Below are 121,896 nucleotides of genomic sequence, written 5' to 3'. Positions count from 1 at the left end.
CAGGTCTGACTGGGAACAGAACAGTTAATGGAAGAGTGTTGTAAGGGTTAATAAGCAATCCAAAGGTAAGTCAGTAAATTACTAATAAATTAATGGAAAACTGACCCTAATATGCTCAGCCCACCTTTATAAAAATTCAGATTAAGAAAGCGAACAAGAATGAACAATGAAATGTTATTTTTAAAAGACTTTGTTTGTAATTACCATATAAAACTTTAACAGACGTGCCTGTGAGAAGTGCTGGATTTAGGAATACCACTATGGAAGTCAATGGATCTATGCTGATTCATACCAGCTGAGGATTTGGCCAATTTACAGTTATTCAATATAAAATATCTTAAGACTAAATAACTCACTATGGGAGAGAGATTTATTTATTAAAAAACTTTGTACACCAAAGTATAAACTATTACATTTTAAACAAGAAATAAGAGAAGGTCTTACATATTACAAGGAAGATGTATTAATTCTTGAATTACTATGAACACTGTACATGAAAAACAAAAATCCAAGTTATAGAAAACAGGAATAGGACCAATTGCTCGAAAATATGGCATAAAACGTAATAATCAAGTAAATGTTCTGAAGTCTAAGTATACAATTTTGTATTTCTGGAAGAGTAGCATTTAAATTCTGTCTAGAAATGCAGTATCCCTCTACACAAAAACTAGTAGTACCATTCTCATAAACAAGCAGTCATACACATACAGAAATATTTCTTGGTTGATGATTTTCCTCTGAGAGTTTCAGATCCTTAAGAAACATCTAATGCTAAATATTTTTTGCAATGTTCATTTATGCCACACCAAATTAAAAAAACAACTTGATAGCACATAAGTGTCTAAAAAATAAATTTTTATTGACCTTTATCCTTTCTTACAAGGCAATTAAAAAGGAGAAATACATTGTAACCTATTAGAAAGCTTTTATTTTGTATTTCATTAATGCTATATTATCCTTTTTGAGATTCAATGTAACTGTGCTAGAACTTAAAATCTATTATAAACAACACAGGAGATCACCTTTTAATTGTATGACTACTTGGCTAGGAAAAGTGAAGTTTTACAAAATAGTGTAAGCATATATTTCTTGTACAAAAGTGTAATATGTAGATGTCTAATCCAAGTACAGTAATTAAGGCAAGACTTTAGTCTTTATACAGCAAGTGACAACACCCACATTATAATATGGAACACATGTATTAATTTTGAATAACAGGTATAATGTGTTGATTATAGATATTGATTTACTAAATAAATCTTAAAAAAAAAAGAAGCAAAATCTATAAATAAAGTAGTAAGTGCTTTCTTTAAGATAATATTCTTTGGCTGCTTTAGGTGCCTGTGAAGGGTTAATAACTAAAATGAGTACGGTCCCACTATTATTGTTAATCTTAGCACTGAACTTGTACGATAGTTCAAACTGTTGACCGTCAGCATCTCCAGATCTACAATATGTTCTCTTGGTCCCGATAGTGATTTCACCAGTACGAGCATTGCACTTATTGCACTTGTTTGCTGAAAAAAAAATATAGCAAAGATAAAACTGTTTCATTCAGGCAAATCTGAAATCATTCTTTAGTTACGTCCACACGCTGCCTATATACATTGCTTCCCTGTAAAATAATTAATCTCAGACATCATCATAATGCATAACTCAAGCATTATTTTAACATTTTTAAATAACTATAACAATATTAAACCTAGTTTTGATGATTATACATAGCAGATGTAAGGTAGTATGTGAGACAAAAATTGGATCCCAGGAGCTTACAAATACTTTTCCAAAAGGGACCAGAGAAAGGTGAGACCTCTTTCAAACATTTTAAAAAGTAGTTGTTTCTGACATCTTATTACTCCATTTGCATCAGCCCAGTCTACAGAGACCCATCACAAAACAGTCAAATGACGTGAATTCTAATGTCTGTGTTTTGTTTCCTGAAACTTTTATAACACTCCTGAAAAATAAAGATCTTCAAACCCCATCAAAATGAAACCTTTGCTGCAGCCTTAACTCCGGTGTTGCTACCACTCCATCATAATATGTTATGTATATTTTAATGAAAGCTGAGATTCTGAGCGCAGCATATGAGTGAAGAAGTTGGGGCCATAGGCATGGATTTATAGTGCTTACACCTGGGGGAAGGGATAGCTCAGTGGTTTGAGCATTGGCCTATTAAACCCAGGAATATGAGTTCAATCCTTGCAGGAGCCATTTAGGGAGCAGGGGGAACCTGTTAGGGACAATACTTGGTTCTCCTAACAAAGGTAGGAGATCAGATTCAATGATCATCCAGTCCTATGAGATAGACATAGCTCCATATATTATTAATCCAGCTCTGGTCTGAGGTCAGAGCATTAGATCCCAGACTATGGCAGTTTTTACTTTTTACAGTAGAGAAAAGAAATGTCATGCAAATAAAATATATTAAAAGCTAAGAGCCAACAGTGACCACTATAGTACAGATACACTGGGGAACAGAGTGAGGCATAAGAAATCCTTTCATAACTCTCCCCTTCAAATGCAGGACAGCCATAATCTGGGTGCTGACCTTGGGAATGCAAGATGTAGAGGGGTGCCATCTGGACCCCTGGCAGGGATAGCAACCCCTCAAGGGGCATGTCCCTGCCCTCTCTGCATACTACGATATCTATGGTGGGTATATTTAAGCAGCTGAAGTAAAGGGGTGAAGCCCTCCCCTCATTCCCCCTTTCAGGGACTTAATGCCTACAGACACCATGTTGGGCACAGAGCAACACCTCGTCCTCCCCAATCTCAGCATGGCTCTGCCTTATAAGAGTCATAATTGAACATCAGCTTTGACCTGTTACACTGAGGGCTTCTTTTAGCCCCAAGGATAGACTGTCACTAAATCACATCTCAGTTTCCCCAAACCAGCAGTCTAGTAGTTCATTTTCCAATACCAAAGAATTCTTCTCCTAGCCGTTTGGTTGTTATATGGTCATTTGGGCGTCTATAGCTCTGAGGACCACAGCAGTCTTTATAGCGCTCCATTTTTCTTCAAGGACTTGCATCTGTATTTATTTTCCAGATGATTATAGTGAATACTTATGAAATCCTCTTATGAAAGGGAACATAATTTGAAGACAATGGGTTCACATGGGTCTTAATTTGTCTTGCTGAACCTTATTATCAGTGATAATGCACTGAATGAAAAGAACCTCAGAGATTGAGTTTGCAGGGCTAATAGAAGAGAACATCTTTTTACTTGTAAACTTAGCACATTTGATAGGGAAATTATAGAGAGACAATAAATATAGGATGCCAAAATACCATTTTTTACAGAGCAGAATTGTTTTTATGGCTATGAAAAACAGCCAAAGCACTGTAGCACTGGCTTTACCAACACATCTCCCAATTCTCTTTTCATGCTTGCACTGGTCTGGCCCCCTACAATACTTACTCGCAGGTAGAATTCTCCATTTTCGTTTCCAGACTTAATCCGGAAAGTGTTTATAGTATTGGGGTAAATAGTTGTTGCCTGAATTTGGAAGATATCAGAGGGCACAGTTCTGTCTGACCGGATGCTCATGTATTTGTACACAATAGAGTATGGCAGCTCTCGACAAATGGCATTGGAAACTGGGCAAACACAGCGACTGAAAAACAAACAAAAATGGATCAAACTTGGTTCATGTGCAAACTAGCAGGATGCTCTTTCAGTTGTAATTAGTAATGCTGCCTATTAAGGATAATCCTACAAACTATGTGTGGTTTTTCTTACTTCTCAGATGTCAGGACATAAGGTTCTTGACAAGGATTTCTTGGGTAACAACGAAATCCACCATGATAATTCCAGCACATTTCATCCTCTCTGCATTCATTAGTAGTCTCACATTCATTTATATCTAGATAGGAAGGAAGGAACCATATCAATTCCCAGTCTAAGTAAATGTAGATGGAATGCAAAGTTGGTATGAAAAAACCTATAAGGGAGTGTTTTAGTTTAAAAACAAACAAAATGCCTCCTGCTTCTGCACTGAGGAAACCCAACACCCCCTGCTCCCCACCTCTCTTCTAAGGCCTTCTGGAGTAGGATTCTTCTATGCAGAAACTGAATGTATTTATCAAGTTGACTCTTGGTTTAAATTGACTGAACACATCCAATAGACCAGAGGTTCTCAAACTGTGGTCCACGTACCACCAGTGGTCCGTGAGCTCCATTCAGGTGGTACGTGGATAGTTCCCTCTAAGGTGCGCAGCTGGGCAGCCACACATGAGAGAATGAAGGGCCACCCACCTAATTAGTGGAGCTGAGCAGGCATGGCTCCACTAATTAGGTGCCTGGACCCTGGAGAAGACGCACATGTAAGGTGAGGTGGTGGCCTTGGGGGAATAAGAGGTAGGTGTGAGCGGGCAGTGGGGTGAGAAGAGGGGGTGGGGATAATTTGGGATGTGCAGGGCTGTGGCGGCCAGAGAAAGTGGTGACTTTCCCCATCTCCAGGACTGAGGCTGCCAGGGAGAGACGGCCCTCCTTCCCAGCCCCAGCTCGGAGGCTGCTGCGGCGGGGGAGAGAGGGCACATCCATTGCATTAGAAAGGTAATACTACTGATATTAAAATGTGAGTTGTGTGCTTTTATTTGTAGAACAAAAAAGTTTATTATTATTAAGGGTTTTTTTATATAGTACTTTTATCCAAAGTGCTTTACAACAGTTAGCTAATGGTATAAACAACATTTGGAAAGATCATTAAGTGGTCCACCAAGACCCTCAGCAATTTTCAAGTGGTCTGCAGAAAATTTGTTTTGAGAACCACTGCAATAGACTAAAGAAATATATTAAATTATACTATATAGTACAAATATTCTGATGTATTAAGAGTCCTAGTTCATAACAACACAGCTTGGTGAGATATTTGTTGTTAGAAGGAAGATTTCTGGTGGGCAGGTAAAGGGTGGGCATCAATAGAGAAAGAGGATCAGGCTTGGTTTGTGGGGCCTCATTTATGAATTGCCTGGCTTTCAAAGGCTTATTTAATTTTTTATATATATAGAACATCATAACAGTCAATGAGGCTTTATTTAACTGATATATTTTTCATCTTTAACTTTCAATTTTTTTATCTGAGAATACCCTTTGGTTTTATAGAAAGTGTTTAAAACACAGATACGTGCAAATCTGACCCAGGGTTTCCCCCCGACCACCTTCCTTTCATAGGTTTCTTGAACCTGAAGCTGGTAGAACACTCACACTCTGTATGGGTGGCAGTAAGGAAGGTAGTAGATTGATTCTGGGGAAGAGGCGGTTCCTGTGCTCCAGCACTGACAGGTCACTTGCAGGGGGTGAATTGGGGTTTTGACATTCCCTGTACCCATCCAGGGCCACAATTGGCTCAATGAGCCTCACCTACCTTCTTGACTTTCCAGTCTCCTGCCTCTATCCATATGCCTTCTAGTGGTTCTGCCAGTTTGCTGTGCCTGCTGTTTCTTCTCTCCCAGCCTTTCTGCCCCACTGTACCCATACCTACAATGCCCAGAACTTATTCTCTAAATGACATTGGAGCCCAGCTGCCCTGTGCTGGGCTCCTGTGATGTGTTGCATTCAGTGTATGCCATGCCTACCCCATTGATCTGTACACTGCGGCTTGTTCTAAACATTAAGTCATCTTTGTCTTGCATGACTGGTAGGGAAGTAAATATGCCACAAGGCTTCAAATTATCAGAGACAGGAATGGAGATTCTGCCTTTCTGATGGGGTTGGGTGTGTTTGAGAAAATCTTCCCTCATCTGCCTCTTATACTTTCACCTCTTGCAGAAGGTGAAGACCCTGTCCCAGAAAGCAAAGCACAGCAGTATCTGCTCTATCTCACCAGAGAGGAGTTTGGAGAAGCAGGGAGAATCTTCTAAGAGTGGTGCTGGAGGAGCTGCTATATCAAAGAGCAATGGTTTGAGGGCAATGAGTGGGTTTGTGAAGATTCACCCTTCTCTGACCTTCCTGATGGGAGCTATGATTTAGGAGAGAGTAGCTGTGGGTGGAGCTGAGAGTGTCTGGAGCAGAAAAAGTGCAGGAAAGGGGAACGCTGGGTTATGGGGAGATGTGGATGTTAAGGAAATAATGACTAGTGCACTTTCTGCTCATGTAGTCAGTATTAATGTTCATGACTTTTTTTTAAAAAAGTTGCAAAAATGAGATCACACAAGTCTGAAGGGTTAGCTGAATCTACAATTTCTCCCAAAACATACCAAAGGTTTCAAAACACCAAATAATAACAACAAATAACCTTCTAAAATTAATCACCCATCCATCTTTAAAATACTCAAAAGTACTCATTATCCCTGAGAAGAACTGAATGAAATAAGTTTGAAGTTTCTAGACCAAATCTCTTAAAGGAGATGTTTCTAAAAAAAATTACTCTTTCAAAACCAAAATAAAAAATTCTGCAAAATATTTTGTCAAATTAAGCTCTAATTAAAAACAAACTAACAAAACCAACCTAGTCTAAGAAGACAGTATGCATGAGGAATTTCTGCTGGAGGGTAGCTTGCAGATAAGAACTGTCATATTCAGATTTAGAACAGAAGCTTAGTTACAACTTCAGTTATGGAGTTACTGCGGAGCCTCCAAAATAGTGACAGAGAATCCATTTGTGTTATTTCCTTGTTCTTTATTGAGAATAAGTTGCAAAATTATTAAATTCTAAAAATCAAGACTGCTTCAACAATTTTCTGGCTTATATAGCATACAGCTCTTATAATTAGTATACTGTGCTGTTTGTTTGATTTCACAATACAGAGTACTTTCCTAGGTGAGAGAGATCACTTCATGTATTTAACATAAGCCCCATCGGGCCTGTAGCAGCAGAAGGGAAAGAAAAATGATTTGAATGTTGATATATGTACATTTGTTTTGTTTTATAAATATACTATACATTCAATATGCTTTTGAAAAATTCTCGCACCTTTTTTCTGTTACTGGAAAGAACAGTTGTCTTTCACTTGTGGTGTGATGTGACTCAGGAGTCTATGTAAAATGGAACAGCTGATGTAACTCCATATTTAGATACCTGAACAACTGGCTTGATTTTCAGAGGTACTCATCTCTCTGTGTATCAGGCTGCTTGTTTAAGTGTCTAACTATGGATGTAGGGATCTAAATTTACTACACACCCAAGTTTGAAAATTGTGTTCTGAAATCATAAAAATCCCAAGAGAGAGACCAGAATTTTATGTGGCAATTGTCACATAATTGTCAAGCAATGTTGTACCCTCTCTTACTCTAGTATATGAGTAATCCTGTTACAAAAGATACACACACACACACACACAAAACTTGTAGTCATAGTCTTGTTTTAAATGTTAATATTGCAGTAGTTTAAAATGTTAAAGATCAGTACACTTACCTTGACATGTTCTAGCTCCTACCACCTGGTATCCTTCAGGGCAGATGCATGAAAATTTCCCTGGTTCATTGACACACTGATACTGGCATATGTAACTTGAAGTTCTGCATTCATCAATATCTGCAGAACAGCAAAATAGTTTGAACTTATTGTCTTAAAAACCTATCTTCTCACAGTAAAAAATGGTTACTCACCTTTGTAACTGTTGTTCTTCGAGATGTGTTGCTCATGTCCATTCCAATTAGGTATGCATGTACCGCGTGCACGGCTGTCTGAAAGTTTTTCCCCTAGCAGCATCTGTCGGATTGGCTATGGAGCCCCAGGAGTGGCGCCTGCATGGGGCTCAATATGTGACCCTGACAACTCGGCACCCCCTCAGTTCCTTCTTGCCAGCTACTCTGACAGTGAGGAAGAGGGGCGGGTTTGGAATGGATATGAGCAACATATCCTGAAGAACAACAATTACAAAGGTGAGTAACCGTTTTTTCTTCTTTGAGTGCTTGCTCATATCAATTCCAATTAGGTGACTCCCAAGCCTTACCTAGGGGCTGGGGTTGGAGTGAAGGAATGTTGACTGTAGCACTGCTCTACCGAAAGCTGCATCGTCTCTGGTGTGCCGGACGATGGCGTAGTGTGAGGCGAAGGTATGCACCGAGAACCAAATCGCTGCCCTGAAGATTTCTTGGATCAGTACCTGGGCCAGGAATGCCGCTGATGAGGCCTGGGCCCTAGTGGGCTGTGTGGTAAGAGCTGGGATTAGCATGCTCAATGTAGAAAGCTAGGGCCCTGTGGACATCGAGGGAATGCAGCCACTGTTGCCGGGGACCAGCATGAGGTTTCGGGTAAAAAATGGACAAGAAACTATCCTGGCTTGTGTGAAAGGCTGACACCACCTTGGGAGAAAGGCTAGGTGTTGTCAGAGTTGTACCTTATCCTTGTGGAAGACCATGTAAGGCGGTTCTGAGGTGAGGGCCTTCAGCTCGGAGACACGTCTCGCTGACATAATGGCAACCAGGAAAGCTGTCTTCCAGGAAAGATACAGGAGGGAGCAAGTGGCCAGTGGTTCGAATGGGGGCCCCATGAGTCGTGAAAGGACCAGGTTAAGGTCCCATGCAGGGATAGGCTGCTGGATCTGAGGATTGAGATGGTCCAAGCCTTTGAGAAAGCGACCAACCAGAGGGTTGGTGAAGACAGTGGCCAGATGCACCTGGGTGAAAAGCTGAGATGGCAGCGACGTGAACCTGCATGGAGAATGCCACCAGGCCTTGCTGTTTCAGGTGCAAGAGGTACTCCAAAATGAGGGGCACCGGTACCTGGAGGTTGTGTGTGCAGAGCTGGTCACACCAACATGAAAACCGTTTCTAAATTGCCATATATGTGGCTTGAGTAGAGGGCTTCCTGCTGCCCAGCCTTACGGGGTCTGAACACAGAAGCTCCATGGGGTTCAGCCATGCAGCTTCCAAGCCGCGAGGTGGAGGGACCGCAGGTTGGGATGACAGAGGCGACCATGGTCCTGAGTGAGCAGGTCGGGAAGGATGCTGAAGCTACAGAATCACCCTCACCCCGTCCCTGCGGATCTTGAGCAGGACCTTGTGCACCAGGGGGAATGGAGGGAAGGTGTAGAGCAGGCGACCTGTCCAGGGAATGAGAAACACGACCGTGAGGGAGCCCAGGCTGCGACCTTGGATGGAGCAGAATGCTGGGCACTTCCTGTTGCTGCAAGTGGCAAACAGGTCGACCTGGGGAAACCCCCACCTTTGGAAGATGAGGTGGACGACATCCGGCCAGAGAGACCACTCGTGCGAGTGGAAGGACCTGCTGAGACGGTCTGCAAGCATGTTCTGGATGCCAGGAAGAAAGGACGCAAAACTCCTTGCCCCTTAGTACCCACAGCACCTCTTCTATCGCCCCCATGGCGAGGAGTGCCTGAACCTCCTGAATAAGGACTGCTTGTGAGAGGGGTCCCTGAAGAGGGATAGGGAAGGGGAGTGGGAGGGTGGAAATAGGATAAATGATTAAAAAACGGTGAGGAAGGATCCAGGGGTAAGTCTGGTACACTGTCATTGGGCGTCCCTTCAAAAGGCCTGCTAGGAACCCGACGATGGTTTGATCAGGCCCTGGCCTTGCCCAGATGGGGGGTTGGAGGGCTTCCTCCTGCCATTCCTCCCCAACCGCCTGTAAAAGTCCTGCCTTGGACAAGGAGGATAGGAGTGCTGCTGAGGCTGTTGGGGCTTGAAATGCTTCTGCTGGGTTGCTGGGGTGTGCATACCCAGGGACTTCAGGGTCGCTTGAGCCCTTAAGGCTATGCAGCCTAGAGTTAGTCTGCTCCACGAACAGGCCCTCCCCATCAAAGGCTAGGTCCTGCAGTGTCTGCTGAACCTCAGGTGGCAGGCCAGAGGCTTGTAGCCAGGAAGTGCGCCTCATGGCAATCCCCGAGGACAAGGTATGCGTGGCCAAGTCTACAGTGTCCAATGAGGCCTGTAAAGAGGTCCATGCCACCATCTTGCCCTCATCGACAAGGGCCCCAGTCCCTGGACTCAGGAGGCACAAGCTCCTTGAAATTCAGCCTGGAGTTCCAGGAGTTAAAGTTGTAGCAGCTCAGGAGTGCCTGCTGATTGGCAATTTGGAGCTGGAGCCCACTCGTGGAGTACACCTTGTGGCCAAACATGTCCAGCTGCTTGGCGTCCTTCAACTTGGGCACTGAGCCTCTCTTTCTCATTCATGGCCACAACCACCAGTGAGCAGGGCTGTGGGTGCTTGAACAAATAATCATACCCCTTCAATGGGACAAAGTATTTACATTTGACTCCTTTGGATGTAGGGGCAATGGAGGCCAGATGGTTTTGGCATTGGTCTGGAAGGTCTTGATGAGGGGCAGGGCCACCCTTGACAGACCTTCTTGGGCCAAAATGTCCACCACCGGGTCCTCCAATTCCACCACCTCCTCGGCCTGCAGGTTCATGTTGCGTGCCACCCTGCGCAGGAGGTTCTGATAAGCACGGATATCTATGGGGGGCGGGGCCAGAGATAGAGGTGCCCACCACAGCCGCATCAGGAAGGACGATGAAGAGGCTACAGGGGGAGAGGGTCATCCTGACCCCCCCGTGCCATGGGGGCCTGATGTCCTGCATCGCTGACCAAAGGCCCAAGCTCAGGAACTGGAGTCAGAGGGGGTCTCGAGGTGGGAGGGGTCATGACATCTCCTCCACACCCTCAGGAGTGGGCCGACCGTCAGAGGTACCTATGTTTCAGAAGTGGCCAACCAGGAAGCACCACACTGTGCACCCTGGGCCTGGTGGTATGCCCATGGGGTCCAGAACAGCCACTGGGTAGGCCCCTGCCTGTGCGCTGCCATGGTCCTGCCCCCACATCAGAGCAGCCACAGTCCAACTGGCAGCAGTCCCGGTCTGAAAACTGCAATCTCATCTCCAAACCCGAGGAACGAGAACTGGACCATGAGGGCCAGGGCACTGCTGAGCAAATCTGCGCTGGTGAGCGATGTCAAGGAGAAAGAGAGTGATGCTGAGAGACTGGGGACCGGTGTCAGGACATGCAGCGGTACCAGGATCTGGAGAGGTACCGTGGCCTGGAGCTGCATCGAGATGATGAACGGCACCAGAATTGGTGCTGGGTCTGGGATCTGCTCTGCGACCAGCGGGCGGAGCGGCATCATGATTGGGAGCATCGACACGAACCAGAGCGATGCTGCGAGTCCGACCAGTGTCGTGATGGAGAGCAGTGCTGGGACTCCAAGAGGTGCTGGGAACAGGAGCGGTGCCGGGAATGGGAGTGGTGCAGAGGCTCGACCGATGGAGCCGATGGTGCTGAAGGTCAGATCAGTGCTGGCTTGCCTTGAGACGATGCCGTCCGCTATGGCACTGGAGGCTTAGCAGGGAGCAGAGGGCACCTTGCTGCCATCATGGCGATGAGGTCCCCCACTTCCACAATGCTGCAGGCTGGGGAGTCCAATGGCACCAGACTCAACGGTTCCCCCCGTGGGGCTGAAGTTGATGGTGCCATTTCCACAACCTTCGCTGCTGGGCTCTCCCCTTGGGGATGTGCCACAGTGGCTGGCTCCAGGGAAGTGGGTCTCTGGGAAGGAGAGCCACCCTTCTCTAGCTTTCAGTGCCGCTTCGGTGCCGGGGAGTGGGAGCGCTGTTGCGTTGATGTTGCCGGCTTCAGTGCTGGGGAGCGGCGGTGCCGCAGGTCTCAGCCAGAGTCCAACCATGGTGCTGCCTCCACTACTGCTACCGGGGCGCTGCGCACCAAAGAACTCGCTGCTGGGTCCTGCCACGCTGAAGGAGGCTGGGGACTAAGTGCCACCTCCATAAGGAGCTGCTTCAGGTGAAAGTCCCGCTCTTTTTTAGTCCGAGGACGAAATCCCTTGCAGATCCTGCACTTCTTGGCTTGGTGAGCCCCCCCACTTAGGCAAGAGTCATGGGGGTCGCCTATTGGCATAGGCTTGGAGCAGGACTCGCAGGGCTTGAATCCCGGGGACTTGGGCATGAAGCCCCAAAGAAAAATAGTCGGGGTGGAGGGTAACTCCCCAACCCGATTGCCACTAACTAAAACAAAAACAAAGAACTACCAACAAAAAACAAACAACAACTATCTACCAAAGCTAGGGAAACATGGAGAACTTGCAGAACAAGATGCCACAGTTCCAACATCATCAATGGGTGGTAAGAAGGAACTGAGGGGGTGCTAGGTTGGCAAGGGTATATATTGAGCGCAATGCAGGCACCACTCCACGGGGCTCCACAGCTGACCCAACGGATACTGCTAGGGGAGAAACTTTCCGACAGCTGTGCATGGGGTGCGCGCACACCTAATTGGAATCGATATGAGCAAGCAGTTGAAGTATTAATATATTAATTTACAATTACTACACATTAGCTTTAAGAGAAGTAAAATATATCCAGTCTGAAAGAAGGAAGTTCTCCATAATCTGAAATGAATGCTATGCTTAAGCAACTTAAAGTTGTCACCAAAAAGCTAATTCTACTGGGTATATTTAACTATCTCTAAAGATCAGATTTTTAAGAAATATACTCTAGGAAACTGAGATTAAATGAAAAGCCTTCAGAACAGGTTTGGGAAAATAATTTTAGAAAGTCATTTTTTAGTGTTCCAAAATGTGATTTTTCCCCCCTTGAGCAAAGCATTTACCACTTTAGTTATTTAGTTCAGGGGAAATGTTTTGCCCTCACATATGTATGGAACTCCCATTGTAATCAATGTAAACTGCTCTTGGGAAGAGGATAAGGACCATTTTCTCCCTTCAAATAGTATTGGCTGCATGCCATTCTCTTTTGGCTTTTGTAGCTTTGCCTAATTGATTAGCTGTCAGCAAAAGCAATTTAGGATGGAATTTAATTTTATTTAGCAACTTATGTGATCTTTCTGAAAAAATAGATGAATCAACAGAATTAGGGGGTGTCTTGACATTACTGTAATGTGTCTTATCATATTGGAGACCTGAGCTCAGTCCTTTACTCTTGGGCTGCGAGCTCTTTGGAGACATCATGTTGAAGGCTTGCTCCTGCTCCCTACGATCACCATGTCTCCAAAGTTGCCTAGAGGATACCAGTGGGGTTCGGACAGAGAAAATTAAGTGCTAATTGTATAATTGTCAGGACATGTATGCTGTTTGGACATCCACTTGCATAAAAGCATCTCAAAGGCACAACTGTTTCTTCTTTGGAATGACAAGTTTAAGAGGATTTGTTCAGAGCAATTTTACACCACACAGAATTATCCTTGTTTAGGTTTGCCTTCATTTCTAGTTTGTTGTGATCTTCTGTATTAGATCAAATACCATTTAAGTTAGTTTCAGGAGTAAGTTTTCAGAAGTGTGTCCCCCGCCCCAGGTGTTGCCTGAAAAATGTGTATATGCAATTTTGTGCTTGCAACTGAATTGTGAGTGCACATCTGACAACAAAAATGATGAGGGAGCTGGAGCACATGACTTATGAGGAGAGGCTAAGGGAACTGGGATTGTTTAGTCTGCAGAAGAGAAGAATGAGGGGAGATTTGATAGCTGCTTTCAATTACCTGAAAGGGGGTTCCAAAGAGGATGGATCTAGACTGTTCTCAGTGGTAGAAGATGACAGAACAAGGAGTAATGGTCTCAAGTTGCAGTGGGGCAGGTTTAGGTTGGATATTAGGAAAAACTTTTTCACTAGGAACGTGGTGAAGCACTGGAATGGGTTACCTAGGGAGGTGGTGGAATTTCCTTCCTTAGAGGTTTTTAAGGTCAGGCTTGACAAAGCCTTGGCTGGGATGATTTAGTTGGGAATTGATCCTGCTTTGAACTGGGGGTTGGACTAGATGACCTCCTGAGGTCCCTTCCAACCCTGATATTCTATGATTCTATGATCTGAGTAGCAGCATCTCTACCTACCTGAATATAGGTACAACTACTCGCACATGTGTCTGCAATTCTATTCTGGCAGGTGCAAAAATATTATATCAAATTTTATGGCTGCAAACTGTACCCACTAATAGGGATGCCAGACCTCAGTCTGACTAGAACCACGCATACCTTTTAATTCACAGAATAACTTCTCAGAAAAATTGCAGAATCAGAAAATGGCACTTATCATGTATCAATATCTTTCTATTATGACATTATGTATAAAGCGTAGTTTACCTTCACAGTTGATTCTGTCACTGCTTAACTCAAATCCTGGATTACACTGACAGATAAAAGAACCAAGTATATTGTAGCATTGTTGTGCGCATGGGTTGTTGGCATCACATTCGTTTATGTCTGAAAGGAAAGGTTACATATCTTCATGCACATCTTGTTCTTTGTATCTGATAATTAAGCTGATCAAATTGATTGGGTCCACCACTTTGCAAAAGTTAGTAGATTGTATCAATAAAGATTTTGCAGTTGCTAGAACAGTGTCGGATCTATGCTCTTCATTCCTTGTAGAAAAATTGGAATATTTTTCCAGGAATGAGAGTTATTCTAACATGTAATGAACTCTTCCAAAAATGTTTAGTACAGCTATTAAACTCCACATTCCAGCATCTTTTTTTCCAGGTATGAAATGCCAAGTCTATAAATAATTGATATAAGGAACACATACTGATAAGACTTCTCAGCATGCAGTGATTTTATCTGAGCTATTTATTACTCTTAAAATCTGTTCCTTTAAATTCCATTACAATTATAACATATGCCATTGAGACCAGTAGAGAGTTTTGCAAAGCTCTAAGACATAGAACATATTGGGGGAAGTCATTTTTTGATATTAGATTATTTCTAAGATGTTCCTATCTTAAGAACATGTGTGAGGATACTGCAATCTGAAAAAGGAGGCATTTTCAATGGAAAGTTATGTACAGGAACCTGCAATACATCCCTCTGGAGTCTTTAACACTTATTTTCCATACACCGTTGACTACTTTATTTATGTGTATCATCTTGTATGTAGATTTTTAGTGTACATAGAGGAGGAATACAAGAGAAAATACTCTTCATTCACATCCTAATGTGTTTTATCAGATGCAACCATTATTGAACTTTTACAGTTTTAATATATTTTTTATTTCATGGGCTTTTAAAATGCATATAAACAATGTCAGAAATATTCAGGTGCAGATACAACTAATACAACTGACAAAATTCACTTCTCTACAATCAAAATGTCTATTAAAATCAACCATTCACAAAAAATTCAACTAGGGAGTAAAACATTTAGCCCATATATGTTTAAGATGTGGATGGGGAGGAATGACTATGAAGCATTTTTCTGTTAAATACTTTTTGATCAAAGTGCAGTGACATTTGTGAGAACAATGCTATCAGAAACACTAAACAAAAAGACAGAAAAAACAAATTTACTGTATATGCTTCTCTAAAGTTCAACCATTCTCAAGAGATACAAAAGTTTGAAAACTCGGTGATCGGGGGAGGTCTCGGATGACTGGAAAAAGGCTAATGTAGTGCCCATCTTTAAAAAAGGAAAGAAGGAGGATCCGGGGAACTACAGGCCAGTCAGCCTCACCTCAGTCCCTGGAAATATCATGGAGCAGGTCCTCAAAGAATCAACTCTGAAGAACTTAGAGGGGAGAAAAGTGATCAGGAACAGTCAGCATGGATTCACCAAGAGCAAGTCATGCCTGACTAACCTAGTTGACTTCTATGAGGAGATAACTGGCTCTGTGGATGAGGGGAAACCAGTGCATGTGTTATTCCTTGACTATAGCAAAGCTTTTGATATGGTCTCCCACAGTATTCTTGCCAGCAAGTTAAAGACGTAGGGGCTGGATGAATGGACTATAAGGTGGATAGAAAGCTGGCTAGATCATCAGGCTCAATGGGTAGTGATCAACGGCTCCATGTCTAGTTGGCAGCCGGTTTCAAGTGGAGTGCCCCAAGGGTCGGTCCTGGGGCCAGTTTTGTTCAATATCTTCATTAATGATCTGGAGGATGAAGTGGACTGCACTCTCAGCAAGTTTGCAGATGACACTAAACTGGGAGGAGTGGTAGATATGCTGGAGGGTAGGGATAGGTTACAGAGGGACCTAGACAAATTAGAGGATTGGGCCAAAAGAAATCTGATGAGGTTCAACAAGGACAAGTGCAGAGTCCTGCACTTAGGACGGAAGAATCCCATTCACTGTTACAGACTAGGGACTGAATGGCTAGGAAGCAGTTCTGCAGAAAAGGACCTAGGGGTTACAGTGGACAAGAAGCTGGATATGAGTCAACAGTGTGCCCTTGTTGCCAAGAAGGCTAATGGCATTTTGGGCTGTATAAGCAGGGGTATTGCCAGCAGATCGAGGGACGTGATCATTCCCCTCTATTCGACATTGGTGAGGCCTCATCTGGAGTACTATGTCCAGTTTTGGGCCCCACACTACAAGAAGGATGTGGAAAAATTGGAAAGAGTCCAGCGGAGGGCAACAAAAATGATTAGGGGGCTGGAGCACATGCCTTAAGAGGAGAGGCTGAGGGCACTGGGATTGTTTATTCTGCAGAAGAGAAGAATGAGGGGGGATTTGATAGCTGCTTTCAATTACCTGAAAGGGGGTTCCAAAGAGGATGGATCTAGACTGTTCTTAGTGGTACCAGATGACAGAACAAGGAGTAATGGTCTCAAGTTGCAGTGGGGCAGGTTTAGGTTGGATATTAGGAAAAACTTTTTCACTAGGAGCGTGGTGAAGCACTGGAATGGGTTACCTAGGGAGGTGGTGGAATCTCCTTCCTTAGAGGTTTTTAAGGTCAGGCTTGACAAAGCCCTGGCTGGGATGATTTAGTTGGGAATTGGTCCTGCTTTGGGCAGGGGGTTGGACTAGATGACCTCCTGAGGTCCCTTCCAACCCTGATATTCTATGATTCTACACGAATGTATCCACTGTGGACTTCTGAGCTGTCGAATCGTGGAAATCAACGAATGGCTACGCAGATGGTGTCAGAGAGAAGGGTTTGGATTCTTTGACCATGGGATGGTCTTCCAAGAAGAAGGATTGCTAGGCAGAGACGGGCTCCACCTCACGAAGAGAGGGAAGAGCATCTTTGCAAGCAGGCTGGCTAACCTAGTGAGGAGGGCTTTAAACTAGGTTCACCGGGGGAAGGAGACCAAAGCCCTGAGGTAAGTGGGGAAGTGGGATTCCGGGAGGAAGCACAAGCAGGAAACTGCAAGAGGGGAGGACTCCTGTCTCAGACTGAGAAAGCGGGACAATCAGCGAGTTATTTTAAGTGTCTATACACAAATGCAAGAAGCCTGGGGAACAAGCAGGGAGAACTAGAAGTCCTGGCACAGTCAAGGAATTATTATGTAATTGGAATAACTGAGACTTGGTGGGATAACTCACATGATTGGAGTACTGTCATGGATGGATATAAACTGTTCAGGAAGGACAGGCAGGGCAGAAAAGGTGGGGGAGTTGCGTTGTATGTAAGAGAGCAGTATGACTGCTCAGAGCTCCGGTATGAAACTGCAGAAAAACCTGAGAGTCTCTGGATTAAATTTAGAAGTATGAACAACAAGGGTGATGTCGTGGTGGGAGTCTGCTACAGACCACCGGACCAGGGGGATGAGGTGGACGAGGCTTTCTTCCAGCAACTAACAGAAGTTGCTAGATCACAGGCCCTGGTTCTCATGGGTGACTTTAATCTGTATCTGCTGGGAGGGCAATACAGCAGTGCACAGACAATCCAGGAAGTTTCTGGAAAGTGTAGGGGACAATTTCCTGGTGCAAGTGCTGGAGGAACCAACTAGGGGAAAAGCTCTTCTTGACCTGTTGCTCACAAACAGGGAAGAAATAGTAGAGGAAGCAATAGTGGATGGGAACCTGGGAGGCAGTGACCATGAGATGGTCGAGTTCAGGATCCTGACACAAGGAAGAAAGGAGAGCAGTAGAACAGAGACCCTAGACTTAAGAAAAGCAGACTTCGACTCCCTCAGGGAACTGATGGGCAAGGTCCCCTGGGAGAATAACATGATGGGGAAAGGAGTCGAGGGAAGCTGGCTGTATTTTAAAGAAACCTTATTGAGGTTGCAGGAACAAACCATCCCGATGTGTAGGAAGAAAAGTAAATATGGCAGGTGACTAGCTTGGCTCAACAGTGAAATCCTTGCTCGTCTTAAACACAAAAAAACAGCTTACAAGAAGTGGAAGTTTGGGCAAATAACCAGGGAGGAGTATAAAAGTATTGCTCAGGCATGCAGGTGTGAAATTAGGAAGGCCAAATCACGCTTGGAGTTGCAGCTAGCCGGAGATGTTAGGAGTAACAAGAAGGGTTTCTTCAGATATGTTAGCAACAAGAAGAAAGTCAAGGAAAGTGTGGGCCCCTTGCTGAATGAGGGAGGGAACCTAGTGACAGAGGATGTGGAGAAAGCTAGTGTACTCAATGCTTTTTTTGCCTCTGTCTTCACAGACAAGGTCAGCTCCCAGACAGCTGCACTCTGCAGCACGTTATGGGGAGGAGGTGACCAGCTCTCTGTGGGGAAAGAAGTAGTTCGGGACTATTTAGAAAAGCTGGACGAGCACAAGTCCATGGGGCCGGATGCGCTGCATCCGAGGGTGCTAAAGGAGTTGGTGGATGTGATTGCAGAGCCATTGGCCATTATCTTTGAAAAATCATGGTGATCGGGGAAGGTCCCGGATGACCGGAAAAAGGCTAACGTAGTGCCCATCTTTAAAAAAGGGAAGAAGGAAGATCCAGGGAACTACAGGACAGTCAGTCTCACCTCAGTCCCTGGAAAAATCATGGAACAGGTCCTCAAGGAATCAATTCTGAACCACTTAAAGGAGGGGAAAGTGATCAGGAACAGTCAGCATGGATTCACCAAGGGCAAGTCATGCCTGACTAACCTAATTGCCTTCTATGATGAGATAACCGGCTCTGTGGATGAGGGGAAAGCAGTGGATGTGCTATTTCTGGACTTTAGCAAAGCTTTTGATACAGTCTCCCACAGTATTGTTGCCAGCAAGTTAAAGAAGTATGGGCTGGATGAATGGACGGTAAGGTGGATAGAAAACTGGCTAGATGGTCTGGCTCAACGGGTAGTGATCAATGGTTCCATGTCTAGTTGGCAGCCGGTATCAAGTGGGGTGCCCCAAGGGTCAGTGCTGGGGCCGGTTTTATTCAATATCTTCATTAACGATCTGGAGGATGGTGTGGACTACACCCTTAGCAAGTTTGCAGATGACACTAAACTGGGAGGAGTGGTTGATACGCTGGAGGGTAGGGATAGGATACAGAGGGACCTAGACAAATTAGAGGATTGGGCCAAAAGAAATATGATGAGGTTCAACAAGGACAAGTGCAGAGTCCTGCACTTAGGACGGAAGAATCCCATGCACTGCTACAGACTAGGGACCGAATGGCTGGGCAGCAGTTCTGCAGAAAAGGACCTAGGGGTTACGGTGGATGAAAAGCTGAATATGAGTCAACAGTGTGCCCTTGTTGCCAAGAAGGCTAATGGCATTTTGGGTTGTATAAGTAGGGGCATTTCCAGCAGATCAAGGGAAGTGATCATTCCCCTCTATTCAGCACTGGTGAGGCCTCATCTGGAGTACTGTGTCCAGTTTTGGGCCCCACACTACAAGAAGGATGTGGATAAATTGAGAGAGTCCAGCGGAGGGCAACAAAAATGATTAGGGGGCTGGAACACATGACTTATGAGGAGAGGCTGAGGGAACTGGGATTGTTTAGCCTGCAGAAGAGAAGAATGAGGGGGGGATTTGATAGCTGCTTTCAACTACCTGAAAGGGGGTTCCAAAGAGGATGGATCTAGACTGTTCTCAGTGGTAGAAGATGACAGAACAAGGAGTAATGGTCTCAAGTTGCAGAGGGGGAGGTTTAGGTTGGATATTAGGAAAAACTTTTTCACTAGTAGGGTGGTGAAGAACTGGAATGGGTTACCTAGGGAGGTGGTGGAATCTCCTTCCTTAGAGGTTTTTAAGGTCAGGTTTGACAAAGCCCTGGCTGGGATGATTTAGTTGGGTTTGGTCCTGCTTTGAGCAGGGGGTTGGACTAGATGACCTCCTGAGGTCCCTTCCAACCTTGAGATTTTATGATTCTATGATTCTATGGGAATATAATAGTTAACAGATATACTCATCACAAACAACAGTTCACCACATTATATAACAAAAATGGCAATCAGCCATTTGTAAAATTTCCTTTTGAGATGAGACATGTTGTGCTTCGAGGTTGGTAACAGGAGAAGAATGTGCTGTAAAGGACCTTTCATGTTTCTTGGTGCTATAGTAATACAAATATCTGAAGAAATATTTCTTGTAAGCTATGGGCTCCCCTCTGCTCACACAACCTGGAGAAGAATGATTCAGTACCTGTGAAGGGATATGGGATGGGAAAGTGTGTGGAGGGTGGCTTCTTTTTCACAACCACCCCAGGAAGCTGCCTCTCCCCTGTTGCAGACACTGTAGATGTGTTCTACTCAGCGATGGTGGAGTGGAGCGAGGGGATAGTAAGCAGCCAGGGGGAATAGCAGCTCTCTGTGATGTATATCACCTCAAGACAATCTGGAATTATAACTAAACCATTGTAGAAGTAGCAGTAACTTACCATCTGTGGCATTTCAACACCATGGAGAAGGCCTGTGTATGTATATGGAATATCACATGGCAATGCTTTGGAGCAGTCGTGGCAGCTGTGATACCCCTGGAGAAGCCCAGTGATTGGTGGGCTTCTTTCCTGCCCGTCACAGCATCCAAAGATTTCAATGGCCAATTCCCTTCCCAAATCCACCATACCCTGGGTAAAATCTCAGCTCCACTCATGTCAATGGCAAAAACTCGATTGATTTCAGTGGGGCCAGGACTTCTGCAATATCCTCTCTTGGGGGCTGAAGATCTGTTTTCCCGTTATTGTCATTTCAAGCTCAAAGGGGGATAATTTAGTCTTATGTATCATATAACCATTTAGCGTAGTCATATTCAGTGAAAACAGATTCCCTTCCCCACCCCACTTCTTAATTCGAACCCACACAATAGCAGTAGATGAAATGGAAACTTTAGTTCCCTTCTTCATAAATTAATTCATGGATTGCATGTATCTTCACTGGTGCGACTGAGTAGTTTTTGCCACATATGGAAATAAATCTATTCTTGGCCCCTGGAAAATCAACTTTCTTATCTGCTTCACTTTAGAAATAACATCCCTCTATCAAAAAGTTACTAAAAGAAATAGTCATGTTGAATGTATCTTGCACCTCATTAGGCAAATCTGCTTGCAGCCCAATGTCCCCCTTTCTTCTTATTAACTCTAGGTCTTCCAATAGAAAATCCTGTAGATTCCATCAAAGTCAGTAACGATCTTATGGCTCAGTTACTAGGATTTCTTTAGCATTTTATTTACAATGGCACTAGTCCTCAGCGTGCCCCAAATCACTCATTTTAATTTTTAATACTGTTTCCCAAGGATTTACATTTGAAATGCCGAGACATGTTTTCTTTCATCAATATATTTATCACGTGCTGCTGCGAATTAACCTGAGTTGTAAGAACTTGGCATTGCTTTCTCCAGTTTCCAGTTCTCGGGCCTGATTCTGATCTCATTTAAGCTGCTGTAGATCAGAAGTAACTCCACTAAAGTCAATAGAGCACTAGTGTAAAACCAGCATAACTGAGAGGAGAGTCAGGCCCAAGATTTAATAATGAGTTCAGTACCCTGATGACCAGATTGCCAAATTCATGGCCCACAGAAACCAGTCTGCCAACAAAATAATCCATTTTCAAAGCGAGTCTCCATTTTTGTGTCCAAGGATTCTGTGTTCCTCAAGATAATTACTTTGATCAGTTCCAAGAGTCTGTAAGCCTAGGAAAGCACGACATACTTTAAAATATTCTGCCTGGTGACTTGAACTGATGAAAGCTAGCAATGGGTCAGTAGTTGTCTTTTGTAACCAGTTGTCAGTAACTGGTTCATATGGATATACAGAGAAGTGCTTACCTACGCAAGTGTGGTTGTTGGCTGCTAACTGGAACCCAGAGTTGCACTGGCAGTAATAGGAACCTGGAGTATTCACACATCTATGGTGGCAGTATGGAGGGAGATTGCATTCATCTATGTCTGTTACCATAACAAGAGCAAAACAGTAAAAATGTTAGCTCAAATGTAAAAACAAAAGTTCACTGTAGCTATCTTGTGCCCAAATAAACAGTGTAAAGTGAGCTGGATCTGATTAAATGAAAAGAGAGAAGCTAATTTGCAGCTCGATTCTGCTCTTAAGTTCCCTCCTTGACTTCAATGGGAGCAGCATTGTGCTCTTTTTCTTATCTTCATGTCTTAAGTTTTGTTAAAATCAGCTTTACACTGAGTATGTTTGCTCAGCCAATGATGTCAATACACCTAAACATTATCCTTTATTTGGTGTTTAAATCACACCCATACTGTAGTATTGATCTCTATATTTGTTATGTAACTTACAACATGCTTCCTGACTATATCTTGACCAGACATAAAGTAGACCAGCAGAGTGACTCTTGTGCTCATTTTCTGTACAAAAGTACACATAGCAACAACTTAATGCTAAACCTCTGTAGTTCCATTAGCAATTCAGAATCCAAGCACTCTCTCTGTCCTGAGTCCATGGGAGTGACAGGGGTGTCAAGTGAGCAGGGATCAGGACTGGAAAAGAAGCAGAGAGCTGGGATTTCAGGGGAATGTGGGCTCCATCCCCCCACAGGACTTGGCCAGCTACTCAAAGGACTCCCCTCACCCCTCTCCATCCCTTCCTAGGCAAGACAGCAGAGCAGTTCCCTATAGCCACTGGCTGCCAGCCCTTGGCTGTGCTCTCTGACTCAGTGGAGGAAATAAGATTGCATGATTGAAGCCAATGCTATCTCAGGCAGTATTAACTTTCCCTGCCGACTGGCCATAATTCTGGGGTGGAGCATGCTGCCTTTCCCAGTTTCAGCATTCCTAAAGTGCAGCCGAGCAGGTATTCCACCTACAAACTGTATAAAGTGTTCAACAGCCCTACCTTGACCTCTTGGCACATTGCAAGCTATGCATGGGTCAAGCCACAGGCCTCTGCCTCAGCTCATGTGCATCTGCAGAACAGTTTCTACTACATAGCTAAGTTGGCCATGCATGCATGGGAGAATCTTCTTTAGCTATGACCTTTACAAGCTTAACAAAAGAAATCCATGCAAAGTCTTATGTATGTAGAGAACATGATCTCTAAAAGGTTCAGCACTCAGTCAAATAAATCCCAGTTTTCACTGGAACACAGTGAAAGGCAGTTCTCATTTTCATGCCAAATTTAGAATTTCCTGCCCCCAGCTGTTTCTGTTGCAGATATGTTTTTAAAGATGTATTTTTTTACAATGGGGAAAGTGTTCATTTTTTCACTTTAATATTAAAAAATGACTTAACCCCTTTTTTTGAAAATGTACTAGTCTCATGCCCAAAAGCTGAGAATTTTAGACAGTTATGAGTGATGGAAAACAGGGCTTTGATTGGACAGAGTTTGGCAATCTTAACTATGGGGGTGGGGGGAGTGGAGGAGGCTCACTACAGCTCTTTTATTTCAGAGAAACAGTAGTGCCATTGAATCTTTTCAGTTCCATAAGACTACTCTTATGCTTAAAGTTACTCCTGTGTGTACATATTTACAAGCTCAGACCCTAAGTCAGTGTGAGTTTAGTGTGAAGGACTAGGCTATACCATTTATGTGCATGATTCTATGAAAGACTATGTGAAACCTTAGCTAGGCAAGATTTGATCATAGAACCAAATCATCTGTTTGAAAGAATGTTGCCAAAAAAAGGTTTCCTTGTATCTGAAGTCTCCATGTTTCAGAAAATAACATCTTTGTGACATCTGAACAAACTGTTTTTAAAAAACAAACCCTCTAATCAAATAATAAAAAAACCCAACCAGACATGTTTTTAGAGTAAATTAAAAATAAAATAAAGTTAGAAAAGGGTCTCTTTCTGTCTTCAAGCCAGAAAAAGTCTGGAACATTTTTTTTCAAACTTTGAAGGATCATTTCCTCCCAGGATAAGAGACTTTATCAAGGTTTTTCTGGCTCACTTATTTTAAAGTCTCAAAGGAGTAGTTTTATTATGAAGTGCTGACAGTACTTAACTGTAGCATTGTGTTTGTGCTGTTTTATACTCTGACCTAAGTCACATAGGAGGAAGTAGGAGAATGGAAACTTTTCCTTCTAGACAGCATATGTATGTTTAAATTAAAATATACATACAATACTTTGACTTTTAGTAATTTATCATGACGGTTCTTTACTTTCAATGTTATATTAGACCTTTAGGTACAAGCTGAACCCTAATTCTGTTGAAATGAAAAGGAGTTACTGTACAAAGGGAATATACCTTCTAGTGAAAGCATAACTTTTTTTATAAGAATCAACAACTTGTCAAAATGATTCCCCTACCTATATGCCAAACTACTCATCCTAGTCCTGCACAGAAAACTGGCAAATATTGGAGGGAGTTATATATACAGAAGTCTGCTCTAAAGCCTAATTAAGTCATTGAGAATCTTTCCATTGACTTTCATTGGCTTTGCATCAGGCCCCTAAAGAGAAGAAGGTTTATCTTTCTTACCAAATTTAAAAAAATTAGCAATCCATCTAAATGGCCGCTGATACTGCCTCTGCTTCCCTCCCAATGTTCTCTTTTGAGAGGAACTGACTCTCATCACAGTGAGCCTTCTAGTCACATATTAGAGATCTTGCAATTTGTGACAACTCCTTCAATTTTGGTTTTGTCTCTATTTTGAGGATGTGAAAAGGCCTTTCTCTCACCCGGGGTGCTGGAACAACCTGTATAGTGGGGATGCTGAGAGCCATTGAACCAAACTGTAAATCATGTATATAATGGTAACCACTTCAAGCCAGGGGGTGTGGCAGCATCCCCAGCACCCTAGTTCCAGCACCTATGCCCTCTCCTTGTCTGATCCAGTGTATATTACAGAGGTACTATTAGACATCAGCTAATGGTATGCCTTTTATTCTACTATTTCACACTTGTTTTCTTACATGTGACAAATGTATGGCCCAATCTTGTGGCCCTTATGAAGGCAAAACTTCCAGTGAAGTCAAGATTTGAATTCTGTTCCTTCATGAATTAGGGCTTATTATTATGCTAGTAGTTTAGAGTTTACAGCCCCTGCTCTTGACTCTCAGGGATTCAGAACTGTGGCTGATATGTCACAAAGATCAGACATCTAGACCCAACATTTCCACTGAGTATAAGCTCTTCAAGGCAGGGACTGTGTTGTCTTGTGTGTCTGCACAGTGCCTAGGCCTGTATCGCTGGATCTAACTCTTACTAAAGTCAATGGAAAGACTCCCATTGATTTTAATGGGAGTTGCACTTGGCTCACAATTGTGCCAAGGACCATCGGGCACTACCCCCATACAAGTAATAAATATAGTAACAGCTAAATTCAATTAAAAGTATTGAGTATGCTTAAAATAGTTTGCAGCTCCATCCTTTGGAGACTATTTACTTTTCATCCATCATCTTTCTAAACAGACCCTCCGACAGCAATTCTGGGTCCCAGGGCAGAACAGTCAATGGGCTCCCAGCCTGTGCAGATGTGGTCCACCTGACATTTAGGTGGTGCTGCCGCCTACGCTGGCTGGTGCCCAGCAAGCACTGCTGGTGCCAAGCGAGCTGCTGGCTGTGCTGCTGGGCATGCTCTTTCAACACAGCCATGGCTTCCCTGTGCCTACCTGGCTGCCTGGGCAGGGAGAGGGCTGCCACTGTTGCTGCTCCCTCCCTTGCCCAGGCTCAGCTGCTGGGGACAGCAGCCGACTCTGAGCATGCCAGGGAGGGTTTTGGCTCACTCGGCCACTGTCACTAGAGAAGCTGAGCCCCAGGGCAGCTGCTGCGCTGCATTGGGGAGCATGGCCGGAAGAGGAGAGACTCTGGCCCCGCCTCTTCCCTTCCGGCTCTGGCCCCGCCCCTTCCTCTCCCCAACCAAGGCTGGCTGCTGGGTTAAGTGCCCTGAGCAGGCATCCGGGGAAGGCGGGTGGGCGACGCTTCCCGCCCCCCCCCCCCAGCATTGCCTCTGAGCCCTGAGCTACAGTATTGGCGGCCGAGGACCCCCAGCCCCTTTAAGTTGTCCTGGCCCCTGGGAAATTGCCCCCTTTCTCTCTCCCTGCTCTCGGCAGGCCTGTTTCTAAATTATATGGAGTTACTTTATAGTTCCACATAAAGTTTGAAAATGAACTTTGATAGCCAATGTACATCGCTTATGTTAGTTCAGAACTTACCAACACACTGTTCCCCACGTTTCTGGTAACCTGAGGGACACTGGCAGCTGAAAGACCCTCTTAAATTGACGCATACTTGATCTGCCCTGCAGTTATGGGTTCCTGTTGCACATTCATCTATATCTTCATAAAACAGCAAACACAACGTTAGTCAGAAACTTTGGTTCAAATTTAAAAATGTTTACCCATCTCCAACCATACTTTAAATGAAGATAGCAAGTTTCAAATTCATTCAAAAGATTTTTATGCCAGGGTTTATTCTGTTTACAGAACACACAACACTGTTCTGACATTCCCCTCTGGTGTTATCTGGACCAGTGATCTGCTAGGTCACTCCAATCCTTGACTCTGGGAGCCAGCCTTACCCTGCTCTGCTGTGAGAACCCCCACTCCTGGGCTGTTCACATACAGCCTCTGACATGTAAGCTGCTCCCTGCATTGTGCAACCAAATGACAGTAGCCAATATCTCTGGTCCCAGACACAATCCTAGGAACCTCTGTCTTGCAGTTCCCAGTTATGCCCGCTGGATGCTGCAAGCTTATATGAGTTTGTCAATTTAACAAAGAAATTGATATGTACCAGACTTGTTATCCTAAGGGAAGTCTCTGACATGCTTCAAACCAAATGCACTGCTTCAGGTACAATAAACAAACAGATTTATTAACTACAAAGATAAATGTTAAGTGATTATAAGTCAAAGCATAACAAGTCAGATTTGGTCAAATGAAATGAAAGCAAAACACATTCTAAGCTGATCTTAATACTTTCAATGCCCTTACAAACTTAGATGCTTCTCACCACAGGCTGGCTGGTTGCTCTTCAGCCAGGCTCTCCCCTTTAATCAGTGCTTCAGTAGCTTGGTGTGGTGTCTGTAGATGTAGGTGGAAGAGAGAGGAAGAGCATGGCAAAGTCTCTCCCTTTTATAATATTCTTTCTTCCCTCTTGGCTTTGCCCCTCCCCGCAGTCAGGTAAGCACTACCTCATCGCAGTCCCAAACTGGCCAAAGGAATGGGGGGTGACTCGCTTAAAAGTCCAACAGATCCTTTTGTTGCTGCCTAGGCCAGTGTCCTTTGTTCCTGTGAGGCTGGGCTGGGTTTGTCCTATACCTGCCCTGATGAGGTGTGAACTGCCTCTCCGCTCTTGGAGAGTTTTTGCCTGGGCTTATTTTAAGACATGAGGATACATTTTCAGCCTCATAACTACATACATGAAATTATAACCTATAACATTACAATAATAACAATGCTCAGTGCATCAGGAGCCTTCTGAAGATACCCAACATGACAAACTTTGCATTGGATACCACACAATCATTTTACAAGAATGAACATGGCGGTGCTGGGTGTTCCCCTGAGGTACAGAGCGTCATAACTGTCTGATTCCTTTGGGTCACAAACCAAAAATTTCTAACAATACTTAAATCTGACTGATTGTATCTTAACATATTTCCAATACTGTTTTTTTCTCCATAGGAATTTATTCTAGATGGGGCTGGTAGCGCCACCTATTATTAATGTTGCCAGACACTCCCCATTATAAGACCTGTTTTCAACTGCTTACAACTTTCCAAATATTAACTATTTGGGCTGAAATTGTCACTGCTGGGTATCTTTTGTAGGTTGAAAATTCAGCTACAATGCTTCAACTGTTTCCAAGAATGAGACTAGCAAAAAATATGTTGTTCTGTGGATGTTAAAAAAAATTCTGGTAATCTCTTTTTGTCCTGAGAAGGGGACAAGTTTCATTTAGAAGCCCAAGCACAGGGCTGGAGTTTAAAGGGCTCTAGGATGGGGCTGAAGACCTGGAGGTGGACTAACCATTTGTTAAACTTTGTTATCCCCAGAAGGCAATGGAAGTGAAGGAGTGACCTGGCTAGAGAGCTGGGGACATCACAGAACCCTAAAGGTGAAGAGTCTTCAAGCAGAAAGCCCTGGGGGCATTGCTCCATACTAAGGCAGGGACAGACTTAAAGCTAGCTCAGAAGGGGCTAAGAACTGAGCCCAGAGACAGTGCTGCAGGTACCAACAAGGGCATAGTGATAGGCCCTGTTGTACTTTTGTTACTCTGGAAGGGACTTGCTTGTTTGTTCACATATTGACAGTGTGTGAACTGGCTGGAGGGCCAGGCCACTGAAGACCCACCTGATGAGGTTAACAGCCGACACGGGGTGTCGGGACTAGAAAGAGGGAGAGTGTAGGGTTCACACTCAACTGAGAGAAGGTGCTCATGAGAGGTGAGTGTTCCCCATCTCAAGTCTATTAGCAAAATGTCTCAGCCTTCTGTAGTGCTGGTCCCTGTACAGGATTAAACAAACTACTACTATCAGTTATTTGTTAGCTCAAGTGGCAGAGGTCTGTGCAGCACATCTAAAAATTCCAACCCTGCTGATGAACCATGTGGATATCACTATAAGGCCACATGATTAATTTCTTTTTTTAAAGTTAGGAAATTACACACACAAAATGACATTAAGAGAACATTATTAAGTTTGCAAAGTTAAAGCACTTAAAGTAGGAAATGACAGAATTAAGGTTGCTCGTACACCTGAATCTGCCCTCTTTCTGCATACACATTATGATAGTCTTCAGTTATATGATCATATACTCATCAATGGTTTAGATAATGGCATCACGAGTACACTTATAAAGTTTGTGGATGATATCAAGTTGGGAAGGTGGCAAGTGTTTTGGAGGTTAGGATTAAAATTCAAAATGATCTGGACAAGCTGGAGAAATGGTCTGAAATAGGATGAAATTCAAAAAGGACAAATGCAAAGTACTCCACTTAGGAAGGAACAATCAGTTGCACACATACAAAATGGGAAATGACTGCCTAGGAAAGAGTACTGCAGAAAGGGATCATAATGGCTCACAAGCTAAATGACTCAACAGTGTAACACTGTTGCAAAAAAAAGCAAACATCATTCTGGGATGTATTAGCAAGAGTGTTGCGAGCCAGACAGGAGAAGTAATTCGTCCACTCTACTCTGCCCTGATAATTAGGGCCCTACCAAATTCAAGGTCTATTTTGGTCAATTTCACAGTCATATGATTTTAAAAATAATAAATATCATGATATCAGCTATTTAAATCTGAAATTTTACGGTGTTGCAATTGTAGGGGTCCTAACCCAAAAAGGAGTTGTGGGACGGTGACAAAGTTATTGTAAGGCGGGTTGTGGTACAGCTACTCTTACTTCTGCATTGCTGCTGGCAGTGGCGCTGCCTTCAGAGCCAGGTAGCTGGAGAGCAGTAGCTTCTGGCTGCAAGTTCAGCTCTGAAGGCAGAGCCACCACCAGCAGCAGCGCAGAAGTCAGGATGGCATGGTATGGTATTGCCACCCGACTTCTGCGCTACTGCCTATAGAGCTGGTCCCTCAGTCAGCAGCTGCCAGCTCTGTCTGGCTGCCCAGCTCTGAAGGAAGCAGTGCAGAAGTAAAGGGTGGCATGGCATGGTATTGCTATCCTTACTTCTGTGCTGCTGCTGTCGGGGCGCTGCCTTCAGAACTGGGTGCCCAGCCAACAGCCACCACTCTCCGTCCGCCCAGCTCTGAAGGCAGCACAGAACTAAGGGTGGCAATACTGCAACCCCCCTAAAATAATATTGTGACCCCCCCTGCAACTCTCTTTTGGGTCAGGAACCCCAATTTGAGAAGCACCAGTCTCCCCCATGAAATCTGTATAGAATAGGGTAAAAGCACACAAGAGATCAGATTTCACAGAGGAAGACCAGATTTCACGGTCTGTAACACATTTTTCATGGCTGTGAATTTGGTATAGTGATTAGGCCTCAGCTGGAGTATTGTGTCCAGTTCTGGGTGCCACATTTTAGGAAAAATTGGAGAAAGGCAAGAGAAGAGCAACAAAAATGATTAAAGGTCTAGAAAACATGACTAATGAGGGAAGATTGAAAAAATTGGGTTTGTTCAGTCTGGAGAAGAGAAGGCTGAGGGGGGACATGATAGCAGCTTTCAAGTACATAAAAGGTTGTTACAAACAGGAGGGGGAAATTATTCTCATTAACCTCTGAGGATAGGACAAGAAGCAATGGGCTTTAATTGAAGTAAGGGTGGTTTAGGTTGGACTTTAGGAAAAACTTCCTAACTGTCAGGGCACTGGAATAAATTGTCAAGGGAGGTAGTGGAATCTCCATCATTGAAGATTTTAAAGAGCAGGTTAGACAAACATTTGTCAGGGATGGTCTAGATAATACCTAGTCCTGCCATGAGTGCAGGGGACTGGACTAGATGACCTCTCAAGCTCCCTTCCAGTTCTATGATTCTATTATTCTATTTTTTCACAGAACCCTGGCCACATTTAGTACACAGAATGGTTCTGCTCTGGGGATGATCAGGTTAGTGTCCAAAGAAGGCTGTTGTCTATAGAATCCCTGCCTCATTTGTTGCAGAAGTTGGAAAGTGTGTACTATTTGTACCACTGGGGCAGGTGGGACTTGGCCTGCCATAACTAAAGGCTTGCCCTTCAGATAAGGAGGAGGGACCACAAAGCCCAGCTTACAACTGAGTCCTTGAGACAACAAATGAAAAAAAACAGGAGCAGGAGTGAGGTGAGATTTTAAAAATGAGGGATCTAGAGGAGAACCCCAAGCAGGGAACCCTGGACAGCTCCCATTGCTTCTCTAAAGGAGTCAGTGGATGCTGCCCAGAGGAACTCTGCCTGGAGATGTGAGCAGACAAGGTACAGGAAATAGGCCCCATAGTCACTGAGTGCCCTGTGCCCAACTTCCTCCTCTTGAAGTGATGGATGGCCATCTTGGCTAGTTCTAGGAGGAGACTGAGGAGGAGGTTCTTTGACTTGGTGGGGCCAGGGATGGGGTGTGCATAGATTAGGGTGACCAGATGTCTCAATTTTATAAGGACAGTCCCGATTTTTTGGTCTTTTCTTATATAGGCTCCTATTACCTCCCAGCCCTGTCCTGAATTTTCACACTTGCTGTCTGGTTACCCTAGCATACATCAGGAGGAACAGGGATGGAAAATGTGTAGAGAATGAGGCAGGGAATTGCAGGAAGAGAAAGGAGGGCCTCATGATTAAGGCAGCTGAATGCTGCCCTAGAGCAGTGGTTCTTGAACTGTGGGTCAGGACCCCAAAGTGGGTCACAACCCCATTTTAATGGGGTTGCCAGGGCTGGCATTAGACTTGCTGGGACCTGGGGCTGAAGCCAAAGCCCCCACGGTGGGCCTCAGGTTTTGGCTTCAGCCCTGGGTGATAGGGGTTTGGGGGGAGGGAGAGCTCAGTGGTTTGAGCATTGGCCTGTTAAACTCAGGGTTGTGAGTTCAATCCTTAAGGGGGCCATTTAGGTATTGGGGCAAAAATCTGTTTGGGGATTGGTCCTGCTTTGAGCAGAGGGTTGGACTAGATGACCTCCTGAGGTCCCTTCCAACTCTTGACATTTTATGATTCTACAACCCCCACCAAAGGCTGAAGCCTTTGGCTTTGGCACCCCCACCCACTGTGGTGGAGCTCAGGCTTCAGCTTTGGCCTGCCCCCACCTGGAGTGGCAGGGCCTGGACAGCCTCAGGTCTCAGTCCTCTCTCCTGGGTTTGTGTAGTAATTTTTGTTGTCAAAAAGGGGTCCCAGTGCAATGAAGTTTGAGAACCTCTACCTTAGAGACATGGATTCTACCTTTGCTTCTGGCAGAGAGAACCTACATGATGCTACTCAAATCACTTAAACCAAACTTTTCACAAGTGGGTGGCCACTAATTATCTTCCCCATTTTCCAATTGCCTGACTTGAGATTTGCAGAAGTTCTGAGCACTCACAGCTACAACTGAAGCCAATGGAAGGTGTGGTTTGAACATATACATGCTATAAAATGTTAAGTACTCTGAAAAATCAGAGCATTTCAAATTGGGCACCCAGAATTAGTGGATGGTTTTGACCTTATTTTGTGTGCCTCAGTTCCCAATCTGTAAAGCAGTAGTACTCTCTCACACACAAGGGGGTTGAATGAAGTTTGCATGGGCAACTGAATTCTGGCATTTCCTAACTTTTAAATGCTTGACTTTGTAATCTTAACAATGTTCTTTTAATGTAGTTTTTTGTGTATGTAATTATATGTACCATTCCATGCAGTTTATGTCAGACTGAATGCAGATATATAAAAGTATACAAAAGAGTAACTATTGTGTTTTTCTGATATTCTGATTTATTTTCTTCATAATATCTTGGTGTACTTAGTTATAATTACACTCTGTGTGTTGATAAGGATTGTATAAAACTAAATTACAATTTGCTTTATCATTTGATCATCCAACTTGTTTCTTAGAGTTTCTTATTGTAACCTGGCACAGAACAGTGAAAAGACTTTGTAATGTTGGCATTCTACACAAACTGGAAGCTGTAGGCCGAATAAACAAATTCCTTTAAACTCATGATCTCTAGTTTACGTATCTCAGCTAAACTTTCTATTTGTACAGGCACCGGGGATCTAAGAACATCACCTGTGGCAGATTCCGGGTGGTGCTTTGGAAAAAAGTGATGGATTCTTTCACATATCAAATGAAAATAATTTTGACCACAAAATTCAATAAAAAATAAACTATCAACAGTTTGAATTAATTCTCAGTGTTTGCCCTTTTCTCAAAAGTCCAAATATTTGCTATATACTTCCTCTCAATCTGACAGCTCAAATAAAGGTCTAACTCTTGTGCTGTCCTTTTCATTTCTGCATGTTATCAGTTCTGAAGTCAGTATACTAATACAGAAGTAGCTGATTCCACTGTCCTGGACTGACAGCTGAGAAGCTTGTGCTCAGATGCAGAGCAGGTTTTTCAGGCACCAGACCAGGCTGCCTAGCACAGAGCAGACAGACCATTAATGGCTTGATCCAAAGTGCAGTGAAGTCAATATGACTCTTTGCATTGACTTCAATGTGCTTTGTATGGGACTCCTAGTCTTTGCATAAAAACGGAGGAAAGCTGTTTATACTGCTTAGATACTTGCATCTTTTTTATAATATTCCTGGAACGAGGCACATTTAACCTCTGATGACAACTAAATGGGTAGAAGTGTCACTGCTCCAGAGCAAGCAATGCTCTGGACAAACAGCCTTGCCAGAGGGACACAGGCTTTTCAGTAACAGGTACTCCAAAAGCATACTGCAATAAGACAGTGTAAATAAATGTTAATTTTATTTCTTTTTTATGAACTCATCAGCTTGTCATGAGAAACTTGGTACAACTCACTTTTGATAAAGGCTTTTACACCTACTCCATCACATCTTGTGATATTGTTGCTTTCTCAGAGTTCAGTTTTTAAATGACTGGGCCACCTTAACACTATATCACTAATGGAGAGTTAGGTTTGTCATGAATGCTTGCTTTATCAGATTGTGAAGTAGACTTGTCTTGTAAGTAGTGGATACCTTTGCTGGAAAACTTAGCTTCAGCTCTAACAAGATCTATGCTGGGGTGTATAGGCCCACATGGACAAGTAAGGGGCCAGAGAGGTCCTGGCAGCAGGGCTAGCCCCACTCTTCTGGCCTTGTCATGTATGCATGATAGGGAGGAAGCCTTTAAAAGGGAGGGAAAAAGCAGGCGGGGGCAGGGGCAGAAGGGGGAGGAGAGGAGAGAAGGATTGCCCCAAACAGCAGTCTGCAGGAGTGACTCCTGAAGCTGTACAGGGAACTCTTCCTCAGGGTCAGGGTGAAGGTTTCCTGCCTAGGATATAGCGGACTCTTAAGGTAAGACAGACAGGCTGAACCTGTCTCAAAGACCCAGTCAGAGCGATTTCCCCAAACCTATTACACTGCGGCTGGATCATTGGTAGCACTATAGACTAGCCAGTTCCCTTGCCCTGTGCCTAACCCCAAACCTGTAGGACCAGAGTGTCTGTTTTGTCTGGCCCCTCCCTCACAGACCAAGCTGGTATGGTTGAACATGCCAGGAGCAGAAAGCCCCCACCGATACAGACTCTGGGGATCTTTAGACAAGGCACAGACACCAGAAACAGGAGTACATTGGAGTGTGTCATGTCTGCAATCTTCTTCAGCATTCCCATTGACTGGGTAATGCAGCGTACAACAGAAGACATGCCAAGAGGCATTAGACCTGGACTTTGCAGATGATCTCCCTCTCCTATCACAATACCCAACATCATATACAAGAATAAACAGCCTGACTCAACACATTCAGCCAGCAAATTGGACTGAAAATCAACCACAATAAGACAGATATCATGACCTTTAATATTGCCTCACCATCACCAGTACAGATAGAGGATCATGTTCTCACCAATGTAGAAACATTCACATACTTGGGCAGCACCATCAGCAAGGACAGTGGAACAAGCCAGGACATCCAGAACAGAATCAGTAAAACCAGGAACACCTTCAGGAGCTTAAAATACAGTCTGGATATCATCAAAATACAACACCAAAACCAAACTCAAGATTTATCAGAATGCTGGGGAATGACAAAGTATGACATGTCCAAACTGTCTTCATTCCATACAACTTGCCTCAGAAAAATCCTCCATATCTTTTGGCCAAGAATAATTTCAAACCAAGACCTATTCACACAGTGCAGCCAAGAAGATACGAGCACCATCACTGCCAGAAGGCATTGGAGATGGCATGTGCTTCAGATTAAAACTGATTCCATCACCAGAATAGCAATAAGATTGACACTTGAAGGCAAATGAAAATGAGGCTGCCCAAAAACAACACGTTGAAGAGCTGTGGAAGCTGAGCTGAAAAACACAACTGGGGAACCATTGAAAGACTTGCCAGAAACAGACAGGCGTGGAGGAACTTCATCGCTGCCCTAAACACCAGAGGTGTAATGGGAACTAACTAACCAACTAACTATAAAGGGCAGCGCTCCCCTTGCAAATAGATAAATGGGCCTATATTGTGACCACCCCCTGTAGATAACTGGATGTGGTCAGGTTCCCCTACTTCTGAGGGAGGAATCACAAAGGATGCTGTTACAATATCAGTTTTTTAGTCCATTGCTATTGCAAACACCATTGTGTGGACTTCTCCATTGGTTTTTTACCCTCTATGATTAAACTTGATATGTGCATTTCCTAAGCTCTTAACTGAAGACAACTTGCCAGAACTATCAATAATTCATTTAAGTGATAATAGCTCTCAAATATAGGGCCTTTTGTCAATCTGATGATGCGGGTTGTTCCTCTGTATATAGTATAGGGATCCTTCTACTGCCATCTGTCCTTTGGTTGGTGATGGCAAGAGATCATACACCTCAATTCTATATATATCTAATATAAGCTATGCGTTTTCTGTTCCCAGACTATTTCACTCACATTGTTTTGTACCATCTATCTCCTCTGACCACTATTTTTGTTTAAATTGAAAGCTTATATTAGGATAAATGGTATAGAATATCCAGCTCAGAATCAAACACAGAAACAAGAGTGTCTGATCCGAGAGTGTCATTAAATCTGACAAATAAGTCATGTTTCCAGTAATTTTTGTTTCACTTCTGCTTCTTCACATTAAATGAACCACATATCTCATTTAGTACCAGCTCACTCATTGCATATGTCTGCACTGAAGCTGGGGGAGCAACTTCCAGCTTGGGTAGATGTATATATGCTAGCTTTAATTGAGTTAACATGCTAAAATATAGCAGTTTACACATGCTATTCCATGGACCACACCTCTTTGTTCTACTTGATCTTTCAGGACAAACCCTCCCCAGCAGAATATGAATAGCAATGAGGCTATTGGGAATCCATGCCTTTTGGCCTCTACCTAATGCAGATACCTATGACTGCGCTTATTTGTCACCACTGAGGTAATGCTGTTTGCAGAAGACAGGCTTTTCTAGGGGGTTGGCCCATGGCTGTGGAATGAACACCCACAGGAACTAATAATCATCACAAACTTTCCGCTCTAAATGCAAGGCATGATTCTTTGACCTTGCCTTCTCTAACATAAACATATATCAATGCGAGTGTATGTTTGTATGTATAAATAAATTGTATTTTCCAAAACAAAACACTCCACTGTATACACACTTCTCTCCTTGTGAAGGCGATGAGAGAACAAACACATGATGGATGTTAGTCACATTATTTAGTGCATTACCGGAAGGTACTCATATACTATGATGATGAGCGTGGTATAAGAACCTCTTTAGAAAAGAAAAGAATGTACTTTTATGACCTCATTCTTGGACATCTCTCTATTCCCTCTTCATCCTCTTCCACCCCGCCCCAAAACTCAATGTAATCATCATACTAATGTTTGTTTCTTGAGTGTTTCAGAAATAGCTGCTATCTTATATACATTTCTCCTGGGAAATGCCTAAATCTATTCCCACCAGGGCAACAAGAAGGCCCATGTCCCCGCCCCCCGGGTCCCCTGCCCAGGGCAGGTGGAGGGTCCGTGGCTTCTCACAGCTTTCCGCGTGGCTCTTATCCTGACCTGGTTCCGGCTTCTGGCCAGGGGGTGGGGCCTCAGGGGCCAAAGAGCAGCAGCCGGGCCATGGTAAGAGCCGCCTGAGCAGCTATGGGGTGCTGTGGACCCTCCACCTTCACTGGGCGGGGAGTCTGGGGATGAGGACATGGGGAGCTGTTCTCGGGGCCCCCCACCCTAGACAGGTGGAGGGTCCATGGCTCCCCACAGCTGCCCAGGTTCCCAGACCCAGGGCTGCTCTTACCTGGCCTGGGCTCCAGCTTCCAGCTTCCAGCCTGGTCAGGGGGTAAGACCTTGGGGGGAAGAGGAGGGGCAAGGAGCTGGTCCCGTGGCAAAAAGTGGACTGACCAGGCCCATTCACTTTAAAAACTGGGAGGTCCACGGTCCCTTGGCCCCCTGTGTTCTGGTGCCTCGATCACTATCACTTTCTTAGTGACTGGTGACTGTATTTTTCTATTCCCTTTCCATATGTTACATAAGATCACAAGAACAGCCGTACTGGGTCAGACCAAAGGCCCATCTAGCCCAGTATCCTGTCTACTGACAGTGGCCAATGCCAGGTGCCCCAGAGAGAGTGAACCTAACAGGTAATGATCAAGTGATCTCTCTCCTGCCATCCATCTCCACCCTCTGACAAACAAAGGCTAGGTACACCATTCCTTACCCATCCTGGCTAATAGCCATTTATGGACTTAACCTCCATGAATTTATCCAGTTCTCTTTTAAACGCTGCCATAATCCTATCCTTCACAACCTTCTCAGGCAAAGAGTTCCGCAAGTTGACTGTGCACTGTGTGAAGAAGAACTTCCTTTTATTTGTTTTAAACCTGCTGCCCATTAATTTCATTTGGTGGCCCCTAGTTCTTGTATTATGGGAACAAGTAAATAACTTTTCCTTATTTACTATCTCCACGTCACTCATGATTTTATATACCCTTAGTCTCCTCTTTTCCAAACTGAAAAGTCCTAGCCTCTTTAATCTCTCCTCATATGGGACCCGTTCCAAACCCTTAATCATTTTAGTTGCCCTTTTCTGAACCTTTTCTAATGCCAGCATATCTTTTTTGAGATGAGGAGACCACATCTGTACACAGTATTCAAGATGTGAGTGTGCCATGGCTTTATATAAGGGCAATAAGATACTCTCTGTCTTATTCTCTATCCCGTTTTTAATGATTCCTAAAAATCATTAAAAAGTTTGCTTTTTTGACCGCCGCTGCACACTGCGTGGACGTCTTCAACAAACTATCCATGATGACTCCAAGATCTTTTTCCTGATTCATTGTAGCTAAATTAGCCCCCATCATACTGTATGTAAAGTTGAGGTTATTTTTTTCCAATGTGCATTACTTTACATTTATCCACATTAAATTTCATTTGCCATTTTGTTGCCCAATCACTTAGTTTTGTGAGATCTTTTTGAAGTCTTCACAGTCTGCTTTGGTCTTAACTATCTTGAACAGTTTAGTATCATCTGGAAACTTTGCCACCTCACTGTTTACCCCTTTCCCCAGATCATTTATGAATAAGTTGAATAGGATTGGTCGTAGGATTGACTGTTGGGGGACACCACTAGTTACCCCTCTCCATTCTGAGAATTTACCATTTATTCCTACCCTTTGTTCCCTGTCTTTTAACCAGTTCTCAATCCATGAAAGGACCTTCCCTCTTATCCCATGACAACTTAATTTACATAAGAGCTTTGGTGAGGGACCTTGTCAAAGGCTTTCTGAAAATCTAAGTACACTATGTCCACTGGATCCCCCTTGTCCACATGTTTGTTGACCCCTTCAAAGAACTATTAGTAAGAAATAGTTCAAAGAATAGGTTAGTAAGACACGATTTCCCTTTACAGAAACCATATTGACTTTTGCCCAACAATTTATGTTCTTCTATGTGTCTGACAATTTTATTCTTAACTATTATTTCAACTAATTTGCCCGGTACTGATGTTAAACTTACCAGTCTGTAATTGCCGGGATCACCTCTAGAGCCCTTTTTAAATATTGGTGTTACATTAGCTATCTTCCAGTCATTGGGTACAGAAGCCGATTTAAAGGACAGGTTACAAACCGTAGTTAATAGTTCAGCAACTTCACATTTGAGTTCTTTCAGAACTCTTGGGTGAATGCCATCTGTCCCGGTGACTTGTTACTGTTAAGTTTATCAATTAATTCCAAAATCTCCTCTAGAGACACCTCAGTCTGTGACAATTCCTCAGATTTGTCACCTACAAAAGCTAGCTCAGGTTTGGGAATCTCCCTAACATCCTCAGCCGTGAAGACTGAAGCAAATAATCCATTTAGTTTCTCCGCAATGACTTTATTGTCTTTAAGCGCTCCTTTTGTATCTCGATCGTCCAGGGGCCCCACTGGTTGTTTAGCAGGCTTCCTGCTTTTGATGTATTTAAAAAACATTTTGTTATTACCTTTTGAGTTTTTGGCTAGCCATTCTTCAAACTCCTCTTTGGCTTTTCTTATTACATTTTTACACTTAATTTGGCAGTGTTTATGCTCCTTTCTATGCTCCTCACTAGGATTTGACTTCCACTTTTTAAAAGATGCCTTTTTATCTCTCACTGCTTCTTTTACATGGTTGTTAAGCCACGGTGGCTCTTTTTCAGTTCTTTTACAGTGTTTTTTAATTTGGGGTATACATTTAAGTTGGCCCTCTATTATGGTGTCTTTGAAAAGTGTCCATGCAGCTTGCAGGGATTTCACTTTAGTCACTGTACTTTTTTCATTTCTTTTTAACTAACCCCCTCATTTTTGTATAGTTTCCCTTTCTGAAATTAAATGCCACAGTGTTGGGCTGTTGAGGTGTTCTTCCCACCACAGGGATATTAAATGTTATTATATTATGGTCACTATTTCCAAGCGGTCAATGTTACACATATATATAGATATATAGATACACACACACACACACACCAATAGCCATTTCAGATTATATCAGTAACCCATAGTTAACACTGTCTTGTATTTTGCCAGTATCCTTTCTTTATTCCTTTATATTTTCTAATCTCACCTATCATTCTAGCTGATGACGGTGTGTATAAATCAACAGCTGCATGACTGTGCCAAATTGTTAAATGTCTTGTATCATGTTTGATAGTTGAAACATGCAGCCTACACATTGTATTTAGTATTTTATAACTTAAGGAATCTATCACAGTCTCATCATTGCAAATCACTCACATAAACAAACAGAAGTTTGGGCAGCGATATTAACATTGTGGCAACTAGCCACTCACTCACCAGAAATGATAGTAGAAAAGTGAGAACATATAAGACAATATCATAGCCAAAACGCATCCAGCAAAGGCTTGGCTGAATAGCTGAGCTCTGCATCATTCTCTGAAGGATAATAAATGCTAACAGATTGCCAGAGGAAGTAAGCTTCATAGTAAGGGACCCTCCACTGAGATTACCCTGTCTCCAGTCCTCAAGCATAAACATCTAGGAGCTGTTAATTAAAGCACAGTGGTTAACGTCAGCCATCATGAAAGCGCATGGTAGTGTCTAATATATGCCTTTATTTAAATTTTCATCTTTTTTTGTGATAGGGATTTCTCATGTATTTTCCCCTCCTATCCAAGGATGTGTTCCAAGGAGACTCTCAGTTCCTTAAGGTGGTTAATCAAGCTATCTAGTCTATCCCAAATAGAGCCAGTAAGCTTTTTATCATGTCACAGCTCAACATTCTGGGCCTCCATTTTTTATCTTGTTTTAAACCCAGTTCCCCCTCCTCAACAAGTACACTAACCCTACACAATTTCTTTTGAATAGCTGTATTTTCTCTACCAATAGATATACACTAATTTTTTTTTAAAATTCATTTTGAGTTAAGCCACTTTCTTTATTTGCAATGCCTTAAACAACAGTCATATTACTTGAAAAGGCTTGCATTGAGAGCTAAGTTTTGTTGCTAGATTTATTTATACTTGCTGTATAGTTATAAGTGTTTGGTAGTTTTTATTTTACTATAACTTGCATTGGAATTGAGTAGTTTGGTTACCATGTACTGTTTGTAGTTATTACACCACAAAAAACTACCTTAAAAGAATGTTAAGGTTGCAAAGTCAAACACTCAGAAGTTAGGAAATGCAATGTGTTCAACTTTAATTCAGCCCACTTGTGCATGTGCATTATAATAGTCTTGAATTACATGATCACATAACATTTTTAACACAGACTTGCACTCAATCAAACCCCACCATTCCCAGAGTGGGATCAGGTGGCATGGCTTTCTCTATTCAAGTAGAATGTACCCAGATGCTATAAAAGATTAATGGTATATAAAGTCCTTAGTTAGATGTTATGGGTCAAAGTGATGGTGGGGGAAAAATAACTGAAGTTAACTACATTAAAATTTAGGGTAATGGGCTCTGAGTAAAAATGCATTTCAACATCTCTTTCAGAAATGTTTATGATGGTATACTATGGTATTGCCACCAGACCCCAATCACTCATCATAATATAAATACTGTCTTTTGCAATAATCTCCAAGACATTTAAAAATCTATTGTAGAAGGCTTTCATATACATAAATATCTATAGATTCAGAAAGTGCTAATTGATTTGCATTGCTACTGTTTGAAGTTTGCAGGATGCTGCAAAAATAATGTGAGAACCATTAAGGGCAGCAGAGCTTGCCCCTTGCATTCTTGCGAAATATAAATCAACTTGCATTTCATAGTTTTAATTCCACAAGCTTTGCTAATAGCTATACCCACTGATTCCCTCACTTTCCAAAAATGTACCCACGCTCCCTCTTGAAGTGATTTACACAATTATGTCCTTCCATTGCTGACTTTGGCAGCCTGCTCCATATTTCAACTGCTAGTTGTGTACAGACATTTTGCCTGACCTGCTTTTAGCTATAATCTTAGCTATAGTTTCCCCAAAATCTAATCCACAGATCCTTGCTGTAGAGATAGTTAGTTAGTTTTTCAAAATCCCTACTATATCTATCCTGTAAATCTCTTATCTATAATCCACAAAATCCTCTCTTAGTCTCTCTCTTTCTGAATTACAAGCCTGGCTCTATTCTTTCCATGCTGTGACTCATTCCTCCCAAGCCCCTGACTCATGCTGCTTGCTCATTTATGCAACTTTTTAATCCCTGCAGTTTTCTTCCTATAACTTGGAATTAGAACTGCACACAATATTTCAGTGTGTCTTTCACCAGTACTTTACACTTCTGTAAATTCAGTTCATAGCTACTCTGCACCTTTATCTAACCAATCAAAGCTCCTTTTTCTCTTTTAATCACTACCAAGTATGAGGCCATGGCTAGAGAACAATATCCACTATCAATCCAGCTATATCCTATATTTAGGACAGTCCATTACTAATAAGGTTTACAGATGACACAGATGAGGGGTGGTGGTAAATAATGAAGGAGACATGTCCCTGATCCAGAGCAATCTGGATCTCTTGCATAGCTGGGGGTAAGCAAACAAAATGCATTTTAATATGGCCAAATGTAAAGTTATACATCTAGGAACACAGAATGTAGGCCTTATTTGCAGGATAGGGGACTATATCCTGGGGAGCAGTGACTCTGAAAAAAAGTCATGGTGGGTAATTAGCTGAATGTGAGCTCCCAGTGTGATGATGTGGCCAAAAGTCCTAATGCAATCCTTGGATGTATGAACAGGGGAATATTGAGTAGGAGTAGGGAGGTTATATCACCTCTGTTTTTGGAATTAGTATGACTGCTAGTGGAATACTGTGTCCAGTTCTGGTGTCCACAATTCAAGAAGGATGATGGTAAATTGGAGAGGATTCTGAGAAGGGCCAAGAGATGATTAAAGCATTGGAAAACATGCCTTTAGTCAGGCTTGGCAGAATTAGATATTTTTTAAAATAATTTTGATAGATAATATCAATGTTTATTTTTAGGCAGGTTTTTTTATTTTATTGATTTACAATTTTGCACAACTGTGAACTTTTTTTTTTTGTGGGTGGAGGGAAGGGCAGTCAGTATCACATGTCAAAATATACAAAATAAATATCCATCAATCAAACTCTAAGAAGTTCTGAATTTTTCTTCCTTTGCCTATCTGTAACCTTCAATTATTAACAATGAAAATATTTTTGTTGGTTTATATGTGCATGTTGAAATTGACATTTAATGGCATTTACCAAATAAAAAACCCAAATCTCGCCAAGCCTACTTATAGTGATAAATTCAAGGAGCTCAATCGATTCAGTTTAACAAAGAAGGTTAAGGGGTGACTTGAGCACAGTTTATAAGAACCTATATGGGAAACAGAAATATAATCACAGAGGGCTCGTCAATCTAGAAGACAAAGATAAAATAATATGCAGTGTTTGGAAGTTGATGCTAGACAAATTCAGATTCAAAATATGGTGCAACTTACCAAAGGTTGTGGTGGATTCTCAATCACTGGTATTTTTTAAATCGAGACTGGATATTTTTCTAAAAGAGATGCTCTAGTTCAAATGGGAATTAATTCAGGGAAGGTCTATGGCCTGCATTATGCAGGAGGTCAGATTACATTATCACAGTGATCCCTTCTAGCCTTTCTGAATGTTTACTGGCTTTGGAAGACAACCTTTTATATAGTATCACTTTGAAATATTGGCAAATTATATTTGCATTGTCTACCAGTTTAGGAAAGAGTATTCAAAGAACGTAAGGAAATAGAATAGCCATAACCTTTCCATTAACTTATGCTCACTGTATTTTACCAAATTAAGTATTCTAGCCCTTACTTAAATGTCTCATATTGTTCTTACAACTGAAGCCGAGCTCACTGCTATTAGCTTCCAGGATCCTCCCTTGATCCTTTCTTACACACAAGAACAACATTAGTAACCTTCCAAACTCTCTGGTTCCCTCCCCAGCCTTAGCAAGCTATCAAAAAATTCTGTCAAAAGCTTTTCTATTTCCCTTGCTACTTCCTTCAACATTTGAGATGTTATTCATCTGGGCATGGTGCCCAGATAACTTTTAACTCATTGGTGATGGGAGCCTGAATTCTACAAGGCAAGCACCAATGGAAAAACTGTTATATAACATCAGATAAATAGATACCTAAAGGGTTAATAGTTTTAGTTGACTATCAGTTCTGGAATGATGGAGCCTATTAATATTTCAGTGCTGCTTTAGTGTATTCAGCATAAGCTAACAAATTCTCATGCTTTTTTTTGCCTTTTATGTTATGTGTATGTCAGACTGACAGTCCTAGCAACTGAAGTTTTCAGATATTTAAGAGCAGACAGTTTGCACAAACATCTGTTTGCAAGGGCAAGATACCTGCATTTTTGTGAGCAAAAACCTGTATTTGTGCACATACCTCAAGTAATTGTGAGCAAATGGAAACACAGGTTTTCACCTGATTTTCATGCAGAGATGCAATTTTTTTGCATGCATAAATATATGCACTCTCAAATTTTTCTGGCCACAGCTAAGGAGGACCCTCACCATTTTTTTTTCAGTGCTACAGGCATTCCTAGCAGGGTAAAAGTAACCCCTTCAGGATGACAAGCACAGTAGAGGTGAACCATAACCACCAGATGAGATTCCTATATACAGTCTCCAATAAAGTGAGCATATAGTACAGAAAACTACCCACTACAATGAATTTATGAAGAGGAAGACATAACAAAAGTGTCCATTTGTTAAACAAAGGAGTGAGCTGTAACAGTTAAGGTTGGTTTAGAGTACTTTGTCACAATTATGTATTGTCTTTGGTATGTCCAAATTGAATTGATTTAACACAGAGATTAACTAAATAAAGGAGTGAGCCATAGTTTTCAGCACTGAAACATCTACCACATGTTTGTTTGGGAGTGGTAGGCAGCTGAAAGGAAAGCAGTGAATGAAGCTGTCAACCAATGTATGACTTCCTTTCTGCTCCCCTCTGCCTGCACCGGGGTACCATCTTTCTTCGTTAGAAGAGTAGATAAGGTAAAGTGCTTTTGATTCAGATACTATTTTATATGACCTGGTACAAGACTAATGCAAGCCCTATAGAACTGAACATGTGCTACATGCTTCACTCCTTCCCTAAGCCCTGATTAAGGAAATACTTAAGCATGTGCTTAAATCCATGGACAGAAGTTCAGGGATGTCCTAAATAGGAACGTTTTCTTGAATTGGTGCCTCAGTGCATATTCTGCCTCTACAACTCCATTGAAGTTTATATTTTCAAACCTACCCAACATCTTTTAAAAAATGTAAGTTTGAAACAATATTCCTTTTCTTACTTACTTGGGGATTTGTCTAGACTGAGATTTGAACTTGTATTGTTTAGAAGGTTTTAGCTAATATGCTCTAAAACTCTCTAGTAAAGCAGTCTTTCCCAAACTTAGGTCACCGCTTGTGTAGGGAAAGTCACTGGAGGGCCGGGCCTGTTTGTTTACCTGCTGCATCCGCAGGTCCGGCCGATTGCGGCTCCCACTTGCCGCGGTTCGCTGCTCCAGGCTTCCAGCAGCTCCCATTGGCCTGGAGCAGCGAACCGCGGCCAGAGGGAGCCGGAAGCCAGTGGGAGCCACGATCGGCCGGACCTGCGGACACGGCAGGTAAACAAACAGGCCTGGCTGGCCGGGGCTTTCCCTATACAAGTGGCATCCCAAGTTTGGGAAACATGGCAGTAGACAAATGCAAAGCTGATCATGTTGAATTCAAAGCTACTTGTTCCTGGGCTTCAATTCTACAAGTTTAGCGCTGGCTGCGCTGGCTGGATGCTTGTAGTAGTTAGAACTTGTTAGCTAAACACCTTCTAACAACACACCTTTAAATTGAAGTTGAGACAAATCCTGGAATTAATCAGTCCTGGGATCTACTATACCCTCCACGTATCTAAATTGGAAAAATAGGTGTTTGCTAATGTGTTAAATAAAACACAGTCCCAAACACAGTCAGACTGTGATTATTTAACCCTAGGTTGATCCACTACCAGCTAACGTATTGTGGACCCCAGTTACAACAAAGTAGTGCCAAACACAGGTTAAAACATAATTTGGTTTTACAGTGCAGACCAGACCAAACAGTGATTTAACTGTATTCTTAAAATGTAAGTGTGCTGAAGCACAGATTGTGCTAAAACCTTGGAAATACAGTAAGAGTGGAATGATATTGTAACCATGCAACCATGCAACCAACATGTTATAGCTGTGTCCCATGGTAGCTCTTCAAAGTATAACTGGGATGGGATCTAACTGTCTTACTGTGAATTGTAGACAGCTGTCCATAGTAGTAATACCATAGTTAGAAGCTTCTTTTGCTATGTAATAGCATTTTACTTTTTAGCATGGTGTTTTATACCTCAGCAGATCTCTAGCAACAGACGTCCATAATTCAGCAAAGTATTTAAGCATGTGCTTAACATCAAGCATGTGATTGAGTACTTTAGAGCCGGTCAAAATTCTTAACCACGTACAAAGAATCCTACCTGCAAAATATTGCTGAAATAATAGAACATTTAAGCAGTTGACCATATGTATGTATGCAACCAATATATTAATCCAATATAGGGGCATAAAAGTTGTTCCATAAAGGCTTTTCATATGAGTGTTTTCAATTTGAGGTTCTTTTCATTAAGGTAATGGAAAAACTGAAGGCCTTGTTCTTAAAATAAGCACATGGTCGTTACATTAAAAAGGAAAAAGCCTCTCAGAGGGAAGAGTAGAGTTTCCCCTAGTGCAAGAATGTAAAATTAACTATTATCTTCATCATTATTCAACAAGACAAACATTCCACATTGTAAAATTGTCTACATTTACTTTAAGGGCTGTATTTTTGGCTTTCCTGGTTCTAGTGGGATTGTAAATTGAGATATATTTACTTTTACGTTATAATCTAATAGTTGAATGCAATATATCAGTAAGCTGCAGAAAGTCTCACTGACTGGTATGTTAATACTAGCTGTCAAAATAGTAATCTGACTGATTTACACTGTAATAGCTTATTTTTACATTTAGTGGAGTATTTCCTGCTGTTACCGCCTTATGATCTTATAGTAGAGAACTAACAGCTTAGGCAGGCACGAACTAAAAAGGACAAGTAAGGATTACCCACCCATGATGACCAATACAATTGGACTATATTCAAAAACAACAAGGGTGGATAAAAAAATTCCATTATTGCAGATGAAAGAGTTTTCCCCTACATCTGGCATGTCATTTTCAAACCTGATATGAAACATTTCCATAAATTCAGCTTACCATTGTTTTCACCAGTGTTTCAAAGTATTTTTTAACATGAAGTAATAGCATACAAACCTAATTTCACATCTGAAAATTAAGCTTCTAGTTCTCATTCTCTAAGTAAATCACACAGTTATGAAAAAGATGACCACTTCCTTGAGGCATGATGTTTTGTTTAGTTAAGTTAATGGAAAAGCTAGCCAGTGTTTGATGTAAAGTTGTCACCCTTGCATGAAAGAACCAACTAGTTATTTATTATGAATATCTTCTAATAGTTTCCAGAATTATCTGAACTATGTATTTTTTCTTAATGACATAATTTTAAATTCCAAGTTCCCTATTCATTTCGTTTTTGTTTATTTCTCTCCTTGGAAACCTCATAAGCATCTTCTTTTACTAGGCTTGACTGGACAAAATACTACTGTTACAACCTGCAATATTGGGAAGTAAAAGTGTGAATTTTTTTGTGTTTTTTAACTAGGATGTTGGAGAATCACATTATATTTTTGCTAGGCTTTTCAAAACACTACCACTGCACAATCTCCCCACAAAGGAAAGCCTGCATAGTATACTTTAAAAATGAAAATCTGTGTATTATTTGGGGGAAAAAAGCATACAGAATCCCATAGGAAACAGTTACTCCAGAAGTTGCCTTTTGGCAACTAGCTCAGAATGGTATTTTAAACTAAAATAAACTGTAGTTTATCAGTGTACAGAACAATTTGGTTTGTATGAAAAACTGCACATGCTGTGACCCAATGGCGCTCAACCTTTCTAGACTACTGTACCCTTTTCAGGAAGCTCATTTGTCTTGCCTACCCCCAAGTTTCACCTTATTTAAAAACTACTTGCTTACACAATCAGGCATAAAAATACAAAAGCGCCACAACATACTATTACTGAAAAATTGCTTACTTTCTCATTTTTACCATATAATTATAAATCAGATCAATTGGAATATAAATATTGTACTTACATTTCAGTGTATAGGAATATATAAAGAAGTATAAACAAGTTATTTCATTATCTGTATGAAATGTTAGTTTGTACTGACTTCGCTAATGCTTTTTATGTAGCCTGTTGTAAAACTGGGCAAATATCTAGATGAGTTGATGTACCCCCTGGAAAACCTCTATGTATCCCCAGGGGTATATGTACCCCTGGTTGAGAACTGCTGCTGTAAATAATGACATTTAAAAAAACACACTGGGAAGCATCACTTTTCAGTGATAAATCTTCTCCAGCTGTATAATCATAGAATCATAGAATCTCAGGGTTGGAAGGGACCTCAGGAGGTCATCTAGTCCAACCCCCTGCTCAAAGCAGGACCAAACCCAACTAAATCATCCCAGCCAGGGCTTTGTCAAGCCTGACCTTAAAAACCTCTAAGGAAGGAGATTCCACTACCTCCCTAGGTAACCCATTCCAGTGCCTCACCACCCTACTAGTGAAAAAGTTTTTCCTAATGTACAACCTAAACCTCCCCCTCTGCAACTTGAAACCATTACTCCTTGTTCTGTCATCTTCTACCACTGAGAACAGTCTAGATCCATCCTCTTTGCAACCCCCTTTCAGGTAGTTGAAAGCAGCTATCAAATCCCCCCTCATTCTTCTCTTCTGCAGACTAAACAATCCCAGTTCCCTCAGCCTCTCCTCATAAGTCATGTGCTCCAGCCCCCTAATCATTTTTGTTGCCCTCCGCTGGACTCTCTCCAATTTATCCACATCCTTCTTGTAGTGTGGGGCCCAAAACTGGACACAGTACTCCAAATGAGGCCTCACCACTGCTGAGTAGAGGGGAATGATCACATCCCTCGATCTGCTGGAAATGCCCCATCTTATACAACCCAAAATGCCATTAGCCTTCTTGGCAACAAGGGCACGCTGTTGACTCATATTCAGCTTTTCGTCCACCGTAACCCCTAGGTCCTTTTCTGCAGAACTGCTGCGCAGCCATTCGGTCCCTAGTCTGTAGCAGTGCATGGGATTCTTCCGTCCTAAGTGCAGGACTCTGCACTTGTCCTTGTTGAACCTCATCATATTTCTTTTGGCCCAATCCTCTAATTTGTCTAGGTCCCTCTGTATCCTATCCCTACCATCCAGCGTATCAACCACTCCTCCCAGTTTAGTGTCATCTGCAAACTTGCTAAGGGTGCAGTCCACACCATCCTCCAGATCGTTAATGAAGATATTGAATAAAACCGGCCCCAGCACCGACCCTTGGGGCACCCCACTTGATACCGGCTGCCAACTAGACATGGAACCATTGATCACTACCCGTTGAGCCCGACCATCTAGCCAGTTTTCTATCCACCTTACCGTCCATTCATCCAGCCCATACTTCTTTAACTTGCTGGCAACAATACTGTGGGAGACTGTATCAAAAGCTTTGCTAAAGTCCAGAAATAGCACATCCACTGCTTTCCCCTCATCCACAGAGCCGGTTATCTCATCATAGAAGACAATTAGGTTAGTCAGGCATGACTTGCCCTTGGTGAATCCATGCTGACTGTTCCTGATCACTTTCCCCTCCTTTAAGTGGTTCAGGATTGATTCCTTGAGGACCTGTTCCATGATTTTTCCAGGGACTGAGGTGAGACTGACTGTCCTGTAGTTCCCTGGATCTTCCTTCTTCCCTTTTTTAAAGATGGGCACTACATTAGCTTTTTTCCAGTCGTCCGGGACTACAGTATAATTCCAGTTATCCAAAATCCCTAGTTATCTGAATCCATAGTGTGTCTCCCATGTAGTCCTGTGTTAGGCCTGGTCTACACTACGCGTTTAAACCGGTTTTAGGAGCGTTAAACCGATTTAACGCCACACCCGTCCACACTAAGAGGCCCTTTATATCGATATAAAGGGCTCTTTAAACTGGTTTCTGTACTCCTCCCTAACGAGAGGAGTAGCGCTAATATCGGTATTACCATATTGGATTAGGGTTAGTGTGGCCGCAAATCGACGGTATTGGCCTCCGGGCCATATCCCACAGTGCACCACTGACCGCTCTGGACAGCAATCTGAACTCGGATGCAGTGGCCAGGTAGACAGGAAAAGCCCCGCGAACTTTTGAATATCATTTCCTGTTTGCCCAGCGTGGAGCTCCGATCAGCACGGGTGGCGATGCAGTCCGAAATCAAAATCCAAAAAGAGCTCCAGCATGGACCGTACGGATGTGATCGCTGTATGGGCAGGCAAATCTGTTTTATCAGAGCTCCGTTACAGAAGACGAAATTCCAAAGCATTTAAAAAAAATCTCCAGACAGAGGCCACAGCAAGGACTCAGCACACTGCTGCGTGACAAACATAACGGAAAGCCAAAGAATCAAATGGACGCTCATGGAGGGAGGGAGGGGGGACTGAGGACTCAAGCTATCCCACAGTTCCTGCAGTCTTCGAAAAGCATTTGCATTCTTGGCTGAGCTCCAAATGGCTATAGTGTCAAACACATTGTCCGCGGTGGTTCAGGGCATAGCTCGTCAATTTACCCCCCTCACCTACCCCTAGAAGTAAAAGGGAAAAAAATCCTCTCTTGACTCTTTTAAATGCCACCCTATGTTTACTGAATGCTGCTGATAGACGCGATGCTGCAGCAGTCAACTGCAGCATCCTCACCCCCCCTCCTTGGTGGCTGATGGTACAATATGGCTGATATCCATCATCAGCAGCAGCAGCCTTGTGGCAGATGGTGCAGTGCAGTAGGACTGGTATCCGTCCTCATCATCAGCCTGTGAGTGCTCCTGGCTGGCCTCCGGTGAGGTCGGCCGGGGGCGCCTGGGTAAAAAACTCCTGATCATTCCCAGTAGATGGTACAGAATGGCTGGTAACCGTCTTCATCATAGCAACAGGGGGCTGAGCTCCATCAGCCCCTGCCCTTCATGTGTAAAGAAAAGATTCTGTACTGCCTGGACTATCATAGCAGCTGGAGGCTGGGCTCCTCTCCCCCACACTGCTTAATGTCCTCTCTGGACTATCATAGCAGCTGGAGGCTGCCTTCCCCTCATTTTAACTCACTAACAAGTCACTGTTTCTTATTCCTGCATTCTTTATTACTTCATCACACAAATGGGGGGACACTGCAACGGTAGCCCAGGAAGGCTGGGGGAGGAGGGAATCAACAGGTGGGGTTGTTGCAGGGGCATCCCCTGTGAATGGCATACAGCTCATCATTTCTGTGGGATCTGACACAGAGTGGCTGTGCTCTCTGGTTCTCTGATACACTGGTTCTCTAGTACACTTGCCCCATATTCTAGGCAGGACTGATTCTATTTTTAGGTACCATAAAGGAGGGATTGACTCGGGGAGTCATTCCCAATTTTTTTTTGCGCCCCCGGCCTATCTCAGCCAGGGGCACCTATGACAGCAGCAGATGGTACAGCACAGAAGGTCTGGAAATCGTCATCTCATTGCCAATTTACAATGGCATGGTAGATGGTACAGAACGGCTGATAACCATCTCTGCTATCTTGCAAAAGCAAATGAATGCTGCTGTGTAGCGCTGCTGAATCGCCTCTGTCAGCGGCATCTAGTACACATACGGTGACAGTGACAAAAGGCAAAACAGGCTCCGTGGTTGCCATGCTAATGGCGTCTGCCAGGGCAATCCAGGGAAAAAGGGCGTGAAATGATTGTCTGCTGTTGCTTTCCCAGAGGAAGGAGTGACTGACGACATTTACCCAGAACCACCCGCGACAATGATTTTTGCCCCATCAGGCACTGGGATCTCAACCCAGAATTCCAAGGGGTGGGGAGACTGTGGAAACTATGGGATAGCTACGGAATAGCTACCCACAGTGCAACACTCCAGAAATTGATGCTAGCCTCGGACCGTGGACGCACACCACCGAATTAATGTGTTTAGTGTGGCTGTGTGCACTCGATTTTATACAATCTGTTTTACTAAACCGGTTTATGTAAAATCGGAATAATCCCGTAGTGTAGACATACCCTTAGTTAACCACCCACTAATAACTTCTCAATTAGCTGCTTGAGTCCTGTTAGAGCTAATCAATGGGTTTGTATTTATATAGTGGTTCTGAGTGGTTATCTGCAGTTACTGAGACCTAATTCCATTTCAGCTGCAACAGCTCAAAATAGCACTTCTGAAACTTTCAGATAACCAGGCATTCAGATAAATGGCTGTCCCCTAGCCAGCATTTCTCAAATGCAGCCACCGTGGCTGCATGTGGCCACCAGGGGCTTTTCCTCCTGGGCTGTGATTGGGGGTGGGGGGTGGGGGGCGGGACGGGGAGAGAAGAAGCAGTGGCCCCTCCCCCTCCCTCTTGCTCCTGAATGCACAGCCTTGGTGTTGGCTGCTGGGGCTGTAAGCAGGGGTTGGACCTGGCCCCCCTCTGAAGATATCAAGGGCACAATGCTGGAGGAGCAGGAAGCTTGTGAGTTCCCCACTTTCCCAGGGGTGGTGGGGCTCAGGCTTTGGGCTTCAGCCCTGGGGTGGTGGGGTGGCAGGCTCTGGCCATGGGGCTTCAACCTCCAGCCCTGGGCTCCAGCTTTGCGGTGGCAGGCACCAGGCTCCGTCCACAGGACTTCTGTCTCCATCCCTGGACCCCATCCACCAGGCTTCAGGTTCCGGCCCCCCACTGCCTCCCCCAGTCACCCACCCCCCCACCCCCATCTCCCCTGGTCCCCGCTGCCTCCACCTGACCCCCCATCCATGGCTTAATTTGTCCCCAAGCTTTCTGGGACTGAGTAAGTCTGCTGTGAAAAGTGATACTTGTATGTTTGTTAATATCACTTTTCACAGCAGACTTACTAGCTAGCAATAAATAAATTACAATGATTTGGATGTGTATATTTGCATATTTATTTGTTTTTCCTAAAGCTAATTAAGTATTTTAGGAAAAAGTGCAAGAGCAACCACCAGCAAGAGTTGGTGGCCACACTCTGAGGCCACCGAATAATTTGTCCCGAGAACCCCTGGGCCATTTGGATATCTGTACTGAGTGTACTGTACCTTCACCACCAGATAATAATGTAGGCCCTCTTTCTTGTCCCCACTAATCAAAGATATGTTATGGGAATCTGTCCCTTGAGGTAGTTGTAACAAAATTTTAGAATATACCACAGGAATTGTTGATTTCAATTTCTTTAGCTCTAGATATTGCATTATAATTAAAATAGATAATGAAGTTTTCTATAATAATAATAATGGCTCATTATCATCATAACAAAAGTCCTACCTCTGACCAATTTAGATCCTTCAGCAAATCCTTTACCTTAAAGTCCTGAGTGGGTGAGAAATCCATTCAGTAGCAGACCAAGAGGAAAGTCGAAGGGAGGCTTCTTTTGTTTCAACCTTCTGGCTATCAACTGTCCCAGTCACCCACCTAGGAGTGATCTACTTGTCTTGTAGCTAAAACAGGTCAATGGATGGCCAGCTGTTAGGCAGGAGAGAGGGACTACAACGATGACAAGAAAATGCCAAATAAACTGTTCACTACAACAGTCCAAATTATCTGAAACAACCCCTGGAATGCTTTAAGGAGTGAAACTAGATAGCTTTGGGGAAACTTGAGGCCTACTTTTAAGGTCTTTTAAAATAAAATTCAGCATCTACGCTGCTGAAGGAACTACATATATAATCTCTGTTTACTGTTTGGTATTTTGGCCTTCATGCCTTCCCCAGCTGCACGGCATCCCAATCACATGGGTGAAAAATGTGAAAAGAGCATGCTAGAAAGACAAATTCTACATCTATCGTGACTGTAGGTTATCAATTTTGCAAATTTCTTTTTAATTTTAATGTAAATAAATTAAACATTACCAATTTAGCAGCATCTGACATGACAAGCATTACAATTTCCCAGAGTTCTATTCATTATTACACTTCAAAAGAAAGTTTCTCATTTGAAGCATTAACATCTTGTTTGTGTGGCAACAGTAATTGATAATTTTCCATTTATTATACTATAACTTCACTATTACCAGGGCCCACAGAGGTGGCATAGAGCAAAATCTGAAACTGAGATACCCCCTTCCAAAAAATTACCACTGAGGGGAGCCCTGGTGAAGGGGGGGGTGGGAGTTTGGAGAGTGAACCCACATCACACTCACCCACAGTGGTGGCTCAACTCTTGTCCTGCAGGGCTGGGCCTGGTTCCCTGCAGGACAACCTAGTATACAAGGTCACAGTGCCACTCCAGTTTAGTCATGACAGATGGGCTGCCAGGCCAAATTTCAGTGGGTGGCATTGCAACCTAGCATGCAGGGCTGCTACACCACTTGTTTTGGCGGCCCTCTCAAATAGGGGCCTCAGGGAAAACCATCCTCTCCCTCTCCACCCCAAGGCAGTGCTTTCTGTTATTGCTCTCTGTCAAACACAAGACAATGTGCTCAGTGCTCTACAGAACAAAGAACAGACACTGGCCCCTCCTCCTGCAAGGCCAACAGTTTCAAACCCAGATGCTTAAAAATAGGCACCTACATAAAAGTAATTTGATTTTATTCAGAGATAATGAGCTCTCACTGACTTCCACTCATTCCATATTGACTTCAAAGAGACCTGCAGGTGCTTGGAATTTCTCAAAATTAAATAACTCTTCTTAGATGCCAGACTTCAGGCACTCAAGTTTTGAAACATTTCACCTTTATTATTATTTGTTTTATCGTAGTGCCTGGGATTTCTAGTCATGTACCAGGACTAGGCGCCCATGATCCCCAAACTGTGGGGTGCAACATTCAGAGGAGGAGCGTGCATGGCAGGGCCAGGGCCAGCCCCCACAGAGGGACGGAAGGGAGTGCCACCCAGCCCGGCTTCATCCCCAGCTGCAGCTCCACTCCGCTCTCAGCCCAGCTCAGGACCCAGCGACAGCCCTGTTCCCAGCCACAGCCCCATCCTGCCCCGCCCCCTGCTCTGCCTTCATTCCCTGGCCGCCCCCAGGCCAGTTCCATCTCTAGCCCCAGCTCCTTCCCCATCCCCAGGTCTGTCCACAACTCTGTCTGCAGTGCAAGCTCCTTTGCTGAGCCTAGAGTTGCCAGGCATCTGGTTTTTGTCCAGAATACCCAGTCGAAAAAGAACCCTGATGGTTCTGGTCAGCACAGCTGACTGGGCCACTAAAAGTCTTGTTGTGGCAGGCTGGTTCCGTGCCCAGTTCCTCATGGCTTCCAAAAAGGCATGTCCCTCTGGCTCCTAGGCGGAGGAGCAGCCAGGAGGGCTCCACACACTGCCCCCATCCTCAGGCGCTGCCCCAAGTGCCAGCTCTGCAGCTCCCACTGGCCAGGAACCATGGACAATGGGAGCTGTGGGGGTGGCGCTGCAGGCAGGGGCAGCCCTCAGAGCCCCCTGGCCTCACCGCTGCTTAGGAGCTGGAGGGACATGCCAGACACTTCCAGGGAGCAGCCTGAGGTCACCGCCATCCAGAGCCCGCACTCCCCCCACGCCCCAACCTTCTTCTCCAGCTCAGAACCCCCTCCTGCACCCAAACTCCCTCCCAGAGCCCACACCCTGCATCCGCAGCCTTCAGCCCCCTCCTGCACTCCAAACCCCTCATCCCTGGCCCCATCCCAGAGCCTGCATCCCCAGATGGAGTTCTCACCCTCCTCTGCACCCCAACCCTCTGCCCTAGCCCTGATCCCCCTCCTGCACCCTGAACCCCTAATTTCTGGCCCCACCCTAGAGCCCACACCCCCAGCCAGAGCCTATACCCGCTCCCACACTCCAAACCCTCAGCCCCAACCCTCAGCCCAGAGCCCCCTCCTGCACCCCCAAACACCTCATCCCTGCCCCCGCCCCCAGGCAGAGGCCTCACCCCCTCCCGCACGCCAACCCGCTACCCCAGTCTAGTGAAAATGAGCGAGTAAATGGGGGAGAGAGAGTGATGGAGGGAGGGTGGATGGAGTGAATGGGAGGTGGGGCCTTGGAGAAGGGGTGGGGCAGGGGCAGGACCTCAGGGAAGGAGTGGGGCAAGGGTGTTTGGATTTTCTGCAATTAGAAAGTTGGCAACCCTAGCTGAGCCAACTGTGCAGTAATGGAGCAGGGCTGGGGACAGATTCCATTCCCACAGTATTCTTGCCAACATCTTCATTAATGATCTGGATGATGGGATGAAGTGCACCCTCAGCAAGTTCACAGATGACGCTAAGCTGGGGGTAGAGGTAGATACGCTGGAGGGTAGGGATAGGGTCCAGAGTGACCTAGACAAATTGGAGAATTGGGCCAAAAGAAATCTGATGAAGTTCAACAAGGACAAACATCTTTGCTCAGGAAGGGTGCTGACGGATGATCCTAATTTTAAGCCTATGATTAGGCTCTCTGGCTGAATAGGGATACTTTCTTCAATCAGAATTTAAAGTAGACAAAGAAAACAATGCATTTAGCATTGGGTAGTAAGAAGCTGTGGGAATAACAGGGCAGTGCAGAGAAATTTTTAAATAAAAACACTTTGTTGGGTGGAATATGATTGAGAGGCTTCAAGGAAAAGTGTGTTTTACGGAGGAAGAGGAGTAATATAAGAGCCAATATAGGCATGAGTGCATTTGTAGTTAGAGGAAAATGAGGACAAGGACATTGAATCTCATGAAGAAGGAGTGAGAGCCATTCTTCGAGAGGAGCAGGGTTTGGACAAGAGTGACTATTTTGGATACCTGAAGGAATGAGGAAAGAGGAAGCCTGAAGAAAAGGGTTCAATTGGTTAACGTAAGATAAAATAATTAGATAAAAAGGTTTTACTGGTAGGAACGGAGAGAAAAGGACAGGATTTGGGAACATTTCCCAAACTGGATGAAAGAGTGGTACTGAAAAGCACATAGATGTTATTCTCAGGGAGAACAACAGAAATGGATATTATATTACAACATTCTGTTAAGAAAATATTACATGCATATAAAACATCAAGCATTTAAAATTATTGTGAATGTATTATTTTATGTATTACAGTTGCACCTAGAGGACCCAGTCTAGATTGGGACCCCACTGTGCTACTGTACAAATGTATAGGAAAAAACAGTCCCTGCCCTGAAGAAATTACAATATAAATAGACAAGACAGACAAAGAGTATTATTAGCCTCATTTTACAGATGGTGAACTGTGGCAGAGAGATCAACTGACTTGCTGTAGGTCACACAGCATGTCTATGGCAAAGCTGGGAATAGAACTCAGATCTCCTACAAGTCCATCCTTCCTAGCCCCTACATCTAACTAAACTATAGATAACTATCAATTATTCTGTTCAACAATCAACATCCCAAAAGGACAAAAACAATGGTTTTAAAATAGTTTGCAGTGTTCCTACACAGCCATCCCTTTATTAGTTTACATATCTTTTTGTAATGAATGCAAGAAGTGGTCCCATGTAGTACTAAAAGTCACAAATCAACTCTTCATTTATATGCCAGAAGCTCATTAACTGCACATTCAGTAGCAATGGTCAGAAAACAGGCTATTTTCCTACAGAGAACTTCAAATTTTTGGTAAAAAAATAAAACACAAAAATAATTTGGTTGAAAATTGAAATATTTTGATTAGGAAATGCTGGTGCCTCATGTTTCCATTCTCCTGTGTGGACTGGGCTTGGACTACATTTCCCATTATGCACCACATGGTGGAGGGGAGGTATTTGCATCATGGATGTTCCTGGCCATGGTGCATAATAAGAGATGTAGTTTGGCTTGGGTCTAATCATACTTTTATTGGCAGAACCCCTTACTCATATGTTGATTATTAAAAGTAGTTATAAAAAATAATACTTAGTTAACACAACAGAGAGCAAATGTGTTGAGAGAAAATAATTTAAAATCTGAGCCTATTCTGAAATACAGTGGCCTAATTTTTCTAGCAGTGATGTCTCAGGCAAGACATAACTTAACAGTCAGTGAATTTCTTTCCTTTTACTAAATTGGGATGTTATAGGTATGTACCACTATAAGGACAACTCACGTGAATAAAGTTACTTGTGCTTAAGATTTGGCAGGAAGATCCCCATAGGGCAGAATCACTTAAATTTTTTTTTAAAAGATAACTTATGCGAGAAGACATTTAAAATTATCAGAAACATACACCAGAGTATCTGAGTGTATTTTCCTCCCCCAAATTAATTCCCTTCGATGAATGAGCTCTTTTGGAATCTGTACCTATAATTCCCTGGGAACATTTAAGTTCATGTTGAGTTCAGTAGCAACTATCAGAAGTAGAAGTTTTATCTAAAAGATGATTTTTTTAGCACTAATCATCCTATCTGTTGGCAGTACCAACATTCTAAATCTCTACAACTCCCTGTGTAAATAAGCAGATTCCTGATGCTGTTCCAGCTTCAAAAAATGCCTTTCAGCTAGCCATGAATTTTTTCTACATGCTTGTGTAATACTTTAATGTGCTTCTGTGTGTACAGAGGTATGCTGTTTTGTAAGAAATATTTCTAAAACATATTTACTTCTAAACTATAACTGGATTATTTGGAAAACACTGTCCCATTTATGAACTTATCTAACAGTTAAGATGAGATGAATACAGTCTAATTCTTCTGCTCTCTGCCGTTATAAATGACTAATTTATAAAACCAAATTATAGAATTATACTTTTTATAAGCAACAATGTCAGTAGATTTAGTCCAGAACCCAGACTTTGTGGGGATGGGGGAGAAAGACAATGGTCAGGTTGCAGAGTTCAAGTAATATGTTAGGAAATGCATAAGTTAAAGTTTCTATAGCAATGTTGTTTCAGTCATCCCACAGGCATGCAACATTATATGGTATCATTTAACAAGAACAAGAGGAATATTATATACTCCTATATTGACAAAATAGTGTTGGCACAGGAACCATATATTTGCATTACCTGATTTTTTTAAATGTGAATTGTGCAACTTGAATATTCATTAACAACGATTTTTTCATGGATTATAACTAAGCTCTAAGAGTACCTAATAGATAAAAAGTTTATCAAAAGTTTGCTTTATTAAAGATTTCCATAGATTCTAAGGTCAGCAGGGACTATTATAACAATCTAGTCTGGCTTCCCACATAAGACACACCATAATGATGGCCTGGCTGAAGATTTGGATGTTCACATTTTGTCTGAAAGGTTTATAGGTACTTGTCAAAATGTGAACATCATACTCCTATTCACTGTGCACATGAGGCTGTCAGGAGTGTTAGTTAGAAGGTGTGGGCTGAAGTGTTGATAACATACAGCTTTATATCTCCATCTTGTTTGTCTTGGATAGTGCAGGTGAAGGTGTCTCCCAGTGTCTGTACAAGACTGGGACATGAATGAGAACAAGCTAGATAAGATGAAAATGAGTACGGTGGGTTGGGGTGGAAGGCTTGGCTGAAATTAGATTAGAACACCTTTGACATGGTGATCACTCTAGATTTGTTACTAACGTTCATAACTAGAGCCAGTTGGGAAATATTTTCTATTCCTTTGAAAAATTTAGATGAAAATCCAAAAACTGATTGATTTTTTTTCCTGTTTCTGACAACTAAAAACCAAAACTTTTTGGCTAGAAACTGAAATTTTCTGGATTTTAGCCACACTTTTTACTGTTTGGTAACTGAAAAAATTCGGGACTTTGGTTTTTTGATGAAAACCAGAAAAAATTCTCTGAAAATTTTCCCACAGAAATTTCTATTTTAATGAAAAAGCCATTTTCCATCTAAAAATATTTTGAATTAAAAAAAATTCAACTGGCTCTTTTCACAGGCTTGGGATCTGGTTTAACTCCCTGCTACTTTTAGAGGATCAAATTGCAGTAGTGATCATGGCAGTTTTTCTTCTGTCATTGTCTGGCCAGGAGGCTGCATCCTTTTCTCTCAAATATCGAACACACTGCTTCCAGGATCCAGACCTTTGCCACCTTGATATTAGATTACTACAATATGTCGTACAATGGCTACCTGTTATACCACTTGGATACTGAAGATAGGGCAGAATGCAGTAGCTTTGTTAAATGTCATGCTGTGAGCATATGACACCAATGCTTCATGATCTTAACTGGCTGTCTGTTGGCTTCTGGTGGAGTTTAAGATGTTGACTTTGACCTGTAAAAGCCATAAATGGCCTAGGACTATCCTCCTATGACACTGCCTCTCCACCAGTGTCACTAGGGCTAGAGCTCTCTTGGTATATAATAAGCAGAATAAAATAGAACGGGAAAATACCAGTAAAAATTGCAGTTTATTAAAATATAAAAATGCAACATTACTGGACGGAAGGGATGAGACGCAGTAGGTGGTGCTTCAGGTCAGGACAAATAATCTCTCACTGACTAGTCAGTAGCAATGGCAATTCTCTCTTTGCTATTAAGCCTATTTCTGTGTTCTACATTTGCTTTTAAGCTTGAAGGATTTTGTTTCATAAGATCCTTGTTTTACTTCTCTGTATTTACACATCATTTAAACAAGCATGTAAATATATTTAGAATCTAAGTAAAGGCTAAATGTTCTCCTTCCTCTGGCTTTTCTTCAGGAAGAGAAAAAGTGCTCAGAAAACTCGGAGGGAGTGAGAAGGGAGGGAGGGAGGGAGAAAACTCAAGGGGGAAGAGGGCTTTTACACTGAGGCCACGTCTACTCTATGGGTTCTACCGCAGCTCAAGTGCAACGCAGCAGCTATGCCACTGTAGCACCACAGCTTCAGATAGTAACGGAAGGGGTTTTTCTGTCAATGTATGTAATCCACCTCCCTGAGCAGTAGTAATTAGCTTTGTGGAAGAATTATTGGGTCGATGTACCTGCGTCCACACCAGGGATTCAGTTGGCTTAACTACGGCACTCTGAGATATGATTTTTTCATACCCCTGAGCAGCACAGCTAAATTGATGTCAATTTTAAGTGTAGACCAGACCTTAGTGGTGAGACCACAAAACACAGTATTGAAGCCCTGCTCTTCAGAAAACCCCATAACCTTTGAATATCAGGAAAGAGAGCTGGGCACACCATGTGCACTGTGGGAACTCTGCTGGCTCCCCAGGGTAGCCTGCCATGGAAAGCACCTGCAGTACAGCTCCATCTCTGTGCCAACCACATGTTCAAGGATCAACACTTGCAGAGTTTTAACATGGAGTTATTTTGGCAGGCTCCCTAAAAAGTACTAGGAAGAAGGTGCAATGTGCTGATGCTTCCCTGGTATTGTGACTTTTCAGCTCATATTTGGGGGACTTCTTTGCCTCCCTTCCACAGTTGAGAACATTAGGGAGCATGGTAAATAGCATGTTTGCAAAATATTTAAAGATACTAAATTGGAGCAAAGCAATAATGGATTGGTTAAGCAATACTAGAGTTTTGTAATTTTGTAATTTTATATTTCTCTCAAAATTCCTCCAAACATGGTAGGATTTAGGATCTGAAGCTTCTGTAAGCGAAAACCCCAAAGAAGTGTCTTTGAGTAAATCACAGTCATATCATCTAAGCAGAGCATAATCTCTCTTGAATGAGAATAAAGATATTCACTAATGAGAGATTTTGCAAAGGAGACTTGGTTGATCTGAGCTTGATTCAGCTTTAGCTGAAGTCAATGAGGGTTCTTCTGTTGACTTCAATTGGACTGAATTTTAACAGGATAAACTGGCTTCTTTTAAAAATGCTGAATGTTTTACTCTGAATTTTGCCAAATTACTTGTGACACACATAGGTGACATTGCACTAAATCTAAATCTAGTTAACATTTCATTTAAGTCCACCATAGGTAAATTGTCTAAAGAGCTTTAAAACTGTACTTTCAACTATGACAAATCAAAATTTTCTCCTTGTTTGTTTCCTTCACCTCTGACCTCCCACCTTCCTTCTCCTCTTATTTTTCTCTGTATATTATTCTCCCTGGTTCTGCCCTTCAAAATAATGCAGGGCAGGGAATTTGTCTTTCTCTGTTTGTAAAGTGCCTATGGCATCCTATTAATTATATTTATTAATCATATCTAACTGAATTTTTCTCATAGCCCAAAAGTGGCCATATGCCCAGAGGCATTACTGTCATTAGCTGTATTTTCTATTTCTAAGGTATATTTCAGTTTACATCAGAGGCCGAGGGAGAGACTTCTGCTTGATATCACTTCTGCCAAGTGAAATCCACGGAGAGGTTGTAGCCAAAGAAATTCTGTAAAAAAGTCCAGGATCTGTAATCTTGTTCACATGGGTACATGGTAAAATAAATTAGCTGCCAACAAAAATAAACTAAAATAGATACAGCATTGTGCTAGTCTCAAAATGATCCTAAGCGAGAACTGAAAGAGAACATACTTTGGCAAAATGCAGTTCTGTGAGAAGGTGAGCCCTGCAAGGTGGCCATGAAAGGATGGGAAGTTTCTCTGACAGTGTATTCCACTCTGCACAAGTTAATGAAATCCCAGAAAGAGTAGTTTATAAGCGACTTAGAGAAAATTGTTGTTTTTGAAAATATTTGTGGTTGTGACAGAAAATGTAGGTGCTCGAAAAAGCATACTAAAATTAAATATGTAGTATGGCAGGGAATAGTTAGGAATTAACTCTTTAAGTACTACAGGGGATTACTAGTATTGGTAGCTCCTGAGACCCCCACAGGAATTATTAGTAAACTCCCTTGTACAAACAGGGAAGACGGCAGATCCTGGCTGATCTACTGGGCAATTTGTTTTAATTGTGTGGCAAGGGATGCTTTTCCCACTCCTGATTCCAGGGGATGGTGGTGGCCAGGGATGATCTGCCCACATCAACAAGGAGTATAGTTTGTGGTGATGCCCTTTTCCCCCATTGAACTTTTTTCTGGGGGTTGGGCATGATGTTTGGTCTGGTACACCCTCATCTTTCAGAAACAACATTTCTAGGCCATAACACAACCCCCTAAAAATTCTTCTCTGGCTAACTGCATATACTTAGCCAGGGACAAACCTGCCTACAGCTTAGCACTTTTGAGGGATCAACTAAGCATGCTTAGTACATCCCCCAGCATAATCGCTTCTTCGTCCAATTGCCATAGAAGTCACAGCCACTAATTCTTGGACACAGTCAGAAATGGATGTTTAATACCTAACCTGGTCACCACCTGACAGCCACTGAGATGAACTAGCCCCTCTGAAAAGGGGAGGCACAAGGAGGCTGTGTTCTGCTGGATACAGGCCAGTGATGGCTGGTTTAATTTTTTTTCTCATGTAAAAATGTGTTCAGTATGGAGGAGGGATTTTTTACCCAATTTGAGGTTTACAAAATGATTGGAAAAGACTGTCAGAGTCATTGAAGTTTTTTTCATAAAGTGCTATCTTCTTCAAATGCTTTCCAAATGGATTAGACCCAAGGTGAGTGACTGGCCATTCAGCTGCAGCTGTGCAATCTAGCTGAGGAGCCTAGATCATGCTGATTCCAATGCTTGATGGCAAAAAATGACAAATGAATTTGTCCAGCAATAACTAAGAGGAGAGATTGCCTATGTCCAACTAACATATCCAAAAAAGAACAAGAAATAATTAAAATGAAGAGCAGGGAAAGATGTCTAAACAGGTGCTTTATAAATGACTAACAGAGGAAAGGAAATCCAAGTATCTTCGTACAACTGCTAGAAGTATATCAACTTTATTTACAAATAACAGAATAATAGCAGAATTGCATAGAAAGACAAGTTAAAAATCATATATTTTAAACTAATAATGCCTATTATTATTACTAACTCATGAATAATCAGATTTGCTGATCACCTAAATTCCCTCTAAGCTGTGCAACCGCGCAGCAGCCTATTAAGCACCACGAAGGTGCTCAGGGCTGCGGTGAGGAGAGATGCCTCTCCCCCAGCCCCGGACTTAGGGTGACTGGGTGTTCCACTCGAAAAGGGACCCTGGCGGCTCCAATCAGCACTGCCAACCGAAGCGTTAAAAGTCCGGTAGGTGGTGCTGTGGTGCTAAGGCAGGATAGTCCCTACCTGTCCTGGCACTGCTCTGTGCCCCGGAAGTGTCCAGCAGGTCCGGCTTCTAGGTGGGGGGGGGGGGGGTGCCCAGGACTCTACGCACTGCCACTGCCGCGAGCACTGGCTCCGGTCCGCACTCTCATTGGCTGGGAACTGCAGCCAATGGGAGCTGCAGGGGTGGTGCCTGTGGGTGAGAGCAGTGTGCAGAGCCACCTGCCGCACCTTTGCCTAGGAGCTGAATCTGCTGCTGGCTGCTTCCGGGGTGCAGTGCAGAGTCAGGAAAGGCAGGAAGCCTGCCTTAGTCCCTGCACTGCGCCGCTGACTGGGAGCTGCTGGAGGTAAGCCCACACCCCAGCCCTGAGCCTCAACACCCTGCCCCATCCCTGAGCCCCCACAAACCCAGAGCCCCCTCCCACACCCCAACCCTCTGCCTCAGCCTGAGCCCCCTCCCACACTCTGACCCCCTAATTTATGGCCCTACCCTTGAGCCCACACCCCCAGTTAGAGCCCTCACCCCCTCCCACACCCCAACTCCCTGCCCCAGCCCAGTGAAAGTCAGTGAGGGGTAGGGGAAAGCAAGCCACCAAGGGGGAATGTAGTGAGCAGGGGCAGGGCCTCAGAAAGGAGTAGGGCATGGGGTGTTGCCTCAGCAAAGGGGTGGGGCTAGGGTGTTCGGTTTGTGTGATTAGACAGTTGGCAACCCTACCTGGATCTGCCATGGTGGGAAGAGGGCCCCTCCCCTGGCCCCAGCCCAGTCCTGGCCCTGCCGTGGATGGGAGAGAGGAGCCCCAACCAGCCCAGCCCCGGACCTGCCTCAACCATGGCAGAGGCACCTATCCCATGGCCCCAGCCCAGCCCTGCTGCAGCCAGTGGTAAGGCGCTTCTCCCTCCCCTCCTTGCCAGCCCAGGTGCTGCTGTAGCAAGAGAGGGCTGAGGGGAGTCTTCTCTCCCCATTGTAGCCTGCATCCCAAACTCCTCATATCCAGCCCCTCCCCAGAGCCCACACCCTGCCCCATCCCTGAGCCCCTACAAACCCGGAGCCCCCTCACCCCCACCCAACCCTCTGACCCAGCCCTGAGTCCCTCATCCCCGGCCCCACCCAGAGCCCACAACCCCCAGCCAGAGCCTTCACCCCTGCACCCCAACCCTCTGCCCCAGCCCTTAGCCCCCTCCCACACTCCGAACCCCTTGGCCCCACCCCCACCACATGAATTTTTTGTGTGCACCAATATGGAGGTGATGTCTCAGACATCACCTCCATATTGGTGCACATAACAAAATTCCGCACATGCATGCGAAAAATTAGAGAGAACGCTGCTCATCACTGTGATCTTTGCTTTCTAATTCTCTATCTGGAAGGACAATGAAAAGAGACTAGTCAGTTTCATGTTTGTTATCAATTTCACTTTTAGATTCCCATGATTGAACCAAATGCTGCAGTACTTGAATTGCAAACAGTGAAGGAATATGGAAATGGAAAACCTTTCCTATGGAATTTAAAAAAGTTTTCCAAAAGAGATTAGGAAAGTAAATACAGGTTGGGTGCAATGTTGAGCCTGTAAAAATGAGACAGCAAAAACAATAAACTAGTCAGGTGAGTGCTGGCTCTTCATGAATTGTAGATATCAATGAGACAAAATGGCTGCAGTAATACCTTTTATTGGACCAACTTCTGTTTGTGAAAGAGACATGCTTTTGAGCTCTATAGTCTACTTCCAGGTGATATCAGATATCAATGGCAGTTAAAGAAAGTGGATTGGAAATTGTTTCTACTGCTGTAAGAAGGCTGGAACATTGCTTAAAGGACTTGTTTTAATTACTCAGATGTTAACTCAGTCAATAACTGCAAAACACAGGTGAGAAAACAATTGCAAGATTGAGTTCCATTAATTTGTTGAACATCCTACATGGATAGAGCCTATCTGCACCTAATCTTATCAAAGAGCCCAACTGATGAGAGCATCTACAATCAACATCATTATTTGCTTTGAAACCCACATGAGAAAGTACCAGAGGAAGCAACAGATGAGCTAGTCTTTAATATTGTTGATTTTATGGGAATGCAAACTGCCTAAGAACTTGTGAATGGATTTCTGGTAGGGCTGTCAAGCGATTAAAAAAATTAATCGCAATTATTTGTGCTGATAAACAATAATAGAATACCATTTATTTAAATATTTTTGGATATTACATACATTTTCAAATATATTGCTTTCAATTACAACACAGAATACAAAGTGCATAGTGCTGACTTTATTTTTGATAACAAATATTTGCACTGTAAAAAAAAGAAATAGTATTTTTCAATTCACCTAATACAAGTACTGTAATACAATTTCTTTATCATGAAAGTTGAATGTACAAATGTAGTATTATGTACAAAAATAACTGCATTCAAAAAGATCACAATGTAAAACTTAAGAGTCTGCACTCAGTCCTACTTCTTGTTCAGCCAATTGCTCAGACAAACAAGTTTGTTTACATTCACAGGAGATAATACTGCCTGCTTCTTGTTTACAATGTCAACTGAAAGTGAGAACAGGCATTTGCATGCCACTGTTGTAGCAAGGTATTTACATGCTAGATGCACTAAAGATTCATATGTCCCTTCATGCTTCAATCACCATTCCAGAGGACACAAGTCCATATTAATGATGGGTTTTGCTTGATAATGATCCAAAGCAGAGCGGACTGACACATATTCATTTTCATCTTCTGAGTCAGATGCCATTAGCAGAAGGTTGATTTTCTTTTTTGGTGGTTTGGGTTCTGTAGTTTCCACACTGGAGTGTTGCTCTTTTAAGATTTGTGAAAGCATGCTCCACACCTCATCCCTTTCAGATTTTGGAAGGCACTTCAGATTCTTAAACCTTGGGTTGAGTGCTGTAGCTATTTTTAGAAATCTCACATTGGTACCTTCTTTGCATTTTGTCAAATCTGCAGTGAAAGTGTTCTTAAAATGAATAACGTGCTGGGTCATCATCCGAGACTTCCATAACACAAAATATATGGCAGAATGTGGGTAAAACAGAACAGAAGACACACTGTTCTCCTGCAATGAGTTCAGTCACAAATTTAATCAATGCATTATTTTTTTAACAAGTTTCATCAGCATGGAGGCATGTACTCTGGAATGGTGGCAGAAGCATGAAGGGGCTTGTGAACCTTTAGTGCATCTGGCATATAAATACCTTGATACGCTGGCTACAAAAGTGCCATGTGAACGCCTGTCCTCACTTTCAGGTGACACTGTAAATAAGAAGCAGGCAGCATGATCTTCTGTAAATGTAAACAAACTTGTTTGTCTTAGCGATTGCCTGAACAAGAAGTAAGACTGAATGGACTTGTATATAAGAACATAAGAATGGCCATACTGGGTCAGACCAATGGTCCATCTAGCCTAGTATCCTGTCTACCGACAGTGGCCAATGCCAGGTGCCCCAGAGGGAGTGAACCTAACAGGTAATGATCCAGTGAGCTCTCTCCTGCCATCCATCCACACCCTCTAACAAACAGAGGTTAGGGACACCATTCCTTACCCATCCTGGTTAATAGCCATTAATGGACTTAACCTCCATGAATTTATCCAGTTCTCTTTTAAATGCTGTTATATTCCTAGCCTTTTCCTGAAAACTTTGCCACCTCACTGTTTACCCCTTTCTCCAGATCATTTATGAATATGTTGAATGGGATTGGTCCTAGGATTGACCCTTGGGGGACACCACTAGTTACCTCTCTCCAGTCTGAGAATTTACCATTTATTCCTACCCTTTGTTCCCTGTCCTTTAACCAGTTCTCAATCCATGAAAGGACCTTCCCTTTTATCCCATGACAACTTAATTTACATAAGAGCCTTTGGTGAGGGACCTTGTCAAAGGCTTTCTGAAAATCTAAGTACACTATGTCCACTGGATCCCCCTTGTCCACATGTTTGTTGACCCCTTCAAAGAACTCTAATAGATTAGTAAGACACGATTTCCCTTTACAGAAACCATGTTGACTTTTGCCCAACAATTTATGTCCTTCTATGTGTCTGACAATTTTATTCTTAACTATTGTTTCAACTAATTTGCCCGGTACAGACGTTAGATTTACTGGTCTGTAATTGCCGGGATCACGTCTAGAGCCCTTTTAAATATTGGTGTTACATTAGCTATCTTCCAGTCATTGGGTACAGAAACCAATTTAAAGGACAGGTTACAAAGCCTAGTTAATAGTTCAGCAACTTCACATTTGAGTTCTTTCAGAACTCTTGGGTGAATGCCATCTGGTCCCAGTGACTTGTTAATGTTAAGTTTATCAATTAATTACAAAATCTCCTCTAGTGACACTTCAATCTGTAACAGTTCCTCAGATTTGTCACCTACAAAAGCTGGCTCAGGTTTGGGAATCCTCAGCCGTGAAGACTGAAGCAAAGAATTCATTTAGTTTCTCCACAATGACTTTATCGTCTTTAAGCGCTCCTTTTGTATCTCGATCATCCAGGGGCCCCACTGGTTGTAGGCTCCAAAGTTTTACATTGTTTTGTTTTTGAGTTATGTAACAAAAAATAATCTACATTTGTAAATTGCACTTTCATGATAAAGAGATTGCATGACAGTACTTGTATGAGAAGAACTGAAAAATACTATTTCTTTTGTTTATTATTTTTACAGTGCAAATATTTGTAATAAAAATAATATAAAGTAAGCATTGTACACTTTGTATTCTGTATTGTAATTAAAATCAATATATTTAAAAATGTAGAAAAACAGCCAAAATATTTAATACATTTCATTTGGTATTCTATCGTTTAACAGTGCAATTAAAACTGCGATTAATCGTTATTAATTTTTTTAATCGCGATTAATTGTTTTGAGTTAATCGCGTGAGTTAACTGTTATTAATCGACAGCCCTAATTTCTAGGTTTCAAATATACTTCAGAACAGCAGAAGCTAAGGCCCCATCCTGAGAGGTCCCGAGTGTCTTCTAGTACCATGGATTTCAGTGGGAGTGGAAAATGCTCAGTGTCTTTCAGGCCCAAGTCCATATTTAAGTGACTTCCAAGAAGACCACATGTAGAATGGTTTCGTTTTTTAAATGGGGAGGAGGGAAATGAAAAAAGAGGAATTAAACAAATAGTGTAAGAAAAAGTAGAAGGCTCTTTGGGGGGGAAAATGCAACAATCTGGAAATGGGCATACGGCAAAAAGTTTAGGGTTTGAGGCTGTTTTGGATGCTTATCTGAACCTCCTGGGACTGAATCTCCACTCATTTTCACCTTGTGTAGTCACCGACTCCTGTAGTTAAAATCTTAAGACTTCACTCATATTCTGAATACGTGTGAATTTCTGCACAAGGTGCCAGGCAGTGGAGAATCAGGTCTCTTGAGTCCGAAAAATTAGTCTGAAGATCAAGAAAACAACTCTCTTGTAAGCTTTCTGAGGCCTGGTCTACACTAGGCGTTTAAATCGGTTTTAGGAGCGTAAAACCGATTTAACGCCACAACCGTCCACACTAGGAGGCACCTTATATCGATTTTAAACCGGTTTCTGTACTCCTCCCTAACGAGAGGAGTAACGCCAGTATCGGTATTAACATATCGGATTAGGGTTAGTGTGGACGCTGATCGACGGTATTGGCCTCCGGGAGCTATCCCACAGTGCACCAGTGACCGCTCTGGACCGCAATCTGAACTCGGATGCAGTGGTCAGGTAAACAGGAAAAGCCCCGCGAACTTTTGAATATTTCCTGTTTGCCCAGCGTGGAGCTCCGATCAGCACGGGTGGCGATGCAGTCCGAAATCAAAATAAAAAAAGAGCTCCCGCATGGACCATGCGGATGTGATCGCTGTAAGGGCAGGCAAATCCGTTCTATCAGCGCTCCGTTACAGAAGATGAAATTCAGAATCCTTTTTTAAAAATCTCCAGACAGACGCCATAGCAGGGATTCAGCGCACTGCAGCGTGACAAGCGTAACGGAAAGCCAAAGAATCAAATGGATGCTCATGGACTGGAGGACTGAAGCTATCCCACAGTTCCTGCAGCCTCCGAAAATTATTTGCATTCTTGGCTGAGCTCCAAATGCTTCTAGGGTCAAACACAGTGTCCGCGGGTCAGGTCATAGCTTGGCAATCTACTCACCCACCCCCCACCCACCCCCAGAAGCGAAAGGTAAAACAATCCTCTGACTCTTTTACATGTCACCCTATCTTTACTGAATGCTGCAGATAGACGCGATAGTGCAGCACTCAACACCAACATCCTTGCTCCCCCCCCCCCGCCATGGGCGGCTGATGGTACAATATGATGGAAATCCATCCTCATCATCAGCATCAGCTGATCGTGCAAAAAGCTGGAAATCCATCCTCATGATCAGCCTCAGCTGATGGTACAAAAGGACTGGTAACCGTCCTCGTCATCAGCCTATTGGCCCTAATTTTTTCTGGTGGATGGATGGTGCAATATGGCTGGTAACCATCCTCATCATAGCAACAGGGGCTGAGCTCCATCAGCCCCACCCTTCATGTGTAAAGAAAAGATTCAGTTGCCCCTGGACTAGCAGTGGGATGCTGGGCTTCTCTCCTACACACTGCTTAATGTCCTGTCTGGACTATCATAGCAGCTGGAGGCTGCCTTCCACTCATTTCTCACTAACAAGTCAGTGTGTCTTATTCCTGCATTCTTTATTAATTCATCACACAAGTGGGGACAATGCTACGGTAGCCAAGAAAGGCTGGGGAAGAACGGAATCAACAGGTGGGGTTGTTACAGGAGCACCCCCTGTGAATAGCATACAGATAATATCTGCAGGCTCTGACACAGAGCAGCTGTGCTCTCTGGTTCTATGATACGGTGGTTCTCTAGCACACTTGCCTATATTAGGCAGCACTGATTCTATTTTTAGATACCAAAAAGGAGGGATTGACTCAGGGAGTCATTCCCAATTTTGGCTTTGCGCCCTGGCTGATCAGCCAGGGGCACTTATGACAGCAGCTAATGGTACAAAACGATGGAAGGTGCAATATGGCTAGTAACCAATCTTGGCTTTTGCGCCCCTGGCTGATTGGCCAGGGGCACTAGCAGCAAATGGTACAAAAGGACTGGTAGCCATGATCATCCTCAGTTCCAATTTATGGAAGGGTTTGGATGGTGCAATATGGCTAGTAACCATCTCTGCTGTCATGCAAAAGCAAAAGCATGCTTCTGTGTAGCGCTGCTGAATCGCCTCTGTGAGCGGCATCTAGTACACATACGGTGAGAGTCACAAACGGCAAAACAAGCTCCATGATTGCCATGCTATGGCATCTGCCAGGGCAATCCAGGGGGAAAAGGCGCGAAATGCTTGTCTGCCGTTGCTTTCCCAGACGAAGGAGTGACTGACGACATTTACCCAGAACCACCCGCGACAATGATTTTTGCCCCATCAGGCACTGGGATCTCAACCCGGAAGTTCCAAGGGGCGGGGGAGGCTGCGGGAACTATGGGATAGCTAGGGAATAGCTACCCACAGTGCAACGCTCCAGAAATCGACACTAGCCACGGACCATGGACGCACACCACCGATTTAATGTGCTTAGTATGGCCGCGCTCCACCCGATTTTATAAAATCTGTTTTACAAAACCGGTTTATGCAAATTCGGAATAATCCCGTAGTGTAGACGTACCCTGATACTCACACTTCCATTCCCTGCCAGGAGTAATGCCAGAGGAACTGTCCTTGCAGTGTTCTGTCATTTCTAGTTCTGATCCTGGCTAGCAAATGGTAGTGAAAGGAATTTATCTGAATGTTTCAAGTCGTGACTAGATTTCACTTCTAAAAATGGGTGTGGAGTAGTAGGGAGGTGGTTATTTTGCAAATCAGACAGAACGCAATCCACTGGGACCTGTTTTTAAAGGTATTTTTAGGTGACTAAAGATGCAGATAGGTGCCTGAGGGATTTTCAAAAATGCCTAGATACCTAACTCCCACAGATTTAAATTATTGAGAGAGACAGGGGAGTAAAATGTAATGACATAACAGTGTTGGGGAGATGGAGAAATTTAGACTTATAGGTCCAAATGGTCTTTTCCTATTCAGCAGCTTCTTTTGTCTATTATTGTAACTGAATAATGAATGGTATACATGTCTTCATCTGTTAATAGTTACAGAATATATAGTATATTTTATGTGCTTGGCTAAATCCAAGATCCAGATTTCTTACAGAAATACAGTGTTCTGTAAGTAATATTTGAGTGAGATTTCTGCAATAATAAATGTATGAAGACTGAGTCATACATCTAATCCTTATGCAAACTAAGCACTAAACTAAAGAAGATTAGGACAGCTGTGAAATAGAGGCCAATAAAAATCTTAAAAGAAACAATTTGCTTGCCATTATGCTAAACAGTAAAAATAGTGTTAAGCTAAGGGTCTTATATGCAGGACTGCAAATGAAGGAAAGGGAAAAGATTAGGCACAGAAGCATAGAGGACTTGGGAGCTGTGAAGCATGTCAAAGATTAAAATGGAAGAGTGCTGATGGAAGACAATGAAATCACTAGCAGGTGGCAGTGGTTTTAGGAAATACTGCCCAGTGAAGAGAATGCACAGAAACCATTGAGGGAAGTATGAGCAAGCAACAGTTTCAAGGCCCATCACCATCATGGAGCTAAAGATGGTGCTAAAGATGATGAAACGTGGGGAAGGCAGTGGGTGTGCTCATGGAGGCATTTAAAGCATTAGGCCATGAGGGAGTGATGATGATGACAAACTTTTAAAACTTAGTTCTCTGTACTAGAAAAATGCCTGAGCACATTGGTTCCGATCTTCAGGCATAAAGGAGATGTGCAAGAATGTAGTAATTAACAACCCATCAAGTTAATGAGTCACATGATGGAATGGCTGGGAAGAATTATCAAGAAAAGACTAGGAGGATCTGGAGCATCAAGTAAGTGACAACAATTCGTATTTATGCCAAGAAGGTCAACAATGGATGTAGTGTTTGAAGCCTGAATATTGCAGGAGAAGTACAGAGAGAAATGCAAGGAACTGCACTTAGTGTTTGTTAATTTAAAGAAGGCATATGACAGAGTTCCTAGAGAACTGTTACTGTGGTGTCCGTGGTCATTCCATCTGCCAGAGATGTATATTCAGACTATCACGGACATGTATGAGTGTAGCAAAATAGTATTATAGCTGCAGCTACAGTGAGTCATTCATTGTGACAGTAAGTATTCATCAAGGATCAGCCTTAAGCCCATTCCTATTCGATTGTAATGGACACCTTGAGGCAGGAGATTAGAGGAGAAACTCCATGAAGCATGCTTTTCGCTGATGACACTATGTGGTGATATGAAGATAAATCCGAACTGGAAAGGGACCTAGAACTATTGCTTACATTGTAAGCCATGAGAAAATGAAAATCTGTGAAAAGACAGAATAGGAGCACTGCTTTGTTGTGTCATGATCAGGATGTGGACAATCTGACCAAGAGGTCAGTCGGGAGCCAGGCTGCATCAAATACCAGGAGATTAGACTCTGAGATATGCCAGTGGACAGACTGAGAGTCAGGTGTCAGGAGGCAGGCAGGATCACGTTAACAGGATATCAGAGTTAGGCAGTAGGAGCAGGCAGTGCAGGGAAGGTAGTCCTAAGTAGGAGAAACCCAGTTACATGGACAACTTCCTGTTCCTGTACTTGGTTTAATAGAAGCAGGGAACCAGTCAAGACCCCCAGAATTCTGCCAGTCAGATCCCAGGATTGAAGTCCTCTGTCAGAGTTGAGCTTTTAGTTCTGGCAACTGTTAGCAGATCACTAGGTGATCATTCAGAACTTACTAGCTCCTAAGAACCCTGCGAACCAGCGTTCGAGACCCATGGTCTCTGATATTTTAAGAGGGAGTAGAAGCAACCAGTAGAGCTGGATGGTATAGAGTTAAAGTTGGTATAACAGTCTAAAAACTTCAGTGTTCAGCCATGATGTGGATGTTATAGGCTTCATGAAAAGTGCTTTGGTGTAAATGGAGGGAGGTGACAGGAATTCTCTCTGATAAGAATATGCCAAGTAAACTAAAGAGCAGCGTGTATAAGATCATGATTAGACCAGCCATGACGTATGGGTTGGAATGCTGGCCAATGAGGAAGAGAGAAGAGTAACTACTTCACACTGCTGAAAGAAGAATGCTCAGGTGGATGCTGGGTCAGAAAAGAACTGCACAATGAAACCATACAAGCTTTGATGCAGGTGGCCCACATCACAGAAAAGCTGAAGGCATTCCAACTTAGATGGGTGGGTCATGTGAGATGATAATATGTGGGATATGATGGCCAAAGTTCACACGAGCTAGCATCCCACTGGTTCAAGATGCTGCAGGGGGAAATGAAGAAGGGTGACATCAGCTTAGAAGACACACTTTTCCAAGAATGCTTGGAGATGAAGAACAAGAGCTGCCAACCTCAGTTGATGGGACAAAAAGCATACTTAATGTCAAGAACTGAACAGAGAAATTTTGTTTTTCAAATTAATATAAAAGCTGGTAGGCTCACATACACAAAGGCACATAGTAATTTTCAATCGTAGGATATCTGTATATCTTAGGATCAAAATTGGGCATCACTATTTTCTTAGACTTCTTTGGTAAATGATTTTTAATCTAAACTATAAAGCCTGTGCAGGAAATACTGCAGATGTAACCGGAATATTTAAAATTGTGTTAACAAGCCTAGTTTACTCTTAACATGCTCTGAAAACACAGATACAGAGGCATGGGCAAAACTGCCTATTTTCACTTCAGATTCTAAGGGCCATCAATCTCTCCATCCACATCCTTGTATCTCCTGGGGATATTAAAACCATCTTGAATCTGACATTGTAGCGTAAAGGAGGTTCTGCATGGAGCAGGAGTGTGTTTTTGTTTGGTGTGTTAAGTAAGTTTCTGCAGTATTCTGAATAGGTCAGCCTGTGATAGATCCCGTGCCCATGGCTATTCAGCTTGGACTGTTATGGATAAAACCTCCTCTCCATTGCCATTTTTCTTATTTTCAGGATGAAGATATATTTTTCTACCTGTCTGAACCCCCAGAATGGAGTACTCGGTCTGGGAAAACCCCAGATTGTCCCTTTGGTCTCTTTAATTTTTTTTCTCTTAGCCTACTTTGTTCAAAACTGTCACAAGTTTGCCTCTTCCTCAGGGTGGGGTCAATGTGCAATGGCCCATTTGGCACCATGTGGTCACAGATGAGGCATGCATATGGAACCAAAGAGGCCCACACAGCTTCTGAGAACCATCAGTTGCTGAGACCATGTTTTGGCTACACTGGACACAAGAGATATTCATTAAAACTTTAAAGAATCAAATCCAAAGAAAAGCAATTGAGGAAGAAATCACTTTAGGCCCCATGTGTAATGTTAAACATGTGTAAAGCACTTGATTATTCATTTGCACATGTGTAAGTGCTTGCAGCATCAGGGTCTTAGATTGTAAGACAGGGACCATCTGTTCATTCTATAAGTGTACATTGCCTAGAACAATGGAACCCTCATTAAGGTCTGTAGGTGCTACTGCAGAACAAACAATTATAGTTTCAGGGTATGTCTACACTATGAAATTAGGTTGATTTTATAAAAGTTGATTTTTAGAAATTGATTTATACAGTCGATTGCATATGTCCTCACTAAGTGCATTAAGTCGGTGGAGTGCATCCTCACTACCGTGGCTAGCATTGACTTACGGAGTGGTGCACTGTGGGTAGCTATCCCTCAGTTCCCACAGCCTCTGCTGCCCAATGGAATTCTGGGTTAAGCTCCCAATGGCAAAAATATTGTCGCGGGTGGTTTTGGGTACATGTCATCAGTCGCCCCTCCCTCTGTGAAAGCAACGGCAGACAATTGTTTCACGCCTTTTTTCCTGGATTTCCCGTGCAGACGCCATACCACGGCAAGAATGGAGCCCGCTCAGCTCACCATCACTGCTGCTGTTGTGGGCAAGTCTACTGTGGGGGCTGCTGTGATCCAAGTAGCCAATGCAATCATTGACGTTCTGTTATCAAGGGTAGTGACTCTGGGAAATGTGTGGGCTTTTTTAGATTTTAGGTGCATCATATTCCTGTCCTTTGCCGCTGGTGAAGAAGTCTTGCAGCCATACATTCCAGTCCGGTCGGCGCTGTAACACCCCATAGCACTTCTGTGGTTGACACATGTAACAGCTCCAGGGCTCTTGCTCTTTTGCCTTGGCCAAGGTACCTTGCCCTACCAGGACCTCCAAGCTTTTGACACAGCAGCAGCTCCTTGCCTTCGCAGCAGACAGTGCAGTAGGACTGGTACCCGTCCTCGTAGTACATGTAGAAGAGCTCCAGGAATCGATCCCTGCAAGTCTGGCAAAGGCCCCCCTCAAACAGCGGGTGGAATGTGGCTGGGTTTTTTCTCTCGCACAATAAACAACTGTGTTCAAGGCTCCTGTTGTTGTTTGTGACTTCAGAAACCATTTGCTCTCTGCTCTGGTCCTCCTCCACCCACTCCTTGCTGTTGTTGAAGAAGTTATTTTTTAGCCACTTGGCTGGGGGTTCTGGGAATGTCTTCCCTGCCCGGATCCTAGCAACCTCCAGGGCATGGTGTATGGCTTGTCGATAGGAGACCAGCTTATTAAACGTGGAGTGGCTGAAATGCTGTCTAAAAGCCATCAGACCCACCAGCTTGTCTGTTGAAACCTCAGAGAACTTCCCGTCCCCAAACCATTGCACCCAGCGCATTCCGGAGATTGCCTGACATTTGGACATGACTCTGTAGGAGACGATGATTGCAGACCACCAGGAGAAGCCCTTCATCTTCCCCCACACGAGCTCCCCAATTCCAAAATCTTTCCCATCCTGGTATTGCACCACTTCCCCTGCAACTCTGCTCTTCTGCTCCCCAGTGACGAGCTTGAGGGATCTGTTCTGGTCTTCCTGGGTGCTGCTGGCAGACGTGGTACTGCTGCACTGGGAGGACTCCTTGGAATCATCCTCAATGAGGTCGATCGGGGTGCATGGACACACATGGCCATCCTCCTCTTAGAGCATCGATTGGGAGGCAGAGACTCCAGGTCATTCTCTTCTTTAAGTTTCATTTCATGGAGATTCAGTCCTGCCTGAAATATCATGCGAGTGGGAGGCTTCTGCCTCAGGCTGGTCTCCCAGCTGGTAGCACTGCGCGGTCACACCTACCCCAGCCTACCCCTTGCTCCCATTGCTCATGAAGCCTAGACAGTAGTAAGGAGCAGTTCAACTATAGGCTGAGCAAGTGCAGAATGGTGGTAGAATGTGCCTTTGGACGTTTAAAAGCTCACTGGCGCTGTTTGCTGTGGCTTTGGTGTGACAGTTGTATGTGTTTCTCTTTGATGCAAACCCACCCCCTCTGTTGATTTTAATTCCCTGTAAGCCAACCACCCTCCCCCCTTCGAAGTAAAGTAACTATAATCATTTTATTAATTTTTTTAAAATGAGATAACGGACAAGGTAGCCCGGGTGGGTGGGGGAAGAGGGAAGGACAAGGCCACATTGCTTATCGTAGCCACACTAAAAATCAAATTGTTTGAATGACAGCTTTCTGTTGCTTGGGCCATCCTCTGCAGTAGAGTGGCTGAGTGCCCAGAGCCTCCCCCACCATGTTCTTGGGCGTCTGGGTGAGAAGTCTATGGAACATGGGGAGGAGGGTAGGCGGTTATACAGTGGATGCAGTGGGAGTCTGTGCTCTTATTGGCTTTCCTGCAGCTCCAACAGACACTTCATCATGTCCATTTGCTCCCCCATTAGCCTCAGCATCATGTCCTGCCTCTGCTCTTCGCGCTCACTTAATTCTTTCCTGGCCTCTGACACTGTATGCCTCCATGCATTAAGCTGTGGCCTATCAGTGTGGGAGGAGTGCATGAGCTCGGAAAACATGTCATCGCGAGTGCATTTTTTCCACCTTCTAATCTGCGATAACCTCAGGGACGGAGATGATAGGGAGAGTGTAGAAACATTCTACATTCTACGATTCTGGGGGGACTGCATGGTCACCTGTCCTGTTGAGTGCTGCTGAGTTCGCCATGCTGACCAAACAGGAAATGAAATTCAAAAGTTCCTGGGGCTTTTCCTGTGTGCCTGGCTAGTGCATGGGAGTTGAAAGTGTTGTCCAGAGTGGTCACAATGGAGCACTCTGGGATAGCTTCCAGAGGCCAATACCATTTATTTGTATCTGCACTATCCCAAATTTGACCCAGGAATTGGGGTAGTGCTACTCCCCTCACTGGGGAGGAGTACAAAAGTCGATTTTAAGATTCCCTTTAGGTCGACGGAAGGAGGTTGGTTGCATGGATGCAGTCATTTTTAAATTGCCCTAGCGTGGCTAAATTCGACCTAACCCCGTAATGTAGACTAGTCTAAGAGCTGAACTCCAGGCATTAAATATATAAATGACTAAATCAACATATTTCAGTATTATGCATATTTCCTTCCATTAGGACTCTTTGGCTGTTTTGCTGAAAGCATTCTGATATTTCTATCTGATTTCTATTTATTGATACGGAAACACATTAAATTCTATTAGGTAGCTAATGTATTTATATATGATTTATATATGATTATTTATACATAAGCTTAATAATGTTACAGAAAAATGTCTGTATTTTACTCTCTTTCCCCTGATTTCTTCATGGCATATTAGTTTTATGACAAAAATATACTGGTTTACTGACAGTGAAGCTGAAAATCTAATCCTGGTCTTTGTTCATGTGGCAGAATGGGGACAGGACTCCCATATGAATACACAAACCAGTTCTTCACTATTTTGACTGATCTGAGATCCAGTGCACAGAGAGGTGGAGAGGATCTATGTCAGCTCCATGGACAGCACTCACTGAACATAGGAATTGCCACACTGGATCAAACTCAAGGTCTATCTAGTCCACTAACATGTCTCTAAAAATGACCAGCACCAGATGCTTCAGAGAAAGGTGCAAGAATCTGATGGTAGGAAGGCAGCTGTGCGGTACTCTGTCCCGCCAGTATTTGGTCTCATCCTGATCTCTAGCAGTTAGCGATTGCTTTAAACCAGTGGTGAGCATCCTGCAGGCTACACGCGATCCATCAAGGTATCTGCTGGCGGGCCACGAGACTGTTTACATTTGCACCGCCACCTGCAGCTACCAGGGGCCGTGGTTTGCCGTTTGCGGGCAATGGGAGCTGCGGGAAGCGATGCAGGCCGCAGGAATGTGCTGGCCACCGCTTCCTGCAGCTCTCATTGGCTGGGAAAGGCAAACCGCGGCCACTGGGAGCTCTGGATGGCCATGCAAATGTAAACAAACTGTCTCACGGCCAGCCAGCAGATTACCCTGACAGGCTGCAGATTGCCCACCACTGCTTTAAAAACTGAGTCATCAGGTTTATATCACTTCCAAAAAATGTTCTGGTTATTTTTTTTTTCATCCGAATAACCCATCTAATCCTTTTAAAAATCTTGTTAAATTCTTGGCCTCAATGAATTCTTGTGGCAGTGATTTCTGCATTTTAATTGCACATTAAGTCAAAAAGTATTTCCTTTTATTGGTTTTGAATATGTCACCCTCCTCAATGTCATTGAATATCCCCTTGTTCTTGTGTTATGAGACAAGGAGAACAGAAGTCCCCAATCTACTTTCTTTAGAGTATTCATTATTTTAGATAACTTTTAACACGCTCTTATTCATCTCCTGCCTGAGGTAGACAATTCCAATCTTTTCAATCTCTCTTCATCTGAGAGCTTTCCCAGGCTCTTGACCATTCTCTTTGCCCTTCTCTGAACTGCCTCTAATTCTGCAATATCTGTTTTGAGATGGGGTGACCAGTGCTGCACAAAGTATTCCAGATGAGCTGTTCAACAGATGAGAAACTCATGCAAGTGTACTGTCTCTCCATCTGGAGCAGCTCTTAGCATATCCTGGTCCTGCTTCTCCCTGAACTGGGCTATAAGAACTCGCTTGCAATGCCAACAAAGGTGGGGAAGGCAGAAACAGGATCAGGACCACAGGGGAAGAGGAAGTCGGAGGGGCTTCTCTGGTTCTTTATCACAGGGGTAGCCGTGTTAGTCTGGTTCTGTAAAAGCAGCAAAGAATCCTGTGGCACCTTATAGACTAACAGACGTTTTGCAGCATGAGCTTTCGTGGGTGAATACCCACTTCTTCAGATGCAAGTCTGGTTCATTAGTTTCTGATTTTGGCTTTATATATTACATGGCCTATACTTTTAATTAAAAGAAACGTGCCTGGAGCCTTATAAATCTAAATAAATCAATACGTATTAAGGAAGATAATCTTTTGACTGGTGAATAGTGAAATTCCAAATGAATACCATTTGGGGGATGTTTATACTGAAACATAGACTGAAGCAACCTTTCCATAAAGATGTTTTCTATTAAGCTAGATACAGCGTTCAATTGATGTACAATATTAGTACAGTAAAAGCTTTATCTGGCATTTTGAGGGAATGGGGGGTGCCGGTAAGTCAAAAATTCCAGTTAACTAAGAGCATCAGAGGGGTAGCTGTGTTAGTCTGGATTTGTAAAAAGCGACAAAGAGTCCTATGGCACCTTATAGACTAACAGAAGTATTGGAGCATAAGCTTTCGTCTGATGAAGTGGGTATTCACCCACAAAAGCTTATGCTCCAATACTTCTGTTAGTTTATAAGGTGCCACAGAACTCTTTGTCGCAGTTAACTAAGAGTTATACTTACCGATGGAGGGAGGGAGTTTGGGTGCAGGAGGGGGCTTGGGGTCAGGGGTTGGGGCATGGGTTCTGGATCTGGATCTGGGTGGTGCTCACCTCAGGCAGTTTCCCGCAAGCAGCAGCATGTCCCTGCTGCTCCCAGGCGTAGAGCCTTTATAGAAATGGAGGCAAAAAGGAACCATCTGAAGTGAACCAAAGAAAAATATTTGCTCTGGCTCTATGAAGAAGTTATTGTAGTTCCTTGCTGGAGGGTAGAAGATTATGCCATGATGGTTTATTAATTTCACAGCAAAAGGAGGAGGATTCTCCAAAGATTGTTTGAACATGCTTTAGAAATGCTAGATCACTACTGTCATTAAAAGGCCATTCCTGTTCATTGATGTTAATAAAAGGGTATTACAACAATGTTTATTACCCTTTCACCATGTAAGTGAGCAAGTATAACCTTTTACTGATGTCAGCAGAAAAGTGTAACAACTCTTAGTAGAACAACGGCATTACAGGTAAGGTTGGCAACTTTTCCAATGAAGAGGTCAATATGAATGCTTTATTAATGTATCAGTGGTCAAATGTTAATCTTTAACTGCTTGATAGTGCCCCTTTAATAAATAATAAAAAAATTCATAAATGGTGTCTTAATATAGGAAATATTAAACCAGTGGTCTGGCCAGCTAAACAGGCATGGGATGAACATGACTAAGACTGAGGTAATGTGTGTCAGCAGAGGTGTCACAGGGAAACTGGATGTAGAGATTAATGGAGCATGCCTACACCAAACTGACCTGTTCAAGTACCCTGATGGCAGGCTTATGGAAGATGGTGAGCTTGAATGTGAGACACAGTCCAGACTGGGGAGTGCTGGAATAGTGCTGAATAACACCTCAGGTCTTGTGTATGACTCTGAAACTGAAAGTCCAACTGTTATAATACAATGGTACACCCCACCATGCCGTATGGTGTAAAAGCATGGCTGGTAGAGAGATGGCCTACAAGTGGTGTTCAAGATATCTTCACACAATGCAAGTTACATGAAGGGACAGGTTTTGAAATGAAATCATTAGGATGGAAGTCAAAGTCATTGATGTGACTGACGAAATCCTGGAAGTGTGACTTCGCTGCTTCAGACACATACTGAGGATGAATTAAGGGGGCCTGGTGAAGACAGCATGGAAGGAGATGTTGTCAGGAAAGAGACCCTGAAGAAAGCCTAGGAAGCAATGGATGGACCTTAGTGCCGCCTTGGACAGACAAATATGGCAGATACTTACAGGATGACCCGACTCCAGAGGATGGGCTGAGGGGAACAAGAAGTTTCTGACTCGTAGAGCACCCGATTGCCAGCTGGCACGCTGTTGTCATGATACTTACCTTAAAAGTGGCATGTAATATACCATTAGAAAATTAGTAACTCACTGTTCATTAATGTTCTTGTGTCACGTATGTACAGCAAACCCACAAAAAACTTTATAGCGGTGTTGGACACATGTGACTAAAATGTGTGTGTTTAAACCAGGAGTGTCAGGGATGTTGATAAACTGGTTTTCTCCAGACAGAGGAAAGAGACCAACACCTCAAACCAGGTGTGACCAAAGTCTATGTGATACTTATTTGTATTGGAGGTTGCAGGAAGACATCATTTGCATTGGAAAAAGCACCAGAAGGGGGGGAACCAGTATAAAGTCTACACTAGACAACATGGTGTCTACAGCCAGGAGGGAAACAGAACTTTATCTGAGGATACCCTTCAGAAGAATACATTTTGAAGATTTACTACTATAGAGAGAGGGGGAGAGAACCCCTTCACCTGAGAAGCCAAAGGGTCTGACCACTTTGAGCTCTGTGAAGGGTCTTGGCCAGAGATTCTGGTCAGCCATGCTGGAGAAAAGACTTGGTTTTAGAGACTTAGAAACATATTTTTATTTTTATTTGCTTGTAACCCTTTCTATCTTTATTCCTTATACTTGGTATCACTTAAACCAATGACTTTTTGTTTAATAAACTTGTTTTACTTTTACTAGCAGGGGCGGGTCTAGCTTTTTTGCCACCCCAAGCATGGCAGGCAGGCTGCCTTCTGCGGCTTGCCTGCGGGAGGTCCGCCGGTCCCGCGGCTTCGGCGTACCCACCACCTAATTGCCGCCAAATCTGCGGGACCGGGGACCTCCCGCAGGCATGCCGCTGAAGGCTGCCTGACTGCCGCCCTCACAGGGACCGATAGGGCACCCCCTGTGGCTTGCTGCCCCAGGCACACGCTTGGAGTGCTGGTGCCTGGAGCCACTGCTGTTTACTAGAAAGCAATCCAATACTTTGATTAAAACAGAGTGTTTGTTAACTCCAGTTAAGGTAGTAAGCTGCTGGGCACTGTCTCTTTAAAGAAGCAGCGAACCTAATAATGTCTGTAAGTGTTCAGCAAGAGGGCTGGACACTACAGGGCAGATGGTTTGGGGAAATTTGGGACTAGGTGGATGTTGGGGTCAACCTGCAAAGAGTAACTGGGCAGTGGAAGCCAGGGTGTGACCTGCATGTTTATATGCTGGCTATTGGTGTTAGGGTTGTAAGCCACAGTAGCACAGCATTTAAGGCACCCCAAGTTGCAGGGTAGGCAGTGACACAACCCCATACTGGTCTGGCTTGAATACCAAAGCATCATAAAGGTGTCTTAACATAGGCCCTAATTCAGTAAACACATGCTTAAGTTCCATTGAAGCCAAAGCTAAGCAATTGCTTAAGTGTTTTGCTGAGTCAAGACCATAATGTGTAATTAACATACGTAATATAAACTAATCTCTGTGTGGAAAAAAACAACAAACAAATTGGTCCAGGGATTGTGACATTAATTAGCACTAATTCAACTTCTCTAGATAAAGTCCTGGATTGAATGTGGTAGATAATTGTGTAGGCTGTTACCAGAAAAAACACAAAAAGAGGTTATGCAAAAAATAGAAGCTAACTGTATCAGTTTAAAAACACAACAAAACTCAAATGCACCTTTAAAGACCTATTGTATCCTAGGCTAAAAATAATGATGGAACACATTAAATACTTACATGCTATAGAGGATTCTGTTAATGATGAAATATAAGTATTTGTAACACACACACAGTACTCTTTCATATATTCAGGGCTTGTTCCACACTACTACAAAAACACGTTTTGTACATAATACCAACGGTTACAGGCAGGTTAGAGACCAAAATAATAGTTTGCTTACTGAGCTGCTTGTGGAGCTTTCATGATAGGCTGGTACAAAATGTATTTTTTCCTTCTCAAATGTATCAGTTTCTCAAGTGCATTAAGGTACATTTTGATTGTCATGTCATTCCAGCCAAAGCTAGTAGTTATATATAGGCCAGATCCTGCACCATCAAAGTCATTGGGAGTTTTGCCATTGACTTCAATGAGATCAGACTCTCAGTGATCTGAACAATAAAGTAAAAGTAAAATATGTATACTCCTTGTATACAGTAGAGGTGAAATCCTGGCCCCACTGAAGTTAATGGCAAAACTCCCATTGACGTCAATGGGAAAACTTTAATGTGTTGCTCCCCCGTATCATAAATAAATGTTGGTGGCCGTTAGTTAAAGTTTATTTAAAAATGTATTTCCTCTGCTATTTCTGTTCAGTAATCTTGCAGCTTCTTCCCTCTTTGGGTGATGTCCTCCCACTAGCCCTCACATTTACCAGTGTGAGAAGAGCTGATAAGTCTAGAAACCAGTCAGCATTCTAAATAAAGGTTTGTCTACTTAGCTCAGCAATTCAGTAACAATTTGAATGCAACAGGGAGAGCTGTTTTAGAAGTAACGTGAACTCACTTTCATCAGTGGAAGTTGTTTATGTGAATCAGAGAAAATGGAGCAAATTGAGGGCATATTTTAAACCTAATTGATTATTTTTAAACGCTGAATTTTCTGAGTTTTTGAATTTAAATCAGACACCTAATTTTACTGTATGCGTTTTATATAAAGGTCTTTGCTTTGCAATATATGACTTAAGGCAAAAGACTACTGTTTCCTATCATATAAGTATATATTCATGCTATTTTTCAATTTTGTATTATGTATCTGATGTAGGATGCATAATGAACAGAGATTTGGTTTTTGGATAAATATGGTAGATTGTATGTTGCAAAAGCCACCTGAGAAGTACTTATTATACCGTATATGGACAGTAGATACTAATCAAAGTGAAATATCTTAATAATTTTCATGTATTTTCTTTTAAATAACAAAAATGACTGAAATATTATGGATGAATAGCTACATTTCTCTTTTTTGCTAGTCACATTAGTCGCAGCATTGTTGTAGGAAGAGCTTAGAATATAGTGCCCATTGAAGTCAAAGAAACTTTTGCCTTCCATGTCAGTAGAAACAGAATCTAGGCCCATTGTGTATCTTTAAACTTTACCCGTTGACTAAGATTGGTTGAAAATTGAAGTAAATTGAATGCAAATATGATTAATCTTTAGATACTCATGTATTCCAAATTTATAGACCAAAGTGAATGTATTTTGATTATCATACCATAGCTACACAAAGTTTAAAAAGGGAGTGGACATTTGTATTAAAACAGAAGGCCCTTCTTACTCCAACATGATGTCAGTAATATAGCTCCTTAGAGCATACTATTGTTTTAAACAGAGGTCCTCAAACTTTCACACTGGTTGTAAAATATTATTTAGTGTTGCTGGACTGGGAGGAAAATGTCATACATCTGTAAACAATTAGAAGGCAATGGACTTTTTTTATTAATTAAACAATAAAACATCCTTAAATGTGACTGTGGGCTCATCTACACAGTGTGGCAAAACATGCTACAAGGGTCCTTTTTGTAGAAAGCTCTAATGGGTTGTTCTCTAACGTCCCCATGTAGACCCTGCTGGTGTGCTCTAAAAGGTACTGAATTCACGTTAATGTCCTGCCCTGTAGAGCACTTTTCCATGCCATGTAGACAAGCCCTGTATGTGTGGAAGTCAGATTCCCTGGGTACTTCCTGCAATTGTCATATGCAATAAGAACTTTTAACAATTAAGTAAATCCTCTGTGGGGCCACTGGTGATCAACAATATCATTTATAAGATCTTTTCAGCATTGCAATGCATGAAGATATCCAAGTTGTGTGTGTACTTTAAATCCTCCAAAATCTTTTAACCTTTCTTTCAAACATAGTGACCATTACCCATTTTGGAACTGGGATTCATTCAGTATAATAACTACCACTGACTTTAATGGAGCTAAGATTTCATCCTTAGTTCATACAGTCTGCTTCTCCAACATGATTAGCAAAAGTTAAGATTTTAGCCATAGTTAGTTAATTATTGTTATAGTTAACCAAAGCCTTTACAAAACTGGTTTTATCTTTAATTGGAAAGCTTTCTGGAAGCCAAAGAATAGACAAAAATATTAATACCACAAGCACCTTTCTGCTCAAAAAATGCTGGTATAAGAAATTAGAATGTTTTGTTCAACACTAGGAAATTAATACTTCATTATACCATGAATTTTATAAATTCATATGAAAATTCAAAATACTCAGAACACAGTAAGGCATTAATACTACATAAAATTAAGCACTTCCATACTGGCACCTTAAATAATTGTAAACCTAAAAAGAATGTAGCAGGAAACACACTTCTATTTAAAACATTTTAGAGTTATTTATGAACATCATAATATATAGTATATATTAAATAATCCATTACATTGAAATAATATTGAAATTCAACAAAATGAATGTTAACGAATGTCACATTAAGTTCAGTTCTATGTACCATAACTCTGAAATTAAAGACATAAAATACACTGGTCAGACAGACGAAGCATCATTGTTGAAATTTTGATTTATGGTAGTAACTAAAAACAGTTTCTATTACAATAACTAAGCTTCTACTTATTAGTAAGCAAATGATGTTGGTACTGTATAAATGAATACTAAGAAGAAAGGAATTACAGCTGTGTAACACAGCTTGCCCTGATTATAGCCACTTTACTACTATTTTATATGATTACATTGATTTTGAAGCCAGAGGATGGAAAAAATGAACAGGCCAAGTTTCAGTGGGCACTCTGAGTGCTCCAGAAGTTTCCTATTGACTTGCTTGAAAACAATGCTTATGAATCAAGGGCAGAATTTAGCCCAACATCTTTTCTTCCATAAATGTATACTTCCTAAAAGTAACAGATGTTCAAGTAAACTATTTAAACAAACAACAAATGAGAAACCATCTCAGTTTAGAATAGTGTTGCAAGTCTGACTCTTGAATTAACATTAGCATTGCTAATACTCTGAGAATTGTGGAACTGCGCATGATGTATATACACTCATATGGATGTTGTTCATTGCCATAGTTTCACAGGCTAGCTAACCTTCATATTGGAAGTAAGCTGGCAGGCTCTTAGACGATATACTCTTTTAAAATCAGAAGAGCACAAGTTGTTCAGATATTTGGTTCCTAGTCTTTCAGATAGAGACTGTAGGCAAATGTGATCTAAATATATGAAACATTCTACATTATAGTTTGAGTCTAAGGTAAAGTTCATAGTGCACGTAATCTTTCATGCATTCAGATTTTAATTAGAGAAAATATATAGTTTAAGGAAATCTCTGAAACTGAAAGACTACCGCTTGCTTTCTCGGGTACTATGTTGTCTACTTTCTTCAATGCAGTGTATCTCAGACCCATTTAATGTAATCCAAAATGCTTAATACAACTGAATTTGCTTATCTAAATTTAAAATGAAGATTTATAAACAATAGGACTGATTCTACTCATTCACATCACCAGGAGCAGGAGCAGGACCAGAGTTGGTAAAGCTGCAGAAAATCGCAAATATTGTTACCTTGAACTGTGACAATGAAATATATAAATGACAAATTTTAAAGAACATCCTGAGGAAATATATGTGTACTATACTAGGATGCAGCAATGCAATTGCTGGCAAGGACAAAACTCCACTGCTGTCATTGTGTGTATATATGGTTTTCTATCATTCACTTTGAGCATGAATGTAAAGGTTAATAGAAGGCAGTTGCTTACCTTGGCACACATTTTGCTCGCTTTGCTCATACCCAGTTGCACACTGTATTTGGTGAGTTGGATTTGGAGGTGGTCGATGAGGATCAGCAGGGGTCCGTCGAATGACATTGTTTCGTCCACCAGTGGATTCAGCAGCTGTGTCTTCTCGCCCATTATTTACAATAATTTGAGCTGTTCTAGGTAGACAGAGGTATCCTCCATAGTGGTTAACACATTTCATCCCACCTTTGCATGCATCTGGGACAATTTCACATTCATCAATATCTGTGGTTAGCAACAACACAAGTCATGTTTTAAAATGGGACCTTGACAGACATTAACATAAGTAATGTAACAAGGCATGCAAGCACACTTGTATTGTCCAAAACGTCAAAACAGGGGATGTAGAAGATAATAATTCTTTCACTTGTAAAGATTTACTATACCTTTGCACCGCTGCCTGACAGGATCCCATTCATAGCCATCTGTACATTGCTGTATAGAAAAGAGATTCAGAAAAATGACCGATTAATTCATAGTTTAAATACTTCATGCACTTGTTATTGCTACAGAAAATTGTGTTCTGAACAAGCAATAACCAGGCTGGTTATATATTTTTGATAATATCAGGGAAATAGATCTCAGTGCAATACTGCTGTGTAACAAAACTAAGCAGTAGTTTATAACAGGAAATGGATAATCTTTTCCTAAATGTTGGCATAATGTCTATTTTAAATTGACAAATTTAGGGCCTGATCTTTTAAGGTAACATGAGCTTTCTCTGTTCCCAGGGAAGTCAATAGTTGCAGAAGGCTCTCAAGATCTTGCAGGACCAGATCCTAAATTCTTTGACTTATAAAAGTGTAGATGACGCTCCAGTTCAAGACCTTGATCCTGCCAAGCCTTACCCACATGAGTAGTCCTATTGATGTCAATGTAACTATAGTATTGCCAGCTTAAAAATAATGAGTCATGCCCCAAATCATGAGATTTTTAAAAATAATAAATTGTGGGCTCTTTTTTATCTGCCTTCTTGATTTTGAGCCATTAAGGTTCATGTTCTTAAGCTTTTCTCTGCAGCCAGGAGGGCTAGAGACTTACTCTATTTTTTTAAAGAAGAAAGTTGAGATCCTCACATAATCATATGACTCCAGGAGCTTGGGCTTTAGGAAAAACAGCAAGTATTGTGAGACTCATGATAAAATTGTAAGTTGCAACACTGGGACTACTCATGTGAATAAGACTTTGCAGGATTCAAATGAGAAAAAACATGCAGTCCATGTATCTATTCACATCAGTATGGACTACAAAAGTGAGGAAGAGTTTGAGGGTTAAGGTCCCAGACTTTTTAGAAGGGCATCTTCCCTCTGCCCCAACGTATTCATTTTCTAGAACACAGGATCTAATTTTTGAGAGGCTTAATTATCATCTGACAATTATCATCTTAATTATCAATGACAATTAGTGGAAACTGACTGAGCATCATAGTGCTGTTGAAGTGCACGAGGATACAGATGTAAAATATCAATAGATAAACTAAGATGTAGTACATGTTTCTGTCCTGCTTGATATATTATTTTTCATAGTGTTGCAGAAAAGGAGTTGACTCAATAAATCAGCTGGTCACAGTGAGCCAAATTAATTCTTGCTGTATCTCCTTGGCTTTAGTGGAGCTACATCAGGGATAAATTTGACCCAGAGTGTTGATATCCATATTGCTCAATGTATTATGCTGAAGTTGTTTTGAGAAACTTGTTACTAATAGAGATTGAATCAGCAGTAGAAACAACAACATTTTGTTTATTCACAGGTGACATCAGTGATCTGCCAAATGTAGCAGTGAGCTGGAGGGAAAAGCCTCTAGTGTTAGGAGGGGGTAAGAGGACAGCTAATTGTATTATAATTCTAGCTCTCTAAAGGAATGACTACATGCTGAGTTGACACCACAAAAGTTACTGTAGCTATGAAAACCCAAGCCCAAAGGAAAACAAGCAAATTCATGTATTTACTGAATCACCCAATTCCTGCTAATGCACAACAGAAGTAATGTATACTTAATACTAATGAGCCAAATCTGCTCCCATCAAAATCAATGGGAATTTTGCCACTGACTTCGGTGGAACCAAGATTTGGCCCTAACTGCATATAGTACATGTATCAAAAATATTAGAGTAATAGGGGTACGATTTTCAAAAGCAACTAAATCCCATTTTTAAAAGCGAGTTAGGCACTTAAAGCCTAAGTCCCACTGACATTCTATGAGGTTTGGGCTTCTAAGTGCTAAAGCCACTTTGGAAAATGGGACTTGGTAGCCTACATCACTTAGAGGCTTTTGAAAAATTTATGGTAGGTCTAAATGAAACTAGGCAAGCTTACTGGAAGAATGCTAGATTTTTTTTAGGGAATACACAATAAAAAATGGAAAATGAGCCTGGTACTAGGCATAATCTCACTTTTAAACATTTTATAAATTGCTTGTTGCTGTAACATAAGTAATTATAACATATAGACTGATTCTGCAGCACTTACTGAAGTGAGCAGTCCCCTGACTTCAGTGAGACTACTTATGTGAGCAACAATTGCATGATCTCAGGCCCTTTGGCCACAATCCTACAATTTGTTCCACAAGGACAAACTTCTCTGCTTGTGTGGAATCCCACTGATTTCAGTGGGGCTCTGTGCAGGAACAGCAGTCCACCTACATGAAACAAGTTTCAGGATCAGGGCCTCTGTTTGTAATAGGGGTCAAATATGAAAATGTGTTGTTTTTTTCATGATCCAAGCCAACGTAAACATTACTTTGCCAGTGATATTCATTACAAAAGTAAATGAGCAAACATAGATGAAAAAGTAACATATAAAGGAGACAGCCCTGCCCCTCTATTCTTATCACTTCAATTTTAGGGTGTCAGTAGAACATATTTCCAATATTTTATTAGCAGCTGGTCACAGCCACTCAAATAATTGTTCAAAACTATTCTTGACACTGATGATATACCAGCTAGAAAATTTTGTAATTACATACAGCATTAAATGTTAAGACTACCATTATGAAGTACTTATATTTTGTTAAACCACCTTGAAATCTCCCAGCAGAAATGGAGCAAAACATTTTGATTAATAGCCGACATATATGATGTTTCATATATTTGTAATTAATGTAATACATTTGTTTTAAATAAGTCATATACAGTATTTCTGTAATTTTGAAGATGCTTGGGTGTCTTATTTCATAGAACTTGGAATAGCATATAACAATATGTCATAACCTTTTCTGTTATGGATGACATTTACTTTGTACATTTATGATTTTCCAGTCTATTTTGTGCATCCATAAAACAAAACAAAAATACTTCCAGAGGGTTCAAATCTTTCTGAAAGGTAGGGAAAAAGCCTCATCTTATAATTTTGTTCAATTCATATAATTCAGTACCTAAATAAACCTTTCAAAACAGAAGGTATCACCAACAAGTTCAAAGTCTGAAACTTGGTTTCACTATAAAAGCACCTTAGTCTAAGATGAAAATACAAAGTCAAAGAACTTTGAATTGAACACTATATTGGAAAAGAACTACGGTTTCTCTGTCAAGGGTTAATTAGAAAAGAATCCCTGCTAAGCAATAAGTATCTTAAAGTCTATTAAACCTTACCGTGTATGTTATAGTTTCTTCAGTTTCCTGTGAATTTACTGTAGTAAGAGTGAAAGCAGCTAAGAACATAACTGTCAACATCATGAATCTTGAAAGAAAGAAATAAAACAAAACAATTTTTAGCACCTTTTATTGTTAAAAAGCTAAGAATAACCAGCTATAGGGGCATATCCCACACTCCTTACTAGGATAAGACTTCCACTGAAGAATAAGGAGGGCAAGATGGAGCCCTTGTTAGATTATGAGAAAGTGGCTGAGATTTAGCAATGTCTTAGCCTGTTTTATCTTTCCCCAGCTGAAGTAACAGACATTAAAATAATATAGCAATTAACACTGCATCACACTCAAAACAACATAACCCAAGTACTATACATATTTACAACATCCTCACAATTATCTGATTTGGTTTTAAAATTAATTTTCAAATGACTTCATGTCCCACCAGAAATGTGTGTGTGAGAGATATAACAGGTAAAAGAACCAGGGGAAAAAAGGGTAAAAATGGGATTTACCTGGATCCTGCCAGTTTTTGTAAACAACCCCCATACTGTACTATCAAAATAGAGACTAAGTCTAGCCCTATCTACGGCACCAAAAAATCCCAGACCCTGATGAAACAGCACTGCAAAATGATAGATCTAGCACCTGCATCCTGACAATTGTTGGCCCTAGTCCCCCAAACTGCATCATCTAAACAGATAACAGGTTTAGCTGCTCTGACTGCAACTTAAAAATCCAGATCCTGAGGTACCCATATGCAACAGTCCCACAAAAACTCTGATCTGAAATCTAGATGCTGCTGGGTCTTGCCCAATTTTTCCACAAACCCAGAAACTGTACCACCTTCCATTATTCCACCAAAACAATCTGGATCTCCATTCACCCAGGTACAAGGAAAGCTACCAACAACTCTCATTTGGCATATGTACTCTGCTGGATCTGGCTAAGTGCTGGCTGCCTACTCCCCAATTTCCCATTTAAATGTATGTTTCTCTTAGTCCACCACAATCATCTGGAACCCTATGTATTACAGTGCAACAGTGCTGCAAAAACTTGTATCCAGTGACTAAATCTGGCTGACTTTTGGCCATGAACTTCCCAATCGCACTATTACCACCCAACTGTATTTGACCCTTCATTTCAAGGAATTAATTTATGTTTACCAACATACTGTGGCCACAAAAAATGCTTTTTGTGGCGCTGCTGCACTGGGGTGCATCAGGGTCAGGGTTTTCAAGGTTGCTAGGAGCAGCTAAACATGTTCTCTGGGTGTTCAGATTTGGGTCAGAAAATGGGAGATCCGGCAGCATCCAGGTGCGGGCTCCAGAGCTGGTGACACTGTTGTGCCACGATGTGCCTGGGGCCAAAATCTGGCAGGATTAATCTTTTCCCCAAGTCCCTGGCAGAACCAGTTTATAAACTAAGCGTGGGAAGTTCCAATGTATTCCATTCTCAGAAGGTTTTTAAAAATAAACCCATCTAGTCACCTTCAGTTCGGGTTACTTCCTATTTCAATTAACTCAGAAAAGTTCTCTGCTCAACCTTCCCCCATGCCCTGATTAACGTTGCCAGCGTCGGCCAGATTCCAAGCAAAGCAGTCCCCCATCCCCTGCGCACTGAAGAGGGGGCACGGGGGAAGCCAGCGCCCCGACCCCGCGGGAGTCGTATTCAGCCCCGAGCCCCGTGATCCCACTCCCGGTCTGCTCGGCCTCTGGTGCCCACAGAGCAATTCACCAGCAGCTCTCGCAGGACTGTGCCCCACGCCCGCACTCACCCCACGGCGAGCCGTGCGCAGTGCGCCCCCAGCTCCTCGTCTCCCGCGCGGGCTGCTCCGGGCGCCTTACCTGAGCGCACAGCAGGGCTCCTCTGAGGGCACCTAGGAGCGGGGCTAGCCTGGCAAGCGCCGCCGGGGAGGAGAGCGAGTTTCCGCAGCAGGTTGGCCCCGCGCTCGGCTCCCAGCCCGTCCTCTCCGCACGCTCGCAAGGCTGCCTGGCGCGCCTGCTCCCCCCGCCGGCCTGGCATTCAGTGACAAGGGCCCGCTCCGGTGGTGTCTATTGAACGCCCCCTCCCGGCCCCTGCTCAGTGCATTAACCCCCTCGGCTAGGGCGCTCGCTGCGGGGGGAGGAGAGACAGACGAGGGATAGGGAGCGCTCTCCCCACGCCCAGCGGTGCCACCCACAGGGGAGCGTGTCACCTTTGTTAAGAGACCCCAGCTGCTGCCCCTCCGCACCTGCCCCAGGCTGCCGCAGGCTGCTCCGAGGCTAAGCGAGAATAATGTGAACGCGTCGTTATTTCGGAAGCTCCGGGGGGCGGGCTGTCCCCTTCCAGACAAAATGGGAAGAGCCCGATCCTGCAGAGACTTCAGCACTCAGTGGGCCAATTTGGTTGCAATGGGACTGCTCGTGCTGTTCAAATTGAGCATGTGCCGGAGTGTCTTCAGGAGTCGGACCACTGTGTGTAAAGTTCCTCACAAATGTAAGTGCTTATCGGAGTTGGGGGCTATAAAAGGCAGGTCCCTGCCCCAGAGAGTTTGCCATTGGAAGTCAGGCACATCTGCATTAGCTGCGGTGGTCAAAAGGACACAGGGTGCACTAGAATGGAGATTAATATGGAAAACATTATAATACCATTATATAAATAAATGGTGCAGCCTCATTTGGAATACTGTGTGCCCTAGCTAACAGAAAAAATGCAGAATTAGAGGGAATGAAGAAAAGAGTGATGAGAATGATGAAGGGCTTGGGAAAACTCATATGAAGGCCGAAAAGATTAAGGTTATTTACTTTAGAAAGGAGATGAATCAGAGAGGACATGATAAAAATATATAACATGATGAATGGTCTAGAGAAGATAGATGAGGAGTTTCCATTCTCTCTGTCTCAGAACACAAGAACAAGAGGGTGTTTAATGAACTGAAAGATGGCAAATTCAAAACCAATCAAAATACTTTTTTTCACACAATGTATAATTGAACTGTGGAACTCATTGCCACAGGATGTTGTTGAGGCAAAAAACTCAGCAAGATTTAATACTGGATTGGATATTGATATGGCTAACAGTAACAACCAGCATTGTTATAGTGAATGCTAATGTGCATTTTGGAAGATGTAGTAAACCTTATAATTCAGGGTTTAAGGTAAAGTCTAATTATTAGGGATTAGGAGGAGACATAATGTGGGGAGCAGAGTAAACTACATCTGTCTAAAGTGGCTTGCACTCTCCTTTGAAGCATCTGATGTTGACCATGTCAGAGACAGGGTACTGGACTAGATGGATCATGGCAATTTTTGTTTCCTGTGTGAATACCTTAATCATGCACTGAGGCCAATGGGACTACTATGTGCGGTTTTGTCGGCTTGGACCTGATCCTGCAATGAATTCAGCATGGGTGGATCTTTATAACTGACTTCAACAGGGAACTGCCCAGCCACCAGGATCCATCTATGCTGAACCCACTGCGACACTGGGGTCCAAATTAATGGAAAAATTATATTTGCCTTCCTGAACAAATAATAAAAAAAAAGAGATGAAGAGGTTTTCCTTACCCTTGTTTTTTAAAATACACCATTGGGTTGAGGCCAAACATGGAAAGGAGATTTTTTGGATAGCTGTGAATGAAGACAGGATTAGAATGAGATGCCTTGCAACCGTCACTATATTTTGTCAACTCTAGGGGGTTGTACTGCTTTCAATATACTGGGGTAGTTCAAATGGTACAACTTTTGCTTGTAGATAAGTGCTTGTACATATGCTTAACTTTATGCACCTGAGTTGTTCCATTGGGACTACTCATGTATAGAGCTAAGCACAAGTTTAAGTATTTGCAGGATTGGGGCCGAGTTTTTAGAATGTTAAAATAACCCCAAAATCCTAAAAAGACAGATGTATTCAAATCTTTTCATAAGCCTTTTTGTAATGTAAAATGTGTTTAAGAATTATTACTATATCCATCCCTTGTTTTCATGCGGCATTGTGCAATTTTTTTTGGAAAATAATTTGAGTGAAACAAGCAAAAGTAAATTTAAACAAAATAAATTAGTTCACTTTTGAAAACTTAATCCAGCCTAAGACTCTTCAAGTATTGAGTAGTTTTTTTACAGCCAATCCATTTTGAATTTGAAAAAGCATGGGTGAATTGGGTAAAAAACAATCATAAATCAGTAAACAAGAAGAAAATGAAGCAACATATCAGACCTCCAGCTGGAGAGCCTGCCAGAAGAGCACGATTATTGTTAGTAGTAGTTGTAAATGTTTGTAAGACTCAAAGGCCCTAATTGTGACTGGAGTCGACTTGTGAAGAGTGCTGTACAAAGATATAAGTGCAGTGAGGGCTTTTCCTGTACAAAGATAAAAGAGATGGAGGATAGGGGGCTTTCTTGGAGGCCAGTCCAAGACTGTGGAATATACTCCCACAGGAACTAAGGTTCGTCACACACCTCACCATTCTCAGTTTTAAGTGCAAGATGCCCTTCTTTGACCTTGCCTTCTCTAACATAAACCCATAGGAAGGTGTGTAGATGTATTTTTATATGTAACCCTTCTGCCTGTCTGAGTTGGCAGCAACAAGGGCCGGGTTCGGTATCTAGGGGATCCGTTTCAATAACACAGTGCAAAACCAGCCCAAGTCCCCACCCAGTGATCTGGGACAATTACATACTTCCCCGCTCCCGCCCCGGGCAACTCTAAGAGGCAATACTTCCCCTCTCGCAAGCACAGAGCAAAATGTAGCAAAATCCTTTTACTAAAGAAGGAAACAATGCTGCATTATGTTGGGGAAACACCACAAACAGGATTCATAACACCAACCATGAGCAAAAGACCCACCCCCAAGTAAGTTTGGCAGTATCCTTTTCCCCTCAGGGTCTTAAGTCCAGCAACCCAAAAATATCACCCAAAGTCTCAAAAGTCCAAAACCCCAAAAGTCTCTTCAGTCCAGCAACCCAAAAATCACCCAAAAGTCCAACAACCCAAAAGTCTCTGTCCCTAGTCAGTGCAGCCCCAGAGTTCAAAAATTTATCTGCAGAGTTTTACCTCCCAGCCTGGGGTGGGGGGGTGCAGTGGTGTTAAGGGGCACCTTACATGGTCCGAGGCCGACTGCCCCGCCTCTCCATGGGGTTCTGCTGCAGCCTTCACCGTGAGCCACTCCACCAGCCGCTCTGCTCCACCAGCCATCCCATGAGCTGCTCCAGCCATTCTGCGAACTGTTCTGCTCCGCCAGTCGCTCAGCAACATATATTGAGCGCCCCCCCAGCACTCAGTGATTTCAGCTCTTAGTAATTTTAGCTCTTAGTGATTTCAGCTTGTAGTAGGGGAGCCTCAGTGCTGGTGCACCATTGGCCCAAAGTGTATTCAGCTCAGTAGCTTGTAACTAGACTTCTAACAGAATGAAAATTAGCTCTGATATTCTACAGTAAAGAGAGAAGAAGGTGTAACTGGTATTTTAGGCCTTCAAAGGGGACCCATACCATCAGGTACAAATATCTGCCCCCAGCCTCTCTCAGTTCACTGGGTTTTGGAACCCATGTCCCTTGTCTAGCGAGTGCTACTTAGTTGATTGCAAGTCCCTCTGTCATAAAACAGTTTCACTGTCCTTGGTTCACATAATCAGCGTAACAACACTTTATTCTTCCTGCCCCAATAAGAGCAGCCAAAGTGACCATTTGGGCTGCTGCGGGCTCATGCTAGGCGGGGTAGGTGTGCTTATGCAAACAAGATCAGCCCCTGAAGTTCTTTTCCACAACTCGCCACAATTCACCACCAGATGTCAGGGTAGAGCTCATCCTGACTCTGCTTACATATATATAAATATAAAAATTCCCAAACAAAATATTCCACTGCACACATGGGACAGATATGCAGTCACATTGCTTAATGCACAACTGAAAGGTGCTTAGATAATGTGGTGATGAGCTCAGTATAAAGAACCTATCTAGAACAGAAGAGTGTAGGGTTTGGGGATATAATGTTACAAAGTCAATGTATATGGTGAAGAACTGGCAGAGCTTTACTAGTGACATTTTGTTGGTGGTTTTGTTTTGTGTTTTAATATGTTTAATTGGGGTACTGGTAGGGTTAGAAATGGAAAAATCAGTAAGAGTTAGGGCATAAGAAAGGAAAGTGAAGAAGCATGCTCACAGCTCAGCACCTGCCAGCCATGATCAGCAGGCATCATGACAGAGGTGAGTCTTATAGAGGGATTTGAAGGAGGATAAGGGAGAAGTTTATATGGATTTTATCATTCATAAGAGGCAGATGGGAAAAAGCAAGAAGTGTTTATGGACAAAGCTGACTGGTGGGTGGTAAAGGCTGGGAACATTGGAGTGAAGGCAGGGGTTGATGTTGCAGTGCATTACTAGATCAGATGAGTAAAGCAGAGCTAAGTTGTAAAAGGCCTTAAAGGTAAAGTAAAGGGGGGATTTTCAAAAGGGCCCAAAGGATTTAGGAGCACAAGTCTCACTGAAAATCAGTGGGACTTGTCTTGTGCTCCTGAGTCACTGAGGTGTTTTTGAAAATCCTATCCAGGAAACTTGTGGTTGATGCAGAGCTGAAGGGAGAGACAGTGGAAGGACTCAAATAGGGGAACGGTATAGGCCAAATGAGGAGCCAGGAAGTGGGAAGATGATTTTAGCAGCAGCACTTTGAACAGACTTGAGGGGAGCAAGGTTGCAGTGGCCAAGGCCAGAGAGGAAGATGTTACAGTAGTTAAGACAGGGAGGCCCTTTCTCTCTTTGGTATCAACAGAAGACTATTAATGGGGAGGCTCAAAAGACTCCTTCAGTGCCCAGGTAAGCTCAGGAATCATTAGTTTATGACATCTGGTGTGTGAGGTGTTAGGCCTTCAAGCATGGGACACCTGTACATATGAATGCCTTGCTGCTTTGCCTTTAGAAATAAGAAGTCTGTTAGGGGTTTCCACAGAGATATAGAAACTCTCATAGGCTGTGTGGTTCCCATGGGAGGAGAGAGGAACAGGTTCAATGCACAGGATTCTGTGCACTCTATCTGCTCTATCTCTCTCTCCTCCTCCTCCTCCGTATCCCTGTGCAGGGGCTGGCACACTGGTAATCCAACTGCTTCTCTGAACTCAAGGACCACTCAAAGGTAACGGTGCTCTGCTCCCTGAGATCCTCCAGGCTATCCTTAGAGGAAGGGGTGCTGGAACAATTTGTATAGTGGGAGTGCTGAGAGCCATTGAACCCCCAGCACCCCTAATTCCAGCACCTGTGCTTGGGGCTAGATATATGGAAAAGATAATACTGTCCTGGGCTGTATTATTATTTATGGGGAATCCCCACAGTACAGAAGTGGGAACAATGCGCAACATCCCTGTCTCAGACAATTCTTCTCCCATCCTTCCTGCTTTCCACCTCCTCCTCCTCTCCTGAAGCCAGTGGGATTCCTCTGTGGAGCTTGGAGGGTGGGGAATGTGGAGGAAGTGGTTGAGTATCCTGTTGATGGAGGAGGAGGAGATATTCATGCCAAAGGACACCCCTCTACGTATGGATGATAAGGGCCAATGGATAGCTCAACGGATGTGCTCCTGCAGGGGTTGTGCCTGCCTGTGGCATAAAGCCACCTGAGCCTCCTGCTGGGGTAGTGCAGTTCTGCATGGCTCCCTAGTCACAACTGAGTCCATAGGGAGTGGTGGAGGCAGGCTCTTCGTTAACAAGAGTTTTCATCTCCTCTGCAGCAGCTTATGAATCACTAACACAGATCAGAGAAGGCTGAGATTTTTTGACCTTCCGTGGCAGGCTGATCTTTCCAGATAAGCTTGTTAGAGGCCTTCAGAAATATGCACGGCCTGGTAGGCAACAAATACTCTGCTGAAGCTGGTCAAGAGCATGACTATTTACATAATCTACTAAATCCCCAGTTTTAAAACATGTCTTGCTTTATTCAAAACATTAACTCTTTGTTTGACCTCCATATACTGCACTAATTCTTATTCAGTGAACCAAATTTATGTCTCTTTTCACTTGCTTTAGAAGAGCCATGTTAGCATCTTCCAAAGCAGCTTTAGAAGCACAGTATATTGTCTTGTTTCTTTCTCCACAGCAGTTTCTATGGTTACAGGTGAGTGAGGCTCCCTCTAAAAATTCAGGAGTTGAAGTTCATACAGTTCATTGATAATTACAGCATAGCAGTGGCAACAAAATGTGGTACAAGAAATGTATGATCAACACAAGTTTTTAAGGGCATTTGGCACCTATTTTCATGAAACTGGCAATTTAACAAGCTATCATTTGACAAAAGCCGTTTCTTTTCCTCAAAGTGCATATAAAGCTTCCAGAAACAGAGGTTCAAAGTGTTGCATAGGTTTTAACTGCATGACTCCTAGATTGGATTCATATCAATTGGATGCATGTGGCTAATGCCCTACACAGTGCTTTGGAAATGTTCTGGTCAGTGCTTATATCCAGTAGCATAGACATTAGGAGAAAACAATTTTGTCCTTGCCTCAAAAGAAGTCTTCCCAATAATCCGATGGATGCAAAATAATAATATCTAGAATACAGATGTGATAAAAGCAGGGGTCAATGAATTTTGAATGTGTAAGTCTTTCATCTCAGGGGATCTGGATTCAAACCTAGATTAAGTCAAAAAGAAAAAAAAGCAGTTTGGTCTTAACTTAGCACATAAGGAAAATTTTATCTGTACCACAAAACTATCTCAGATAGTCCCTGCTCTTGAAAAGCCTAGGACTGAGGAATACTGGCTGACCATGTACCCTGTAGACAGTGCTATACATTCACTGAAATACACCTCCACAATATCCCAAGAAATATTATTTCCCCTTTTATATTAATAACCATAATATCTTTTTAAAATAGAGATAATAGGTCCATGCCATAGTCCTGTAGTCTGGAGGTTTCCACTGACTTTATTGGGGCTTTAAAGGGCAGCAGGATCCACACCCTTGACAATTTGAAGAAGTATTTGAGAGAGCTGAGTGAGCGTGTTGGTGTGACACTCTGTACCTTGGGGGAACACCCTACACCCCCATGTTCATCTTTATAAAATGACTGTGTGGTATCCAATGCAAAGTTTGTCATGTTGGGTGTCTTCGGAAGGCTCATCATGCACTGAGCATTGTTATTATAGTGATGTTATAGTAATAGTTACTGTAATTGTTATAGTAATGTTATAGGTTATAATTTCACGTATATAGTAATGAGGCTGAAAGTATATCCTCATGGCTTAAAATAAGATCAGGCAAAAGCTCTCCAAGAGTGGAGAGGCAGTTCACACCTCATCAGGGCATGTATGGGACAAACCCAGCCCAGCCTAATAGGAATGAAGGACACTGGCCTAGACAGCAACAAAAGAATCTGTTGGACTCTTGACGGAGTCACCCCTCCCTTCCTTTGATTAGTTTGGAACTGTGAGGGAAGAAAGGACATGATAAAAGGGAGAGACATTTGCCATTTGTCTTCCACCTACATCTACAGACACCACACCAAAAGACTGAAGCACTGATCAAAGGGGAGAGCCTGGCTGAAGAGCAACCAGCCAGCCTGTGGTGAGAAGCATTTAAGTTTGTATGGGCCCTGAAAGTGTTAAGATCAGCTTAGAATGTGTTTTGCTTTTATTTCATTTGACCAAATCTGACTTGTTATGCTTTGACTTACAATCACTTAACATTTATCTTTGTAGTTAATAAATCTGTTTGTTTATTCTACCTGAAGCAGTGTGTTTGATTTGAAGTGTGTCAGAGACTCCATTTGGGATAACAAGCCTGATACATATCAATGTCTTTGTTAAATTGACACACTCAAATAAGCTTGCAGCGTCCTGCGGGCATAACTGGACACTGCAAGACGGAGGTTCCTAGGGTTTTGTCTGGGACCGGAGATATTGGCTTGAGTCATTCGCTTGCAAGTAGCTGGGAGCAGCTTACATGCTAGAGGCTGTGCGTGAACAGCCCAGGAGTGGGGGTTCTCACAGCAGAGCAGGGTAAGGCTGGCTCCCAGAGTCAAGGACTGGAGTGACCTAGCAGATCATTGGTTCGAATAAAACCAGAGGGGAATGTCATAGTTGGTTGCCAGTGGATTACCTGTTATTTTAGAAATATGAATTAAAGTTAAATTACATGTTCAAAGATGTCAGTGAAAAGTGTGGTTAAACCATTTATTTCACTATAGTCTTTTTTCCCCCCACTCTATGATATTGAATCCCTTAGGACAGATCCTGCCAAAATTCACTGCTGGCATAATGCTTCCTACCATGAGTAGTCTCAAGAGGTTGGTCCCTAATTAATAACTCCATATCATATTTATTTTTTATCCCACTTTTCTGATATTAATGTACTTGATTACTCTCTGCTTCAACTAACTGATTTCCACAATGCAATTATTTTAAAAATAGGATTTTCATATATTTTGCTCTAAAGTGTAAATGTATTTATCATTTATATTTATCCTTTTTATGTATCACTTATACAGTATTTCCACATTAGAGCTCTCAGGCCTGATTCTGCAGTCACTCGCACCATTGCTCAGTCTCCCTTGACTTAAGTGGTGACACTCCTGTTACATCTGAGTGGGGGTGAAATCAGAAGCACTGGTGGCCCTTTATGCTTGCCTTGCTACACCACTGATTAATGCATGAAACAATCAAGTGCAGTTCCCTGTTTTAGATGTCAGTGACCTCATCATCTATTGCACAGAACCTTGAAAATTGATCTTGGTAGGTCAAAGCTTTCCAGTTTACCTTTAAAATATGTTTAAGAAAACTTTCTAGATCATCTTTAAATGAGGTCAAGTATCAGAGGGGTAGCCGTGTTAGTCTGGATCTGTAAAAGCAGCAAAGAGTCCTGTGGCACCTTATAGACTAACAGACGTTTTGGAGCATGAGCTTTCATGGGTGAATACCCACTTCGTCAGATGTATCACCCACGAAAGCTCATGCTCCAAAACTTCTGTTAGTCTATAAGGTGCCACATGACTCTTTGCTGCTTTAAATGAGAGTGGCTGCATGGTCAGCACACCTATTAAGATTATGTTTTAAAATCTGAGGATTTGATCCTGCAAGATGCCAAGCACTCAGATCTCACTGACAACATATGGGATTAAACTAAATCAAAGAGAGTGAAAGGTACCCAGCACCTCACAGAATCAGGCTGCTTCATACCAGAGATGAATCTGAACAAACCCTCAAACTTTGAGGCTCAATTCTGGACTCTGCAGCTCAGGCCTGTCACTTAATCTAAGGAGCCTGATTCTCCATTGTGTTATGGCCCCTTTATGCCGATCTGCTCATTCAAAGGGCATTAAATAATGTGAATCTAGCCATTGGAGAGTTCCCCTGGCATGGCGCGATCCACGGGTGATGTAGAACTAGCATAATTCTGTTCTGTTCTCTATAGGTTCTTACACTGCCCTCACAACTGTACTATTTGAATGCCTTCCAGTGGTGCATCAAGCAACATGACTATTTATCGCGTATAGTTAGTTCTTTCTCTTATTCTGTCCCCAGGGGGAGAATTGTGTGTGCAGTGCAGTATTTTGTTTTGGTACGTTTTTTGTTTTGGGAAGGGGAAGGAGTAATTTTTTTTTAAATGTACATGTTGCTAATAGCTCTATGCCACCCTGCCTCACAAGCCTGTCAGGTAGGAGGTGGGAATGGCTGAGGAAGTAATGTGTACTACAGCTAGTCCTGGCTGCTGGAATTACCCCTTGGGGCAATAGGCAGCCAGGCATAATATAGAGTAGCCCTGAGACTGACCCTAGAGAGACTGGCCCAAGAATAAGAAAAATTATTCTTTGAGATTTAATCTCCTCTGTCTCCCACTCCCTTTTCCCCTTTTCTGAGCCAAATGTAGCTCATCTGAACAAAAAATGAAGCACACAATGAATGTAAGTAACTTGTATATATTAGCTCAGGGTGCTCCCAGTGTCAGTTTAGGAGGATTTCTTTTCCTGGGCATGTATCATGTAAAAGTAGAGTTGTCTATACTAGGTGCTGGAATGGAGGTGTTATTTTCATGTTGGATTCACAGGAATTTTAGAACATAAATTATTTTGATAAGATGGCATGCTGCTTGTCTGCTGTAGTACATGGAAATATTAAACATTTTCCACATTTCTACTTGGAATTTACAGCATGTTGATGAAGGATATATTCTGAGGAATTACATTTCTGAATTTATTGCTGATTAAACATGACAAATGTTGAACTTTTATTTCAGGTAAGAGATTACAAGTTTATCTTGAAGAGAGGTATTGTGAGTGTATTACATACAATGTGAGGATTACAGATTGCTTGCTTTATTGTAAATCTAATTTAAAAAAGAATTTTAATGACAAATCACTCTTGATTTCAGTAGAAATCCAGGGAATGGTAAAATGGAAGAATTTTTTTAGAAAATTTCTGATCATTGATGCCAGGATTATAAATAAGTTAGTGAGGCTCAGGAAGTTGATAGTGGGAAACATAGGGATAGTCTCCCTTTCTCCTTTTGGCCTCACGTTGAAATGCATTTCATATTTTTACTGTTGTTGATATTTATTCATTTGTGTTACAGTAGTTACTGGAGGTCAAAATCAGGCACTACACAAAATCAGGCACTACACAAAATCAGGCACTACACAGTAAGAAACAGTCCTTGTCCCATGAACCTTGCAATCTAACTAGACAAAACAGACAAAGGAAAAATTCCCATTGACTTATATGGAGTCAGGATTTTACCCACAGGGTATGTCTACACTGCAATTAAAAAACCATGGTTGGCCCGTGCCAGCTGACGTGGGATCACGAGGCTCCGGCTTAGGGACTGTTTAATTATGATGTGAAAGTTCAGGCTCGGGCTGAAGCCCGGGCTCTAGGACCCTGTCATCTCTTGCAGGGTCCTAAAGCCTGGGCTCCAGTCTGAGCCTGAACATCTACATTACAATTAAACAGCCCCTTAGTACAGTCCAGAGGCAGGTTTTTAATTGCAGTGTAGACATACCCTAACTATTTGCTAAAGTTATGAACTGAATGGGAGTTGATGCATCCCATTTTACTGTGCTGATACCTGCTTGCTACCTTAGCATGTGAAAGACTAGTGATGCTTTCCAGTTAATAAAGTACAGTGATGGCCTTTAAAAAAAATCAAAAGTGATGCATCAGCCATGCATTTTCGTTCTTCTATGTGAATTTTACTTAGGATATGGTCCTTGTGCACCCAAAGCTCCCGTGGGAGTTTTGAATGCTATGAGAATGCAGGATTGGGCCCCTATGGAGAACTCAATCAACAGGAGTGTGTGTGTGTGTATGTGTGTGTGTATGTGTGTGCGAGAGAGAGAGAGATCACAGAAATTAGCTGTCCTCTGTATGAGCCTTCCTTTCTGTATGGGTCCATTTGTGCAACCATAAAGAATTAGGGTGTTGGAGGGCTTGCAGGAATGAGTCATAAAGCTGGTGGGAGGGCATGTAAACAGCATACAAAATGAAGGTTTGGTGGTAGGACTGTGGAAGCAGGGAAAGAATTAATAAGGATTTGAAGGGGATCTTAATGCATGTCAGTCAGTTAGCAAGAGTTAGCCCAGCTGTAACCCTAATGACGTGAGACTTCTAGAAGCAAGGATAGTGTGAGGCAGAGGGAAAGAACTGTGTAAAAAGTTATTACGACCTTGTAACTGATAACCAAATATGCAGCCTGGTGTCTTCTAGGAGTGAGAAAACAAGATAGCAGAATGGCTTATGTATAAACAAAATGTAGTTGTTGCTCTTTATTGTCTGTATTATTGCTAGTTATTGTCTGTAACAAAAGTATAAAGGCTTGCTGTAATTGTTTACAGAGACCTGTCCGGGACTGGGGCGACCCTGTGTCCTATGGCACTCTCTCCCTCCATTGTAATTACTGGAGAAATAATAAAGTATTTGATTTTGCTGCACCCAAACGAAAAAGCGAGAACTGAGTTTTTCTCCGAGAATTTGGGGGCTCGTCCGGGATGGCAACGCCCATGGACCCACAGACGGCTACTATGGATCATTCCCCTTCGAACCCCATGGCGCCACATGAGAGGTATGAGACCTTTTGAAATCTCTATTGGGGTATCGGAGGAGGACTGTCCGTGAGGACGTCTGTCTCTGTTGGGCTCACGCCATCTGAACTTATTGACTGTGCAGCAAGATCAGATGCAGAGTGGTATTGGGGAAAGGCCCCAACAAGGTTAGTTTATAGCAGTATTGGAAACTGCTGAGTTGGCCAACAAGGTAATGCATAGGTGAATGCATAAGGTAATGCATAGGTAAATGCATTAGAATGGGACTGGGGCGACCCTGTGTCCTATGGCACTCTCTCCCTCCATTGTAATTACTGGAGAAATAATAAAGTATTTGATTTGGTTCTGAGGGGTTTTTACCGCCTCAAGAGGGGTTGTCATACCGCCTCATGGTATTGGTCTGAACCAGGTAAAGATGCATTGTGGTTTAAAAAAAAAAAAAAAACAGAGGTAAAGAAGAAAAAGGAAAAAAAAAAGAGGCCTTGGTGTGTGTGTGTGTGTGTACACCAGTGTGAGTGACTGTTACCGGAAGACGCCCAGAGTACCCTGTGAAGCGAAAGCTCGTGATCAGGACTACTCTAACGCAAGCCCGGTAACTAGTGGATCTTTAGGAGATCTGACCCACGGTGGGCTGACTCGGCCTGGCATAGTCCGGCGAGGAAACTGCCTGGGTCTAGGCGTGTGTGAACCCATCTTCCCTCCCCTTTCCCTTCCGTGTGGGCTACTGACAGTCTGATCATCTCACTGGATGCAATCAGAGTAAGCGGCGCCGTCTCCCAGAGACTAGCCGACACTCTTTGCTGAAGGGAGGTGTAGGAGAGTCGTGGTCATCCTCGTTAGTCTCTCCCGTGTGAGTACCCTGTAGGGAGAGATCCTTAGTTTCTGAGCCGCTAGCGTGGACATATCCACCTTTCCTCCCTCTGCCACCTCCCTTCCCCACTGCCAGTGCAGTACACCTATTCCCGTGTCTTGTATAGCTTGTATTCTCCATACCGGAGCTTGGTCCTGATTGATATCAACAAGCTGATTCCAGGCTTACTTATGCCTCTGAGGAGGATATGGATTACAGGTGCATTCTCAGCATTTGAAAACGATAAAACTTTGGGACCTGACCTTACATACCCTTATTCACATAAACATTCCTAACTCATATGAGTACACATAGAAATCATGTTAGTAGGGACTACACATGGGAGTAAGGACTTGCAGGATCTCAGGCCCTAAATTAAATTGCTTTTGTTCTGAGATTTCTTTCTCCCTAATCAGTCTCTGTGTAATTCTCACAGTCTTTCTGTATTTTTAAAACTTCTATTTGTATTGGTATTTCTGGTCCATTCATTCATTATCTTTCTCTGAGAGGGTCTTTTCTATTATCACTACCCACTGCATTCCTTTTTTCCTTCCACTGTCTCAGCTAGAAAAAAACACCAGTTTTGAAATCAGCACCAATGCAGTTGTATGGCTTAGGTGACCGCACGGTACTGTGAAGTAAATGTAGCCATTATTCTTCCTATCCTTTTCCACAAAAAAACACAGGTGTCAGCAAGCACAGGAGCTTGAATCTAATGCAGAGCTGGGGGTACAACCTGTTTGATTATAGTGTGAAGTGGCTCAAACTTTTACACACAATTCTAACCTAACAGAATACAAACTATTTTTGATGTTGAAAAGTCTGCTTGAATTTTATTGTTTTGTTTTATTATTATGTTTCTTATGTTCTTATGCAATTCCTGGTTCTGTCCAGGACATAAAATAGAAATACCAAGGTTTAGTTCCAGAAGGACTCAGGACATCTGGATTCAGGTCCCAGCTCTAGCACTGATTTCCCATGTGATCTTGGGCAAGTCATTTAATCTCTCTCTGCCTGCATTCCCAATGTGTAAAATGTGTTGCTAATATATCCCTGCTTCATAAGGGTGTGGTGAGAATAAATTCATAAATATTTGTGAGTGCTCAGATATCTGGGATTTTCAAAGGTGTCTCGGAGATAGATGTCAAAGTCCCATTCACAATCAGTGGAATTTGGATGGTTTGGCTTATTTGAAAATCTCAGTCTATGAGGATAGGAACCATGAAAGTACATAGAGAGACTGCAGTGGGAATTTTGCCATTGATTTCAGTGAAAGCAGGATCAAGCCCATTCTGGTGTGTTGCCTTATTTAAAATGACTTAATTTCTGTTTATACACTTGCTTGGAATCTCCTTCCTTTTCCTATGTTGTTTCCTTATGGTGGAATTCTATCATTAAACTGCAGATTCATTTGAGCAGTTTAAGACTTGGATTGTTAAAATGAACTTTCTTTTTTAATTTATTTGTCTGTTGTTTTTATTTATTGCATTCTTTGCTAATGCTTTTGTGCAATGTTCTATATTGTGCTCTTCTGCTTTCCAAAAAATTTAGAATGAGCTCTTCAAAAGCACTCAGCATTAGCCTAGTTCTGGTTGTCAAGAGTAAGCAAAGATAGGCCAACACTGAGTGCTTTTAAGAATATACCCTTATTAAATAATAATAAAACAAACAATGGTTGATTTTAAAAATCAGATACGTGGCTGTTCCTTTATAAGTAGATAAAATTTGAAGAAACCCATGGTATTGATACTTGAAACTGAAGAAATTAGATTTTTGAAACAGGTGTTGCCAAATAAGATGCTGTTGCTAGCATAAGGAACCAAAAAGTTCTGTTTTTCTAGTACTCCTTAGTTTTACCAGATGCTAGTAAATACATTGCTGCAGAAGAAGACACTGGAGAACTGTGAGGTGCAAGACAGAACAAAATTTTAAAAAGGAAAAAAATTCTTTATGTTTTGCTAAGTATTAACTCTAAGGAAACCTGTAAAGCATGTTTGCTTCAAGCTATGTACTTTAATAGTAAATAACACTTGACGCATAATATATATTCCTTTTTATAGCTGAATTAGAACTTTTCATTATGTTCAATGTAGGCATTCTTCTTAAACAATGTAATGGCTCTTTTCATGAAAACATGAAGCCATACAGAAATCAGTTCTTATTTGGTCACCCCAGAAAATAGTTAGCACATGTTAAGGGCCATTAAAACTTTAAAAAAATCATTGCTACACCAAAAAAGATAAAGGCCCAAAATAAACCGAATGCTTCAAAGAAACACAAACAACCTCCAGCCATGAGCAGCCTAGCATAGTTGAGTTAAATTGCTGATGTCACTCCAAAAGACCCAGAGCTCTGCTCTGCCAATAATAGACTCAGTGTGTGCTGGACTGTGGGCCTCTTTGGCCCCACAGCTGCAGATCGTAAATACAGTTCAGGAGATTAAAATATTAAAATGTCCCTTTTAGGTGGCTGCAGAATAGCACATTAGGGATTCCACCCTGCTTGTAAGGCAATCTGGTAACTCCCAGTGATTTCAGGTGACCATATGGAGTAAGGATTGGCAACCTTTGGCACGTGGCCTGCCAGGGTAAGCACCCTGGTGGGCCGGGCCGGTTTGTTTACCTGCCGTGTCTGCAGGTTCGACCAATTGCGACTCCCACTGGCCGCGGTTCGCCGCTCCAGGCCAATGGGGGCTGCGGGAAGTGGCGCGGGCTGAGGGATGTGCTGGCCACTGCTTCCCGCAGCCTCCATTGGCCTGGAGCGGTGAACTGTGGGCAGTGGGAGCCGTGATCGGCCGAACCTGCGGACGTGGCAGGTAAACAAACTGACCTGGCCTGCCAGAGTGCTTACCCTGGTGGGCCGCATGCCAAAGGTTGCCAATCCCTGATATGGAGCATACTCAGAGGACTTAACAGGAGGATTAGCTCTTCCCTCACTGATATATCCGCCATTTCTTATGTCAGGCAGGGAGTGTTTTGTTTGCTGGAGTTGTGCCTTCTTCTCCTATAAGTCACCCTAAAGCTTGTAGAACAGTTTGTCTGGTGTACATGAACACAATCCATATAAGTAAAGGAGAGTCATTTGCCTTTGAAAATATAAACCCTTTTGTACAGAACAGGTTATAAGTGGGTCATCAAACCCTCCATGCAGTCCAAATCCCAAAGCTGTGCCCCATTCTCCGGATTTATAAGGAAATAACAGAAAGTCAGAAAGGGCATTCGGAAGAATTGCATGTTGCGGTCCAAAAGAGGAGTGTGTTTTATTTAAAAGTGTTCCACTCGGCTCTGCACCTTTTTATTGCTTAAGGAACCCTTTTAACCTTTTTTGTGTAAAGAATATTTACTTTTCCAACTCCTTCCCCCCCCCCCCCCCGTTTCCCAAAATGTATCTTATTTTATGGCATTTTAAATTTGTGAATTGTATTCAGCAGGAAATTTGACTTCTAAAAGCAGTAATCTGACATGTCAGATTTTGAGGCCTTGGCCAGCTAGGGTTGCATTAATCAATCATTGTTTAAAGACATATCTGTAAGAAATAACAGGCCTCACCATATAAATTCAAACTCTGAAGGAGAACACGAGAGCCAGAGAGGCATTACTGATTAGGATTGGCTGTTCTCTCTTCAAATGTAAAGAAATATCCTGGCTCAACTTTTTGCCAGCAAGTAGTGGCTTAGTTATTAATTATCTGACAGGAAATTATGAAATTTTTGGGGAAAAGCATTTAATGTGCAAGTCTCTAAAGTACATTACTTGAGTTCTTGACTGATGTCTGTGTGCACTCAGTTCGAAACATGTCATCTTGGAAATTAAGAACATTAATTGCTAGATTGCTTGATAGTAAAATGGCTTTCCTTGGTTCTTCTTTCTATGGGACTGAGGGTCAAATTCTCCTCCCCATCCTTCCCAGGTGCAGGGCATCCCAGACACATTGGCACTAATGTGCAAAATGGGCTAAATGAGTCTGAGAGCTTCCTGGGTGAGTGTACATATGTAAGGAGGGAATGGTCCCCCTATTGTGGGGAACTTTCCTGGCTTATACACTACCCTGGTGAAATGGGCTAGTGAAAGGATCTGAGTCCTCGCTCGCACTTCCTTTACCCAGAGGCCTGCCTGACCTCAAGGACTCCCATTTCACTCTCCTGTGTGGCAGAGTCCTCATAATCCCAACAAGGCTGGGCCCAGGATTCCTGGGGGCCCAGGTCAGGGAACTGGATGGTTCCCTGACCTACTGATCATTACATACAGTTCAAAGCAAATACAATTTATTAAACAGCAATCAATTAAAAAAATAATTAAAAATGGGAAAGGTTAAAGGAAAATACATAACCCCACTCTGTGGCAGGGAGACATCACAACCAGCATCTCTGGAATGTAAAGGAAGTTCAGTCTGTTCCTCACAAGTCCCAAGCCTCCTTCTCAGGCCCTGGCTGTGCTGCAGACACTTGCTCAGGCGGTGGCCACACGCTGTAAGGCTATAGGTGGCAGGACCCTTTCTCCCAGCATTGCTGCCGCCCCGTTGGGGTTATGATTCCCCTTAGGGTGACCAGACAGCAAGTGTGAAAAATCGGCACAGGGGATGGGGGGTAATAGGAGCCTATATAAGAAAAAGACCCCAAAATCGGGACTATCCCTATTAAAATTGGGACATCTGGTCACCCTAATCTCCCTCCACATCTGGCCTGCCAGGCGTCTTGGCTGGGGGCATCTCCCTGTGCTGGGCCCGCTGCCCAGCATCACCCCTCACTCTCCCCAGCTGCTCACCGCACTCAGCTCCGGACTGCGCCAGCCCCAGTTCCAGCTCCAGCTCCACTCTGCCTCAGCGCTGCTGCTGCTCTGCCTTCAGCTCCCTGGGATGCGTCTCTGGCCTCTCTGGCTCTGGTTGCTACAGCTCTCTTCCCAGCACAGGTCTGCTCTGTGGGCTGCTTCTGTGACTCTGCTCCCAGCACTGACCTGCTTCTCTGGCCACTCTGGCTGGCACGGCTCTGCTCCCCAGCTCAGCATGGGCCCCTGCTTTCTCCTTAGCTCAGCCCCACTCTGTCTGACCCAGGCAATTCCAGCTCACATGGAGGACGGGACCCCCCTGGATCCTTAGTCCCTGATTAGCCTGCCCGCTCTGTCAATGAGGCTGACCTGGAGCATTGGCCTCTCCCCATTGTTCCTGAGGACTGTCAGTCTCAAGGTCCTGATTTCCCATCAACCTTTCCCCTTTCTTTTGGTACTGGGCGCTAGCCAACCAGAACACCCTCACTGAGTTTTAGTAGGGGGACAACAGTCCCCTTACACATAGTGGTTTTTGAGGGTAGGGCAGGTGGGCCTGCTGCTGAATGTTCCACCAGCCAGTGCACAGGAAAGAATAGGGCACAAAGGCCATGGAGGTTACTCCAGTTCTGAGACCAGAGTTTGCTCCAGCATGGAGTCAGAGCTTTGTCACCTTTGGGGAAGGATTCTTCCCCTGCTTTCCCTCACAGATATCCCAGTGGCATTACTGGTGCTGAGGGTTTGCTCAAACTGTTGAGTTATAGTTTAATTTAGTAAAATAATTTATAAATAATATTTTTAGGAAAGTGCTATTATTCCTGACCTTTACAAGGATTATTCTCATGTTGTCCTGATTAGCTCTGGAAATAAGACCTAATAGGTTTTGTGTGTACGTGCATGTGTGTGTGAGAGAGAATTTAGAGCCACATCTGTAGACAGAAGTCCTCTATTTTTTTTACCAAGCAGCTACATTGGTGGTGTTAAGTACCCAGTGATGCCCCGTTAATGTGTCCTGATACTGGGGGGACCAGATGTCCTGATTGTATAGGGACAGTGCCGATATTTGGGGCTTTGTTTTATATAGGTGTGTGACGTTATTGATATAAACTGGGACCATATAGAACATGGTTTGCAACCAAGGTCCTGTAGTGGCACCAAATCTTAGGTAAAGGGGGTCATATAAGGTGTCTAAGACCAGGTTATGGGCTGCTGGTTATGATTATGCTGTCTGTATGTCTGTATCATTTTGTAGTTGAAGTTATAAGTATTGGCTCGATACTGTCTATATTTTGTATTTGTGTTCTGCTTCTGGGTGACACCGCAGACAAGTTGGTGTTAGCTCTGCCTAGCCTGCTTGATGGCCCATTAAGGACCATCAGCTATGCAATTGACCCATGGAGAGAAGGCAGACACGCCTTGTGACTCAGCAAAGTAAGCCCATGTGACTCCAGACTCCATTTTGCTGGAATTTTCCACAGTAAGGACAAAGAGGTTCTTACACCTGGAAAAGCCTATATAAGGCTAATGCCTCATCTCCATCTTGTCTTCAGTCCTGCTTCTTACCTCTGGAGGGACTTTGCTACAAACTGAAGCTCTGCACAAAGGACTGATGACCCATCCCAGCTGGGGATGTTCTCCAGAGACTTGATTTGAACCTGCAGTTTACTCCATCACTGCTACAAGCCTGAACTAAGAACTTTGCCATTACTGTATGTAATTGATTCCATTTAACCAATTCTAGCTCTCATCTCTACATTTTTCCCATTATGAATAAACCTTTAGATTTTACTTTCTAAAGGATTGTCAACAGCGTGATTTGTGGGTAAGATCTGACGTGTATATTGACCTGGGTCTGGGGCTTGGTCCTTTGGGATCGAGAGAACCTTTTTCTTTTATTGGGGTGTTGGTTTTTATAACCATTCATCCCCAGGACGAGTGGGACTGGTGGTGATACTGGGAGACTGGAGTGTCTAAGGAAATTGCTTGTGTGACTTGTGGTTAGCCAGTGGGGTGAAACCGAAATAATTTTTGTCTGGCTGGTTTGGTTTGCCTTAGAAGTGGAAAAATCTCAGCCTTGGGCTGTGACTGCCCTGTTTGAGCAGTTGGTCCTGAATTGGCACTCTCAGTTGGGTCCCGCCAGAACCGCATCGTCACAAGGCGCCTATTACCCCACACTTCCATCACGATTTTTCACACTTGCTATATGGCCACGCTACCTGATCCTAACCCTAGTCTTCAGGAACTCTTCTACAGGTAAAAGGGTAATTTAATCTCCATGACCAATCTGGCCTCTCTACTGAGATGGCCAACAAAGATGGCAATTAGTGCCACTTGTACCACTGGTTTTGAGATGGCGATACCTAAATATTAGAAAATAGAACTACATAAAATGATTTTTTAAATGAAAATTTCTCTAAGAGGGATAAAATATGCAAACAGTTATTATAAAAAGACGCAAAACACTCCAGATGTGTGTTTTCTAGGCATGACCTTTAAACCATGCCACTTATCTTTCGACTACATATAAATCCATTTAGTTCCATCTTTGCCAACTCGCATTATATATTGATAATGCCAAAACTGTAAAGACAGAAAAACATATGCAGTTTTCTAGCATGAGAGTGATTCATCTCAGGTTATTAAAATGATCAGTGACCTCATAAGGTATGGAGCTGTGCTTCAGACAATCCTTCCACTGTCTCAGCTTTTTTTCGGGTGGCTGGTAGAAAAAAACCCAGTTTGTGAAACCTGCACCAATGCAGTTGTATGGTTAGGCGACAGCAAGGTGCTGTGAAGTAAATGTAGCCATTATTCTTCCTTTCCCCAAAAAACCACAGCTGTCATCAAGCACAGGAATTTGAATCTAATGTGGAGCTAGGGGTTCAGCCCATTTGATTACAGTGTGAACTGGCTCAAACTTTTGCACCAACTCTAACCTAACAGATTACAAACTATTTTTTTGCTGTTCAAAAAAATCAGCTCAAATTTATTATTTTGTTTTTATTAATTTCAGGCAAGCCAAGGACCTGGATTCATATATCTGAAACATACACTCAGGTTTATGGCCCCAGTTCATCAAAACATTTAAGCTTAAATTCCTATTCAGCAAAGCATTTAATCATGTGCTGAAGTCAATGGGACTTAAACACAGGCTTAAAGTTAAGCATGTGCTCATAAGATTTTGCTGAATAGGGACGGACTGCTGATTAGGGGAAAATGTGCTCATGTTCAAATTTGGGTCCTCATCTAGAGCCAGCTTCTGCTCTTCTTACACATGTTGAGTAGTACTATGCCTCAAATAGTTTTAGTGAAATCAATGTGACTAGTCATCAGTTGAGGTACTACTAAACATGAGTCAAAATTACAGAATTTGTCCCTTAAGGAGCTATGTAACTATGGGTACGTCTTCACTACCCGCCATATCGGCGGGTAGCAATCGATTTATTGGAGTTCGATATATCGTGTCTCATCTAGACGCGATATATCGAACTCCGAATGCGCTCCCGTCGACTCCGGAACTCCACCACCGCGAACGGCGGTGGTGGAGTCGACGGGGAGCCGCGGACGTCAATCCTGCGCCGTGAGGACGGGTAAGTAATTTGAACTAAGGTGCTTCGACTTCAGCTACGCTATTCGCGTAGCTGAAGTTGCGTACCTTAGATCGAAACCCTCCCCCCCCCCCAGTGTAGACTAGGCCTATTACAGGATAACATCACAAGATTATGCCTGACTGGCTTTTCCAAGGGGTGTCAGTCATCATGCAACATTTTAGAAGCTATTTAAATATTCCATTCTCAATTCTTCCACAACCTATTGTGGAAATATTTTTTTTAATCTTGCCTTTCTATTTACCTTCCAAATGCAGCATTATCCTCACTTGCTTTAGACAGAGCTTGTTCTTTAACTCATCGGTTCTGTTCCCCAGGGTGAAATTCAACTCCACCCATAAAAAGCCCAAGTAGCTGGACTCTGTGTGGGGAAGGTGAAAACACCTCCTTCCCAATCTAGGGCCAGGGTATGGGGCTGCTGCATAGCCCCATCATGACAGTAACACAAGACTTTCAGCATAGAAGAGAAAGAGAAGTTGCAGCCCTTTTATATCGATTGCACAGGGCACTAGGGCTACTGCAGCCACATAGACATGGATTCACAGCCTAACGCTGGCCCAAAGCTAAATTGATATAACTCTCTGGCCTGTAGTGAGGTGGTGTGGTTTCCCTGCTGCCCCAGAGAGAGACAAGTCCCTGCAGACACCAGAGTGGGTGGAGCCAGGGAGTTCTGAGTCCGCCCCCCAAGGGTCAGGTGTTGCCACAGAAGTATAAAGGCCCGATCCCAGAGCTCACTGAGAGAGCAGCTGCCAGGGAGGCCAGACGCCTGCAGCCTACCTTGCAATTGGGAAATCTCAGCGGCCTGCGGTAAACCCAAGGACTGGCCCGACCTGCCCCGCGGCAGCTACCCAGAGGAGTTGCTGAGCCTGCCCCGTGCCAGCTACCTGGAGGAGTTGCTGAGCCTGTCCCACGCCAGCTATCCAGGGGAGTTACCGAGCCTGGAAATCTTTCGGCAGTGGTTCCAAAGCCAGACTTACCCCACAGGTGCCAGACCCCGGGTGGTGGCTCAAGAGCTGAAGGAAGCGTTCAGGTGGTGGCTACAGCTGGAGAGGAGGACTGCGAACGAGATCACAGAACAAATTATTTTAGAACAGTTCGTACACATCCTCCCGGTGCGAGGAAGGGCCTGGGTGGGTGCTTTGCCATCGGCCAGCGACGCTAGCCACTGCCGTCGCATTGATGGAGACTTCCTCGCGGCCGAAGTGCTGGTGGGGCAAGTTACCAGAGCCCACCCCCCCAGGGCCAGAGCGCCGTAACCCTGAAAAGAAAGGGGGCATTCAGACTGATGTATGGAGTCTTCCCCATGAGCAAGAGGCTCACTTGGGGCTTCGGGCCAGACGCCCCGAATTCCCACCTTGACAAGGATCCATGCCCCCCCTCCCCCCCCCGTACCGAGTGTCCTGTGGACCAATTGGAGTCCACTCAGGGGCCTGTCAGGAGCCCCAACCCGGGGTGGTCGCCCGGAACTCGGGCCCTGTTTTTAATGCGGGAAATATGGACACTTGCAGCGTAACTGCACTGAGATGGACTGCAGCTTCGGCCATGTCTGTGCGGGAGAGACCCAGACCCGGCTGCCACAGGGCCCCAAGATCACGGTTCCTGTAGTTGTCAGGGACCACCCAACCCTGGCCCTGATCGATTCAGACTGTGGCCAGACACTAATCCATCAGACCTTGGGCCCCCGGCCGACCCCCACCTGGGGAGAATTCGGCTGCAATGCATCCATGGCGACATGCGGCCCTACCCCAGTGCCTGGATCCCACTAACGGTGGCTGGGGTCACACGATGGATGGTCGTCAGCCTGACTCCTTGACTAGCCTACCTGGTGATTCTGGGGCGGGACTGGCCAGTGTTTGAGGAGATCCTCCGCTCAACCCCTGTGCTGGAAGGAGATGGCCCTGAGGCCCAAACGGAGGAGGAGGAGTAGACCCCGGATCCCGAGGGAGGGACCAAGGAAACCAAGGACCCCCGGCCCTGGCCGACAGTCGACCCCTGACTTAATACCGACTTTTGCCGCGATCATAGAGCAGACCCCATTCTTAGTCAGGCCTACAAACAACTAGCCACTGTTGATGGGGCCGTGATTGACCTGCATCGAGCAAACCAGTGGCCCCATTTCTATCTACGCCGTGACCGTCTTTACCGGGTGGAATGGGATCCATGCATGGAAGAACCATGGACGCAGCTGCTGGTGCCTCAGTGCCACTGATGAGCAGTAATGAAGCTTGCACACGACATCCCTGCCGCAGGGCACTTGGGCCATGAAAAGACCCTCGCCTGGATTTTGATGTGGTTCTTCTGGCCCGGCGTTCACCAGGAGGTGAGGAACTATTGTAGCTCCTGCCCGGAGTGCCAGTTAGCAGATCTCGCATGGGTGCCCAAGGCCCCTTGGGTTCTCAGGCCTGTAGTGGAGATGCCATTTGAGCGAGTGGCCATGGACATGGTGAGCCCACTCCTAACAAGTGCTGCGGGATTTGAATCATTGTTGGTTATGCCACCTGTTTTCCCGAGGCTATGCCATTGTGGAGCACCACTGCCCGAACCATCGCTGGTGAGCTAGTGAAGGTCTTCGCTTGAGTGGGCCTGCCTCGGGAAATCCTAATGGACCAGGGCGCCAATTTCACCTCCCGGCTATTGCAGCAGGTATGTGAGCTCCTGGGAGTTAACCAGTTATGCACCTCCATCTACCACCCACAGACTAACGGGCTGGTGGAACGATTCAATCAGACCCTGAAGGAAATGTTGTGCAAGTTCCCCCCAGAGGAGCTATCTGGTGAGACCAGCTACTCCCACCCTTACTGCTGGAAATTTGCGAGGTACCCCAGTCATCAACAAAATTTTCCCTGTTCGAGCTACTATATGGCCACTGCCCGTGGGGCCTGTTAGACTTAATGCGGGAGACATGGCAGCAGTCTCCATCTCCAACTCAGGGCCTCCTGAAGTATGTTCTCCAGCTCCAGGAGCATCTTGCTCAGGTTGCAGCCCTAGCACGTGAAAACTTAAAAGCTGCACAGGAAGCCCAGGCACGAACCTATAACCAGGAAGCGTGGGTCCATGCCTTTGAGCCAGGTGATCAGGTCCTGCTCCTCTTACAGTCGAGCGAATTGAAGCTGCTGGCCCATTGGCAGAGACCCTATGAGGTGGCCCAGAAGGTCGGGCCCATCACCTATGAGGTCCACCCTCCCGACTGGCACAAGAAGACCCAGCGGTATCATGTAAATCTATTGAAACCATGGCGGGAGCAGGAGGGCCTATTAATTAACCCTTACCCGCCAGAACCAGAGTTGGGTCCCCACGCTCCCCTGACAGAGGACCCCGCAGGCCCCCAGCTTGGCGACATGCTCACAGAGGAGCAGCAAAAGCAGGCCCAATGTCTCCTGTAGGCTTTCAGGAGAACCTTTACGGTCCTACCTGGTTACACGACCCTGGTCCATCATGCCATCCAGACCAAGCCGGGGAAGGTAATCTGGGAGATGAACGGGCCCCTGCTGCACCGAATGTGGCAGGAGGTCGAGGAGGAAGTACAGGCCATGCTAGCCCTAGGAGTCATCAAGCCATCACAGAGTGAGTGGCGCAGTCCAGTGGTCTTGGTACCTAAGCCCGATGGAACATGGCATTTCTGTATAGACTTCCAGCGGGTCAACGCCATCTCAAGGTTTGATGCATATCCTATGCCCCGTGTGGATGAACTGCTTGGCCACCTAGGGGAGGCCCATTTCATCACCACCCTCGACCTCAGTAAACGGTACTGACAGATCCCACTTGACCCCATCTCTAAGGACAAGACAGTGTTTGCTACCCCAACAGGACTTTACCAGTTTACCTGGATGCCCTTCGGCCTCCATGGGGCCCTGGCAATGTTCCAATGACTAATGGATCACCTTCGTAGTCTACAGCTGCCAGAGGGAGGACCATCTGGAATGCGCTGCCGTGGTCCTGAGATCCCTGCGAAAGGCGGGACTCACGGCCAATCTAAAAAAGTGTTGCATTGGATGGCAGGAGGCAACATACCTTGGATACACCATAGGGGGAGGATGAATGAAACCCCTCTTTGGGAAGGTTCAAGCACTGGCAGCCTGCCCACCACGAAATGCCAAGTGCAACAATTACTGGGCCTCGCTGGCTACTATCGGCGATTCATTCCCCAGTTTGCTTCCATCGCAGCCCCCCGGACAGGACAGCCCCCGGCATGTGTCGTGGACCCAAGAATGTAAAGATGCCTTCCGGAAACTCAAGGAGAGCCTCTGCCGGGAGCCGGTCCTATATAGCTCGGACTTCAACCGTGACTTTATCTTCCACATGGACGCCTCAGAGATAGGGCTCGGGGCCATTCTGTCCCAAGAAATCGATGGAGAAGACCACCTGGTCTTATATCTTAGCCAGAAATTATTCCCCCGGGAGAAGAACTACTCAGTTATAGATAAAGAAGCACTTGCGGTGAAATGGGCCTGTGACGCCCTGCAGTACTACCTCCTCAGGGCCCCATTTACATTAGTCATGGACCATGCCCCATTCCAGCCGTTAACCAGAATGAAAAACAACAACACTAGACTAATGCGCTGATACCTGGTGTTATAGCCCTATGCTTTCACCATCCGGCATAGGGCTGGCAAAGACCATGCGAATGCTAACTTCCTATCCCACCTAGGAGGGATGGATGAGCCTGGCCCAGATGAACGGGAGCCAGACTTGAGGGTGCATGTGTGTAGTGAGGCGGTGGGTTCCCCGCCGCCCCAGAGAGAGACGAGTCCCTCCAGACACCAGAGTGGGTGGAGCCAGGGAGCTCTGAGTCTGCTCCCCAGAGGGTCAGGTGTTGCCACGGAAGTATAAAGGCCCGACCCCAGAGCTAACTGAGAGAGCAGCCGCCAGGGAGGCCAGACGCCTCCGTCCTAGCTTGCGATTGGGAAACTGCAGCGGCCTGCGGTAAACCCAAGGACTGGCCTGACCTGCCCCCCGCAAGCTACCTGGAGGAGTTGCCAAGCCTGCCCCACACCAGCTACCTGGAGGACTTGCCAAGCCTGCCCCACACCAGCTACCTGGAGGAGTTGCCAAGCCTGTCCCGCGCCAGCTACCTGGAGGAGTTGCCAAGCTTGTCCCGTGCCAGCTATCTCGAGGAACCCATGGTACTGGACCCCCTGGAGGACACCCGACCCAGGTACCTCAAGAGGGGGAGTCTGGAAGTAGCCTGGGGGCAGCCGACCCTAGTCTGGCTACAGCACTGCCAGAACCCATGTCAGAGTGTTGTGACCAGTGTATATAGCAACATTTGGGGACATAAATAAAAATAAATACAATTATTTCCCCAAAGTTGCCTGATTCTTAATTTTTTCCCTTCTCTATTTCCAGCACTTTTCTTTCTTTCTTTCTTTTTCAATATCTGTGGGTGTAGCCTTTTGTTTGATTTAAAGGAAAGACACAGGCTTGGTGCTAAGATCTCATATGCTTTATTTTTCACAGACATGCCCAGTTTCCTGTTAAGAATTCTGGATAGTGTAATCCAGAAGGTGTCTCCTGCAGTGAACAGTACTGTAATTAGAAAGACCACTAGAAGGCTTTCAAAACACCGCCCAGGGACACATTACTATAGTAGGCATTCCAATCTCTCTTTCCTGCTGGCAACGGTTCTCACTCCATTTTATTATAGTCTATGACCTGTTTATTATTTTCTGTCTTTTTTCCTTGTGTATCTCCACATTCTTGCCCACCCACCTCTTTTTCTCTCTCTTCAGGGTTTCTCTTCTTCGTGTATCCAGATAAATTCCTCTAAACTGCCTCACGTACCTTTCAACAGGGTTGCTCCATAGGCCTCTCCCCTGGCAGAAGCTGTCATTGGGATGGTGTTGAGTGCAAGACTTCGGAGTCTTATTTCTCCATCTCAGGAACAGCCTTCTGGCATGCGCTTACCAGCTCACTCCTGTAAGGGAAATGTTTTCCTGACAGCAAAGGTTTATCCAATCCCTCTACCTGGAATGATGGCCAGCAACCTTGATGGGTATTGGACTCCCCTTCAAAGCAGCTCAGCTGGCAATAAACTCCCTCATAGGTACCAGGGGACTACACTTCCTGAACCTCATATTCCTATGTTAGAACCTGGGTCAGCAGGCAGACTAGAGCAGTGATCTGTGTGGTTGAACATGTCTGTTAACATGTAAACACAGTCCTGCTCACCTCAGTGCGACCACGTCCTGTGTTTGGGCTTCTGAAGCCCCAAATCATGTTTTCTTTTTCTTTAACTATTAGAAATTTTAATAAGAAAATACATAAATCTATCCCTCTGAGACTACAGTTTAGGTAAGGTTGCCAATCCTCCTGGATTGGCCGGGAATCTCCCGGAATTGGCCTCAACCTCCCGGAGGCTATTGAAACCAACCTGGGAGATTTTAATAGGCCACTAAAAGTTTGGTGGCACAGGGGGCTAAGGCAGGCTCCCTACCTGTCCTGGCTCTGCATGGCTCCTGGAAGCAACCGTGTCCCTCTGGCTCCTAGGCATGTGGGCAGCCAGGGGGTCTCTGCATGCTGCCCTGCCTCAAGTGCCGACTCAGCATCTCCCATTGGCCAGGAACCATGGCCAGTGGGAGCTGTGAGGGCAGTGCCTGCAGGCAGGGACAGCACGCAGAGCCGTCAGGCTGCACTTGAGCCTAGGAGCAGGAGGGACATGCCAGTCGATTCCAGGAGCAGCCTGAGGTAAGTGCCGCCCAACTGGAGCCCACGCCCCTCACCCGCTCCTACACCCCAACCCCTATCCTAGCCCTTAGCCCCCTCCTGCACCCAAACTCCTTCCCAGAGCCCACACCCCCTCTGGCACCCGAACCCCCTGCCCCAGCCCAGAGCCCCCTCCCACACTCCGAACCCCTTGGTCCCACTCCCCAACCCCTCCCGCACATCAATCCCCTGTCCCAGCCTGGTGAAAGTGAGTGAGAGTGGGGGAGAATGAGCGATGGAGGGAGGGGGGGATGGAGTGAGCAGGGGCGGGGCCTTGGAGAAGGGGTGGGGTGGGGGCTTGGATTAGGTAATGTTCGTGCCCATGGGCAAATCTTTTTTGTCCAAAAAATGCAGATTTGGGTCAATTGAAGCATTTCATGAATTCATGTCACATTTGTCAAATTGTTCCAGTGAAAACAAACAAAAAAAATTTGAAAATATCAGAATGTTTTGTTTCAACATTTTAGAAATGAAACATTTTGATTTTTGATTCATAGCAACTTTTTGTTTTGAATTTTGCTTTATTTTTTTAAAAAGTACCCCCCCCCCGAAAATGAAACATATGGTTTTGTTTGACCCGAAATAGTTTATTTTTGTTTAACTTTTTTGGTTATTCAAATAAATGATGTCTTGGGTTGACCCAAAATTAATTCCCTCCCCTGAGTTTTTGGTTTGGCCAGCAAATAAAAAACAAACCAACAATCCCCACCCCCCAGTTATTTGTACAGCTCTAGTTCTAGTGCATAGTGGTTTTGCAATGCTTAAAAGTTATCCCTAGGGTTGGATTTAATTAATTAAACACACTTTGTGGCAAAAGACACATTTGAACAGAATAATGCAGAAAGTTAAGACTAGTCCATTGTTAGCTTCCCAGTAAAAACAACAATTAATTATGTGGGGCAGATCAAAAACTGCCCCAACTTCAACTTCATGAGATAATTCTTAGGGCATGTCTATATTTACCGGGGATCAACGCTGCTGCAATTGATGCACCGGGGGTCGATTTAGCGGGTCACATCCTCTAAATCACCCACAGATTGCTCTCTCATCAACTCTGGTAATCCACTGGAACAAGAAGTGTAAGGTAAGTCAGCGGGAGAGTGTCTCCCATTGACCCAGTGCAGTGTAGACATGGCAGTAAGTCGACC

General features: G+C 43.4%; 1 protein-coding gene across 4 annotated transcripts; it reads right to left on the bottom strand.

Moving 5' to 3' along the window:
* Positions 1–302: 302 nt before the first annotated feature.
* Positions 303–93,102, bottom strand: EFEMP1 (EGF containing fibulin extracellular matrix protein 1). 4 transcript variants are annotated; one of them, XM_039533064.1, is made up of 11 exons: positions 93,035–93,102; positions 90,841–90,928; positions 87,637–87,685; positions 87,212–87,475; positions 26,099–26,221; positions 21,802–21,921; positions 14,014–14,133; positions 7,362–7,481; positions 3,746–3,869; positions 3,425–3,620; positions 339–1,517 (listed from the first exon to the last, which is right to left on the bottom strand). In XM_039533064.1, the coding sequence occupies exons 2-11, from the start codon at positions 90,922–90,924 to the stop codon at positions 1,359–1,361; spliced, it is 1,359 nt and encodes a 452-aa protein (XP_039388998.1). In that variant the 5' UTR covers positions 90,925–90,928; positions 93,035–93,102; the 3' UTR covers positions 339–1,358. The 4 variants fall into 4 exon arrangements, with proteins under 4 accessions (XP_039388996.1, XP_039388998.1, XP_039388995.1 ...); XM_039533061.1 differs by lacking the exon at positions 93,035–93,102 and adding an exon at positions 92,615–92,915; XM_039533063.1 differs by lacking the exon at positions 93,035–93,102 and adding an exon at positions 92,685–92,803 and having other exon boundaries at positions 341–1,517.
* Between the last annotated feature and the right edge of the window lie 28,794 nt (positions 93,103–121,896).

This window comes from Mauremys reevesii, linkage group 3, assembly GCF_016161935.1.
Source record: "Mauremys reevesii isolate NIE-2019 linkage group 3, ASM1616193v1, whole genome shotgun sequence".
Taxonomy (NCBI): Eukaryota; Metazoa; Chordata; order Testudines; family Geoemydidae; genus Mauremys; species Mauremys reevesii.
The sequence above is the reverse complement of the archived record's forward strand: the minus strand, read 5'-3'. Positions and strand labels throughout refer to the sequence as shown.

Coding starts and splice junctions, on each gene's coding strand:
- EFEMP1 (XM_039533061.1), bottom strand. CDS start 92,862: ATGCCAGGCCGGCGGGGGGAGCAGGCGCGCCAGGCAGCCTTGCGAGCG. Junction 26,222..87,211: donor CGAGCAAAATGTGTGCCAAG/GTAAGCAACTGC, acceptor TGTTTTATGAAG/ATATAGATGAATGTGCAACA. Junction 3,621..3,745: donor TATGTCCTGACATCTGAGAA/GTAAGAAAAACC, acceptor TTTGTTTTTCAG/TCGCTGTGTTTGCCCAGTTT.